The 136,021-nt window shown below is 37.5% G+C and overlaps 1 protein-coding gene across 12 annotated transcripts; it reads left to right on the top strand.

Moving 5' to 3' along the window:
* The first annotated feature begins 21,518 nt into the window (after positions 1-21,518).
* Positions 21,519-117,765, top strand: LOC128233539 (parathyroid hormone/parathyroid hormone-related peptide receptor-like). Of its 12 annotated transcripts, XM_052947327.1 has the most exons (16): positions 21,519-21,653; positions 104,686-104,749; positions 104,998-105,115; positions 106,686-106,796; positions 107,429-107,595; positions 108,508-108,602; positions 110,042-110,210; positions 112,271-112,427; positions 112,643-112,703; positions 112,903-112,975; positions 114,277-114,368; positions 114,739-114,877; positions 116,265-116,306; positions 116,547-116,581; positions 116,826-116,940; positions 117,457-117,629. In XM_052947327.1, exons 1-16 carry the CDS (start codon positions 21,622-21,624, stop codon positions 117,487-117,489), a joined length of 1,503 nt encoding a protein of 500 aa, XP_052803287.1. In that variant the 5' UTR covers positions 21,519-21,621; the 3' UTR covers positions 117,490-117,629. The 12 variants fall into 12 exon arrangements, 10 of the variants coding, with proteins under 10 accessions (XP_052803287.1, XP_052803231.1, XP_052803221.1 ...); XR_008260723.1 differs by lacking the exon at positions 116,547-116,581 and having other exon boundaries at positions 116,265-116,337; positions 117,457-117,594; XR_008260718.1 differs by having other exon boundaries at positions 116,265-116,337; positions 116,547-116,940; positions 117,457-117,490.
* The last annotated feature ends 18,256 nt before the right edge of the window (positions 117,766-136,021 follow it).

The following is a 136,021-nucleotide window of genomic DNA, read 5'->3' as shown; positions in this document are numbered from 1 at the left end:
TACTCTTGTTTAAATGAATGACCCATTGCAATACTTTTTTTGAAGAAAAATTTCATCTCACTTGAACACGCTATGGAAATGATATAAAACTGAAAACACGTGTTTATATGAATATTTGATAGTTCAGGTTTCTATTTGTTAGTTCACATATTTCATCAGTATTCGTTTTATTTCTAGGAACAAATTCAACTGAATATTTTATGAATGCACTTGACCATGCCATTGCATATCGTCTACATCCTGTTTCTAGAAGAGAAACACATTGACTAAAGAACTGAATAATCATACGCATTGTTAAAACAATCTGCGACAGTCAGTTTCATTACGAACAATTTCTCACTCTCTAGAAAATGGTAATGGAATCTTATGTTGGTTTTACAGAGAATGACGTTGTCTGAGAATGTCTTCAGATTTATATTGACGTAACGGGATATACAGTTGCCTTTTGTCTTTATTTTCAATAGCATTACATACAATAATATCATGCTTATTGATTGAAGAACAGAGAACGTTGATTTTAATCTCATATTAATCACAACCAACTGAATCTCAAACAGAGCATCATATTTTGTCCACCGTTTAAAATATGACCGTTCAAAATCTTAATTTTAAACACACGTAAGCCAAACAAGATCCTTACAGGAAACGTGCATATTGAAACAGAAATGTAATGATTTATTTATCAAAATGCGCACCAACATGAGCGACTCCTCCATTTTCCACGTGTATCTATTGACTAATAGATCCTTTATAGAATTGAATTATTTAACTAATATGTTTTAAGTGTTTCCGCTGCGTATTGCGGATAGTGGTACTAGTTGTGTACGCTGTCATTTGCATGTAAACACAATTTCTGGAGAATTATAATGCTATAACTTTCAGTAAATTAAATGTCACTGTTTGGAAGTGTTTTTTCCTTCTTTTTCAAATTCTGATCTAACTATTTATTTTATATGCCATTCGAAACTGAAAAGTATGATAAATCGTATCGAGTGTCTTCCCTTGAATGACTTCTTTTAGAATAGTCATGATAAGGTCACATAGAACCATATCGCCTATAAGTATTACATTAAAATGAATATCTTAATGCTGCAGAAATAACAACATCATATAAGTCCACCGAAGCGTCAAAGCAACACAATAATCAAATAGGTCGTTTGCAGCATTTCAATTGTAGTTCTTAACAAAAACATATTTTAACAACTCATTAATAATAGACATATCATATTAAATTAATTTAGCTGAAAAGTCCATCTAAAATGTATTGCATAACTGATAAAATATTTATGCGCTGAAATCACTGTTCCAAATGACGGTCAGTTTCGGTGCAAAAAATTACATCTGAATACATGTAAATAACCACATACCTACATAGCACATCCATCCTATGGACTATAAAAATGACAAATGTCAGTGCATAGATAAACTTCTAACAGTGGTCGCTAGGCAACACTTTGTCCCTGCCTCTTCTACAGTATGAGATATATAAAGCCGTTAAGCCAGTTCTGAGTCCTTGTCTCTTCGTTGTGGTCACTTCTACAGTATGGGATACATGAAACTGTAAAACCAGTACTGTGTCGTTGTTTTTTCTGTGTGGTCATTTCTACACTATGAGATATATCAAGCCGCTCAACCAGCACCGTGTCCCTCCCTCTTCAACAGTATAAGGTATATGAAGCCACTAGCCAGCACTGCGTCCCTGCCTCTTCAACATTATAAGGTATATGAAGCCGCCAGCCAACACTGCGTCCCTGCTTCTTCTACATTATAAGGTATATGAAGCCGCTAACCAGCACTGTGTCCCTGCCTCTTCTACATTATGAGGTATATGAAGCCACTAACCAGCACTGTGTCCCTGCCTCTTCTACAATATGAGGTATATGAAGCCGCTAACCAGCACTGTGTCCCTGCCTCTTCTACAGTATGAGGTATATGAAGCCGCTAGCCAGCACTGTGTCCCTGCCTCTTCTACAGTATGAGGTATATGAAGCCGCTAGCCAGCACTGTGTCACTGCCTCTTCTATAGTATGAGGTACGTGAAGCCGCTAGCCAGCACTGTCTCCCTGCCTCTTCTACATTATGAGAAACGTGAAGCCGCTAGCCATCACTGTGTCCCTGCCTCTTCTACATTATGAGGAATGTGAAGCCGCTAGCCAGCACTGTGTCCCTGCCTCTTCTACATTATGAGGTATGTGAAGCCGCTAGCGAGCACAGTGTCCCTGTCTCTTCTACAGTATGAGGTATGTGAAGCCGCTAACCAGCACTGTATCCCTTACTCTTCTACAGTATGAGGTGTATGAAGCCGCCAAACAGCACTGTGTCCCTGCCTCTTCTACAGTTTGAGGTATATGAAGCCGCCAACCAGCACTGTGTCCCTGCCTCGTCTACAGTATAAGGTATATGAAGCCGCTAGCCAGCACCGTGTCCCTGCCTCTTCTACATTATGAGGTATATGAAGCCGCTAGCCAGCACCGCGTCCCTGCCTCTCCTAAAGTATGAGGTATATGAAGCCACTAACCAGCACTGTGTTAATGCCTCTTCTACAGTATGAGGTATATGAAGCCGCTAGCCAGCACTGTGTCCCTGCCTCTTCTACAGTATGAGGTATATGAAGACGCTCAGCCAGCATTGCGTCCCTGCCTCTTCTACAGTATGAGGTATATGAAGCCGCTAACTAACACTGTGTCCCTGCCTCTTCTACATTATAAGGTATATGAAGCCGTTAGTCAGCACTGTGTCCCTGCCTCTTCTACATTATAAGGTATATGAAGCCGCTAGTCAGCACTGTGTCCCTGACTCTTCTACAGAATGAGGTATATGAAGCCACTAGTCAGCACTGTGTCCCTGACTCTTCTACAGTATGAGGTATGTGAAGCCGCTAACCAGCACTGTATCCCTGACTCTTCTACAGTATGAGGTGTATGAAGCCGCCAAATAGCACTGTGTCCCTGCCTCTTCTACAGTTTGAGGTATATGAAGCCGCCAACCAGCACTGTGTCCCTGCCTCGTCTACAGTATAAGGTATATGAAGCCGCTAGCCAGCACCGTGTCCCTGCCTCTTCTACATTATGAGGTATATGAAGCCGCTAGCCAGCACCGCGTCCCTGCCTCTCCTAAAGTATGAGGTATATGAAGCCGCTAACCAGCACTGTGTTAATGCCTCTTCTACAGTATAAGGTATATGAAGCCGCTAGTCAGCACTGTGTCCCTGCCTATTCTACAGTAAGTATGAGGTATATGAAGCCGTTAGCCAGCACTTTGTCCCTGCCTCTTCTTCAGTATGAGGTATATGAAGACGCTCAGCCAGCATTGCGTCCCTGCCTCTTCTACAGTATGAGGTATATGAAGCCGCTAACTAGCACTGTGTCCCTGCCTCTTCTACATTATAAGGTATATGAAGCCTTTAGTCAGCACTGTGTCCCTGCCTCTTCTACATTATAAGGTATATGAAGCCGCTAGTCAGCACTGTGTCCCTGACTCTTCTACAGAATGAGGAATATGAAGCCACTAGTCAGCACTGTGTCCCTGACTCTTCTACAGTATAAGGTGTATGAAGCCGCTAACCAGCACTGTGTCCCTGCCTCTTCTACAGTATGAGGTATATGAAGCCGCTAGCGAGCACCGTGTCCCTGCCTCTTCTACAGTAAGTATGAGGTATATGAAGCCACTAGCCAGCACTGTGTCCCTGCCTCTTCTACAGTATGAGGTATATGAAGCCGCAAGCCATCACTGTGTCACTGCCTCTTCTACATTATGAGGTATATGAAGCCGCTAATCAGCACTGTGTCCCTGACTCTTCTACATTATAAAGTATATGAAGCCGCTAGCCAGGACTGTTTCCCTGGCTCCTCAACAGTATGAGATATATGAAGCCGCTAACCAGCACTGTGCCCCTGCCTCTTCTACATTATGAGGTATGTGAAGCCGCAAACCAGCACTGTGTCCCTGCCTCTTCTACAGTATGAGGTATGTGTAGCCGCTAGACAGCACTGTGTCCCTGCCTCTTCTACATTATGAGGTATGTGAAGCTGCTAACCAGCACTGTGTTCCTGCCTCTTCTACAGTATGAGGTATGTGTAGCCATTAGCCAGCACTGTGTCCCTGCCTCTTCTACATTATGAGGTATGTGAAGCCGCTCGCCAGCACTGTGTCCCTGCCTCTTCTACATTATGAGGTATGTGAAGCCGCTAACCAGCACTGTGTCCCTGCCTCTTCTAAATTATGAGGTATGTGAAGCCGCTAGCCAGCACTGTGTCCCTGCCTCTTCTACATTATGAGGTATGTGGAGCCGCTAGCCAGCACTGTGTCCCTGCCTCTTCTACATTATGAGGTATGTGAAGCCGCAAGCCAGCACTGTGTCCCTGCCTCATCTACATTATGAGGTATGTGAAGCCGCTAGCCAGCACTGTATTCCTGCCTTTTCTACATTATGAGGTATGTGAAGCCGCTAACCAGCACTGTGTCCCTGCCTCTTCTAAATTATGAGGTATGTGAAGCCGCTAGCCAGCACTGTGTCCCTGCCTCTTCTACATTATGAGGTATGTGAAGCCGCTAAACAGCACTGTGTCCCTGCCTCTTCTACATTATGAGGTATGTGAAGCCGCTAGCCAGCACTGTGTCCCTGCCTCATCTACATTATGAGGTATGTGAAGCCGCTAGCCAGCACTATATTCCTGCCTTTTCTACATTATGAGGTATGTGAAGCCGCTAGCCAGCACTGTGTCCCTGCCTCTTCTACATTATGAGGTATCTGAAGCCGCTAACCAGCACTGTGTCCCTGCCTCTTCTACATTATGAGGTATGTGAAGCCGCTAGCCAGCACTGTGTCCCTGCCTCATCTACATTATGAGGTATGTGAAGCCGCTAGCCAGCACTGTATTCCTGCCTTTTCTACATTATGAGGTATGTGAAGCCGCTAGCCAGCACTGTGTCCCTGCCTCTTCTACGTTATGAGATATATGAAGCCGCTAGCCAGCACTGTGTCCCTGCCTCTTCTAAAGTATGAGATATATGAAGCCGTCACTGTGTCCCTGCCTCTTCTTAAGTATGAGATATATGAAGCCGTCACTGTGTCCCGACCTCTTCGCTGTGGTCACTTAATCAGAATAAGATATATGATGCCGCTATCCAGCACTGTGTCCCTGCCTCTTCTATAGTATGAAATATATAAAGCCGCTAGCCATCACTGTGCCCGACCTCTTCCCTGTGGTCACTTTATCAGAAAAAAAGATATATGATGCCGCTATCCAGCACTGTTTCACTGCCTCTGCTATATTATGATCTATATGAAGCCGCTAGCCAGCACTGTTTCACTGCCTCTGCTATATTATGAGATATATGAAGCCGCTAACCAGCAGTGCGTTAACACCTCTTCTACATTATGAGGCATGTAAAACCGCTAGCCATCACTGTGTTCCTGCCTCTTTGTTGTGGTCATTTCTACAGTATGAGATATAAGAAGCCGCTAACCAGCAGTGCGTTAACACCTCTTCTACATTATGAGGCATGTAAAACCGCTAGCCATCACTGTGTTCCTGCCTCTTTGTTGTGGTCATTTCTACAGTATGAGATATATAAAGCCGCTAGCCAGCAGTGCGTCCCTGCCTCTTCTACATTATGAGGTATATGAAGCCGCTAGCCAGCACTGAGTCCCTGCCCTTTCTTCAGTATGAGGTAGGTGTAGCCGCTAGCCAGCACTGTGCCCCTTCCTCTTCTACATTATGAGGTATGTGAAGCCGCTAGCCAGCACTGAGTCCCTGCCCTTTCTTCAGTATGAGGTAGGTGAAGCCGCTAGCCAACACTGTGTCCCTGTCTCTTCTATATTATGGGGTATGTGAAGCCGCTAGCCAGCACTGTGTCCCTGCCTCTTCTATATTATGGGGTATGTGAAGCCGCTAGCCAGCACTGTGTCCCTGCCTCTTCTATATTATGAGGTAGGTGTAGCCGCTAGCCAGCACTGTGCCCTTGTCTCTTCTATATTATGGGGTATGTGAAGCCGCTAGCCAGCACTGTGTCCCTGCCTCTTCTACATTATAAGGTATGTGAAGCTGCTAGCCAGCACTGTGTCCCTGCCTCTTATACATTATGAGGTATGTGAAGCTGCTAGCCAGCACTGTGTCCCTGCCTCTTCTACATTATGAGGTATGTGAAGCTGCTAGCCAGCACTGTGTCCCTGCCTCTTATACATTATGAGGTTTGTGAAGCCGCTAGCCAGCACTGTGCCCCTGCCTCTTCTACATTATGAGGTATATGAAGCCGCTAGTCAGCACTGTGTCCCTGATTCTTCTACAGTATAAGGTGTATGAAGCCGCTAGTCAGCACTGTGTCCCTGATTCTTCTACAGTATAAGATATATGAAGCCGCTAACCAGCACTGTGTCCCTGCCTCTTCTACAGTATGAGGTATATGAAGCCGCTAGCCATCACCTTGTCCCTGCCTCTTCTACAGTAAGTATGAGGTATATGTAGCCGCTAGCCAGCACTGTGTCCCTGCCTCTTCTACATTATGAGGTATGAGAAGCCTTTAACCAGCACTGTGTCCCTGCCTCTTCTACATTATGAGGTATGTGAAGCCGCTAGCCAGCACTGTGTCCCTGCCTCTTCTACATTATGAGGTATGTGAAGCCGCTAAACAGCACTGTATTCCTGCCTTTTCTACATTATGAGGTATGTGAAGCCGCTAGCCAGCACTGTGTCCCTGCCTCTTCTACGTTATGAGATATATGAAGCCGCTAGCCAGCACTGTGTCCCTGCCTCTTCTAAAGTATGAGATATATGAAGCCGTCACTGTGTCCCTGCCTCTTCTATAGTATGAAATATATGAAGCCGCTAGCCATCACTGTGCCCGACCTCTTCCCTGTGGTCACCTAATCAGAATAAAAGATATATGATGCCGCTATCCAGCACTGTTTCACTGCCTCTGCTATATTATGAAATATATGAAGCCGCTAACCAGCAGTGCGTTAACACCTCTTCTACATTATGAGGCATGTAAAACCGCTATCTATCACTGTGTTCCTGCCTCTTTGTTGTGGTCATTTCTACAGTATGAGATATATAAAGCCGCTAGCCAGCAGTGCGTCCCTGCCTCTTCTACATTATGAGGTATATGAAGCCGCTAGCCAGCACTGTGTTCCTGCCTCTTTGTTGTGGTCATTTCTACAGTATGAGATATAAGAAGCCGCTAACCAGCAGTGCGTTAACACCTCTTCTACATTATGAGGCATGTAAAACCGCTAGCCATCACTGTGTTCCTGCCTCTTTGTTGTGGTCATTTCTACAGTATGAGATATATAAAAGCCGCTAGCCAGCAGTGCGTTAACACCTCTTCTACATTATGAGGCATGTGAAACTGCTAGCCATCACTGTGTTCCTGCCTCTTTGTTGTGGTCATTTCTACAGTATGAGATATAAGAAGCCGCTAACCAGCAGTGCGTTAACACCTCTTCTACATTATGAGGCATGTAAAACCGCTAGCCATCACTGTGTTCCTGCCTCTTTGTTGTGGTCATTTCTACAGAATGAGATATATAAAGCCGCTAGCCAGCAGTGCGTCCCTGCCTCTTCTACATTATGAGGTATATGAAGCCGCTAGCCAGCACTGAGTCCCTGCCTCTTTTACATTATGAGGTAGGTGTAGCCGCTAGCCAGCACTGTGCCCCTTCCTCTTCTACATTATGAGGTATGTGAAGCCGCAAACCAGCAGTGCGTCCCTGCCTCTTCTACATTATGAGGTATGTGAAGCCGCTAGCCAGCACTGTGTCCCTGCCTCTTATACATTATGAGGTTTTTGAAGCCGCTAGCCATCACTGTGTTCCTGCCTCTTTGTTGTGGTCATTTCTACAGTATGAGATATATAAAGCCGCTAGCCAGCAGTGTGTCCCTGCCTCTTCTACATTATGAGGTATGTGAAGCCGCTAGCCAGCACTGTGTTCCTGCCTCTTCTACATTATGAGGTATGTGAAGCTGCTAGCCAGCACTGTGTCCCTGCCTCTTCTACATTATGAGGTTTGTGAAGCCTCTAGCCAGCACTGTATTCCTGCCTCTTCTAAATTATGAGGAATGTGAAGTCGCTAGCCAGCACTGTGTCCCTGCCTCTTCTTCATTATGAGGTATGTGAAGCCGCTAGCCAGCACTGTGTCCCTGCCTCTTCTACATTATGAGGTATGTGAAGCCGCTAGCCAGCACTGTGTCCCATCCTCTTCTACGTTATGAGATAGATGAAGCTGCTAGCCAGCACTGTGTCCCTGCCTCTTCTAAAGTATGAGATTTATGAAGCCGTCACTGTGTCCCTGCCTCTTCTAAAGTATGAGATATATGAAGCCGTCACTGTGTCCCGACCTCTTCGCTGTGGTCACTTAATCAGAATAAGATACATGATGCCGCTATCCAGCACTCTGTCCCTGCCTCTTCTATAGTATGAAATATATGAAGCCGCTAGCCATCACTGTGCCCCGACCTCTTCCCTGTGGTCACTTAATCAGAAAAAAGATATATGATGTCGCTATCCAGCACTGTGTCCCTGCCTCTTCGGTGTGGTCATTTATACAGTTTGATCTATATGAAGCCGCTAGCCAGCACTGTTTCACTGCCTCTGCTATATTATGAGATATATGAAGCCGCTAACCAGCAGTGCGTTAACACCTCTTCTACATTATGAGGCATGTAAAACCGCTATCCATCACTATGTTCCCGCCTCTTTGTTGTGGTCATTTCTACAGTATGAGATATAATTATGAATATATGAAGCCGCTAGCCAGCAATGAGTCCCAGCCTCTTTTACATGATGAGGTAAATGAAGCCGCTAGCCACCACTGTGTTCCTGCTCTTCGCTGTAGTCACTTCTACAGTGTTAGATATATAAAGCCGCTAGCCAGCAGTGCGTCCCTGCGTCTTCTACATTATGAGGTATATCAAGCCGCTAGCCAGCACTGAGTCCCTGCCTCTTCTACAGTATGGGGTAGGTGTAGCCGCTAGCCAGCACTATGCCCCTGCCTCTTCTACATTATGAGGTATGTGAAGCCGCTAGCCAGCACTGTGCCCCTGCCTCTTCTACATTATGTGATATGTAAAGCCGCTAGCCAGCACTGTGTCCCTGCCTCTTCTACATTATGAGGTATGTGAAGCTGCTAGCCAGCACTGTGTCCCTGCCTCTTCTACATTATGAGGTTTGTGAAGCCGCTAGCCAGCACTGTATTCCTGCCTCTTCTACATTATGAGGAATGTGAAGTCGCTAGCCAGCACTGTGTCCCTGCCTCTTCTTCATTATGAGGTATGTGAAGCCGCTAGCCAGCACTGTGTCCCTGCCTCTTCTACATTATGAGGTATGTGAAGCCGCTAGCCAGCACTGTGTCCCATCCTCTCCTACGTTATGAGATATATGAAGCCGCTAGCCAGCACTGTGTCCCTGCTTCTTCTAAAGTATGAGATTTATGAAGCCTTCACTGTGTCCCTGTCTCTTCTAAAGTATGAGATATATGAAGCCGTCACTGTGTCCCGACATCTTCGCTGTGGTCACTTAATCAGAATAAGATATATGATGCCGCTATCCAGCACTGTGTCCCTGCCTCTTCTATAGTATAAAATATATAAAGCCGCTAGCCATCACTGTGCCCCGACCTCTTCCCTGTGGTCACTTAATCAGAAAAAAAGATATATGGTTCCGCTATCCAGCACTGTGTCCCTGCCTCTTCGGTGTGGTCATTTATACAGTTTGATCTATATGAAGCCGCTAGCCAGCACTGTTTCACTGCCTCTGCTATATTATGAGATATATGAAGCCGCTAACCAGCAGTGCGTTAACACCTCTTCTACATTATGAGGCATGTAAAACCGCTAGCCATCACTGTGTTCCTGCCTCTTTGTTGTGGTCATTTCTACAGTATGAGATATATGAATATATGAAGCCGCTAGCCAGCAATGAGTCCCAGCCTCTTTTACATGATGAGGTAAATGAAGCCGCTAGCCACCACTGTGTCCCTGCTCTTCGCTGTAGTCACTTCTACAGGGTTAGATATATAAAGCCGCTAGCCAGCAGTGCGTCCCTGCGTCTTCTACATTATGAGGTATATGAAGCCGCTAGCCAGCACTGAGTCCTTGCCTCTTCTACAGTATGGGGTAGGTGTAGCCGCTAGCCAGCACTATGCCCCTGCCTCTTCTACATTATGAGGTATGTGAAGCCGCTAGCCAGCACTGTGCCCCTTCCTCTTCTACATTATGAGGTATATGAAGCCGCTAGCCAGCACTGTGTCCCTGCCTCTTTTATACAGTATGATGTATGTGAAGTCCCTAACCAGCACTGTGTCCCTGCCTCTTCTACAGTATGAGGTACGTGAAGCCGCTAGCCAGCACTGTGTCCCTGCCTCTTCTACATTATGAGGTATGTGAAGCCGCTAGCCAGCACTGTGCCCCTGCCTCTTCTACCTTATGAGGTATATGAAGCCGCTAGCCAGCAATGAGTCCCAGTCTCTTTTACATGATGAGGTAAATGAAGCCGCTAGCCACCACTGTGTCCCTGCTCTTCGCTGTAGTCACTTCTACAGTGTTAGATATATAAATCCGCTAGCCAGCAGTGCGTCCCTGCGTCTTCTACATTATGAGGTATATGAAGCCGCTAGCCAGCACTGAGTCCCTGCCTCTTCTTCTACAGTATGGGGTAGGTGTAGCCGCTAGCCAGCACTATGCCCCTGCCTCTTCTACATTATGAGGTATGTGAAGCCGCTAGCCAGCACTGTGCCCCTGCCTCTTCTACATTATGAGGTATATGAAGCCGCTAGCCAGCACTGTGTCCCTGCCTCTTTTGTACAGTATGATGTATGTGAAGTCGCTAACCAGCACTGTGTCCCTGCCTCTTCTACAGTATGAGGTACGTGAAGCCGCTAGCCAGCACTGTGTCCCTGCCTCTTCTACATTATGAGGAACGTGAAGCCGCTAGCCAGCACTGTGTCCCTGCCTCTTCTACATTATGAGGTATGTGAAGCCGCTAGCCAGCACTGTGCCCCTGCCTCTTCTACATTATGAGGTATATGAAGCCGCTAGCCAGCAATGAGTCCCAGCCTCTTTTACATGATGAGGTAAATGAAGCCGCTAGCCACCACTGTGTCCCTGCTCTTCGCTGTAGTCACTTCTACAGTGTTAGATATATAAAGCCGCTAGCCAGCAGTGCGTCCCTGCGTCTTCTACATTATGAGGTATATGAAGCCGCTAGCCAGCACTGAGTCCCTGCCTCTTCTACAGTATGGGGTAGGTGTAGCCGCTAGCCAGCACTATGCCCCTGCCTCTTCTACATTTTGAGGTATGTGAAGCCGCTAGCCAGCACTGTGCCCCTGCCTCTTCTACATTATGGGATATGTGAAGCCGCTAGCCAGCACTGTGTCCCTGCCTCTTCTACATTATGAGGTATGTGAAGCCGCTAGCCAGCACTGTGTCCCTGCCTCTTTTACAGTATGAGATATATGAAGCCGCTAGCCAGCACTGTGTCCCTGCCTCTTCTACATTTTGAGGAACGTGGAGCCGCTAGCCAGCACTGTGTCCCTGCCTCTTCTACATTATGAGGTTTGTGAAGCCACTAGCCATCACTGTGTCCCTGCCTCTTCTTCATTATGAGGTATGTGAAGCCGCTAGCCAGCACTGTGTCCCTGCCTCTTCTACATTATGAGGTATGTGAAGCCGATAGCCAGCACTGTGTCCCTGCCTCTTCTTCATTATGAGATTTGTGAAGCCACTAGCCATCACTGTGTCCCTGCCTGTTCGTTGTGGTCGCTACTTTATTTTGCGATATATTAAGCCACTAGCCATCACTGTGTCCCTGCCTGTTCGTTGTGGTCGCTACTTTATTTTGCGATATATTAAGCCACTAGCCACCACTGTGTCCCTGCCTGTTCGTTGTGGTCGCTACTTTATTTTGCGATATAATAAGCCACTAGCCATCACTGTGTCCCTGCCTCTTCGATGTGGTCGCTACTTTAGTATGCGATATATTCAGCCACTAGCCATCATTGTGTCCCTGCCTCTTCGATGTGGTCGCTACTTTAGTATGCGATATATTAAGCCACTAGCCAGCACTGTGTCCCTGCCTCTTCGATGTGGTCGCTACTTTAGTATGCGATATATTAAGCCACTAGCCAGCACTGTGTCCCTGCCTCTTCGATGTGGTCGCTACTTTAGTATGCGATATATTAAGCCACTAGCCACCACTGTGTCCCTGCCTCTTCGATGTGGTCGCTACTTTAGTATGCGATATATTAAGCCACTAGCCACCACTGTGTCCCTGCCTCTTCGATGTGGTCGCTACTTTAGTATGCGATATATTAAGCCACTAGCCAGCACTGTGTCCCTGCCTCTTCGATGTGGTCGCTACTTTAGTATGCGATATATTAAGCCACTAGCCACCACTGTGTCCCTGCCTCTTCGATGTGGTCGCTACTTTAGTATGCGATATATTAAGCCACTAGCCACCACTGTGTCCCTGCCTCTTCGATGTGGTCGCTACTTTAGTATGCGATATATTAAGCCACTAGCCACCACTGTGTCCCTGCCTCTTCGATGTGGTCACTTCTTCAGTATGAGCGATATGAAGCTGCAAGCCGGCATTTTGTCCCTGGCTCATTTTGTGGTCAATTAGATTTATTTTAATGATAGCAGTCCATTCATTTATCCATTGGAAATAAACTATACCTATTGAATAGATTTACCATTCTAGCAGTTTCCATGACATGAATCATTGGTTACAATTACTAAATGGCAGTAAATAATAATTCCATCAATAACTTAGAAACATCACGTATCTAATTTAGAGGCTATAACCATTTATTTTCATGATTTACTGAAATATTGGGATTTTTTTTTCACAGAAAAGCTATAGATTACAGTTTGGTGTTCAAATTACTCGCGCTAGCAGACTAATAAATAACCAAAATATGTCGTAGTATTGTTGAACAGTCCAAATTCGGGTTATATACGAGTACAGGGCTTTTTCAAATTAATCAGAAGGGAAATCCCAATTCTTTCTATCACAATGAGACGCCTCGACATCATGTACTAGATCTAACAAACAGGGAATGAACGAAGATGCAGTTACGTGGTTGTTGTAGTTCATAGTGGTTTTACGCTTGTTTGGTCATTTAATTAGTTAACACGAATACTCATTAGAAATAATCAAAAAACATTAAAAAATAAACTCATTACATTGAAGTAGCAGTTCAACAGATTGCTTTTGGTTCCAAGCACCTTGTTCAGTGGCATGTAGGCTTAAAATAGTGTCTTTACTGTTCTTTGTCCTTCAGGCTAAGCCTAAATGTAGTCCCTATTGTATTATTGAATAGTAATAACCTTGTCTTAAATGGCGTACGCATCTTTCTCTTTATGGCTATTATATATATTGTATATTGCGCGACTCTGATATTGGCGAAGGCTACAATACACCCTGCTGCAGATACAAAACATGTGCAATACGTGCTAGAACGAAGTCTAGACTTGTGAAAAAATGCTTGATTAGGCCAAATGATCTGGTTTTTGTGCTCATCATCTATTTTTAATGTTAGAGCAAGGACTAGGTAGACAGGCAATCAAACTGTCTTCAAATATAAATCAAAGATGGTAATTGTCCCATAATTAACGTAACATTAGCCTCTGGCCACAACAAGAGGGCGTTTAACGTGAAAAATGCTACTTCAAATATGTGTAATTGCCAGCTGGCCAATAATTAACTCTAGCTGATATATACATAGAATAAGGGTGATTTGTTCTTCCGGTAGCCAGTTTTGTTGCGATTGTTTCAGTGTCAACACAACAAAGGCATATGTTAAAGTTAGACCTTAGGCCACAACAAATTGATCATTTATTGTACGGATTTTGCCAAAAAAAAAGAAGCAGCAAGCGAGCGAAAAAAAAACAACTTTTTTTTAAAATTCAAGGCAATTCAGAAGCGAGTGCAAAGCGAAAAATTAAAAAAATAAAAGTTTATTTCTTACCAAATTTATCATACAATTTTGTCAAGAAATGCTTTTTAATTGCAAACATAGGTTCTCAGTTATAAATGAAAAGGTTTTGATTGTATTAAATGAAAATCTGTCTCAATATTTAACAAATGGCAATTTAAACGTGGATATATTGTAAAGACAACATTCCTTATAGCAACATGCAATAATTCGAAAACCAAAAAGAAAACTATTGCATTCATTCCGTAACTTTCTATCACAAAAACATTTTAGACTAAAAAGAGTAATTCATCATTTGAGCATTTCCAATAATTGGGCCAGGTCTAAATTTGAACCTCTTGAAGCACATGATAAAATTGTAGTGACTTTGACATTACAGAAGATCGAAAATGATAATTAACACAGAGAACATTCCTAAAAAAAGACACCGGATTAAATTGCGGGACAACATAATTGAAGCAGTATGAAATAAATCTGCAAATGTTGCACTGGTCATTATATTAGAGCAGGTGGTAGAATTAAGATGTTTGACTTTCAAGACCTCGCCTTTACCACGAACCTATGGTTTATAGGGCCGTGCATTGAAAAAGAATATCATGATGGCCTCCATAGCTTCAATGCCCGTAAGAAACAGGCCACTTTAATAACAGGCCACTTTACTACAAATTGATCAAAGAAAACAAGTGGATAAGAACAAACAATTGAGAAAATTAAAACAGTCATTTTACTTATAAAAGGTTTTATTGTCTGATTTTACTGATGTTATCTTTATACTGTACATGTAAGTGTAATGCACCAGTCAATTGTAACCACGGCCCCCAAGATCTGGGGAATAGCGGGGACTTTGACTCTCGGTCCAGCCAACCCCAGGTAAATCAACCACATTCACCCGGCACTGCGGGGCAACCTGGAAGGTAAAAACACGGCCCATTTCCCCGGCTATCCCCGGTATACCTCCGGACCGACCTGTGGAGGGGGGGGGGGGGGCGGGGTTAAAATTAACTGGTGCATAAATACAGACTGTTTCTAAATCATTTACCTGTCCTTCTATTTTTATATGTTTATAACAATTATATGTATATGAAAACTGATCAATTCATTTTAGAATTTAAAAAATAACTCATGAAAACATGTCCAATTGTTGTAAGTCGTATGTCCGTGTATTTTAATATAAGTTTTGCACTCAAAATCACAGTTACTTGGTATTTGGACAGCATTTTTGGCCAGTCGAGCTATTTGTTTCGAGCAATTTGGTCCCTAGGGCGATCTCTTGGAATGGGAATGATAACAAATGTGTTCTTGTACACTACGATACACAATTTTACACATAAATAACAAATAATCCACCTTTGGTCGTTTATTTTTACATATTAAATATTTTAAAATTTCATACAATCTTTATCATTCACAAGTTATGAAGGTTGGCATATTTCGGATTGAGACATATGAATGAAAACGAGCTCAGATCTACAAGATTTTTTCGATAAAACAACTGTATAAGTCGCATGCATGTTCAGACGAAAGTTATCTCCAAGGCATGCGCTTTTCAACTTTACGCGCGAACGGGAACCGGAGATATGTTTACCTCATGACTGGTACCCGTCCGCGCGTAGAGCCAAAAAGTGCATGCCGGGTTCGGCCCTTGTGCAGACTCAAAAGTACTGGCGAAGATCTATGAGTCGGTATTTACACAGTATTCTTGACAGAGTTACTTAAAGAAAATTGCGAGAACGCTACTAGTTTGTGCCTGTTGAGCGGAACATCCTGCATATATTATAACTGGCAACAACACAAGAGTGTTTTCAATACAACCATGTTAAAGTGACACTATGCATTGTACATTTCATTAAACAGTGAAACTTGTTTTTAAAAGCGTCACTTGGCTCCATCTGTGTTGTCGGAATAGATAGGCTATACATAAATAATAATATCATTTCTATACAAAACATTGAATGCCCCATTTAACATTGTGTGTATATTGAGCATGTCGCGATATTCTGATGACGTTATAGACAAGTTTCACGGTACAACTGCAAGCTGGCTTGTACTTTTTATATTTCACTTTAATGGTGGAAAGTATTTTAATATTGCTAACAGTTGTATTTGTTGAAATCTGCTTGCACTGGAGATATCGACTTTGGCGGAAATAATTCCATAAATCCATAAAAATTTCAGTGCTATCCCAAACCATATCCCATTCAAATATAACATTGTTTTGCTAGATCTCCATGTTCAAACCATAATCTGAACATGGAACTTGGAAGATATAAACACTCCACATTATGAAAGCCTTTCTATATTTTGTCTGAGTTATTGATTGTGAATAGCATGCAGTCTTTGAATGTCCTTAATTTGATAATATTTTTTAATTGATATTCATATTCTTAAATTTTAAAAGATTTCTTTCCTCAATTGTCTACTGAAAATGATAATACAATATTAAAATCATCAATCTATGAATACCATCTATTAAAGATGATATCTAAGACATTAGTAAATCGTATCTTCAAAACTACAATGCTATGTTCTTTTGTGTATTTGGGCCGCGGGTGGTTTTTGTTCACTTGAATAAACTGAATTGAATTAAATTGAATTAAAACGTGTCAAGAAATATGTAAATCTTTATTTTTAATTATTTGTGTTTAATTCTATTTAATTTACTCTTTATACGTCTTGTTTTCTACTTGCCAACCAGTGTTTGTTCCAACCTTACAGCATGACATCCTTGAAAGCATGATTTTCCTGACATTCGCCAACCAGTGTTTGTTCCAACCTTACAGCACGACATCCTTGAAAGCATGATTTTTCTGACATTCGTCAACCAGTGTTTGTTCCAACCTTACAGCACGACATCCTTGAAAGCATGATTTTCCTGACATTCGCCAACCAGTGTTTGTTCCAATCTTACAGCATGACATCCTTGAAAGCATGATTTTCCTGACATTCGCCACCAAGTGTTTGTTCGAATCATACAGCACGACATCCTTGAAAGTATGATTTTCCTGACATTCGCCACCCAGTGTTTGTTAGAATCATACAGCACGACATCCTTGAAAGTATGATTTTCCTGACATTCGCCACCAAGTGTTTGTTCGAATCATACAGCACGACATCCTTGAAAGTATGATTTTCCTGACATTCGCCACCCAGTGTTTGTTAGAATCATACAGCACGACATCCTTGAAAGTATGATTTTCCTGACATTCGCCACCAAGTGTTTGTTCGAATCATACAGCACGACATCCTTGAAAGCATGATTTTCTTGACATTCGCCACCCAGTGTTTGTTCGAATCATACAGCACGACATCCTTGAAAGCATGATTTTCCTGACATTCGCCACCAAGTGTTTGTTAGAATCATACAGCACGACATCCTTGAAAGCATGATTTTCCTGACATTCGCCACCCAGTGTTTGTTAGAATCATACAGCACGACATCCTTGAAAGTATGATTTTCCTGACATTCGCCACCAAGTGTTTGTTCGAATCATACAGCACGACATCCTTGAAAGTATGATTTTCCTGACATTCGTCACCAAGTGTTTGTTAGAATCATACAGCACGACATCCTTGAAAGTATGATTTTCCTGACATTCGCCACCCAGTGTTTGTTAGAATCATACAGCACGACATCCTTGAAAGTATGATTTTCCTGACATTCGCCACCCAGTGTTTGTTCGAATCATACAGCACGACATTCTTGAAAGTATGATTTCCGTGACATTCGCCACCCAATGTTTGTTCCACACTTACAACATGACATCTTTGAAAACATGATTTCCCTGAAAATCGCCACTTCAGCACATGCAAATGAATATGAATCTTAATTCAACTCAACTCAACTCGTATCAATATTCTTTTACTACACCATAGTTTACATTCAAGTAAAAGCATGTGAAAGTTCAATAGTACTGCATGTGCACACAAGTATAAGGCGATGGGTTAATGGTGGCTTCACAACAGGTTTGGAGTTTATCATTATACAAAACAATTACAATTAGTTAGTTAGGGGAATGTGGTTAGTTCAAGTAATATTATTTTTAAAACAAATAACACAATACAATCGAAACGGAATTGAGATAAAGAAAAACTATTGAACACATCATTAGATTCGTTTAATGTGATAAACTAGCGTTTACTTATTTTGTTTCAGGTAGAGTTACTTCACCAGAAGTATTTAGATATTTGTATTCCTTACCTATTTCTATTACTTGGATATCAATGATAAAGTTAAACTTCCCTGTGTTTATTTTAAAAAAAATGGCTTTATTGTCCCGATATGCCCTACGTCCGGGAGTATACCTATATCAAGGATTATATTGAAAAGAATACAAAAGGTTGGGACCATAGGTGATGGTGTTGTTTTAATAGCGCTTCTGGTCTAGATACATTGTAAAGATATGTTAAAAAATTGTTCGGCCGAAGTAGTCAAGAGAGAAAAACCAATATCGGTATAAACTGTATAGAGACATTTTGAGTTAACAATTCTACCGATTTAAACTGTTACATCCATAGTACTATTAGAAGTCCATGATGATATTACATGCTATGCTTGGTGATGGTGTTGTAATATAACGCTTCTGGTCCAGGTTCATTGATAGGAAAAACAGTTTTTGATCCTAGCCCTAGTCCATTCATTCACTTAAAGATATTTAAGTTTTGAAAGTACATTTTGTTACGACCCATTGATAAAAAAGAGAATGCACTGGACCAGGAGCTACATAACTGGGTATAGAAAGTATACTATGTATTTTTATCCCGCACATACATATGCAAATGGAAACAAATCGGGCGCGGGCCGATATGAAAAAAAACAACAACAAAAAAACAAAAACAAAACAAACACCTTTATATTAATATTATTTTAATTGTTTGTTTAAAAAAAAACCCATAGTAACCCTCTCTGTATATGTACATGAACACTTAAAAAACATGTAGGGAAAACAAGTAATGTCAACGCACTCTCTGGTCTTGAAGAAGTTTCAATAATTAAATACTGTGGCAATAGTTGGGCATCGACAACAAAGTGGTCAGTTCATATATATATCAGAAATATAAATTCATATAGTGGGCGAAAAGTCCTGTTCTCACAACACTTTCTTGTCAATGAACTGATCGCGAGTCTTGCCCATCCTCGAAAAAATACCATTCTTACACGTAAATGTTTTTAAGATACAACGCAATATCTAAATTACAATTGTAGTTAAGACTAGAGAAATGAAACCATATCCAATATTCAGAGCTGTGGGGCCACTCTAGATGTCATTCATCGCAGGTTTCGCGGCATTTTGGGTACAAAATTACTCCTTTGGCGAATATCCCATCAACCGATGGGGGTAAAACTCCCCCTTTGGATTCAAAATTCTGTTTAAGTCACACTTGGGGATGTGACAGGGTCAAGCCATAATGCGGCCATTATAGGGCGCGGGCAGACCTTTATAAACTCAACAACAACAACAACAACAACAGGTTGGGACCATATTGATAATATTGTCAAACTGCGACGATGTTTTACCATTTTTACTTTTCAGTATGTTTCTGTTAAAGCGACAGTCCGCAAATCGGGCAAATTAGCCATGAAAAAAAAAATTCATCTATGTGTTGATAAGCATTCCTGACTGACGAATCCAAAAAACATTTGGTTCAAATCGACCTAGAAATGAGTTTTTCGTGTCATTTTCAATATCTCTTCTTAACTATCGGCCCCCGAGAGTTAACGGTTATATAAATAGAAAAAACAGTGGGATTCCAAAGTTCTTGCGCATGCGCAGGGCGATACTATTTCCCGGTCTCTCCTCGTAAAATCCGGTCTCATCCGGTCTCATAATTCCCGGTTCATAACTTATGGCCCCAGGCAACGGATTGTGTTGCTGATGTTTATAACACGATTTTGACAATCTTATTTGTTTTTATATGTAACAAAATGGTATAAAATATATAAACATTATGTCTTAATTTATGCAATTTGTTATAGGTATACACTATTTATGCAATTCGTGTTAAAGGTGTAGAGAAAGATGCGATGCAGTACAAATGCTCATGTTTTTTGCATAAAAGATTGAGGACGGCTAGAGTATGAAGTAACTTAGAATTGCACCTTTTAAATTATGTTATGTTATGTTATTGTTCTTCCTTTTATGTTTACCCCCCCCCCCCCCGACATAAAAATTTTTAAGCATAAATGATTACAATTGAAAAATTCCATGTTTGCATATCCGACTCATATCTGATTTACATGTAGTCAAGCATTGTTATTTTTTGTATTACTATTATCAATAGTATACTTATAACTGAATTTAATATGAAAAAAACACACACTCAATGTGTTTGTTATTCATGACATTAATTTCAGTACATGTGCATATTTCATGTTTTTATCTTTGCCTAAATTTATTTTATGTTTTATTGATATAAAATTTGAAATAAATAGTGACATAATTATCATCAAATATCTAATGTTTTAATCAACTGTAATCTTTTGTAATCCTATTACCCCCCGCGGTCATTAACACCTTTTTGATCACGCCCGATAGCTACTATAAAACAGAGACCGGAGGAGACCGGGACCGGATGAGACCGGGACCGGGAAATAGTATCGCCCCCAAGAGTAGTCGGAAAAACCGTAGACCTACTTTCTCTTTTGCCGTCTAAAAATAGCAACTTTCGGCAATTTTCAAATTGTTAAATCTAAGTTATTAAAGCGATTTTTTAAAAAATAATTGCGGTTCAGTCGGTCTGAAACAATGTGGAACTTATTTAAAACTTTTGAAATACGGTTACTTTTGCGGACTGTCGCTTTAACTTCGTCATGTTCTATTGGCCTATTCAACATCCCAGTTTCAACGCTAGAGAATCCAGGGTGGTCTATATCCGATATATGATCATTCATGTGAACGACGTTGTTGATATTTTCAAAATAATGATAAAAGTTCGTCTATAGGGGGTGACCAATGTTACTATACTTTGCTAACCTTGTGCAAGTGGTTCCAGTAGTCGTTAGGATATTATGAACGGAGTGTTCGCAGTTTATATTCTGCTGTATGCTTATGTTTTGCGAAATACGTATTCATCGTAACTTTATAATGCTTACTCGCAGTGAGCAATCTTTCTTTGTTTGTTTCGATCTTTTCATGTTATAAGCTTTCTGTGCTTTATTATATAGCGATGAAAGCAAATACAAACTGCATAAAATATGATACCTGTCATTTGCCGATCTCGTACCAAACCAAATTATAAATTTGATAATTTATGCAACACGTGTATTTTCAGCTGTCTGAATTAAATTTAAATGAAATTATGTTAATTTACAAATAAAAGCTTAACTCGCCATGTTTAGAGATTGATTTGCAAAAATATAATCAAAGAACATTCAACTCATAGTAAATAATTATTTTCATATGTTATTATGCTCATACTGATAGTACCCCTGGAACAATTCGTGCTCCCAAACTGGTAAACCTGATCCATTCTCTGTTTCCTAAATTGTTGATGATACCATTTATTTCTGATGAAATATTATGTCTGAGTCTAAGGAAGTTTTATATTGGATCGTGATTAAGAGCGTTGATCGAGTGTAGACGAATTAACTTGAGCATGCATAGCGTGGGATGTCAATCTTAATACGAAATATGTGTCTCCAATATTTGTGATAATTGAAAAAGTGACAATAGTCTTACTTACCTTACATGATTACTGTATATGGTTTATCTTCAACCAGGTAAGTGTATATTTTCCGTATGGCTATGCTAATTAAAAATAGACGCATATTATATATGCTAACGTAAATTGGCTATACTCTCTATATTTCAATGTATTTGGTTTGAAACAATCACAATTCTACAATACATACGGCAATACAAACAAGTCATGAGAAGATATGTGCAGAATTAAATGCAAATCATGTGTTAACATGCTATATATGATAAAGTAAGCAAGTAAATGGTGAAATAAGATACTAAATATTTAATATTAAGTTTAACATGGAAGAAGCTTGATGATTTCATAAGCCTCACTTGTAGCCGAGGTCACCGAAGGCGGCGGGGAACACAGGTGTGGGTGTAACAGTGATTGGGTCAATCCCTACTGACAGGACCTAGCCACACCTGCGCCACCCCACCGCCTCAACAAAGCCGACAACCACAAGGAATATCAAAGCGCTTAAAGCGTTGGGCCTTCGGCCTGCAATGTTATGTGAATATAGTCATATAATTGTAAAAAATAATTATCAACATAAAAATCTAAAGATAGTATATGCTCGCTCATAATTTCCTTCGCACTTTTTTATGAGTTTATGTGGATTCTCAATTAGATCATGTAGTATAAGTTATTTGAAATGTGGAATACGCCAAATATATACGTATAAGGTATGGAGTAATTCTCAATATCATATAAAACCTTATCTGTTTTTATAAACAATGCACTGCCACGGATAAAGCATTTAGGATATTTTAGTAATTCTACTCTTCAATTCAAACTTGACATAGGCGTATTTAATTTACTTCCAGGGAATGCCAGCTTAACCAAATGCATCCCAACAAAATGCATTGAACATATTAATTAGGTTTATGTGTATGGCCTCTTTCTACAATTACAAATACCTCTGAATCGAATCACCCGAATACTATTTATTCCCTGTATGTTTATGTACATGTATCTTAATAATGCCCTCAACCCATGTCACAAAATGAACAGATTACTCATTTATATCAGTGGCTTTAAATATGCATATGCATTATGCTACATGCTCAAGACTTTGGTCTGAAATTACTGAGACAAAGTGAGAAATATTCACACACTTTCGGTTCCATTCGGCATTACATGACTATGACACAAATTGTAGCAGGTCGATAGCTTTACGCGATTTGATTTGAATGGTAAAAGTGTATACTAATATGCATTTAGTACTGGTTAAATGTTGTTAGTATGTACTTACACAAGAGAATGGTCTTATGTCGACAAACATTTTACAAACACAAGGACAAACTAACAATTTCAATAAAAATAAAGAGCGATTTAAGCAATTTAAAACATAGAAAATGTTCCTATGGATGAACTTCAATCACCAAAAATAAACTTATTGTTGGATAAAATGAAGTATTATAATTTAATTTAAAACATTATGGTTTGATATCTTACGCCTAATTAGCTTTTAATTGCATCATAATATGATCCATATTTTTCCGAGTTCTAACTAACATTTATTTCCGGGAAATAAACCTGTCTGAATGCGATTACCCAGATTCTATTCTTAACTACAAAGTACATGTAGATATTATCGGTCCTCGGCCTTACATGTATTTATTTGATTCAGTACGCGTTCATTTTGAAACTATTTGCAGATTCTGCTTTTTATATTGCGTTCTCTAACTCGCCGATATTGAAATAATTGCTTTTTGTACAATTTTAATTGCGTTATATTACGCAAAACGCAGCTTATTCGAACTATATTAACCGCATTACATTTCTACACTGCGCTGGGGTCGATACGCCCGTGCGCGCATTAATTCGCCAAAAGTTAAAAATGTTATGTCGATCTGCCGATGCGATTTCCGAGATACGGTTATAAAAGTCTGCAGGCCTATCGGCCTACAGCCTAAAAATGAATCGGTTCTGTTCCGTCGTTTCATTTCGTTTAAAAAGATTGAACTATTTTCTCTTTCTCTACACACATCCCTTAAGATATCTCACTTATAAAAGAGGCTGAATATTAAAAGTAGTATTGTAATTAGAAGAAGTCGTATATAGCCATGTATTTAGCACATATTAATACATTTATAGCCACGGTGAAATCATTTTAAAGTGTCGCGTTCCTTGATATTACATATGTTCTAAATAAAACATTAAGATAATTTAATCCTTAGAAACGTGTGTCCGTTGGAAACGTTGTAGACGATAAGACTTTCTTGTTTGTACACCTTTCGCTGCTTAAGAGTCTTCGATGACACCCATGACGTTACAGGCAGACTCCTTACAATATATATGTTCTAACGGTATTTGTATTTTGAAACTCAGTTTACGCCAAAAACGTTGCTTAGCTTGGAAATTAACAATCTAAAGTCTTAAGATCTTTATTAAAATGGGGCAAAGACGTTTTCCGAAAGAGCTTTTTATACTGACAGTGGACGATTGAAGCATATATGTTGAAAACGATAACTCAGTTGCATGCATATACTATGATGGCTCAGATTTGCAATGATTTTCAGCAGTGATTTTGTTGATAAGAGTAAAAATTACGGCTAGTGATCAGAACAAGTTTACAGCATATCTGAAGGTTTCGCAAAGAGAAATATGCATATAAGCTACACCTGTAGAAGTCCCACATTGTCACTCTTCTAAACATACTTAGACTTGAACAATATATACGCCAGGATCATCAGAACTATGCTATGTTATACTAATTTTCGTACTGCACAGTTGGTATTGGCTATTATAGTCGTGCTCTTGTGTTAAAGGACCACCACGTGTCATCAGAATGATTAATGAATTAATTTAGCACTAATTATTTGTATTGTGTTTACAATTATAGATCAGAAAAGGAAATGGATATTTTGTGAAAATATCGAATATGGCTTAACACGTATCCATTTACAAGTATAGAAATTTGTATATCAATTAATGGTATCATAATGATAGATGAACCAATTAATATGAAAAATGTCTGCTTAATTGAGTCTATTTGATACCGCTATCAACTTGAATTTGATTCAAAAGTAGTATTATATTATATTCATGAAGTAAATATTTAGTCTACAATGTTATCATTGGTATGACGCTCTTTGTTCTTTCTCGCATTTCGGAACTTTACCTTCTTTTCCAAAAAAAGTAACAAAGTTAATTGGCACGTTGCTCGTAGATCGTGCATCGACCAAAACATATAATAATTGGTTCACCTGGATTGTAGATCGCATATCGACCATCTGATAGACTTAAACATTGATTGACCTGGGTCATAGATCGTAGTTCGAACTATGTAAATAATTTGGTCGACCTTGATCGTAGATCGACCATCTAATAGACATGGTAATCGGTTGACCTGTGTCATAGATCGTAGCTCTACCAATTAAAGTAACATGAACATTTGGCTGACCTGGATCGTGATCGTATATGGACTATATAATGAACATGAAAATTGGTTAAACTGGGTAATAGATCGCAGCTCGACCATCCCTTAGAAGTTTCGCATTATAGTTGGTTGAAATCGATGTGGCTCGACAAACGAAATAAATTGGTTCATTTAGAACGTACATTGTAGCCCGACCATCAAAAATATATTTACTATTTGTCGAAATACTCGTAAATCAGATCGTAGCTCGACCTGTCAACGTACAGTGTTGGTTCACATCAAAGCATAGCTCGTCCTTCAACGGGTACATACTAGGCTGTTTGTTGTCATAGATAGTAGGTCATACAAAACATTTAAAATTAGTTCAAAACCAGTCGATGGGAAATTATTTGATGATATAAAATAAACATTTTTTTAATGCCGAAATTTTCCAGTATAAACTATATGCCATCAACTTAAATATTTCCGTGGGTGATTTCTTGTTTTGATATTATTGATAAATATTTGCTTTCGTCTAGTCCTTTGTATAAATAAAACTTGACGCTCATATTGTATAACACGCAAGGAGTTATGGCGCCATTGTTATTTTCAATATTGCGCTCCGATTGGATTAGCGCGACTTTATTAAACCAATGATATACGATGTTACAAAAATAAGCTCTTCTTTAATACAAACGTAATTCGTCGGTTACATTTCTTTTAGAACAAATAATCAATTGCAGAAAATACTGCAGATAATCAGATAATCTGAAATAGTGATGCATAATTTATTAGAATGTAAATATAAAGTATTGGTCGCTTTTTTCCTTGCGTTTATACTGCATAAACGCAATAGGACAAGCAAGCAAATAACCATGAAGCGCTAGCGCGCATCGTGGAAGCAAACAGCATTAACGCAAGAAAATATGTGATCAATCCTTAAATGTTGAGAAAAGTGTGAGGTGAGCTGACCGTTTCAAGACGGTAACCTCCAACCTTTTTAAATACATAAATCTTGTTCCATGGATAGGCAGGATTCTGGTCTTGTCCCTGTAATTTACATTTAAATGAACTTTGTAAAGCATTTAATGTAAGAAGGGGACAGGACCAATGGTTACGAACGGCCTCGAGTCTAACTCAGATTCAGACAAGCAGCTTCATTAATTCAAACATCTTAAAACTGTTTAAATATAACAATGCCACCTTTGAGTGGCAATTCATAACATTTTTTGTGACCATGGTCTATTTGTCAAAGCAATGATCCAAGGTAAAACCTTTCTTGATATAATCAAACTTGGTAAATATCTAATTTCTAATAAGGACTGACATATGGACGATGATTTATCAAATAGGAACAGTAAAAATGCAATGTTTTCTTTGTAGTTTTGGGATTGCCTTTTTTGCAAAGAAGTTGTCAATGACGTCTTCCTACGTCGTCGAACACTTTCGAACTAATGAAAATGTAATTAGTGGTCTGTGTCTAGAAAATCTGACCAATTATTGCCACGAACAGTTGTCACTTCATTTTTCGTCAGATTACTGTTTCTATTCTTGAGTGTCAAATATTGCAAAAGATTAAACATGATACTGTAATTTAAACACATCCAGGAAAAGTTTACTTATATAAATAGCTGTGTGAAGTTAGCTAAACATACGACATTGGACATTGGGCATTCAAAATCGAATGTTGTGCTGGCACGACATTGGACATTGGACATTCAAAAGTGAAAGTCGTGCTAGCACGACATTGGACATTGGACATTCAAAATCGAATGTTGTGCTGGCACGACATTGAACATTGGACATTCAAAAGTGAAAGTCGTGCTAGCACGACATTGGACATTGGACATTCAAAATCGAATGTTGTGCTGGCACGACATTGGACATTCAAAAGTGAAAGTCGTGCTAGCACGACATTGGACATTGGACATTCAAAATCGAATGTTGTGCTGGCACGACATTGAACAGGACATTTAAAAGTGAAAGTCGTGCTGGCACGACATTGGACATTGGACATTCAAAATCGAATGTTGTGCTGGCACGACATTGGACATTCAAAAGTGAAAGTCGTGCTAGCACGACATTGGACATTGGACATTCAAAATCGAATGTTGTGCTGGCACGACATTGGACATTGGACATTCAAAAGTGAAAGTCGTGCTAGCACGACATTAGACATTGGACATTCAAAATCGAATGTTGTGCTGGCACGACATTGGACATTGGACATTCAAAATCGAATGTTGTGCTGGCACGACATTGGACATTGGACATTCAAAAGTGAAAGTCGTGCTAGCATGACATTGGACATTGGACATTCAAAATCGAATGTTGTGCTGGCACGACATTGGACATTCAAAAGTGAAAGTCGTGCTAGCACGACATTGGACATTGGACATTCAAAATCGAATGTTGTGCTGGCACGACATTGGACATTGGACATTCAAAAGTGAAAGTCGTGCTAGCACGACATTGGACATTGGACATTAAAAATCGAACGTTGTGCTGGCACGACATTGGACATTGGACATTCAAAAGTGAAAGTCGTGCTAGCACGACATTGGACATTGGACATTCAAAATCGAATGTTGTGCTGGCATGACATTGGACATTGGACATTCAAAAACGATTGTCGTGCCGGCACGGCATTGGACATTCATAACCGAATGTTGTGCTGGCACGACATTGGACATTGGACATTCAAAAGTGAAAGTCGTGCTAGCACGACATTGGACATTGGACATTCAAAATCGAATGTTGTTTATCTTTGCCCGTTGGGAAGATAAGAATTTCACGGATGGACAAATTTTTGAATCTACTTTTCTGAGGTGGCAGAAATATATATATCCGAAATCTTGGACTGGTGATAAGGCTGCAATTCTAATTTGTCCATTCAAATTATTGTGTTAAATAACGACATTCAACTTGGCTTTTATTTTTTAAAATATGGTTTATAATAACGTATATCTGTCTATTCATAGTGACCAAATATTATTTAGGCATCCAATGGAAGTGGTAAATATTAAGAGAAAAAATATAATGAAACGACAACCAGTATACAAATAATAATTGTTGGACATAGGTCATTTTTACTCATTAATTATCTGTCAGGAGTACCCTTTAAAATAATACCAAAATTATATGGGATCCCCATTCATCAAAATGTAGCATTATCGCCAATGGTTTATGCATTGACAAGTTTAGCTGTGTGTATGTTGCCTTAAGTCACATCCATGTCCGACAATATTATACCTTTGAGGTACCTAACACATATTTAACAAAGAAACTTGTATTTGAAAGTCCGCAACATTGTTATTGAGAGTTGTATTAAAACAATCCTTTCGATTGATATACATACATATTCCCATGTAAATGCAGACACATTCATTAATGTAATATAATTATTCTAAAGCTCTGTAGATAAACACACACTGAAGTGCACATTTGTTGGGTTTATATAATTATTTGCGCTTTGTTTCCTTTCAACCCTTTCAACCATTGTCAGTTCTGCCCAAGATACCATTTCCAATGGCGCTGGTTTCACATTTTACATGTATAAATTGTATATTCTGTAAGAACTTATGTCGTATGTGATGAAGACGTCATTTTGAATTCTTTAATGTCGATGCGATTGATTATAAAACGCTTTGTGTAATTCTGTCGACTTATCAAAAAGGTTTATCGTACACAATTATTTCATATAAACTTTACCAAATGAAGACGACGTAGCATGTTCGACTAACTGAGTCGATAAAAAAACAAGTCGACAGGCAGGAATAGGTTACTTTATTGACTCATTGACAATTTTTTTGTGTTTACGTAAAACCAGATAAAAAAGATGTACGGACGATTACATTTATACTTGTAGGAATCATCAATGCATGTCTATATTTTCCATATGTCATTATATACTGTGGATATAATTATCTTCACTTCCTTATAAATGGTACTAGATGTGTAGCAGTGGTGTGTAAACAATTGAGCTAATTAAAAATATGCCATTTTGAAAGCATTATCACTGTTTGTCTACATATAATCCACGACCATTCATAAGTATATTCATTTGAATCTTTCTCTGCATATGTGACATCATATATATCTGAATCATGCTTAAGTTTCAAATATTGCGATGGAATCGTCATGACAATGCACTCTTGGTGTTAATAAATTTTATAATGGTTCATTGCTTTGTGATCTCTGACCCTTTTCAAATAATTTCAAGACAGTATCTCAAACAAACAAAAAATCCGAATATTGCATGCCATCCAAATTAATTTAAAGTCAGTAAAAAAAACATTCATTCATAAAACATGTCATACATTGATTTAAATGTGCTAACTGCTAGCACGACTTTCACTTTTGAATGTCCAATGTCCAATGTCGTGCCAGCACAACATTAGATTTTGAATGTCCAATGTCCAATGTCGTGCTAGCACGACTTTCACTTTTGAATGTCCAATGTCCAATGTCGTGCCAGCACAACATTCGATTTTGAATGTCCAATGTCCAATGTCGTGCTAGCACGACTTTCACTTTTGAATGTCCAATGTCCAATGTCGTGCCAGCACAACATTCGATTTTGAATGTCCAATGTCCAATGTCGTGCTAGCACGACTTTCACTTTTGAATGTCCAATGTCCGATGTCGTGCCAGCACAACATTCGATTTTGAATGTCCAATGTCCAATGTCGTGCTAGCACGACTTTCACTTTTGAATGTCCAATGTCCAATGTCGTGCCAGCACAACATTCGATTTTGAATGTCCATTGTCGTGCCAGCACAACATTCGATTTTGAATGTCCAATGTCGTGCTAGCACGACTTTCACTTTTGAATGTCCAATGTCCAATGTCGTGCCAGCACAACATTCGATTTTGAATGTCCAATGTCCAACGTCGTGCCAGCACAACATACGATTTTGAATGTCCAATGTCCAATGTCGTGCTAGCACGACTTTCACTTTTGAATGTCCAATGTCCAATGTCGTGCCAGCACAACATTCGATTTTGAATGTCCAATGTCCAATGTCGTGCCAGCACAACATTCGATTTTGAATGTCCAATGTCCAATGTCGTGCCAGCACAACATTCGATTTTGAATGTCCAATGTCCAATGTCGTGCCAGCACAACTTTCGATTTTCAATGTCCAATGTCCAATGTCGTGCTAGCACGACTTTCACTTTTGAATGTCCAATGTCCAATGTCGTGCCAGCACAACATTCGATTTTGAATGTCCAATGTCCAATGTCGTGCTAGCACAACATTCGATTTTGAATGTCCAATGTCCAATGTCCAATGTCGTGCCAGCACAACATTCGATTTTGAATGTCCAATGTCCAATGCCGTGCTAGCACAACATTCGATTTTGAATGTCCAATGTCCAATGTCGTGCCAGCACAACATTCGATTTTGAATGTCCAATGTCCAATGTCGTGCCAGCACAACATTCGATTTTGAATGTCCAATGTCCAATGTCGTGCTAGCACGACTTTCACTTTTGAATGTCCAATGTCCAATGTCGTGCCAGCACAACATTCGATTTTGAATGTCCAATGTCCAATGTCGTGCCAGCACAACATTCGATTTTGAATGTCCAATGTCCAATGTCGTGCTAGCACGACTTTCACTTTTGAATGTCCAATGTCCAATGTCGTGCCAGCACAACATTCGATTTTGAATGTCCAATGTCCAATGTCGTGCCAGCACAACATTCGATTTTGAATGTCCAATGTCCAATGTCGTGCTAGCACGACTTTCACTTTTGAATGTCCAATGTCCAATGTCGTGCCAGCACAACATTCGATTTTGAATGTCCAATGTCCAACGTCGTGCCAGCACAACATACGATTTTGAATGTCCAATGTCCAATGTCGTGCTAGCACGACTTTCACTTTTGAATGTCCAATGTCCAATGTCGTGCCAGCACAACATTCGATTTTGAATGTCCAATGTCCAATGTCGTGCCAGCACAACATTCGATTTTGAATGTCCAATGTCCAATGTCGTGCCAGCACAACATTCGATTTTGAATGTCCAATGTCCAATGTCGTGCCAGCACAACTTTCGATTTTGAATGTCCAATGTCCAATGTCGTGCTAGCACGACTTTCACTTTTGAATGTCCAATGTCCAATGTCGTGCTAGCACGACTTTCACTTTTGAATGTCCAATGTCCAATGTCGTGCCAGCACAACATTCGATTTTGAATGTCCAATGTCCAATGTCGTGCCAGCACAACATTCGATTTTGAATGTCCAATGTCCAATGTCGTGCTAGCACAACATTCGATTTTGAATGTCCAATGTCCAATGTCCAATGTCGTGCCAGCACAACATTCGATTTTGAATGTCCAATGTCCAATGCCGTGCTAGCACAACATTCGATTTTGAATGTCCAATGTCCAATGTCGTGCCAGCACAACATTCGATTTTGAATGTCCAATGTCCAATGTCGTGCCAGCACAACATTCGATTTTGAATGTCCAATGTCCAATGTCGTGCTAGCACGACTTTCACTTTTGAATGTCCAATGTCCAATGTCGTGCCAGCACAACATTCGATTTTGAATGTCCAATGTCCAATGTCGTGCCAGCACAACATTCGATTTTGAATGTCCAATGTCCAATGTCGTGCTAGCACGACTTTCACTTTTGAATGTCCAATGTCCAATGTCGTGCCAGCACAACATTCGATTTTAAATGTCCAATGTCCAATGTCGTATGTTTAGCTAACTTCACACAGCTTATATAAATGAAGCTTCGTGCACGATTTTCATCAACTTCAGGTAATCGATTATTATATTTAATGCTGGTATATCCAAGTATAAGTATCCAAGTATAGCACATTACCTCCATAATACGCATACATTGTTAAGCTATATAGAGCGAGTTCATGTATCTTTTGTGGTTTGTATTTCATTCATCATATAACAAAATCTTTTAAAGAACCTTCGTATTTACTGCTTTATGTCGTCTTATATGTGTAGGCTCTATTCGACTCGAACCGGAAATTAATTGAATAGAATAAATGAACTTTACTGTCCGAAAACTGGTAAAGTTATCAAGAGCTGGTCCAACATTTAGGCGTACATATCAGTCTAATATCTTGACTGAATCATTGCCTTTAGAAATAACAACAGCGGCGTTCATCAACATGTACAATCAAGCAACATATTAAACCATAATGACACTTACCACATCCGGTTTTTCAAACCCAATTAATGTCACATGAAGTGTTAACCAGCCGAAAGTTTCGTAATTTACGTAATCCAAAATGTCAATTAGTGACACGGTGTTATTATAACGAGTATCTGGTTTAATAGAATTTATAAAGACAATAAATTAGAACTCGACAATACTCTTATTACGTCTTGCCATTTATGAATGTGTTGTTACATGGCCTTTCATTCACGGGCTGTATATGAACAACGTTAAATAACGTAAAGTACATCACAAATACATTTCTTTTATTAAATTAATACACATGGGATAAACGGATACGTGAAACTTAAAAAGTATCCTCAGTAGAAATGAACTGACTATCGGAAGTGACTATGATGTAAAAAATATAACTGACGGACAACGAGAATATTCCTTCTTAACAAATGATCTTGAACAGAAAATGAGGAGTACACATATTTTGTCTTTTGTTTTACTTACATCATTTCAATCTGAACAAAATGTATTAAGAAACACTTAACTACAACACGGACATAGGTCCGTGACTACAACAACAACAACAACACTAGCAACAACAAAACATCACATCGGGTTTTGGTGTTCAGACCCTGAGTTCGTAGCCCTTTTGTCCACTCAAATTCGCGGATCAATCTGTCTTTGATTTTCTTCGATACACCGATGTCTCTCAATGAATGACTGTTGTCGTTGAAATGTTCTGGCATTGATTAACTACGCCACAGTCTTACATCTGCCTTCATTAAACTTTTCATTTAAATTTGTAGTACAGTGAGTATACTAAATACACTTAACTAAAACACCAACTTCCACACCCTGCTGTTGGTCAGCAAACATTACCTCTTGTTTGTTTCTTTCTGATGCTAGGGACACGTAAGTTTTTTACACACATTGATTGCATGGTTGCAAATAATGTCGTTTAAGTAAGTGTTTCTCATAGTAACAAAGGCCGATTGAGCATTAAAATGATAACTGTAATGATTCATATCGTTATCACTGTCTCGGCATCATGTAATTATTTTTGAATCAGGGTTGCAATGATTGGCAGGAGTTTTTGGAGTTTTATAAAACTATGGAAACTACCGAAACAAACTCATTAGCTTAACATGTAAGCAAGACTGTGTTCAAGGGCACGCTGGTCAAGGCCAAGCAAGACTGTGTTCAAGGGCACGCTGGTCAAGGCCAAGCAAGACTGTGTTCAAGGGCACGCTGGTCAAGGCCAAGCAAGACTGTGTTCAAGGGCACGCTGGTCAAGGCCAAGCAAGACTGTGTTCAAGGGCACGCTGGTCAAGGCCAAGCAAGACTGTGTTCAAGGGCACGCTGGTCAAGGCCAAGCAAGACTGTGTTCAAGGGCACGCTGATCAATATACATTTCGAGCATGGATATTTAAGGAAAAAGCTGTGTGTGTGTGTGTAAAATGGTGATGCACTATTACAATCGAAACTCGCTTTGTCGAACTCTGTTATCTTGAATGTTCTGATTATATCGCCCTTTTTAAAAAATTTCGGTTTAGTAATTCACTTTTTGTATTTCGGTTAAACCGAATGTTCGTTATCCCGAAGTAATTCCCGAGGTCTAAGCGACTTCGACATAGCGGGTTTTGACTGTATTAAAATATATCGAAGTTTTAGAAACAGGCTTAAATACGTACTATATATATATATATATATACGGCTGTTTTGTGCTCATAACATTTTTGCAATTCGTGGGAATAGCTCGAACATGTATCGACGATGATGGCTATGTTAATGACTATGCAATCACATAAACCGCGTGACCCGTGGCATTTGTCACGTGTCTGTCAGGCATCGATCTCTGGGCATCTAGCTAAAGCCAGTGTCAGTTTTGTTTTGGGGCTGTAGTTTAACCTGTATTAATAACAAAAATGTATTATCGCCCTAATACAAATACAAATTCCCCCCTAAATCAAAAGAAGATATTTGGGGCCATCCCTTTTATCACATCTAATCTAGTTACATGAGCATGACCTAATGGTTTTCTGTTAACGTTTAAACAACGCACTTGTTTAACTTTAATACGCTAATCATATGCTAAATCAGAGGCTATTACCGTCGTGGAACGGTTAGTTAATCACTGTTTGGTATAACCTTTGGGTCTCGTTTAATATATAAAATATATGTTATGTCCTAACACTGTGCCTCTAAACAGGGTATCCACTGTCCCTGTAGTTTCCATTGTACCATCAATAAAGTGACGTACTGTTATACCCCTAGCATGCTTCCATTGTACCATCAACATATTGACGTTCTGTTATACCCCTAGCATGCTTCCATTGTACCATCAATATAGTGACGTACTGTTATACCCCTAGAATGCTTCCATTGCATCATCAACATAGTGACATACTGTTATACCCCTAGCATGTTTCCATTGTACCATCAATATAGTGACGTACTGTTATACCCCTAGCATGCTTACATTGCATCATCAACATAGTGACGTACTGTTATACCCTTAGCATGCTTCCATTGTACCATCAACATAGTGACATACTGTTATACCCCTAGCATGTTTCCATTGCATCATCAACATAGTGAAATACTGTTATACCCCTAGCATGCTTCCATTGCATCACCAACATAGTGACGTACTGTTTTACCCCGAGAATGCTTCCATTGCATCACCAACATAGTGACGTACTGTTATACCCCTATCATGCTTCCATTGCATCACCAACATAGTGACGTACTGTTTTACCCCGAGAATGCTTCCATTGCATCACCAACAAAGTGACGTACTGTTATACCCCTAGCATGCTTCCATTGCATCATCAACATAGTGACGTACTGTTATACCCTTAGCATGCTTCCATTGTACCATCAACATAGTGACATACTGTTATACCCCTAGCATGTTTCCATTGCATCATCAACATAGTGAAATACTGTTATACCCCTAGCATGCTTCCATTGCATCATCAACATAGTGACGTACTGTTATACCCCTAGCATGCTTCCATTGCATCATCAATATAGTGACGTACTGTTATACCTATAGCATGCTTACATTGCATCATCAACATAGTGACGTACTGTTATACCCCTAGCATGCTTCCATTGTATCATCAACATAGTGACGTACTGTTATACCCCTAGCATGCTTCCATTGCATCACCAACAAAGTGACGTACTGTTATACCCTTAGCATGCTTCCATTGCATCATCAAAATAGTGACGTACTGTTATACCCCGAGAATGCTTCCATTGCATCATCAACATAGTGACGTACTGTTATACCCCGAGAATGCTTCCATTGCATCATCAACATAGTGACGTACTGTTATACCCCTAGCATGCTTCCATTGCATCACCAACAAAGTGACGTACTGTTATACCCTTAGCATGCTTCCATTGCATCATCAAAATAGTGACGTACTGTTATACCCCTAGCATGCTTCCATTGTATCATCAACATAGTGACATACTGTTATACCCCTAGCATGCTTCCATTGCATCACCAACATAGTGACATACTGTTATACCACTAGCATGCTTCCATTGTATCATCAACATAGTGACGTACTGTTATACCCCTAGCATTCTTCCATTGCATCACCAACAAAGTGACGTACTGTTATACCCCGAGAATGCTTCCATTGCATCATCAACATAGTGACGTACTGTTATACCCCTAGCATGCTTCCATTGTATCATCAACATAGTGACATACTGTTATACCACTAGCATGCTTCCATTGTATCATCAACATAGTGACGTACTGTTATACCCCTAGCATGCTTCCATTGCATCACCAACAAAGTGACGTACTGTTATACCCCGAGAATGCTTCCATTGCATCATCAACATAGTGACGTACTGTTATACCCCGAGAATGCTTCCATTGCATCACCAACAAAGTGACGTACTGTTATACCCCTAGAATGCTTCCATTGCATCATCAACATAGTGACACCCCTAGAATGCTTCCATTGTACTATCAATATAGTGACGTACTGTTATACCCCTAGCATGCTTCCATTGTACCATCAATATAGTGACGTACTGTTATACCCCGAGAATGCTTCCATTGCATCATCAACATAGTGACGTACTGTTATACCCCGAGAATGCTTCCATTGCATCACCAACAAAGTGACATACTGTTATACCCCTAGCATGCTTCCATTGTATCATCAACATAGTGACGTACTGTTATACCCCTAGAATGCTTCCATTGCATCATCAACATAGTGACACCCCTAGAATGCTTCCATTGTACTATCAATATAGTGACGTACTGTTATACCCCTAGCATGCTTCCATTGTACCATCAATATAGTGACGTACTGTTATACCCCGAGAATGCTTCCATTGCATCACCAACAAAGTGACATACTGTTATACCCCTAGCATGCTTCCATTGCATCACCAACATAGTGACATACTGTTATACCCCTAGCATGTTTCCATTGTACCATCAATATAGTGACGTACTGTTATACCCCTAGCATGCTTCCATTGCATCACCAACATAGTGATATACTGTTATACCCCTAGCATGCTTCCATTGTATCATCAACATAGTGACATACTGTTATACCCCGAGAATGCTTCCATTGCATCACCAACAAAGTGACATACTGTTATACCCCTAGCATGCTTCCATTGTATCATCAATATAGTGACATACTGTTATACCCCGAGAATGCTTCCATTGTACCATCAATATAGTGACATACTGTTATACCCCGAGAATGCTTCCATTGCATCACCAACAAAGTGACGTACTGTTATACCCCTAGCATGCTTCCATTGCATCATCAACAAAGTGACATACTGTTATACCCCTAGCATGCTTCCATTGCATCATCAACATAGTGACGTACTGTTATACCCCTAGTATGCTTCCATTGCATCATCAATATAGTGACGTACTGTTATACCCCTAGCATGCTTCCATTGCATCATCAACATAGTGACGTACTGTTATACCCCTAGCATGCTTCCATTGTATCATCAACATAGTGACATACTGTTATACCCCTAGCATGCTTCCATTGCATCACCAACATAGTGACGTACTGTTATACCCCTAGCATGTTTCCATTGCATCATCAACATAGTGACATACTGTTATACCCCGAGAATGCTTCCATTGCATCACCAACATAGTGACATACTGTTATACCCCTAGCATGTTTCCATTGCATCACCAACATAGTGACATACTGTTATACCCCGAGAATGCTTCCATTGCATCACCAACAAAGTGACATACTGTTATACCCCTAGCATGCTTCCATTGCATCATCAACATAGTGACATACTGTTATACCCCTAGCATGTTTCCATTGTATCATCAACATAGTGACATACTGTTATACCCCTAGCATGCTTCCATTGTATCATCAACATAGTGACGTACTGTTATACCCCTAGCATGCTTCCATTGCATCATCAACATAGTGACATACTGTTATACCCCTAGCATGTTTCCATTGTATCATCAACATAGTGACGTACTGTTATACCCCTAGCATGCTTCCATTGCATCATCAATATAGTGACGTACTGTTATACCCCTAGAATGCTTCCATTGCATCATCAACATAGTGACATACTGTTATACCCCTAGCATGTTTCCATTGTATCATCAACATAGTGACGTACTGTTATACCCCTAGCATGCTTCCATTGCATCATCAATATAGTGACGTACTGTTATACCCCTAGAATGCTTCCATTGCATCATCAACATAGTGACACCCCTAGAATGCTTCCATTGTACTATCAATATAGTGACGTACTGTTATACCCCTAGAATGCTTCCATTGCATCACCAACATAGTGACACCCCTAGAATGCTTCCATTGTACTATCAATATAGTGACGTACTGTTATACCCCTAGAATGCTTCCATTGCATCATCAATATAGTGACGTACTGTTATACCCCTAGCATGCTTCCATTGCATCACCAACATAGTGACGTACTGTTATACCCCTAGCATGCTTCCATTGGATCATCAATATAGTGACGTACTGTTATACCCCTAGCATGCTTCCATTGCATCATCAACATAGTGACACCCCTAGAATGCTTCCATTGTACTATCAATATAGTGACGTACTGTTATACCCCTAGAATGCTTCCATTGCATCACCAACATAGTGACATACTGTTATACCCCTAGCATGCTTCCATTGCATCATCAACATAGTGACACCCCTAGAATGCTTCCATTGTACTATCAATATAGTGACGTACTGTTATACCCCTAGCATGCTTCCATTGTATCATCAACATAGTGACACCCCTAGAATGCTTCCATTGTACTATCAATATAGTGACGTACTGTTATACCCCTAGCATGCTTCCATTGCATCATCAACATAGTGACACCCCTAGAATGCTTCCATTGTACTATCAATATAGTGACGTACTGTTATACCCCTAGCATGCTTCCATTGCATCATCAACATAGTGACACCCCTAGAATGCTTCCATTGTACTATCAATATAGTGACGTACTGTTATACCCCTAGAATGCTTCCATTGCATCATCAACATAGTGACACCCCTAGAATGCTTCCATTGTACTATCAATATAGTGACGTACTGTTATACCCCTAGAATGCTTCCATTGTATCATCAACATAGTGACACCCCTAGAATGCTTCCATTGTACTATCAATATAGTGACGTACTGTTATACCCCTACCATGCTTCCATTGTACCATCAATATAGTGACGTACTGTTATACCCCTAGCATGCTTACATTGCATCATCAATATAGTGACGTACTGTTATACCCCTAGCATGCTTCCATTGCACCATCAACATAGTGACGTACTGTTATACCCCTAGCATGCTTCCATTGTACCATCAACACAGTGACGTACTGTAATACCCCTAGCATGCTTCCATTGTACCATCAATATAGTGACGTACTGTTATACCCCTAGCATGTTTCCATTGTACCATCAATATAGTGACGTACTGTTATACCCCTAGCATGCTTCCATTGTACCATCAATATAGTGACGTACTGTTATACCCCTAGAATGCTTCCATTGCATCATCAATATAGTGACGTACTGTTATACCCCTAGCATGCTTACATTGCATCATCAATATAGTGACGTACTGTTATACCCCTAGCATGCTTACATTGCATCATCAACATAGTGACGTACTGTTATACCCCTAGCATGCTTACATTGCATCATCAACATAGTGACGTACTGTTATACCCCTAGAATGCTTCCATTGCATCATCAACATAGTGACGTACTGTTATACCCCTAGCATGCTTCCATTGCATCATCAACATAGTGACATACTGTTATACCCCTAGCATGTTTCCATTGGATCATCAATATAGTGACGTACTGTTATACCCTTAGCATGCTTCCATTGCATCATCAACATAGTGACATACTGTTATACCCCTAGCATGTTTCCATTGGATCATCAATATAGTGACGTACTGTTATACCCCTAGCATGCTTCCATTGCATCATCAACATAGTGACATAGTGCTTTACCTCTAGCATGTTTCCATTGCATCACCAACATAGTGACATAGTGTTATACCCCTAGCATGCTTCCATTGCATCATCAACATAGTGACGTACTGTTATACTCCTAGCATGCTTCCATTACATCATCAACACAGTGTCTCACTGTTATACCCTTAGCATGCGTCCATTGCATCATCAACATAGTGACATACTGTTATACCCCTAGTATGCTTCGATTGCATCATCAACATAGTGACTTAATGTTATACCCCTAGCATGCTTCCATTGCATCATCAATATAGTGACATAGTGCTTTACCTCTAGCATGTTTCCATTGCATCACCAACATAGTGACATAGTGTTATACCCCTAGCATGCTTCCATTGCATCATCAACATAGTGACGTACTGTTATACCCCTAGCATGCTTCCATTGCATCATCAACATAGTGACGTACTGTTATACCCCTAGCATGCTTCCATTGCATCATCAACATAGTGACGTACTGTTATACCCTTAGCATGCTTCCATTGCATCATCAACATAGTGACATACTGTTATACCCCTAGTATGCTTCGATTGCATCATCAACATAGTGACGTACTGTTATACCCCTAGCATGCTTCCATTGCATCATCAACATAGTGACGTACTGTTTTACCCCTAGCATGCTTCCATTGCATCATCAACATAGTGACGTACTGTTATACCCCTAGCATGCTACCATTGCATCATCAACATAGTGACGTACTGTTATACCCCTAGCATGTTTCCATTGTATCATCAACATAGTGACGTACTGTTATACCCCTAGCATGTTTCCATTGTATCATCAACATAGTGACGTACTGTTATACCCCTAGCATGTTTCCATTGTATCATCAATATAGTGACGTTCTGTTATACCCCTAGAATGCTTCAATTCCATCATCAACATAGTGACGTACTATTATACCCCTAGCATGCTTCCATTGTATCATCAACATAGTGACCTACTGTTATACCCCTAGCATGCTTCCATTGTACCATCAACATAGTGACGTACTGTTATACCCCTAGAATGCTTCCATTGCATCATCAACATAGTGACGTACTGTTATACCCTTAGCATGCTTCCATTGCATCATCAACAAAGTGACATAGTGTTATACCCCTAGCATGTTTCCATTGCATCATCCACATAGTGACATAGTGTTATACCCCTAGCATGCTTCCACTGCATCATCAACATAGTGACATACTGTTATACTCCTAGCATACATACATTGTTCATCAGCATAGTGGCATACTGTTATACCCCTAGCATGCTTCCATTGCATCATCAACATAGTGACATAGTGTTATACCCCTAGCATGCTTCCATTGCATCATCAATATAGTGACATACTGTTATACTCCTAGCATGCATACATTGTTCATCAGCATAGTGGCATACTGTTATACCCCTAGCATGCTTCCATTGCATCATCAACATAGTGATGTACTGTTATACCCCTAGCATGCATACATTGTTCATCAGCATAGTGGCATACTGTTATACCCCTAGCATGCTTCCATTGCATCATCAACATAGTGACATAGTGTTATACCCCTAGCATGTTTCCATTGCATCATCAACATAGTGACATACTGTTATACCCCTAGAATACTTGAATTGTATCATCAACATAGTGACATAGTTTTATACCCCTAGCATGCTTCCATTGCATCATCAACATAATGACATAGTATTATACCCGTAACATGCTTCCATTACATCATCAATGTTTCCATTGAATCGTCAACATAGTGACATACTGTTATACCCCTAGCATGCTTCCATTGTATCATCAACATAGTGACATAGTGTTATACCCCTAGCATGTTTCCATTGTATCATCAACATAGTTACATACTGGTATACCCCTAGCTTGCTTCCATTGCATCATCAACATAGTGACATACTGTTATACCCCTAGCATGCTTCCATTGCATTATCAAAATAGTGACGTACTGTTATACCCTTAGCATGCTTCCATTGCATCATCAACATAGTGACATAGTGCTATACCTCTAGCATGCTTCCATTGCTTCTTCAACATAGTGACATAGTGTTATACCCCTAGAATGCTTCCATTGCATCATCAAAATAGTGACGTACTGTTATACCCCTAGCATGCTTCCATTGCGCAATCAACATAGAGTCATAGTGTTATACCCTAAGCATTCTTCCATTGCATCATCAACATGGTGACGTACTGTTATACCCCTATCATGCTTCCATTGCATCATCAACATAGTGACTAACTTTTATACCCTTAGCATGCTTCCATTGCATAATCAACATAGTGACATAGTGTTATACCCCTAGCATGCTTCCATTGTACCATCAAGATAGTGACATACTGTTATACCCCTAGCATGCTTCCATTGCATCATCAACATAGTGACGTACTGTTATATACCCTAAGCATGCTTCCATTGTACCATCAACATAGTGACATACTGTTATACCCTTAGCATGCTTCCATAGTATCATCAACATAGTGACGTACTGTTATACCCTTAGCATGCTTCCATTGTACCATCAACATAGTGACGTACCGTTATACCCTTAGCATGCTTCCATTGTACCATCAACATAGTGACATACTGTTATACCCTTAGCATGCTTCCATTGTACCATCAATATAGTGACATAATGTTATACCCCTAGCATGCTTCCATTGTATCATCAACATAGTGACGTACTGTTATACCCCTAGCATGCGTCCATTGCATCATCAACATAGTGACGTACTGTTATACCCTTAGCATGCTTCCATTGTACCATCAACATAGTGACATACTGTTATACCCTTAGCATGCTTCCATTGTACCATCAATATAGTGACGTACTGTTATACCCCTAGCATCCTTCCATTGTACCATCAACATAGTGACATACTGTTATACGCCTAGCATGCTTCCATTGTATCATCAACATAGTGACATACTGTTATACCCTTAGCATGCTTCCATTGTACCATCAACATAGTGACGTACTGTTATACCCCTAGCATCCTTCCATTGCATCATCGACATAGTGAGATATTGTTATACCCTTAGCATGCTTCCATTGTATCATCAACATAGTGACATACTGTTAATACCCCTAGCATGCTTCCATTGCGCCATCAACATAGTGACGTACTGTTATACTCCTGGCATGTTTCCATTGCATCATCAACATAGTGACAAACTGTTATATCCCTGGCATGCTTCCATTGTATCATCAACATAGTGACGTACTGTTTTACCCCTAGCATGCTTCCATTGCATCATCAAAATAGTGACATACTGTTATACCCCTAGCATGCTTCCATTGCATCATCAACATAGTGACATAGTGTTATACCACTAGCATGCTTCCATTGTATCATCAACATAGTGACGTACTGTTTTACCCCTAGCATGCTTCCATTGCATCATCAACATAGTGACGTATTGTTATACCCCTAGCATGATTCCATTGCATCATCAACATAGTGACGTATTGTTATACCCCTAGCATGCTTCCATTGCATCATCAACATAGTGACATACTGTTATACCACTAGCATGCTTCCATTGTATCATCAACATAATGACGTACTGTTTTACCCCTAGCATGCTTCCATTGTATCATCAACATAGTGACGTATTGTTATACCCCTAGCATGCTTCCATTGTACCATCAATATAGTGACGTACTGTTTTACCCCTAGCATGCTTCCATTGCATCATCAAAATAGTGACATACTGTTATACCCCTAGCATGCTTCCATTGTATCATCAACATAGTGACGTACTGTTATACCCCGAGAATGCTTCCATTGCATCATCAACAATGTGGCATAGTGTTATACGCCTAGCATGCTTCCATTGTATAATCAACATAGTGACATAGTGATATACCCCTAGCATGCTTCCATTGCATCAACAATGTTTCCATTGTATCATCAACATAGTGATATAGTGTTATGCACCTAACATGTTTCCATTGCATCAACAATGTTTCCATTGTATCATCAACATAGTGATATAGTGTTATACCCCTAGTATGTTTCCATTGCACCATCAACATAGTGCCGTACTGTTATACCCCAAGCATGCTTCCATTGTATCATTAACAAAGTGAAACAGTGTTATACCCCAAGCCTGTTTCCATTGCACCATCAACATAGTGACGTACTGTTATACCCCTAGCATGCTTCCATTGCATCATCAACAATGTGGCATAGTGTTATACGCCTAGCATGCTTCCATTGTATAATCAACATAGTGACATAGTGATATACCCCTAGCATGCTTCCATTGCATCAACAATGTTTCCATTGTATCATCAACATAGTGATATAGTGTTATACCCCTAGCATGTTTCCATTGCACCATCAACATAGTGCCGTACTGTTATACCCCAAGCATGCTTCCATTGTATCATTAACAAAGTGATACAGTGTTATACCCCAAGCCTGTTTCCATTGCACCATCAACATAGTGACGTACTGTTATACCCCTAGCATGCTTCCATTGCATCACCAACATGATGACAAAGGGGTTCCATTGTGCCATCAAAATAGTGACAACCTGTTATACCCCTAGCATGTTTCCATTGTACCATCAATATAGTGACGTACTGTTATACCCCTAGAATGCTTCCATTGCATCATCAACATAGTGATGTACTGTTATACCCCTAGCATGCTTACATTGCATCATCAACATAGTGACGTACTGTTATACCTCTAGCATGCTTCCATTTCATCGTCAACATAGTGACGTACTGCTATACCCTTAGAATGCTTCCATTGCATCATCAACATAGTGACATACTGTTATACCCCTAGCATGCTTCCATTTCATCGTCAACATAGTGACGTACAGTTATACCCTTTGCATGCTTCCATTGCATCATCAACATAGTGACATAGTATTATACCCCTAGCATCCTTCCATTACATCATCAATGATTCCATTGTAACGTCAACATCGCGACAAAGTGTTATACCCCTAACATGCTTCCATTGTATCATCAACATAGTGACGTACTGTTATACCCCTAGCATGTTTCCATTGTATCATCAACATAGTGACGTACTGTTATACCCCTAGCATGATTCCATTGTATCATCAACATAGTGACGTACTGTTATACGCCTAGCATGCTTCCATTGTATCATCAACATAGTGACGTACTGCTATACCCTTAGCATGCTATCATTGTACCATCAACATAGTGACATACTGTTATACCCATAGCATGCTTCCATTGTATCATCAACATAGTGACGTACTGTTATACCCTTAGCATGCTTCCATTGTACCATCAACATAGTGACATACTGTTATACCCCTAGCATGCTTCCATTGTACCATCAACATAGTGACATACTGTTATACCCCTAGCATGCTTCCATTGTATCATCAACATAGTGACGTACTGTTATACCCTTAGCATGCTTCCATTGTACCATCAAGATAGTGACATACTGTTATACCCTTAGCATGCTTCCATTGTACCATCAATATAGTGACGTAATATTATACCCCTAGCATGCTTCCATTGTATCATCAACATAGTGACGTACTGTTATACCCCTAGCATGCGTCCATTGCATCATCAACATAGTGACGTACTGTTATACCCTTAGCATGCTTCCATTGTACCATCAACATAGTGACATACTGTTATACCCTTAGCATGCTTCCATTGTACCATCAATATAGTGACGTACTGTTATACCCCTAGCATCCTTCCATTGTACCATCAACATAGTGACAAACTGTTATACGCCTAGCATGCTTCCATTGTATCATCAACATAGTGACATACTGTTATACCCTTAGCATGCTTCCATTGTACCATCAACATAGTGACGTACTGTTATACCCCTAGCATCCTTCCATTGCATCATCGACATAGTGAGATATTGTTATACCCTTAGCATGCTTCCATTGTATCATCAACATAGTGACATACTGTTAATACCCCTAGCATGCTTCCATTGCGCCATCAACATAGTGACGTACTGTTATACTCCTGGCATGTTTCCATTGCATCATCAACATAGTGACAAACTGTTATATCCCTGGCATGCTTCCATTGTATCATCAACATAGTGACGTACTGTTTTACCCCTAGCATGCTTCCATTGTATCATCAACATAGTGACATACTGTTAATACCCCTAGCATGCTTCCATTGCGCCATCAACATAGTGACGTACTGTTATACTCCTGGCATGTTTCCATTGCATCATCAACATAGTGACAAACTGTTATATCCCTGGCATGCTTCCATTGTATCATCAACATAGTGACGTACTGTTTTACCACTAGCATGCTTCCATTGCATCATCAACAATGTGACATAGTGATATACCCCTAGCATGCTTCCATTGTATAATCAACATAGTGACATAGTGATATACCCCTAGCATGCTTCCATTGCATCAACAATGTTTCCATTGTATCATCAACATAGTGATATAGTGTTATACCCCTAGCATGTTTCCATTGCACCATCAACATAGTGCCGTACTGTTATACCCCAAGCATGCTTCCATTGTATCATTAACAAAGTGATACAGTGTTATACCCCAAGCCTGTTTCCATTGCACCATCAACATAGTGACGTACTGTTATACCCCTAGCATGCTTCCATTGCATCACCAACATGATGACATAGGGTTCCATTGTGCCATCAAAATAGTGACAACCTGTTATACCCCTAGCATGTTTCCATTGTACCATCAATATAGTGACGTACTGTTATACCCCTAGAATGCTTCCATTGCATCATCAACATAGTGATGTACTGTTATACCCCTAGCATGCTTCCATTGCATCATCAACATAGTGACGTACTGTTATACCTCTAGCATGCTTCCATTTCATCGTCAACATAGTGACGTACTGCTATACCCTTAGAATGCTTCCATTGCATCATCAACATAGTGACATACTGTTATACCCCTAGCATGCTTCCATTTCATCGTCAACATAGTGACGTACTGTTATACCCTTTGCATGCTTCCATTGCATCATCATCATAGTGACATAGTATTATACCCCTAGCATCCTTCCATTACATCATCAATGATTCCATTGTAAGGTCAACATCGCGACAAAGTGTTATACCCCTAGCATGCTTCCATTGTATCATCAACATAGTGACGTACTGTTATACCCCTAGCATGTTTCCATTGTATCATCAACATAGTGACGTACTGTTATACCCCTAGCATGCTTCCATTGCATCATCAACATAGTGACGCACTGTTATACCCCTAGCAAGCTTCCATTGCATCATCAACATAGTGACGTACTGTTATACCCCTAGCAAGCTTCCATTGCATCATCAACATAGTGACGTACTGTTATACCCCTAGCAAGCTTCCATTGCACCATCAACATAGTGACGTATTGTTATACCCCTAGCATGCTTCCATTGCATCATCAACATAGTGACATACTGTTATACCCCTAGCATGCTTCCATTGCATCACCAACATAGTGACATACTGTTATACCCCTAGCATGCTTCCATTGCATCATCAACATAGTGACGTACTGTTATACCCCTAGCATGCTTCCATTGTACCATCAATATAGTGACGTACTGTTATACCCCGAGAATGCTTCCATTGTATCATCAACATAGTGACGTACTGTTATACCCCTAGCATGCTTCCATTGCATCATCAACATAGTGACGTACTGTTATACCCCTAGCATGCTTCCATTGTACCATCAACATAGTGACGTACTGTTATACCCCTAGCATGCTTCCATTGTATCATCAACATAGTGACGTACTGTTATACCCCTAGCATGCTTCCATTGCATCATCAACATAGTGACGTACTGTTATACCCCTAGCATGCTTCCATTGTACCATCAACATAGTGACGTACTGTTATACCCCTAGCATGCTTCCATTGTACCATCAATATAGTGACGTACTGTTATACCCCTAGCATGCTACCATTGCATCATCAATATAGTGACGTACTGTTATACCCCTAGCATGCTTCCATTGCATCATCAACATAGTGACGTACTGTTATACCCCTAGCATGCTTCCATTGCATCATCAACATAGTGACGTACTGTTATACCCCTAGCATGCTTCCATTGTACCATCAATATAGTGACGTACTGTTATACCCCTAGCATGCTTCCATTGCATCATCAACATAGTGACGTACTGTTATACCCCTAGCATGCTTCCATTGTACCATCAATATAGTGACGTACTGTTATACCCCTAGCATGTTTCCATTGTATCATCAACATAGTGACGTACTGTTATACCCCTAGCATGCTTCCATTGCATCATCAACATAGTGACGTACTGTTATACCCCTAGCATGCTTCCATTGTACCATCAACATAGTGACGTACTGTTATACCCCTAGCATGCTTCCATTGTACCATCAATATAGTGACGTACTGTTATACCCCTAGCATGCTACCATTGCATCATCAATATAGTGACGTACTGTTATACCCCTAGCATGCTTCCATTGCATCATCAACATAGTGACGTACTGTTATACCCCTAGCATGCTTCCATTGCATCATCAACATAGTGACGTACTGTTATACCCCTAGCATGCTTCCATTGCATCATCAACATAGTGACGTACTGTTATACCCCTAGCATGCTTCCATTGCATCACCAACAAAGTGACGTACTGTTATACCCCTAGCATGCTTCCATTGCATCACCAACAAAGTGACGTACTGTTATACCCCTAGCATGCTTCCATTGCATCATCAACATAGTGACGTACTGTTATACCCCTAGCATGCTTCCATTGCATCATCAACATAGTGACGTACTGTTATACCTCTAGCATGCTTCCATTGCATCACCAACAAAGTGACGTACTGTTATACCCCTAGCATGCTTCCATTGCATCACCAACAAAGTGACGTACTGTTATACCCCTAGCATGCTTCCATTGTACCATCAATATAGTGACATACTGTTATACCCCTAGCATGCTTCCATTGCATCATCAACATAGTGACGTACTGTTATACCCCTAGCATGCTTCCATTGCATCATCAACATAGTGACGTACTGTTATACCCCTAGCATGCTTCCATTGCATCATCAACATAGTGACGTACTGTTATACCCCTAGCATGCTTCCATTGCATCATCAACATAGTGACGTACTGTTATACCCCTAGCATGCTTCCATTGCATCATCAACATAGTGACGTACTGTTATACCCCTAGCATGCTTCCATTGTACCATCAACATAGTGACGTACTGTTATACCCCTAGCATGCTTCCATTGCATCATCAACATAGTGACGTACTGTTATACCCCTAGCATGCTTCCATTGCATCATCAACATAGTGACGTACTGTTATACCCCTAGCATGCTTCCATTGCATCATCAATATAGTGACATACTGTTATACCCCTAGCATGCTTCCATTGTACCATCAATACAGTGACGTACTGTTATACCCCTAGCAAGCTTCCATTGCATCATCAACATAGTGACGTACTGTTATACCCCTAGCAAGCTTCCATTGCATCATCAACATAGTGACGTACTGTTATACGCCTAGCATGCTTCCATTGCATCATCAACATAGTGACGTACTGTTATACCCCTAGCAAGCTTCCATTGCATCATCAACATAGTGACGTACTGTTATACCCCTAGCATGCTTCCATTGCATCATCAACATAGTGACGTACTGTTATACCCCTAGCATGCTTCCATTGCATCATCAATATAGTGACGTACTGTTATACCCCTAGCATGTTTCCATTGGATCATCAATATAGTGACGTACTGTTATACCCCTAGAATGCTTCCATTGCATCATCAACATAGTGACGTACTGTTATACCCTTAGCATGCTTCCATTGCATCATCAATATAGTGACGTACTGTTATACCCCTAGCATGCTTCCATTGTATCATCAATATAGTGACGTACTTTTATACCCCTAGCATGCTTCCATTGTATCATCAATATAGTGACGTACTGTTATACCCCTAGCATGCTTCCATTGTATCATCAATATAGTGACGTACTGTTATACCCCTAGCATGCTTCCATTGTATCATCAACATAGTGACGTACTGTTATACCCCTAGCATGCTTCCATTGCATCATCAACATAGTGACGTACTGTTATACCCTTAGCATGCTTCCATTGCATTATCAACATAGTGACGTACTGCTATACCCCTAGCATGCTTCCATTTCATCGTCAACATAGTGACGTACTGCTATACCCTCAGCATGCTTCCATTTCATCGTCAACATAGTGACGTACTGTTATACCCCTAGCATGCTTCCATTGCATCGTCAACATAGTGACGTACTGCTATACCCCTAGCATGCTTCCATTTCATCGTCAACATAGTGACGTACTGTTATACCCCTAGCATGCTTCCATTTCATCGTCAACATAGTGACGTACTGTTATACCCCTAGCATGCTTCCATTGCATCATCAACATAGTGACGTACTATTATACGCCTAGCATACTTCCATTGCATCATCAACATAGTGACGTACTGTTATACCCCTAGCATGCTTCCATTTCATCGTCAACATAGTGACGTACTGCTATACCCTTAGCATGCTTCCATTTCATCGTCAACATAGTGACGTACTGCTATACCCTTAGCATGCTTCCATTTCATCGTCAACATAGTGACGTACTGCTATACCCTTAGCATGCTTCCATTACATCGTCAATATAGTGACGTACTGCTATACCCCTAGCATTCTGATTGTTAACCTTGATTTTGGGAAAAACTCAAATCTCGTCGACTCATGATTGATCTAGTAGAAAAAATAAGATTCAAAAGATTTTAAATATTCAAAACACAACTTTTTCGATAGAGAAAATAAATATATTGTATGAATTGCTTGTGGTGTTAAATATTGAGCATCAATTAATTATTCTTATGATTTCACAATTTCATTCTTGTTATCTTTAAAGATTAGCATAACAGTGTCAGTGATGGAATGGGGTGTCTATTCATTCTAATTTAACCAATTTTATAGAATGAATGTTAGTGTCCAAATACAGGATCGAAGGCAAACACGTTCTAATTCATATTAAATACGTATTAAGTTTGAACGCTTTCATAACCTCAAAATGTGAATTAGTCTCTATGTGGATTGTTAGAATAATCTCAAATTATAATTAGTACATTAATGAAGAATTTGGCATGTGTGTAATTCCATACCAAAAATACTCCTGCAACGATAAATGCCACTCAAGGCGTAACCTTTTATTGAAACTATGTTATTACCTTCTAAAGTTTCTTTTCCTATATAATCGATGGTCTCATTTTACCAACTATATGTTTAAGCCTGTGGACGGTTTTATTATCAATTATGCTTTATTTGTTTGTTAGGAGACAGAATGATTTCAGAATAAATAGGATGATTATAAACTTGATTAAATGTTCAAAACATTTCGTGTTACACCCTACTGCCACTGGAGCTGTTGGCATTGGACTGATTGTCTGGCAAACGATAGAAATTTTGGCAATGGACTTGTTGGCAACTTTGAACGTGTTGTAAATCATGAATAAACCGGTTTATGCTTTCCAACGTTCACGTAATGTTGATGTTAATGTAATATAAATCTCACAAAACGTTAGAAATAAAACAGTTAAAAATGTCCAAATGTTAATTTGAAAAATACAAATATCGTATTAGATGGATACATGTAGATATAATAGGGTTATTAGAACTGCGTTTTGATCAGGTAGGTTGTATTCGACTCGAGTGGATTTTTGCACGAGAGTCGAATACGACATTCCGGATCAAAACGCAGTACTAATAACTCTTTTAATATATATATATTACTGGTTAGATCACTTAAAAGCCACAAGTCACATAAGTGGAATACGGCTGTATTGCACTGGAGTGGAATACGGACTACCATATTTTGCGATATGTATTGCGTGTGGAATCATGATGGGTATATAATACAAGGAAGTACTTGAATGTCGATGTCGTTCCTGTATTTTGTTCCCCAATGTTGAATAAGTGTTTTAAATATAGTCTGGATTTGCAATCGGTGTGTCTTTTTCGCTGTATTTAATTTACATATAAAACAGACAGACCAGTGTATCGTATTTTTCCCCCTAATTTAGCCTTAGGGTATAATTTTTTGTTTGTTCCACAAGCTTGCTTATTCAAGAATTTGAGAAAATAGAGGCTTTTCATTTTTACAAAAGTTGCAAAAGCCATTTACAATACGAACTTAAGAACTCATTCATGACAAAAGCTTCACATACAGAGAGGTTTTTATGTTATTATAAATAGTCTTGGTGGAGAAATATTAAATAGCAAAGACGCAAAATTGAACAAGAACGAAAGAGCCTACGTTACTTTCACCGACAGAATTAAAGGAAATTATATTACCCGGCATTTAAAGCCTCAGTGTCACTTAGGTAAAACTAATTCGAGAAAAAATAAAAGTTAGTATTTAATTATGATAGAATTTCATATAATGTCTGATAAATTCCCGAGGTCCACACGATGCTTTATCAAACAGAAATGTATGGGAAATACAAACGAAATTCCAAACTGGTCCACTGACTAACTATATGCTAATGAGGCAGACTAGTGTGTAAAGCATAGCGTCAATGCTGCTTAGTGAAAAAATCTCAGATAGGTACTCGCTCGTGTTTTTGCAAAATGCACTGTTTGTGTATGCCGAAATAAAGTGTGGCAAATTATCTGGAATGTTGAAACTAAAAGCTGGAACCCTTCAGCAATTGTGGGATTTGCTTAATATCGTCTTTGAAGACCACAATTGTCATGCTTTGTTGATTGGTTAATTGACATTATCACGTGATAAAATCAATGTATGCTCAAGATGTTAAAATACCGACAAAAACTTTCGAAGTCCCATAGAGTAAAATAATGATAAAACAAGTGCTTTCAGATGCATAACCGGTAAAATTATTTAAACCAAAAACTTATTAGTTAAAAAAGCAAATAATTAAGTTATAAAGCAACATTTACTTTAAGGTATTTAAAAGGTCACGTGATATGCAAATTTCATGATGGCGTTGGGTTTATACCCTTAGCATGCTTCCATTGCATCATCAACATAGTGACGTACTGCTATACCCTTAGCATGCTTCCATTTCATCGCCAATATAGTGACTAGATTATACTTAGATTATACCTTCGGTTTTGTTTCATTTTGTAATTGCAGCTAACTGGTTGTTACCAATTGTGAACGGAAAATGTTAGGTTTAAATACATCTTCAGAGTTAGCCTGGCATTGTATACAGGTCTGGTTAGATCAATGCATCAAAGCAAAACCTTTCCTGTCATAGTGTACACATTTATATCTAATGCCTGATAACAATGCCATATGGACGATCCATATAAACAGAAACAGTTAAAAAGTAAACGTTTTTTTGTCATAGAGATTGCCGTTGTCTCTAATATCCGAAGAGCACTTTGTTTACAAAGGACTTGACGACCTTCAAAGTCGTCAAAAGCTTAAGAAATAATGGAACTTAAGTTGGTGTTCTGTTTTAGACAATCTTTCAAAGCACTCAATGACCCGTTGTCAGAAACTTTTATTCAAGAATTTGTTTCTTTTCTTGTGTTTCCGATGTTGTAGAAAGACAGTATTACAAAAGCAGCTGACATGATATACTAGAGGATTCGCTTTGGTTCTTTTTTAAATAGGGCGATTTGCTTTTCGAACAATTTAAGGGCATGCTGTAAGGAAGTAAACTATCTCTATATATGTGTAACTGTCCCTAGATAAAACTAGTGGATAAAATGTATCTGTTGAAATATATACATGGTAGCATGTAAACGTACGATTTGCACACGTTCTCATCAATGTGTGATTAGATTCGCCTCGAAGGAAGAATCGGTTCGTTAATATGGACAAGGCGTCGAATTACTTACGGCTTTGCAATGGCTTCCATGTGTATGTTCTATTGGACAAACTAAGTACTGAAATGAGATTTGCAATGAATTGAGGATAATTAATGTACCTTACTTACTGCACATTTGTGAAATTAATGGAAACTCGTTCATCTTGTAGGGATTATATATCAGTTTTATATCTTCACGCCATTCGTATCATTAAACTGGCAGTGTCATTAGCAAATGAATGTCCTTGTACCCAAGAATACACTCACTAAACTGCTAACACATTACTCAGGGTTTGATTTATATCGGATAAAGTGGTTCAAATTGATTTCATTATATTTCAAAGTTTTATACCAACTTAACAAGCAAAAACGATCTATCACAGAAAATTAAACAAACATCAACGGATGAATAAGGTACCTCCAAAAACCGAAAACCACAAACAAAATATTGTAAGTCCCTTTTACGATGAACTGTTGTGTTAGTTAGTATCAGGGCTGCGATAACCTGCAGGCAGCGTCTCCGCTTTGTAATTGCGAAGCTCGTGTGGCCCTAACGTTACTTACCCCTGCTGAACGACTCGCTACAACTCCCGAAAAGCGTGCTGCCTTATGCATATATGTGTACAAAAATATACATTTTAATATGACAGCACATAAACGAAATAAACACTTTTTAAGGACATAAAGATTTTATTAGTAGAAAACATAAATTGTTTAACATTACAATTTTATATTCTGAAAATAACAAATACGGGTCCTCTGGAATCTAATTGTTGAACGTAAGTAATGAGTTTCAAGAAATAATCCTTTAAGACGTACGAGTGTAAATTAAATCATGTCTCTTACAACATTTTAGGCGTTTGTGTTTAAAACACAAAACTATTACAAGGTTAGTGTAAAAATTGAATATTTCAAAATTCCTTTGAACTTTACAAAACGAGCAAGTGCTAAACAATTGTTATATATTCGCCGATGATTTTCATTACCAAAACATACAACCCTGCAGATAAATTCATAATCATTCTCAACGAAGCGGCTGAAGTTTTTTTAGAGACAAATATCTATTTGATATCTTTGTATAACTACAAATTTGTTAAACGTCTGAAATGAGATACATTTGTAATTGGAAATTCAATATCTTAAACTCAATGCAAGCTTTATTGCACACAGCATCATATTGTTAAAGAGTTCTTATAAAACTATAAGTTATAAAAATGAGCTGGCACAACAAGCATTTATCATGGTTCGTTCCCTATCTTTAAAGAGTACTTTGATCGAACTTTGCCTTTATTTTGGTCCGTTTTGTAGACAGTTGTGTTCTCTTTTTACAGCTGTCTTTGAGGTGCTTACTGTTGGATTTATGTTGACGTCAACGCGAAATGTTGTACAAATACTGCTTTGTTGTATCACGTCACAAAGTTGAGTGTTCTTGCTGCTGAAGCCTAAAAATTATAAAAGAAACGGTAAATATTTACTCTTATTATTGCTAACATTGTCCATTGAATACAGCACAGACGCATTTGCGTAGAAACGACATTCCTTACATATCGCGGCCTGAAAAGGTTTATAAAAACACGTAAGTATGTCACAATGAGTTTGTTTCAAATGTATTTAATCATGGGAACAGTCAAATACAAGCGGCAAAGCAAATACATATTTCAGAAAACACATTGAAACTGTCATTATCTTAAGAGCACGTACTTGGGGTTTACATAAGATAAACTAAATGATTTTTAGTAAGTGAGTGAGTGAGTGAGTGAGTGAGTGAGTGAGTGAGTGAGTGAGTGAGTGAGTGAGTGAGTTGTTTGGTTTAACTAGTATTTATTTTGATAATATATTACAAGTAGACACATACTCACAAAGCAATCATGATAGTCAATATTAGGTATGAGATATAAAAAATAAGATCTACTGGCAATTTAAGTACACATTTACAGAATTGAGAAGTAAGCATAAATGCTTTTTCTAAGTCTCTATTCTGTATATCATTAGAAAAATTGACACGTGGTGTGAAATACCAGAGTTGACATGATGTCATATTTGATTCATAATTCACAATTCACAATAGTTCAAACAAGAAGAATTAACAGCCATTGATAGTTGTTACAGTGGAGGGCGTAATCTAGACGCAAAAGAAGAACTAAATATACATGTATTTCTTTATGCATAAAATAAATAAAAGTAATAAATAAAACATTGTGTAGTGCAGAAGATAAAACAGGATTGAATAGAACGGACAGAGAGATAGAAGGGAAGGAGAAGTTACTTAGCCGAGTCAGAGATGGTGTTAGCGATAAAAGCTTGTACTTGGTGGAAAACATGCTTGTTGATATTTGTGGTGTAAGATTTGACTCCGAACAATATAAGCTGTATAGTAATGGTGTTAAGTGTAAGATATTTTCAAACGATACCTTTCTTTGGTTGGTATATAAAGGACATGTAAAAGTAAATAGTGGTGTCTTCTGTTGCTCTACATGTACACAGGGGATTTTCTACGATATTCTTAATTCTTAAAAAAGAGATGTTCATTAAGATTGCTGCAATGCATTCGAAGGCGAGCATGGTGATGATAGTGAGCATTATGTTGTTGACCCTAGACCCTTGGTCATAATGAGCAGGAACTTCACGCGCATGCTTGTTTAACGCCAAGCGAAATGATTCCAGTCATGTAGATTCTCTTGTGGAGGACGGAAGCGCATTTCGCAAAGAGATTGTTGATGGTAAAAAACGATCGCGAGAATGGTTGCGATTTGCAATAGAAGTTTCGTAACTGCGATGGGTTTCTGAGCCTATATGACGTAGTTTCTGAGACTATATGACGTAGTTTCTGAGACTATATGACGTAGTTTCTGAGACTGATGGAGGTATTAGACTAGAAAAATAGGATACGTCATAATTATGATTATGCATTTTGTAGAAGAGACACAGTTTATGTTTTTACGTCTCGGATTGAATTTTTTAAGGCATGATTCAGCATATAAATTTTATAATTATGCGAGCCGAGTCGGTCCAGTTATTATACGACCTGCTTCTAATTGAATACGTTCCAGTTATTATGCGACCTGCTTCTAATTGAATACGTTCCAGTTATTATACGACCTGCTTCCGTCCTGCTTCTGATTGAATACGTTCCAGTTATTATATGTCCTGCTTCTGATTGAATACGTTCCAGTTATTATATGTCCTGCTTCTGATTGAATACGTTCCAGTTATTATATGTCCCGCTTCTGATTGAATACGTTCCAGTTATTATATGTCCTGCTTCTGATTGAATACGTTCCAGTTATTATACGACCTGCTTCTGATTGAATACGTTCCAGTTATTATACGTCCTGCTTCTGATTGAATACGTTCCAGTTATTATATGTCCTGCTTCTAATTGAATACGTTCCAGTTATTATACGACCTGCTTCTGATTGAATACGTTCCAGTTATTATACGACCTGCTTCTGATTGAATACGTTCCAGTTATTATACGACCTGCTTCTGATTGAATACGTTCCAGTTATTATACGACCTGCTTCTGATTGAATACGTTCCAGTTATTATACGTCCTGCTTCTAATTGAATACGTTCCAGTTATTATACGTCCTGCTTCTGATTGAATACGTTCCAGTTACTATATGTCCTGCTTCTGATTGAATACGTTCCAGTTATTATATGTCCTGCTTCTGATTGAATACGTTCCAGTTATTATATGTCCTGCTTCTAATTGAATACGTTCCAGTTATTATACGTCCTGCTTCTGATTGAATACGTTCCAGTTATTATATGTCCTGCTTCTGATTGAATACGTTCCAGGCCCTCTTGATCTGTGATGGTTATGTTATCCCGAGCCAGAATCAGCATACTCAAACATTAGACTTATAAAGGTTTTGTACATATTTCAAGAGACTGACATCGGTCTACAATGAACTTAAATTTCCGTAGTGCATTAATGCGTTTCCCATGCCTTCTCATTATTAAAGAAAATGTGCATTCGGAACTCCTCGGCAATTTTTCTCGAAAACAAACTCGGATGTATGCCGGTATATCCGTAAAAGTTAAGTTTGTAAATATTTAAATTATACTATTAATTAAATGTAGTGTTTTAGCTTGTATTCATTGTTCTTAGTTTAATTTCAATGCCAGTGAAGTGTATTATTGCAAACATTATTAAGATTCCCAAGAGTTAAGTCATTAAGTTTAACTGCTTAATTAAATTACTACGCTATCAACTTGCAGCGAACTTAACATACCGATTTCTGAGTATGTAAACCGTCCATATACATCCGAGGTTGTTTTCGATAAAAATAGCCGAGGAACTCCGAATGAAAAGTGTGTTCGTGCCAAGTACTAGACGATGGTAGAGTGACACCTAAATGTTTGTGGTTTTCTACGTCTTGTATGATTGCGTTATTCATATGAACTTGTGGGTGCTTTGGGTTGTTGTGTCTACGTGAGATAAGAAGATATCCTGTCCTTAAAGGGTTGAAGGTAACTATACACTGGTTGGCATATAGGTTGACTTTTTTCAAGATCAGAATTCAATATATTGGCAGTCTCAATAGGATTATCAGCTACAGTGTATAGTGTCGTATCGTCTGCAAAAAATCTTATCTTTGATCGTATTTCATCGACGATATCGTTTATATATGTGGGGAATAGCAATGGACCTAAAAGTGAATTGTTTATTACCGTCACGGACCTATGTCCATGTTACCGTCACGGATCTATGTCCATGTTACCGTCACGGACCTATGTCCATGTTACCGTCACGGATCTATGTCCATGTTACCGTCACGGATCTATGTCCATGTTACCGTCACGGACCTATGTCCATGTTACCGTCACGGATCTATGTCCATGTTACCGTCACGGACCTATGTCCATGTTACCGTCACGGACCTATGTCCATGTTACCGTCACGGACCTATGTCCATGTTACCGTCACGGACCTATGTCCATGTTACCGTCACGGACCTATGTCCATGTTACCGTCACGGACCTATGTCCATGTTACCGTCACGGACCTATGTCCATGTAAACGTCACGGAACTATGTCCATGTTACCGTCACGGACCTATGTCCATGTTACCGTCACGGAACTATGTCCATGTTACCGTCACGGACCTATGTCCATGTTACCGTCACGGACCTATGTCCATGTTACCGTCACGGACCTATGTCCATGTTACCGTCACGGACCTATGTCCATGTTACCGTCACGGACCTATGTCCATGTTACAGTCACGGACCTATGTCCATGTTACCGTCACGGACCTATGTCCATGTTACCGTGACGGACCTATGTCCATGTTACCGTCACGGACCTATGTCCATGTTACCGTGACTGATCTATGTCCATGTTACCGTCACGGACCTATGTCCATGTTACCGTGACTGATCTATGTCCATGTTACCGTCACGGACCTATGTCCATGTTACCGTCACGGACCTATGTCCATGTTACCGTGACTGATGAGGTGTCGTATAAATCAGTAAATGGATTAAAAAAAGACAAAAGAAGAATACCCTGCTGAATGGTCCTTTATGACACCGTTATGCAACGTTAGCTATAAAAGTACATTTATGATCACAATCATTATACTTAATTCAGTTGATACGTCAATATGGCATTGTCATAGAATAAGCATTTCAGATACAACATGCTGTTAAATGCTGTGTTATTTATTTCAATTTTAAACATGTCTATATATCCCTCCGAATAGCAAACACTTTTACTATATTTTGCAGTTTTCCTAGTACACCCATTTAAGAGGGAATTTGAATTGTTCATGAGTTGATTTTGTACTGAATATATTTTCACCTAATTAGTTGTCGAACATATCTCGTCATTATAAATATATGATCTGACATTTCTTGTTATATTAAGAAGTCAATTTAGTATAAAATTGGCATTACATAGGTTAAGTATTGAGAGCATGACCATGGCCCAGATATATGCATATATACTTCATACTTTAAGAATCAATTTAAGATTATTTAACATTAGTTTAACATGTACTCGAACAGAAATATTAAAAAATATTTTTGTTTAAAACACAATTGCTCTTGTATGCACCGTCTACTTATATAACAGGGGTACCATGGTATTTGCTAAGGATTCAATAAAGACTGCTCCTGCTACATTTGTTCACCTTCATACAAATCGTATGAAAACATAACGACTAAAATAAACGAAGAAATGATGAAATAAAAAACAAGATTCCTATAATAAATGAACAAGAAGGGTTAAACATTCAATATTAACAAATAAGACAACTCGACTTCTCCATCAGCGTTAATCACGTGTAATCAATGTTAGCGCAAATAACTTGGAGCAAGCAGTCATTACTTCTTCAAACATTATCCTAAAACCGACACTATGGACACGGTTTTCTATCAAAATGGTAATTGTCCCATAATTAACCGTGCATTAGCCTCTCGCCACATAGAGAGGGCGTTCATTATTTTCATTACTGTCAGCTGACCATTGATTAACTCCAGCTGAGAGTATTTATGATTAATTGGGATAAAACTAGCAGTGATTTGTTCTTCCGGTTGCTGTTTGTCTTAAAGGCGATACGATATTTACTATAGGTTAGATTTTTACTACAAAGCGTAACCAGCATAATCAGAATCAAGAAAATAAAATAAAATTTGCACAACATCATTGGAGTACGTGTTTTGTTTCTTTTATAATATGTATATATACATATAGATATTTATATTTAGCAAAACGTACTGTCTTATTGAAATTCTTAAAAAGAATGTTCAATGAAAAAAAACCCTGAAAATTATGAATGTTGAACAATTTTAAAGATTAAATGACGTATCTTCATGTTTTGAATTAATTATATAGAGGCTAATTGTTTGTTTCAGTGTAAGATCGTAATATATTTTTCACCGAGACAGAAGCAAAACATATATTTCACGAGTGGCGTAGCCACGAGTGAAATATACACTTGGTGTTCACGAGGTGAAATAAATTGTTATCTGTTTGATTTGGAACTCAGAGCGGGTTAAAATTTCATCACAGTTAAATATTTGTGTTTAGTGAATTTTTTATTTCACCGATAAATCTCTACAAACCACAGGAAAACATACAGTAATAGAATGTAAGTTCATACCTATATTGGCTATAATACCTTTGTAACGGTTAAACCCTGAATTTTCCTGTGAGAAGAAGAATGATTAAATATGTGATTCTTGATGTAGTAGTCCAACCGTTGAACAAAACAAATGTTTATTAAGACTAATACATTGTCTAAACACATGATATATAAATATAAAGTGCGAAAATAAGCATGCATTTTGCATCAACAACGCATAGATTATAGTCTTGTTGTATTATAAGTTAAAAATATATGCATGTTTATAATTCAATAATGCTGCAGTATGGGAAACAGTGTGGCTATGAGTATGGACATTATTGAGAATCAGTAAGATTAATATTTGACGAATAAACAGTGAGGACTCGCTTATGTTTTGGCACCAAAACATTTTCCCGGTAATGCAAATAGAAACACTTCTTTATGATTATTTTACTTTTTACCAAAATTGCAGATTTTTTTTCGACGATTTAAGTATAAAAAACAGCCTGGTTGTAGTGGAAAGTGAATGATTTTCCACACTGTATTTTCGGTAATAAAATATGCATATTAAAAACCACGAACGAGTCCCTTTATGAGCGTAAAAACGAAATCCAACATAACAGGATCTAATCCCGAATGCCCACTCTATATTTAAGATTGCAAATTGGGGCAAAATTTCAAAATGATTGATCTTTCTTAGGAGAAACGCGGCATAACGTTTTTATTGTTTTAATCAATTGGGTTTTAATTGAATTTTAAAGAAAAGTATGACTGTCATATCCGTGAAACGCTAGATGTAGCATTTTTCCAAACTGAAGTGGTGTATGTTTGAATTGAATGTAAAAGGAAAATAATTGGTAGTGTATTACCATTAACAATTGCACAGCCTTATCAGCTCACATGCTTACCATAATTTAATAGTTGGTGGTATTTAAAAACAGAGGGGCGTATATAATAAAACACAAACAATGGAACTCGGCTTCAATATCAGTTTGGTCACAACATCCCACAACAATCATTACGTGCAATATCATTTCAAGAATATCAACAAGTTTAATTTCTTAGTGGATGTGCAGACATCCGCAGTCTATGAAAATTGAAACGATACTTCCTTGTTAATATTTTCAAAGAGTCGTTATACAGGAATGGATTTTTAAAAATCGTATTCATATCAAGACAGAACACCTTACATATAAATTTCGTATCGTATCTGCCTATACCACGAGTGCGAAACAGTGGCTCCAGCTCTTTTAGGAGCGGCATATAAAAAAGAGCCAATGACACTTCCAAGCTAGAGCAAAAGAACGGACATCATCATAAAACGTAAGTATGACTCGTTACTTTATCTAATATCACAATTATGTGGGCTTATTTGAGAAATCGGGGAATGCAGTGCCATATAAATATGTTTAACCTTTACACGTATTTCGGTTACTTTTTAAACATGTTGTTTATGGAGTTATAAGAACTATTCTCCCGTCAAAAACATGCATGTTTACAAACGAAAATAGAACATTTTCACCAATTTTCAGCTGAATTTAACTCACGAAGTTTACATTTATGATAAAACCAGTAGTAACGAGTGTTTTTATTTTGTCGGGAATAAAAATAGCTCGGAAGTGTCATTGGCTATGTTTTATATACAGCTCATAAAAGAGCTGGAGCAACTGTTTCGCCACTGTATCGCACTCTACTGACTGTTCACATTGGACTGTCCGAAAAACGATAGACGGTTTGGCAATGTTCTGATAGACAACCTTGGGAGTGATGTCTATTAGAAACTTAATTGTTTCGATTTTGTTTTGTTGAAAATCATTAATTTGGATCTGTACATGTAAAATGTTTTCCTTAAAACTTATCTATGAATGAGAAAAAACTTAAGACATACCATCTGGTTTACCCTCAGTTTACAGAAAAGATTACGTTTCTTTATGTTAACTAGAAATGGTAACGATATCTACACGACAATGGTAACGGTATATACACGACAATTATTCAATGGTTTATGTCGTTTCTCTTCCTTGTTCTACAATATTAGATAAACGTTTATTAAACATTGCTTATTTTGGCTTTAAGTGCTGCCAATCTTGTGCCATACAATTAAATTTATATTGTATTTTGCCAGTGGGTATGTCTACGTAATTTAGTTTGAATTAGATTCGACAGACTAGCATATCATAGTTCTATATTCCAATTTCAGCCTAGATAAATTGTCGTGTTTCTCGATATAGCACAACTCAATATCCCTATTCCATACGCTACAGAAAATAGAGGTTTCGATTTAAATGCAACAACTGTTTTCCCAAACGTCATTTACAATATGACCGAAAGAAATCAACACATATTATTTGAATGCTGATACAAAATCAAAAACAAAACACAAACCAGAAACATGGAACAACAGCACAAAACTCAACAAGCATCACAGTACATATATACTATAAAAACACTAAGACTGTATGATAATATTTGATTTATCAAACGGGAAAAGTTTAATTATTTCCTTAAGATAGCCGTCTTTGTTAGACTCAAACACACTTAGTTCGTAGTTAAATTACAAACGTATTGTACGTCGTCGAGACTTCATAGTAATGATAAGTACCTTTGTGTTAAGTGTCTAGACTCTTTGTTCAATGACTGCCAAGAGCAGCTGCCATTAACAGTTGTCAGTCAATTTTCGCGGTTATTGGAATATACAGTTGTGTCTCCAAAGATGTAGAATTGATTGAATTTAAGAAAAACATGCAAAATCAGCCTATAACATTAAAATAAAGCCCTAGTTTGACACTTTCATGCGTATATTAGAAAATCCTCTATATATTACAAAAATAATATAATTAAAAACCGAAAGTGTGTACAGTTATATAACCGGACTGGTATATGCTTATTTTTCTTATTGCCCACGTTCGTCAAAGGATACCAAACCAGGAATTGCAATCCTTTACACAGTGTTAACTAAAAATAAGAGAATGCTCCATGAAATGAAAATTTAAATCCTTAGAGTGTTCAAATGTCCTGTAAATCGTAAGAACATATTAAAACAATGAAACCAAAATGTTCTTGGATTGCTAATATATTTCTTAAAAAATAAGAATTTGGGATTAAGCTTTCATAAGTTGTTTACCAGTACTATCCTATATTTTGATACTGTATAATATTAAATGACCTTGTATACTATGTTTCTTAAAATAAGAAAAGAAAAATAAGATACGATTGATTTTCACAATTTGTATAATTGATTTTTGATTTTTAAAGCTTCCCCAAACTGGGTATCAACCCTTTTTGCATAATATATAGACCAAGTTCAACCAACATCTTAAACACACATTTCATTCTAGAGTTACGGGCTTGAATTCAACTAAATACGCCGCTCGAAGCAGTTGACCAGAAGCGGAATTCAACGGAATGTTTATTATTCTCTCGTTCATGAGTATTAGATTAGGTCCAAGGGTACCATCGGGAATATAAGAATGAGTTCGTTAATGTGGACAGAGCGTTACATTACCAAATTTGTGTTGTATTGTGCTGCATTTGTGGGCTCTACTGGACTAAAAATGTCTGGCAGTAAGAATTGATAAGAGTTTATGCCCTTTACTGACCGTAGATTTGTAGAGAGGGGGGTGTTCGCCTACATCAGATTTATGCATTGAACATGTTTTACAATACCTATTTACGTGTGTTAAGCGTTTCAAAAACAATGCAGGGAAATTACCTAATGCGGAATTATCTATTAGACAAATGCCTTAATTAGTTGTTTATTTACTTATGTCATCGGTACTGGTTGCAAAATCATTGAAACACGTATTAACAACCTTTGTTTGAAGGTTTTCAAAGTCACTCGATGGAACAAAAGGAACCGGTCACAAAATGAAAAGTTTCCTAATTCACGGACTTCCAAATGCAAGTTCGTATATAACTTGGAATTAACATCATAAATGAGTGTTGTTTATCTGAAATGCATAAGGGAAATGAATAGGAAATTGATAATTGACGTGACATTATGAATATATTCTTGCACTACACCAACGTTGATAACGCTCGTTGGAATGTTCCTCTAAAATGCGCAGACTTCGAAGAAATAAATATCATTCAAAGAAGGTCAATGTCAAATAAACAAAAAAGAAATCAAATTAAATTAAAACATATTAAATTGCATTTTTGGCTAAACATCTGTATCTCGTTAAGTTCTCTGAATACCATTCTATAATCTCCTATAGAAAACAACAAAATCAATAATTGTCAATGGTATTATTTTGGAAGTCTCAGTGAAGCACTTGGGAAACCGATTAACAGGTACTTGTACTTGCAACATGAGCAAAGTATGTTTAGGTAATCACATGCTTGACAAAAACTTACAGACGTGGTCGACTGTCCGAAAAAACTGAGATAAAACCCTCCTTCTGGGGAAACTCAGAAACATCTGCCCGTTTGTCATCCAGATTTACAGGATTTGTCTCGTACCACTAGATGTCGGGCCTCATCACCCATAACCTCCTTAACAAAGATGTATAGAAAATATATCATTTGCATGAATTATGTATACGTACTTTATCAAGTCGTACAAATGTATATTACATCGCTATGTTCTTTGAAGAAAAATGAAAACAAATTGATCATTCATATGATGAAATTTCATGGTAATAGAAAACTTTCCCAATAAACATATCCTTGTAAAATTTAACAACCAATTAAATCGATGTAACCGTATAGGTTTACCAAAGCTGAATGCCTTTACATTCATATGCGCACGAATCACTCGTGCTTATAAATCGCCACCTGGACGTTAAATTTCATTATAAACGAAAGAAAAAAAGTCCGTCTAATTCGTTTTACACAAACGTAGCAATTTATATTTATCAAGAGCTTAATTTTGTGAATCTAACAGGTATTCGTCCTTGTAGTTTACATCTGCCTCTCAACGTTTGCTTAGGCATGGTAAATGTTAGCAAAACAGTTTCATCGTGTTATTATTGATATAACATAAACAAATCAAAATCACCCTAATGGATTATGGTTATGATATTGCAAAACACAACTACGAAATACTAAGTGCATAAGAAGAAAATATTTAATTATTCGGCATAATTGCAGTGTTAGCGACAACTTAATTCAATGACTAAGATACAAAAGTATTTAAAAGGGTCTCTTTGTGGTTTTAAATAGATGTCTATTAGAATAAACTTAACATAAATTGTACTTTAATGAAATATTGTAATTTCACACCGAAAATATCCGTTCATCGATACATGCTACTAGATGCGTTATTGAAAACTATTGATATTTTTCCAAATTAATTCATGATATCGTTTTCTCAAGACGACTGTCTCAGTTTGGAGATGGTTTTATATTTAAGTATTGTGATGATTATAATAAACTCATGAAAACTGTTTCAGTATGCGGATAGTTTTATATTCAAGTATTGTGATGATGATAATAAACTTGATTTAAACTGAAAAAGCAATTACCAACTGAAACTGCGGTGTTCGACATTGGACTGTTTGGCTGACAAACGATAGACGCTTTGGCAATAGATTGGTAGAAAGTTTTGCAATTCTTGTAGATAGTTCATAATCTGTTTCGTATCATTCAAAGTTATGTAATGTAAAGTGGACTCTAACATGTTAGATGTGTTTTTAAAAAAGTGAAACTTATTACTTCCCTTCTGGATAAATCTCCTCTTCAACCAGGCAAGTTCAAAATTTATCCTTGTTGATAAGAATTAAATAATTTTCATAAATTTTACCGTATCAGATGGCATCGGATAGAACCTCATATTAGTAGTTCTTATATTTATCTTGTTTGATAAGTCATAGTTTTTTTAAGGTTAGGATGTGTTTGTCATTAAATTATAAAGGCCGTTATATCAAAGTACCCCACCCAACAACAGAACAAAAAACAAAAACAAAATAAATACTCCTAGAGCATAACCGTTCCTTTTTCTGTCTAGCACAAACTTGCTTTTTCAAGATATGGGGGAATACAATTATACATACATTATTTATTATAAAAACACTTATTGCAAAGGTCATTAAAAGTATGAACTTAAGAGATCTCGCTTATGAAAGAAGCTCCATATGGAGGAGGTCTAATTTGCAGACTCATTTTGTCTTCAGCAAATGTAAAATAAAAATAGTATTCCACACATGAGCACTTATAGTAGCAGGAAATGTTTCGCATAAACATTAACATGTTACTGCCGACACATCTTTGGCACTTTAATTTACTCGTTATCGGAATAACCAGATAGAATAATTGGTCCAATTATACAGAAAGGGTGCACATGCTACTTATTGCGGAAAAAATAACAAACAGCAGTTTTTTCTTTGGAGTGGCGGTCATGCCTTATTTATTGTCACAGACAAAACCAAATTCTGTTCACTCGGTACAAATAAAATCGTCAAAATGTGAAAGTGGGTTCAAAAAACGAAACCCAATTATTGAAAAAACAATAGTACAATAAAAACTACAGTGACAAGCCCAGATGTCGACAATATAAAACCTGGTAAGAGAAACAAGGCAAGGATCCAAACTACAATGAACTAGAGACAAAAACGTATGAACACCACATCCAGAAATACAAAAACCTTAAGCAGACCACACACGATTGAAAACATGATGGGATTACCGCCTTAGAGCGGTCAGTGAAACACACGCTCACTAGAACATAGAGCGGTCAGTGAAACACACGTTCACTAGAACATAGAGCGGTCAGTGAAACACACGCTCACTAGAACATAGAGCGGTCAGTGAAACACACGCTCACTAGAACATAGAGCGGTCAGTGAAACACACGTTCACTAGAACATAGAGCGGTCAGTGAAACACACGTTCACTAGAACATAGAGCGGTCAGTGAAACACACGTTCACTAGAACATAGAGCGGTCAGTGAAACACACGCTCACTAGAACATAGAGCGGTCAGTGAAACACACGTTCACTAGAACACGCGACTACTTATGCAAACACATTGTTGATTGATTAGCCTGGAAAGAACATGCTCATTACTGATGAAAAATGTTTCCATTTGAATGAAATCAGAAAAGAAAAAAATGTAGCAAAGGATGTATTGCTAAATATTTCATCCAAAATCTAATTGACAAGTGAAATAATGAAGCGTTTCATTTTTTGACCTAACCCATCCCCATCTTTATTGATAAATTTATCTTTTTTAAAGTCTGCTGAATAATAGACACAACAAAATAATCAAAACATCCAGTTTTAAATTTTCAATTTGAATTAGTCAAATGGTAATAGAAAAAAATATATCATGTTATCTTTGATTATTGAATATAACCTAGTCTAGATTAAGATGCCATTTTATGTCATTTTTAGCTTTTGAAATAATGGAATGTAAGTTGGTGTTCCGTGTCCAATCAATCTATCGAATCACTTCATGAACCGTTCACAAACACCTTTAGCCAGATTATTGGTATTTCTATTCTAGTGTGTTTGATATTATTAAAAGGTTTCAATTAACACCAGCACTACGAAAGCAGCTGATATTATAAAGTACGTGTTTCGTTTTGGTCCCTTCTTAGATATGTGTGATTTGATCCCTCGAGCATTTAATGGAAATGAAACTAGGAAGGGAAATATATCCAAGTGATAGTTCATTAGCATGTGTTTGGTAATGTTTAAATGCTCCTAGATAAAACTTGAATTAAATATATATTGTTGAAATATATACTTGGCAACGTCGCAACGAACTTGTTTGCAAATGTTCCCATTAATGTGTGAATAGACTCTCACCGAGGGTACAAGAGTTTCGTTAATATGACAAAACGTCATATTACTTACAGCTTTGCATTGGCATTTGGACTAACTAGGTCTTGAAGTGGAATTTGCAATGAATTGTAGGTGATTAATGTACTTTACTTACTGTAAAGTTGTAAAAATAGAGGAAGCACGCCCACCTTGCGTACTTATTTCTTGACGCCGTTTGTGTTCTTCATCTGGAAGTGCCATTAACAAATGAATATCTAGGTATTAACGTAAACACCAACCACATGTTCTTAAACATATTGTGTGTGCTATTTATTTCGAACAGGCCCACGAGGGTTTAAAATGTATTGTATTTCAAAGAATGAAGATAACTTTTACCTCATAATAAGTGGTTATTCAGGAGGGCAATTTTACATGCTGAAAATGGTAACAACAACTTTATCACCTAATTGAGAGATGAATGTGATGCAGCGATGACTTATAATTATTTTATCATTTGAAGCGTTATATAAGACCCCAGTTAACGGTGATGCAAAGAAGGTTGCATTACCTTCGGGTTTTACTTCATCCAAAGGTTTTTAACATCTGTAACAAAAACAACTTATTTTGAAAATTAGATACTGTGAAATGTTACCAGCAAAAACACAATATGCAAGGAATTTCAAATACTGGTTGTTGTATGATGTGTCCACGTTAAAAAGTAAAAGTAATATTTACATAGTTATTTTGACTATTTACCCTAATTAAGTATGTCCCATGAATACAAACGAGTCGTATTTACTTAGAAACGCCATTCTTACATAATGTTGTCTGGATTGTTATATAATATCACGTACGTATTTGCCTATGACAGGGGTACATATATGTAAATCATAATTACATCATTAAAACAATTGATTTACGCGACAAAGCAAACGCATATCGGCGAAACTACAAGGCATCTGTAGACGAAAACAGTCATTTATAATCAATAAAGAAAATTTTGTTTTTGTTTATTAAGATAAGTCTACTTGCTTCGCAGGAAATGGTTGCAAACCGTTGACGGATTTGGCATTGGTATAATTTACAAATCATAGAATATCTTATCACTTTAAGAAACAAATATCCTTTCTCCTTTTAAAAATAGGATGGAATTTATTAAATTATGTTTATTTGTTAAGGACTCTCTTTAAGAAAATTCGAATGTTTGTATTATCGGTACAAATTGAAACAGAACACGTTTACCTTCTCATTGATATAGATGGTTTCACACACGATGAACCGTTATATACAGCAATGTCTGTGTGTGTTGTTTAATTTGTTTTGTGTGTATCTAATTTATTTTATTCATTTTTTATTGTCCGCCTGCCTGTCTGCCTGCCTGCCTGCATGCTCGTCCGTCCATCCGTCCGTCTGTTTGTCCGTCAGGCATACTACATTTATACATAAAATACTGTTTAACGGGATCATATGGGATATGATATTTTATTTAATGATACTTAATGTAAAACCATGACATACCAAATCAATGTAACTATTAGTATCAATCAATCCTAGTATTATCATCATGTTCAATACTCAGTGAGTGAGCTAATTCCTTGACAACTATCAGACAATCTTAATTAAGTGAGCAAATAACGCTAGGGGCCACTCTCTCTATATAAGTGCATGAATCTGATACTACTGGGAATGATAAATATTATTGGTAACTTTTAATTGGTTTGTCATATCTATGCAGTCTCCATGACATGTGTGGTACGAACGCGATACTTTATGCATTATCGTAGAATCTTTAATTAATACAACGCATGAATTAACTCAATCAACAACAATCAATCATAACATCATGACCTTTATGAGCTAACATACAACTCATCATATTTCTTTTATTAAAGATTCAACTTTCTTACCTTTTCTACATATAGGATATGCATATTTAACGGCATTCAGAACATGATTGAATTAATACATATTGTTTCATAACTAATCACCGATATTTCAATGCTCTTTCATAATGAACTTGTCAGTAACCTAGTGGTCGTGTCCTGGGCAGTTTATATTTATGATTTAAAATGTAGACATAGGTTTTAGCTTGATGTTAAAATTGAACACGCTAAAAGACTAATAAATAACCAAACTTTGCCGTGGCATTGCTGAATTGTCCCAATCCGGACAAAATGCGAATAGTCAATAATTGGTTCCTATAAGAAATACACTATAGGGGTTAAATATTGACAGATGAGACAACTTGACTCCATCAGCGCTAAGCATCTGTTTTCGATGTTAGTGCAAGAGCTTGAAGCCAGCAATCATTATTTCTTAAATCAACAACATTAAAACGATCATATAAGAAAGGTAATTGTCCCATAATTAACCCTACGTTAGCCTCTCGCTTCAGAGGGAGTTTTACGTGCGGACTGCTCAATTCTGTCAGCTGACCATTGATTAATTCCAGCTGGGAGAAGTTATACATATCGGTGAAAAAAGTAACAGTAGTTTCTCCTGGTTGCTATTTGTTTTAAAAGCAAAACGACTCTATAGTTACTTCAACTACAAAATTGACTCCGTATAATTAGATTCCAGAACAGAAACAAAAAGAAACGGAAAAAACGTTAACATAACTGGAATAAAAGTCAAACGTTTATTTTAATGTCTTCAAACAAAGTGATAACTCTGAAAGTTTAATAAAAAGAAGTTTAACAAGTTTAATAGTTTAAATAAGGTAATGCCATATAAATAAATTCAATATTATTATATATGTTTATACTGATATTACAACAAGGAACACCCCTAAAGGATAATCTTAGCCTTGCAATAGTTCCCAACTCATCAATGATCTATGAATACAACAAATATATGTCTCAGCCTGAGGATTTGTGATCAAATTGTGAGAACATGAAATCATTCATGTGTCAATAACATTTCATTTTCTTAATTTAATATTCCAGCCTTAGACGGAACAGCGAATTGTAATGAAACTTCGTGGTTTGTTATGCACTAGGCCTGTTGGAATTGAACTGTTTGTCTGGCAAGCGATATACGTTTTGTAAATGTATTGGTTGACAACTTTGCAAGTAACGAATGTTTCACTTTTTAAAAAAGATGATGTTATGTGGATCTGTGCATGTAAGATGTGTTTCCCGAAACTGATCTTTGAATGAGTAAGAAATAACTAAGCATTACGACTATAGCTACGAGTGTAGGATGATATCCCCCCCGGATGATTGCCCCCCCCCCCCAGACATTAGCCCCTAGGACCATATCTCCCCGGATGATAGCCCTCCCAGACAATAGTTCCCCCCCCAGACAATAGCCCCCCCCCTGCATATATATATAAATGACTTTACATATAAAACACCTTCAAAAGAAATAAAACATATAATGTCATTATCGCATTAAGGATTATCACCCTATTAAATAATTAAAGGTCAATGCAAATGATAATTAAAGGTGAGAACTTACTGATCAAAGATTATTAAATAAGTGTTTGTTTTTTTTGTTTTTTTTATGGACACTTTCGTTTATTCAGAACAATAGGTACAATAGGTACAACAGTATATACAATCATGAAAAGTTAAGTCCATACGTGCTCTATTGTATCTTTTTTAAAACACTGTACAAATATCCATGATTATAAACTAAGGAAAAAAAAAGATAAAAAAGAAAACAAGACATGCAAGTACATCACATATTCTCATTTGTATGCTTAAATATTTAACTTAAATTCAAGTATAAATAATTTCAATGAAAATGTAGTTTAAAGTAGAAAACGTTCTACAACTGTCCAATTACTTCTTTCCTTAACTGATAAGTTTGTATTATTATAAATATCCAAAGCCAGTCTAATGCTATTATTAAATCCATGTACTGTTGGAACTATTTTTTTTCTTTTACAAAGGAATATGAATTTTTTAAATTCTAGGAACAATAAATCACAACTATAATTATTTTTTCCAGACCCTAGCAAAACAAACATACTATTTATGACAATATTTGGATCAATGGAATTCATTTTTCGTAAAATATGCTGTAGCAAAGGCTGTATTTTATTACAATCCCAAAAAAGATGGAGCAGAGTTTCTTCACTGCTTTCACAAAAAGAGCATAGGTTATCGTCAACTTGTTTCATTTTATATAGCAACGACTTTGTTGGAAGTATTCTGTGAACTATTCTTGTTTGTAACCATTGAGTATATGAATCTCTTGTGCAATAAAATACATAGCTATATGCAACTTTCCATTTAATATTGATATTTTCATATAATTACACCCACTTTTGTTGGCTAGTTGGTTTTTCAGTGTTTTTAATAAACGTGTTGTAAAGAAATGTATTGAGGTCCTGTTTTACCAATATAGGATATAAAAAACAATTTATACATGGATTTTTGCAAAGAGCAAAGTCAGTGTCTCTTAACATAATGTTCTTTTTCTTCATATATGAATCTATTGCAGATGTAAGTCCATTATAATGTAAAAAGTTCAATTTTTTGCCAACAATAAATTCTAAAGCACTTAGATCATACATTCTACCATTTAGATCGAATAAGTCTTTTACGTAGTGTAACCCCTTAATAAATAATGCATGCATAAATACATAGTTTCCATTTTTAAAGTTATGGTTATAGAATAAAGGCATATGCAAAAATTGTTTTACCGTGTCTGTACATATTTTATCTATATATAACATATATGCTTTTACAACATCTATCCAAAATACATTTGACAATTTTTGGCAAATATTTTCACAATACATTTTACCAAATTTAAACATCTTATCAACATCAAATAAACTCTCCATCACTTTAAAACATTTACTTTCATTATGTACTATATAATTTTTAAGCCATTTTACTTTTAAACTATACATATAACTCGCTACATCTATCATTTTAATACCACCTTCTGTAAAATCTTTCACAAATACGGTACTTTTTATCTTAGGTTTTCCACCCCATACAAACTCAGAGAATAAATCATTGAGTTGTTTCATAAAAGCATTTGGTGGATTAGGTAAGCTGATAAATAAGTGTGTAAACAGTGGTAATAAAATTGTCTTTACGACAGTTAGTCTCCCTATAGGTGTTAACTTTCTTCTTTTCCAATATTCAATGCTATTCTTCACTTTCAACAGTTTCTCATCAAAATTAAGGTTACACATTTTGTTAAGATCTACATCAAACTGTACACCCAGTAGTTTAAATCTAGTATCACCCCATGACAACTTAAATTTTGTTTTAATAGATCTGGCAGAATATTTTTGTGTTCCAATCCAAACCAACTTTGTCTTATCAAAATTTTCTTTTAGACCTGAAAATTGTGAAAATCTATACAACTCCTCTATGACAGTTTTCACCGTTTTCTCTGTACCATCTAATAACAAAGTTGTATCGTCCGCAAATAAAGAAATCTTGTATTCCTCTCCATCAATACATATACCTTTTATGTCTTCACAATGTCTTATCTTTATAGAAAGGATTTCTGCACATAAAATAAATAAATATGGAGATATTGGATCTCCCTGTCGACAACCTCTACCTATCTTAAAAAAATCTGACAAGTATCCATTTAACTGAACAGCAACTTCAGTATTATATAGAAACATTTTAATCCAGCTTTTAAAAGTATCACCAAACTTAAAAAATGCTAAAGTTTTCTCAATGAAATTAAAGGATATAGAATCAAATGCCTTTTCAAAGTCAATCAGCATAATGAGTCCAGGAATGTTCTTATCATCACACAATTTCATTACATCATACAATAACCTAGTGTTTTCACTCATATTACGACCTTTAACAAATCCTGTTTGGTCTTTGGAAACTAAAACATCTAATACAGTTTTCAATCTATTTGCTATGCTACCTGAAGCTATCTTATAAACGACGTTAAGCAAAGTAATAGGTCTCCAATTTTTCAAGAATTGTTTAGGTTTATTTTCCTTTGGAATACACACAATCGTACCTAACTTTATATTTCTAGAAAATGAATTACACTTAAAGGCATGGTTTATTGCTCTAACAACAAAATTGCCAATATTTTTCCAAAACATTTTATAAAAATTTACTGTAAATCCATCGCTTCCCGGACTTTTATCATTTTTCATAACTTTTAAAGTATTTGATACTTCATCATATGTCAGAAGGCCCTCTAAGGAGTCGCTCTGGTGTTTGTTTAATACATTATAAACACATTTATCTAATTCTTCTTGAAGATCAAGATCAACAGATTCCCTTTCACTGTAAAGATTTTCATAAAATTTGTAAGACTCTTTCAGAATTTCAGAAAATAATAAATGTTTCATTGTAAAATCACATGCTTTTTCCGTTTATTTTTCACTATTCATGATTTTTTTTTCATTGATTTATGCCTTTGGGTTGTTTCATTTTATAATAAAAATCATTGTTTTGCAAATTTGCTTAAATAAACTGGTTATAATATGCATTTTAATATTGGGGGGGGGGGGATATCGTCCGTTTTTTCACTAAGACGGGGGGGGGGGGGCTATCTTCCGGGAGGGCTATGGTCCTAGGGGCTAATGTCTGGGGGGGGGGGCAATCATCCGGGGGGGATATTATCCGTACCTCATAGCTACATAGCGCGACTTCGGTTGTCATTCAACCTCTCATTTGACAAATAAAGGGGTTATATTTCGTAAATAAGCAAAGACTTGGCAGTAAACTCCAATGGATTTCATTTGACTATGACAAGCTAGCCCTTCCATTCGCACCATGCTAGTTATTTAATGGTTTATTTCATTCCCCAAGATTTGACTTCCGGTGTTTTCTTAGTTGTTTTGTCTTTGGTGTTGGCAATGCTTTATGTGATTCAAACTACAGGGAAAAGTCAAGTAGTTAGAAATTCAAATTTTAACCCTGATACGAAGCGCAAAAAGGACCAAAAATACACTGAGCGAGAGACACAATACGTACAAACACCACAAACAGAACACACATACATCAACACAAATCTATCTATAAATAATTGATCACCGTCTTTCAGCGGTCACTAAAACACGAGTACACTGGAACACGAGTTTACGGGGGGGGGGGACTGGATCATCCGCGCATACCATAACAATTGGTCCGTCATTTATCCAAATACTACCCTCTTCATGCCAATTGACAGGCAAGTGAACTTCTGGTGCAATAAAACAACTCAATTTTGCCAGTGGGTATATCTTTGTAATTAATTTTGATTTAGATAAGGTACAACGGCGTAATATATGTTTCTTTCTCACTCGCCGGGGGAAGGAATATTGACCCATTCACGATATAGCGAAACGATAATTGCGTTAGGAAAAGTTCCATATATACTTACACGTATACACATCATAACTATTTTTAACCTGCTGAATACTCTTCTCGGCAACAACTTCTTGATTTAAGGAAAAGCTTAGCAGCCTTACAAGTAACCATAATGCTGTGTAAAGACACTTAAGTCATATGTAAAATTAAATTTCTGACACTAGAAGCCATTGTCAATATAAATTTCTGCCCCTAGAAGCCATGTGCAGTATGGATTTCTGACACTAGAAGCCATGTGCAAAATGAATTTCTGACACTAGAAGACATGTGCAAAATGAATTTCTGACACTAGAAGCCATTTGCAGTATGAATTTCTGACACTAGAAGCCATGTGCAAAATGAATTTCTGACACTAGAAGCCATGTGCAAAATGAATTTCTGACACTAGAAGCCATGTGCAAAATGAATTTCTGACACTAGAAGCCTTGTGCAAAATGAATTTCTAACACTAGAAGCCATGTGCAAAATGAATTTCTAACACTAGAAGCCATGTGCAAAATGAATTTCTGACACTAGAAGCCATGTGCAAAATGAATTTCTGACACTAGAAGCCATGTGCAAAATAAATTTCTGACACTAGAAGCCATGTGCAGTATGAATTTCTGACACTAGAAGCCATGTGCAGTATGAATTTCTAACACTAGAAGCCATGTGCAGTATGAATTTCTAACACTAGAAGCCATGTGCAGTATGAATTTCTAACACTAAAAGCCATGTGCAGTATGAATTTCTGATGCGAGAAACCGTGTGCAAAATGAATTTCTGACACTAGAAGCCATGTGCAAAATGAATTTATAACACAAGAAGCCATGTGCAGTATGAATTTCTAACACTAGAAGCCGTGTGCAGTATGAATTTCTGATGCGAGAAACCGTGTGCAAAATTAATTTCTGACACTAGAAGCCATGTGCAAAATGGATTTCTGACACTAGCAACCATGTGCAAAATAAATTTTTGACACTAGAAGCCATGTGCAAAATGAATTTCTGATACTAGAAGCAATGTGCAAAATGAATTTCTGATACTAGAAGCAATGTGCAAAATGAATTTCTGATACTAGAAGCAATGTGCAAAATGAATTTCTGATACAAGAAGCAATGTGCAAAATAAATTTTTGACACTAGAAGCAATGTGCAAAATGAATTTCTGATACCAGAAGCAATGTGCAAAATGAATTTCTGATACCAGAAGCAATGTGCAAAATGAATTTCTGATACTAGAAGCAATGTGCAAAATGAACTTCTGATACCAGAAGCAATGTGCAAAATGATTTTCTGATACAAGAAGTAATGTGCAAAATGATTTTCTGATACCAGAAGCAATGTGCACAATGATTTTCTGATATCAGAAGCAATGTGCAAAATGATTTTCTGATACAAGAAACCATGTGCAAAATGATTTAATGATTTTTTAATTCGAGGAAACATGTGCAAAATAACTTTCTGATATCAGAAGCCATGTGCAAAACAAACCTCAGGTACTAGAAACCTTGGGCAAATGATTTGCATACACTAGACGCCATTTGGACAATGCATTTCAAAGACTAGAAGCAATATATATATTGGACTAGAAGCCGTTTGCACAGAGAACCTGAAGCCTTATATACATAAAGTTTTTTCATGCAACAGAAAGTGTTTTGAAATCTTGCATACCGACACGTAACTGCTGAGAAATCTTCATCACTTGAATGGCATTTTCAAACACAAACGTGAATTTAACTGCGTAAAAACATAAACATAATTTACCTTCACCGACAAACTAAATAATGAGATTAAACGAGATGCTTACGATTAATGGCCAATGTTTAAAAACGGCATCAAGTCAAACACATGATTGTATTTAAAATGCTAAACTTATTTAAATTACATTCTTTTAACAAACTGTTTTGACGGTGGCATTTCTTCGTGATGCAGTAATTTATTGAAATATGTTTGTAACGACAATCAAGACTCGCAGTTTCAAACCTAATATCTCAGAGTTGTTTAAACTGGAACATGGTCATTCAGCAGCATACTGTTTCAGCAGCGTAATGTTTATTGAAACTGCCATTGCTATTCCTCCCTTCGGACTCCACACACTTTGACCAGCCTAATTGCGTTCATACCCCGATAATGACATCAACCCCGCAATTTATTCCTTAATTGACACTGTCATTGCTTTTCCTGCTTCTATTATCCGTATGACTTCATTTGACTGTCGACATATTGACACTGTCATTGCTTTTCCTGCTTCTATTATCCGTATGACTTCATTTGACTGTCGACATATTGACACTGTCATTGCTTTTCCTGCTTCTATTATCCGTATGCCTTCATCTGACTGTCGACATATTGACACTGTCATTGCTATTCCTGCTTCCATTATCCGCATGCCTTCATCTGACTGTCGACATATTGACACTGTCATTGCTATTCCTGCTTCTATTATCCGCATGCCTTCATCTGACTGTCGACATATTGACACTGTCATTGCTATTCCTGCTTCTATTATCCGCATGCCTTCATCTGACTGTCGACATATTGACACTGTTATTGCTATTCCTGCTTCCATTATCCGCATGCCTTCATCTGACTGTCGGCATATTGACACTGTCATTGCTATTCATGCTTCCATTATCCGCATGCCTTCATCTGACTGTCGACATATTGACACTGTTATTGCTATTCCTGCTTCCATTATCCGCATGCCTTCATCTGACTGTCGGCATATTGACACTGTCATTGCTATTCATGCTTCCATTATACGCATGCCTTCATCTGACTGTCGACATATTGACATTGTCATTGCTATTCATGCTTCCATCATCCGCATGCCTTCATCTGACTGTCGGCATATTGACACTGTCATTGATGTTCCTGCTTTCATTATCCGCATGCTTTCATTTGACTGTCGACATATTGACACTGTCATTGCTGTTCCTGCTTTCATTATCCGTATGCCTTCATTTGACTGTCGACATATTGACACTGTAATTTCTGTTCCTGCTTCCATTATCCGCATGCCTTCATCTGACTGTCGGCATATTGACACTGTCATTGCTATTCCTGCTTCCATTATCCGCATGCCTTCATCTGACTGTCGGCATATTGACACTGTCATTGCTGTTCCTGCTTCTATTATCCGCGTGCCTTCATTTGATTGTCGGCATATTGACACTGTCATTGCTGTTCCTGCCTCCATTATCCGCATGCCTCCATCTGACTGTCGGCATATTGACACTTTCATAGCTGTTCCTGCTTCCATTATCCGCATGCCTTCAGCTGACTGTCGACATATTGACACTGTCATTGCTACCGATGCTTCCATTATCCGCATGCCTTCATTTGACTGTCGACATATTGACACTTTCATTGCTGTTCCTACTTTCATTATCCGCATGCCTTCATTTGACTGTCGGCATATTAACACTGTCATTAGACACTGTCATTGCTATTCCTGCTTCCATTATCCGTATGACTTCATCTGACTGTCGACATATTGACACTGTCATTGCTGTTCCTTCTTCCATTATCCGCATGCCTTCATCTGACTGTCGACATATTGACACTGTCATTGCTATTCATGCTTCCATTATCCGCATGCATTCATCTGACTGTCGACATATTGACTCTTTCATTGCTGTTCCTACTTCCATTATCCGCATGCCTTCATTTGACTGTCGGCATATTAACACTGTCAATAGACACTGTCATTGCTATTCCTGCTTCCATTATCCCTATGACTTCATCTGACTGTCGACATATTGACACTATCATTACTGTTCCTACTTCCATTATCCGCATGCCTTCATTTGACTGTCGGCATATTAACACTGTCATTTGACACTGTCATTGCTATTCCTGCTTCTATTATCCGTATGACTTCATCTGACTGTCGGCATATTAACACTGTCATTTGACACTGTCATTGCTATTCATGCTTCCATTAACCGCACGCCTTCATTTGACTGTCGGCATATTGACACTGTTATTGCTATTCATGCTTCCATTAACCGCACGCCTTCATCTGACTGTCGGCATATTGACAGTGTCATTGCTATTCATGCTTCCATTATCCATATGCCTTCATTTGACTGTCGACATATTGACACTGTCATTGCTGTTCATGCTTCCATTATCCGCATGCCTTCATCTGACTGTCGACATATTGACACTGTCATTGCTATTCATGCTTCCATTATCCGCATGCCTTCATCTGACTGTCGGCATATTGACACTGTCATTGCTATTCATGCTTCCATTAACCGCACGCCTTCATCTGACTGTCGACATATTGACACTGTCATTGCTATTCATGCTTCCATTAACCTCACGCCTTCATCTGACTGTCGACATATTGACACTGTCATTGCTATTCATGCTTCCATTAACCGCATGCCTTCATCTGACTGTCGACATATTGACACTGTCATTGCTATTCATGCTTCCATTAACCGCACGCCTTCATCTGACTGTCGACATATTAACACTGTCATTGCTATTCATGCTTCCATTATCCGCATGCCTTCATCTGACTGTCGACATATTGACACTGTCATTGCTATTCATGCTTCCATTATCCGCATGCCTTCATTTGACTGTCGACATATTAACACTGTCATTGCTATTCATGCTTCCATTAACCGCACGCCTTCATCTGACTGTCGACATATTAACACTGTCATTGCTATTCATGCTTCCATTAACCGCACGCCTTCATCTGACTGTCGACATATTAACACTCTCATTGCTATTCATGCTTCCATTATCCGCATGCCTTCATCTGACTGTCGACATATTGACACTGTCATTGCTATTCATGCTTCCATTATCCATATGCCTTCATTTGACTGTCGACATATTGACACTGTCATTGCTATTCATGCTTCCATTATCCGCATGCCTTCATCTGACTGTCGACATATTGACACTGTCATTGCTATTCATGCTTCCATTAACCGCATGCCTTCATTTGACTGTCGACATATTGACACTGTCATAGCTATTCCTGCTTCTATTATCCGCACGCCTTCATTTGACTGTCGACATATTGACACTGTTATTGCTATTCCTGCTTCTATTATCCGCACGCCTTCATTTGACTGTCGAAATATTAACACTGTCATTGCTATTCATGCTTCCATTAACCGCATGCCTTCATTTGACTGTCGACATATTGACACTGTTATTGCTATTCCTGCTTCTATTATCCGCACGCCTTCATTTGACTGTCGACATATTGACACTGTTATTGCTATTCCTGCTTCTATTATCCGCACGCCTTCATTTGACTGTCGACATATTGACACTGTCATTGCTATTCATGCTTCCATTAACCGCATGCCTTCATTTGACTGTCGACATATTGACACTGTCATAGCTATTCCTGCTTCTATTATCCGCACGCCTTCATTTGACTGTCGACATATTGACACTGTTATTGCTATTCCTGCTTCTATTATCCGCACGCCTTCATTTGACTGTCGAAATATTAACACTGTCATTGCTATACATGCTTCCATTATCCGCATGCCTTCATCTGACTGTCGACATATTAACACTCTCATTGCTATTCATGCTTCTATTATCCGCACGCCTTCATTTGACTGTCGACATATTAACACTCTCATTGCTATTCATGCTTCCATTATCCGCATGCCTTCATTTGACTGTCGACATATTGACACTGTTATTGCTTTTCCTGCTTCTATTATCCGCACGCCTTCATCTGACTGTCGACATATTGACACTGTTATTGCTATTCCTGCTTCCATTATCCATATGCCTTCATTTGACTGTCGACATATTGACACTGTCATTGCTATTCATGCTTCCATTATCCATATGCCTTCATTTGACTGTCGACATATTGACACTGTCATTGCTATTCATGCTTCTATTATCCGCACGCCTTCATCTGACTGTCGACATATTGACACTGTTATTGCTATTCCTGCTTCCATTATCCGCATGCCTTCATCTGACTGTCGACATATTGACACTGTCATTGCTATTCATGCTTCCATTATCCGCATGCCTTCATCTGACTGTCGGCATATTGACACTGTCATTGCTATTCATGCTTCCATTAACCGCACGCCTTCATTTGACTGTCGGCATATTGACACTGTCATAGCTATTCCTGCTTCTATTATCCGTATGACTTCATCTGACTGTCGACATATTGACACTGTCATTGCTATTCATGCTTCCATTAACCGCACGCCTTCATTTGACTGTCGGCATATTGACACTGTCATAGCTATTCCTGCTTCTATTATCCGTATGACTTCATCTGACTGTCGACATATTGACACTGTCATTGCTATTCATGCTTCCATTAACCGCACGCCTTCATCTGACTGTCAACATATTGACACTGTCATTGCTATACATGCTTCCATTATCCGCATGCCTTCATCTGACTGTCGACATATTGACATTGTCATTGCTATTCATGCTTCCATTATCCGCATGCCTTCATCTGACTGTCGACATATTGACACTGTCATTGCTATTCATGCTTCCATTATCCGCATGCCTTCATCTGACTGTCGACATATTGACATTGTCATTGCTATTCATGCTTCCATTATCCGTATGCCTTCATCTGACTGTCGACATATTGACATTGTCATTGCTATTCATGCTTCCATTATCCGCATGCCTTCATCTGACTGTCGACATATTGACACTGTCATTGCTATTCATGCTTCCATTATCCGCATGCCTTCATCTGACTGTCGACATATTGACATTGTCATTGCTATTCATGCTTCCATTATCCGCATGACTTCATTTGACTGGCGACATATTGACACTGTCATTGCTATACATGCTTCCATTATCCGCATGCCTTCATTTGACTGTCGACATATTGACACTGTCATTGCTATTCATGCTTCCATTAACCGCACGCCTTCATTTGACTGTCGACATATTGACACTGTCATTGCTATTCATGCTTCCATTATCCGCATGCCTTCATCTGACTGTCGACATATTGACACTGTCATTGCTATTGAATATGTCATTGCTATGCATGCTTCCATTATCCATATGCCTTCATTTGACTGTCGGCATATTGACACTGTCATTGCTGTTCATGCTTCCATTATCCATATGCCTTCATTTGACTGTCGACATATTGACACTGTCATTGCTGTTCATGCTTCCATTATCCGTATGACTTCATCTGACTGTCGGCATATTGACACTGTCATTGCTATTCATGCTTCCATTATCCGTATGACTTCATCTGACTGTCGACATATTGACACTGTCATTGCTGTTCATGCTTCCATTATCCGCACGCCTTCATCTGACTGTCGGCATATTGACACTGTCATTGCTATTCATGCTTCCATTATCCGTATGACTTTATCTGACTGTCGACATATTGACACTGTCATTGCTATTCATGCTTCCATTATCCGTATGCCTTCATTTGACTGTCGACATATTGACACTGTCATTGCTATTCATGCTGCCATTATCCGTATGACTTCATCTGACTGTCGACATATTGACACTGTCATTGCTATTCATGCTTCTATTATCCGCATGCCTTCATCTGACTGTCGACATATTGACACTGTCATTGCTATTCATGCTTCCATTATCCGCATGCCTTCATCTGACTGTCGACATATTAACACTCTCATTGCTATTCATGCTTCCATTATCCGCATGCCTTCATCTGACTGTCGGCATATTGACACTCTCATTGCTATCCATGCTTCCATTATCCGCATGCCTTCATTTGACTGTCGACATATTGACACTCTCATTGCTATCCATGCTTCCATTATCCGCATGCCTTCATCTGACTGTCGGCATATTGACACTGTCATTGCTATCCATGCTTCCATTATCCGCATGCCTTCATTTGACTGTCGACATATTGACACTGTCATTGCTATTCATGCTTCCATTATCCGCATGCCTTCATCTGACTGTCGACATATTGACACTCTCATTGCTATTCATGCTTCCATTATCCGCACGCCTTCATCTGACTGTCGACATATTGACACTGTCATTGCTATTCATGCTTCCACTATCCGCATGCCTTCATCTGACTGTCGACATATTGACACTCTCATTGCTATCCATGCTTCCATTATCCGCATGCCTTCATTTGACTGTCGGCATATTAACACTCTCATTGCTGTTCATGCTTCCATTATCCGCATGCCTTTATCTGACTGTCGGCATATTGACACTGTCATTGCTATCCATGCTTCCATTATCCGCATGCCTTCATCTGACTGTCGGCATATTGACACTCTCATTGCTATTCATGCTTCCATTATCCGCATGCCTTCATCTGACTGTCGACATATTGACACTGTCATTGCTATTCATGCTTCCATTATCCGCATGCCTTCATCTGACTGTCGACATATTGACACTGTCATAGCTATTCATGCTTCCATTATCCGCATGCCTTCATCTGACTGTCGACATATTGACACTGTCATTGCTATCCATGCTTCCATTATCCGCATGCCTTCATCTGACTGTCGACATATTGACACTGTCATTGCTATTCATGCTTCCATTATCCGCATGCCTTCATCTGACTGTCGACATATTGACACTGTCATTGCTATTCCTGCTTCTATTATCCGCATGCCTTCATCTGACTGTCGACATATTGACACTGTCATTGCTATTCATGCTTCCATTATCCGTATAACTTCATCTGACTGTCGACATATTGACATTGTCATTGCTATTCATGCTTCCATTAACCGCATGCCTTCATTTGACTGTCGACATATTAACACTGTCATAGCTATTCATGCTTCCATTATCCGCATGCCTTCATCTGACTGTCGGCATATTGACACTGTCATTGCTATTCATGCTTCCATTATCCGCATGCCTTCATCTGACTGTCGACATATTGACACTGTCATAGCTATTCATGCTTCCATTAACCGCATGCCTTCATCTGACTGTCGACATATTGACACTGTCATTGCTATTCCTGCTTCCATTATCCGCATGCCTTCATCTGACTGTCGACATATTGACACTCTCATTGCTATCCATGCTTCCATTATCCGCATGCCTTCATCTGACTGTCGGCATATTGACACTGTCATTGCTATCCATGCTTCCATTATCCGCATGCCTTCATTTGACTGTCGACATATTGACACTGTCATTGCTATTCATGCTTCCATTATCCGCATGCCTTCATCTGACTGTCGACATATTGACACTGTCATAGCTATTCATGCTTCCATTATCCGCATGCCTTCATTTGACTGTCGACATATTAACACTGTCATAGCTATTCATGCTTCCATTATCCGCATGCCTTCATCTGACTGTCGGCATATTGACACTGTCACTGCTATTCATGCTTCCATTATCCGCATGCCTTCATCTGACTGTCGACATATTGACACTGTCATAGCTATTCATGCTTCCATTATCCGCATGCCTTCATCTGACTGTCGACATATTGACACTGTCATTGCTATTCCTGCTTCTATTATCCGCACGCCTTCATTTGACTGTCGACATATTGACACTCTCATTGCTATTCATGCTTCCATTATCCGCATGCCTTCATCTGACTGTCGACATATTGACACTCTCATTGCTATTCATGCTTCCATTAACCGCACGCCTTCATTTGACTGTCGACATATTGACACTGTCATTGCTATTCCTGCTTCTATTATCCGCACGCCTTCATTTGACTGTCGACATATTGACACTCTCATTGCTATTCATGCTTCCATTATCCGCATGCCTTCATCTGACTGTCGGCATATTGACACTCTCATTGCTATTCCTGCTTCTATTATCCGCACGCCTTCATTTGACTGTCGACATATTGACACTCTCATTGCTATTCATGCTTCCATTAACCGCACGCCTTCATTTGACTGTCGGCATATTGACACTGTCATAGCTATTCCTGCTTCTATTATCCGCACGCCTTCATTTGACTGTCGACATATTGACACTCTCATTGCTATTCATGCTTCCATTATCCGCATGCCTTCATTTGACTGTCGGCATATTGACACTGTCATTGCTATTCATGCTTCCATTATCCGCATGCCTTCATCTGACTGTCGACATATTGACACTCTCATTGCTATTCATGCTTCCATTATCCATATGCCTTCATTTGACTGTCGGCATATTGACACTGTCATTGCTATTCATGCTTCCATTATCCGCATGCCTTCATCTGACTGTCGACATATTGACACTCTCATTGCTATTCATGCTTCCATTATCCATATGCCTTCATTTGACTGTCGGCATATTGACACTCTCATTGCTATTCATGCTTCCATTATCCGCATGCCTTCATCTGACTGTCGGCATATTGACACTGTCATTGCTATTCCTGCTTCCATTATCCGCATGCCTTCATCTGACTGTCGACATATTGACACTGTCATTGCTATTCATGCTTCCATTATCCGCATGCCTTCATTTGACTGTCGGCATATTGACACTGTCATTGCTATTCATGCTTCCATTATCCGCATGCCTTCATCTGACTGTCGACATATTGACACTGTCATTGCTATTCATGCTTCCATTATCCGCATGCCTTCATCTGACTGTCGACATATTGACACTGTCATTGCTATTCATGCTTCCATTATCCGCACGCCTTCATTTGACTGTCGACATATTGACACTGTCATTGCTATTCCTGCTTCCATTATCCGCATGCCTTCATCTGACTGTCGGCATATTGACACTGTCATTGCTATTCATGCTTCCATTATCCGCATGCCTTCATCTGACTGTCGGCATATTGACACTCTCATTGCTATTCATGCTTCCATTATCCGCATGCCTTCATCTGACTGTCGACATATTGACACTGTCATTGCTATTCCTGCTTCCATTATCCGTATGCCTTCATCTGACTGTCGACATATTGACACTGTCATTGCTATTCATGCTTCCATTATCCGCACGCCTTCATTTGACTGTCGGCATATTGACACTGTCATTGCTATACATGCTTCCATTATCCGCATGCCTTCATCTGACTGTCGACATATTGACACTGTCATTGCTATTCCTGCTTCCATTATCCGCATGCCTTCATCTGACTGTCGGCATATTGACACTGTCATTGCTATTCATGCTTCCATTATCCGCATGCCTTCATCTGACTGTCGACATATTGACACTGTCATTGCTATTCATGCTTCCATTATCCGCATGCCTTCATCTGACTGTCGACATATTGACACTGTCATTGCTATTCATGCTTCCATTATCCGCACGCCTTCATCTGACTGTCGACATATTGACACTGTCATTGCTATTCGTGCTTCCATTATCCGCATGCCTTCATCTGACTGTCGACATATTGACACTGTCATTGCTATTCATGCTTCCATTATCCGCACGCCTTCATTTGACTGTCGGCATATTGACACTGTCATTGCTATTCATGCTTCCATTATCCGCATGCCTTCATTTGACTGTCGACATATTGACACTGTCATAGCTATTCATGCTTCCATTATCCGTATGCCTTCATCTGACTGTCGGCATATTGACACTGTCATTGCTATTCCTGCTTCTATTATCCGCACGCCTTCATCTGACTGTCGACATATTGACACTCTCATTGCTATTCATGCTTCCATTATCCGCATGCCTTCATCTGACTGTCGACATATTGACACTCTCATTGCTATTCATGCTTCCATTATCCGCATGCCTTCATCTGACTGTCGACATATTGACACTGTCATTGCTATTCATGCTTCCATTATCCGCATGCCTTCATCTGACTGTCGACATATTGACACTGTCATTGCTATTCATGCTTCCATTATCTGCACGCCTTCATCTGACTGTCGACATATTGACACTGTCATTGCTATTCATGCTTCCATTAACCGCACGCCTTCATTTGACTGTCGACATATTGACACTGTCATTGCTATTCCTGCTTCCATTATCCGCATGCCTTCATCTGACTGTCGACATATTAACACTGTCATTGCTATACATGCTTCCATTATCCGCATGCCTTCATCTGACTGTCGACATATTGACACTGTCATTGCTATTCATGCTTCCATTAACCGCACGCCTTCATTTGACTGTCGACATATTGACACTGTCATTGCTATACATGCTTCCATTATCCGCATGCCTTCATCTGACTGTCGACATATTGACACTGTCATTGCTATTCCTGCTTCCATTATCCGTATAACTTCATTTGACTGTCGACATATTGACACTCTCATTGCTATTCATGCTTCCATTATCCGTATAACTTCATCTGACTGTCGGCATATTGACACTGTCATTGCTATTCATGCTTCCATTATCCGCACGCCTTCATTTGACTGTCGACATATTAACACTCTCATTGCTATTCATGCTTCCATTATCCGCATGCCTTCATCTGACTGTCGGCATATTGACACTGTCATTGCTATCCATGCTTCCATTATCCGCATGCCTTCATCTGACTGTCGGCATATTGACACTGTCATTGCTATTCATGCTTCCATTATCTGCACGCCTTCATCTGACTGTCGGCATATTGACACTGTCATAGCTATTCCTGCTTCCATTATCCGCATGCCTTCATCTGACTGTCGGCATATTGACACTGTCATTGCTATCCATGCTTCCATTATCCGCATGCCTTCATCTGACTGTCGGCATATTGACACTGTCATTGCTATTCATGCTTCCATTATCTGCACGCCTTCATCTGACTGTCGGCATATTGACACTGTCATAGCTATTCCTGCTTCCATTATCCGCACGCCTTCATCTGACTGTCGACATATTAACACTCTCATTGCTATTCATGCTTCCATTATCCGCACGCCTTCATCTGACTGTCGGCATATTAACACTGTCATAGCTGTTCATGCTTCCATTATCCGCATGCCTTCATTTGACTGTCGACATATTGACACTGTCATTGCTATCCATGCTTCCATTATCCGTATAACTTCATCTGACTGTCGACATAAAGTTGAAACAATGGATATTTATATTATTTATATATTTCGTGATGAAATAACGTTTGTCTCTTTTGCTTTTGTTTGTTAAAACACCCATAAATTAAACGAAATGGTCAGTATCAAATACACTTGTGATTAAAGTGACGAAAAATATTGTTGTATTTGCGTCAAAACTACTCTTAGCACTTTGCTATATCACGTTACATTCTACCAAAGGCAGACAATGGAAAGGCAGAAACTTAATAGTATGTCAGCGGCAGAGAGCCTGGTATAAAAAGAAAATGTATGTGTATATACACAACCGATTTTAAAGCCGGTGCTAGCGGGCGTTGACATTATCACACTTACCGATACTGCCAATGAACAGTTTATGTCACACCGGAAAGTTTTAGTCTAGATAAGAGTTTTGAACCTCACATCAGAGTAAATAGAACAATGTTTTGTTTTGGTAGCCTGATCCCATAGTTAAGGATTCCATTTGATGGTCTCGCGCCACCTTGAGGGAAATCGTGATATATAAGCTGACCGCCATTTTTTACCAAAATCAACAATTGACTTTTACTTTTGTGTCAAGGCTTTGATTCTAGTGTTAATCTTAACTGTAATGGTTTCTGAATATAAAACGATGAGTTCTGAGGTATTTCACGCCATATTTATGCAATCACAGCGTCCAATATGACCGACAAAACAAATCAAAACTGTCTAATCCGTTATAATTTGTTGCAAATACCATCATTTTGGATTGTTAAATTATTAACAATACACGTGTGCAATATCAATTACAAGTAATAATATATAGGCACATATTTACCAAGATGGCGTCCAAAATGGCCGCCATAACAATCTTAAATGAACACAGAGTAAATAAACGTGCAAAACATTTCACGTATGTATAAAAAACTATGGCATTTTTTCTTCTTTCAAATGAACAGTTTTTATTTGGTATGTATTGATATATTTATAACATAGCTCAATTGTTTGAGCGTAATTAGTCGACCTTACCTCGTTTGTTGCAGAACATGCTAATGCTTCGACTTGCATACATGTAGTCTTTTCCACCACGGATTTGGATTTTGCAAGTCAGAAAACATCGCTGTTGGAACTGGGGACAACTCATAGGATAGCAACTATTTAATATCAAATTCATGTGAGCTCTCTTAAAGGCCTATCGCTCTTGTGAAAATCAATTATTTGTCAAAAACCTTTATATATCCAACTCGTACGCTCTTTCGTGTTTCAGCTTGGGTTTTGATCTCGCGACTTATCATGTCATTGAACGTGCCTGGCCAACCATTTTCGAAATCCTTCAGTTGTTCGAATCCGATTTCCACAGCTTGGTTAATATCTGGTGCTATCTGACCCGTAACTACGATGACAATTTCATCAGGGTTATTCAACGGGTCCAGCGGATGAATACAGTCATCCAATGGTCTGTGCAGTGACTTACGGTCGGCATTATCGCTCGTTATTCTTGCCTTCATTTTCTCCTTTTGTTTATCGTCACATGACATAACCTTTTCTCCATTTGCAAGGCTTGAGATATCTTCCTCTGACTTGCTACATATGTGTAAACAAGGGAACATATGTTGAGTGTGTCTGGTTTCAATGTTATACCAATAATGTTTTGTTTTCCATGCCCGTAATAGATAATAAATTATTATTTCTTGAACGGACGTATTCTTGCACAGATCACCACATAAGATTGCACATGTCAATAAAACAGTTAGTAAGTGACATTAAAATTATTGCATTAAAATGCATTGCTTGCCAAGAAACATGGCAAAGATGTTATTTTGATTCACATCGAACACTATAAACTTATCGTGGACCAGTTGCCGCCAGCGATCAAAAGGTATAAACAATATTACATCATTTCATTTCCATTAGATCGTAGGTAAACGCTGATGAAAGCGTTTTGGTATACGGTCAATGGGAGGGACATGTTAGAAAAAAAATAATGCATATAATTAAGGAAAATAAGTCGGTACCACTGATTGTATTAATCACAAAGTATACTTATTCGATTGTGCACTTATAGCACGAGTGTAACACCCAACCAGAGACATGCGATAACCGGGTAAATGTTATTTCATCGTCTTTGGCCCGTTAGTTGATCCTACGAAGAATTCCAATAGAGCCGGTAGAACGGTGGAAAGCCAGTACTGACTTAACGTAACACCAGCTGCAGTTTCAGAAGCATTCGGCGAGTTAGCGAGTTGTTGTGATTCAGCAGTGTAGTCATTTTATTATTGTTAATTCTAAAGCCTGACATATTAATCTACATTTATCACTTTAATATTTGAAGTAAGATGTAATTGTGAGGTGTGATTTGGTTTGTGAAAGAAAGAAGGATCGGAATAAACAGATAAGATTGCCAATTATTAGTTTTCTCCACTTGTAGAGTAAGTGCTATAGTTTTCTCTTATAAATCAGGATACATGATACTATTTGAATGCTTCTTGTATGTACAAAATGCAAGCTTTAAAGCGTGCCAATCGTTTGTTTGTACTGGTAACAAGATAAAACATACATTAGTGTTCACGCAATTTACATTTTACAACCCTACAGTTATTTACCAACATAAACGGTTTAAGATCTTGATTATGAAAACCTGTTTTAAAATTTAACATAAAGGTAGTACATAATAAACTTGATAAATATGTAATATTTCTATTAGATTTTGACGCTCTTACAATGATAAGTTAATTCGAACAGTTGAGTATATTTAACTAACAACGACTCGCTTTATTTTAATTTTATGGTTTATCTCTTGTAACACAGCATTCCAAAACGCTTAAGTCGGTTGATAAATAATAAATCAAATGTTCACAGTTGACAAAAAAGACAAACGTTATAAATATGCAACAAAACAATGTCAACAATTAGGTCTTCCGTCCAAAAATTATGTTGATAGCTTAGATGACAATGTAAAAAGAAGCCTCTTTAATTCAAAAATGTTTGTGATAAAGAGCATACCTGTTTATATAAGTGATATATCAGAAGTATGTGTTAATGTTTAAGAGCTAATAAAATGTGATTTAGGTATTATTGTCCGTACGGAAATGCGAAATAATGCACAAAGAATTAGTAGGAAACGAGCGCTTGCGTAACGTCATTTGCTGATAACGTCGATTGTTTTTGTTAATCGTATGTAAGGTTGAACACAATCAAAGCAACATCCATGTCATTTTATTGTTGATCAAATTCTTTTGGGAAAAAAATCCTGGACAATCTTGAAATTAAAAAAAAAATCGTGTCGCTGTTTTGTTTTAAATGAACTTTTAAGTTTGTCACTAAGACATTTTGTTGAAATATGTGAAGTAAATATTGTGCTCGGGTGTGCAAATGTACAGCAAAAAGTCGTTATATAACGGCACGTTAATGCATATAATATTACGTGTTTTCTACCTTTAAGCGCCCCATTTCACGTCTCTATAACAGAACGAAAGCGGACATGTTATGCTATTCTTTTTATAAAAAAAGTCGATATTTACGCCCATCTTGAAGCGTTTAAACAACTGTCTTTCATACCTACATATGAACAATGCTAGAAACGATGCAAGAGGTGCTACCAAAAGAATATCGACTCCTAGGTTATGAAAGTTCCCCTAGTGAGGAGGAATCTGGTCAAAATGAGGACGTATAATTTTGTCCATATTCGCTATGTTGGATATACTTTAAAAATTTGAAGCACAACTAATTGTCGTCAAACTCTCGATACTTTATTGTGATGTATTATGATGTATTTATGTTTTATTGTATATCGATATCAGAATGTTTTTGAGGCCGTTTCATGAGAAAACCTAGCGAACTCGTTCGTAGAAAGGATTTTCGTTAATGCAGTACTACTGTTTATCAAAGCGCTGGCAGTGTTGACAGGCTGTCGACGTGCTATGTTTTGTGGGTGTAAATGAAACGATAAGTGTGTGAAGATTGCTCAGTTTGTCAAGTTTGATATTCATCTTTTATAGGCGTATATATTTTTATTACATACCTATCAAAAATGAAAAAAAATCGTATCACCATACTGCTGTTTTTTCTGATTCCGTATAATGCTAGCACGGTGTATATACTCTAGGAACTACTCACGCTTAACATAGCATGACAAAAATACCTGGTAAAACCTCATCACATTTTAGATACATGAAATAACCTTAGTTTACTCACGCCACTATTAACATGTACATATTCAGGAACATGAAACATACGGAAAAGCACGAAACAGAGAAAACTTTACACACCGAACTCGACGTTGAGGGCATTTTCTACATCAATGCATATAGGAAACAAATAGTACGTAGGTCGATCAATCTCAATCTAGAGGTATTTTGCTCTAGGAAACCTTAAATTTAAACTTAACTAACATGTCCAATAATCTGGTTTGATGCATTTGTTTTGGTGGGCAAAGTAAAGTCTATACATCTCGTGTTTGAAGCGTAGAGTATATTTATACAGTCTGTATTAAAATACTCAAAAATGCATTAATCCTTTATCCGTGGCAGTGCATTGTTTATAAAACTATCGCACAATTATAGAAAAAAGACAAGATTTTATACCTGGGAAAGGTTTAAAAATCTATTTTTTTGTAATCATATGCACACTACATAAAAATTTGAATAAGTTGGTCTTGCAATTCCCATATTTGTTGTCCATTTGATCGATTCTGATGCTTCCCAGAAGTCAAACAGACGTAATACGCCTCGTCAACTTGTATAATAATTCTTATGTATAAAATATTATTCTGGCTAAGATAATTCGTCAAAACGACAACCGAAGTACAAGCAACTGAACTGTCGGCCGATCCCTTGACCTGTTTTACAAACGATTCTCTGCGTAATCTCAGCTGACAGTTTAACTGATCGGTTCTATGCATCTGTACAGACAAGGATAATTAATCGTTATGTTGTGCCCTCAGACCACCTCCAATTTTACCAGTAATTAAAAGCAAGATAGTATCTATTGTTATTTTTATATATAATAATCTTCCAGATAAGCATCGTTTTGAACGGCATTGGAATCAACTGCTCATATAAGAGATAATGTGTTAATAGTAATACTCAATTAAGGTGGAACGCTCTATAGAGGGGTATATGTAACGTAAAACGTCACCGTGTTCATAAACGTATATGTGCTGTTTTAATCGTTCTGAACGGATCATAATAACATAATCCCTATCTGATCACATTCAATGGTTCGAGTTATTAGGTTATTAGGTTACGACACATGATATTGCTCATTCCTACTGCAATCCCAGTTTCTAATGCAACTACATGATTTCTGAACAAAACAGGTGTGTTAATTCTAACTTTTATCCCACCCATTGTTAAATTTATCCGATATTCAGCTGGGATTCCAAATTGTATAGTCAACAAACACTCATACAACATGATCGCGCCTTATTCCGTTTCAGATATTTAATAATAAGCCATTTATACATTACATTGTTAGCTCTTTTTTCTTTTACCCATGGTAGTACATACGCACTGCAAAACTCTTCTTTTCACTGCAAACGAATCGTGGGTGCCAACTATGTTCCTTTCTAAAATATCAGATAACCCCATATGAACGAAATATAAAACATGGCAGCAACTTATAACATATGATAATATAAGTAGCTATAAATTATTGTCAAGAGTCTTGGTATTTTTGCTCATTCTAATTGTTCGCATAAGCTACAATGAACATGTTTTATTTAATTATAGTCTATTTATTTTGAAACCAATTTATTATCAAACATAGGTATAAATTTGGTAATTTTCTCAGTATTGAAAAACATTGACCTATCTGGCTTATATTGCTTCATAAGTTAACTATAGCAAGCATGACTTTATTTCTGGGTTCCATATTATAGCTTTATTGAAATATAAATATACCTGAATTTGTATATGTCTTTGTTCTCAAATCGTCCCAAAGGTTAATGACATATTTTGGGTATACTTATTATCATTACTAACATTGCTAATATTTTCGCTTAAAGTATTACTGTCTTATTTATTTCCGATCAAATTAGAGAAAACAAGAACCTCAGGTAGTTGAGCCTCAGAGCTTTGTATACGTACGGTTCAATGCGTTTCCGAAAATTTGGCGATGGTGTCATTTGGACCATAGAATCACCAAGACGACGATTTCTTAAGCACTCGTCATCTACGTGTGTATATCTATGGCTTTGATAAGCCTTGCCATATATTTTGAATCCACCTTAAACCAGGCTATAGTTTGTTTTAAAAGTAAAACAGCTACTCTCTAGTCTCTAGTTATAGATTTCAATTTTTAAATTATAAACAGTTTTGTTGAATCCATATACTTGACTGGTTTGCAAACGGTTGTTTTGATTGTCATAACAAAGTTTAGTTCTCCAGTAGGATATATTTATGGCACGTTGCCTTAATTGTTTTACCATTGATTCCATAACGAGTCCATTCTTGGTGGACCATCGATATACTGATGTTTTCCTGTCTCTAATATTGGCTACGTTTTTTCAGAATATTTATTTCAACAGTGTTTTGTCACTGTCAATTAGCGTGTTGTCCATATACAGAATAAATCACCAGTGGCTTTAATTGAAGTAGGAATCCAGCAATATGCCATTGTAAAGGAGAAGAGAATACAAATATTTAGTCCAATATCAGAAAGATCAGAAAAATCCCGCTTCACTTTTCACTTTTAGTTAATTCAAAGACATTTAGAAATTATATATGGCTTCCCCTTCCGTATATAATATATTCCTTTGATGAGGTTTCGATAAGAGACCATACAAAATCAAGAAGCCTGCTCTTATTCTAATTTCAGTTTGATAAATATCAACTCAGACTTCCGACAATGTAACACGACATGAAACACAATAAAAACAATGTAAACTGGACAATGACTGAACTGTTCTAGGACTAATGAAAACAAGGTAAATACAGCATTGAAGTTACCATACAGAAACCAAAGATAACGCTGGTATCAAAGGAAAATGTATTTCACTTGAAGAAACATCCCTAAGAACATTGCATTTCCCCCTTAGTCATAGTAGAGGGTTCCAAAAATGAAGTCACTTAGAATATAGCATTCACACAAAATCACGGGAAGCAATTCACACACACGACGAAGTGAAGTACTGTACCGCACTGTTTCTTGAGTTTCGAAACAGTTTGTGAATTAACACTCAACACAGTATGTCATTTGTCTAGAGGTAAAAAGGTTCAAGCTGTTTTTGCCAGATGTCGTATGTTTAAGTTTTAAGTGATGAACTTAATTAAGGCAGTAATGTCACAGTTTTCACGGCTGGTGAATAAACTTATAAAACATAACGGCATTGAAAACAACTGATTTACTTAATGTACAGAATAAGAATGTATGTTATATTTTTAGTTGGGATGAAAAAGGTCAGTAAATGCTTTGCATTTTAACATATTAAGGATTAATTGCTAAGATTGCAGATAGTGGGATTGCTTGTAAATGGTACAGCTAGTGTCAATACAAATTGTAAATTATTGTGTTATTGTGGTATCATTAGTCGGTTTATTCACATGTTTGTTTTTGTTATACACCACTCGTATACCTGTTATACACCGCTCGTATACCTGTTATACACCGCTCGTATACCTGTTAAACACCGCTCGTATACCTGTTATACACCGCTCGTATACCTGTTATACACCGCTCGTATACCTGTTATACACCGCTCGTATACCTGTTATACACTGCTCGTATACCTGTTATACACCGCTCGTATAGCTGTTATACACCCCTCGTATACCTGTTATACACAGCTCGTATACCTGTTATACACCGCTCGTATACCTGTTATACACCGCTCGTATACCTGTTTGACACCGCTCGTATACCTGTTATACACCGCTCGTATACCTGTTATACACAGCTCGTATACCTGTTATACACCGCTCGTATAGCTGTTATACACCCCTCGTATACCTGTTATACACAGCTCGTATACCTGTTATACACCGCTCGTATACCTGTTATACACCCCTCGTATACCTGTTATACACAGCTCGTATACCTGTTATACACCGCTCGTATACCTGTTATACACCGCTCGTATACCTGTTATACACCGCTCGTATACCTGTTATAAACCGCTCGTATACCTGTTATACACCGCTCGTATACCTGTTATACACCGCTCGTATACCTGTTATACACCGCTCGTATACCTGTTATACACCCCTCGTATACCTGTTATACACCGCTCGTATACCTGTTATACACCGCTCGTATACCTGTTATACACCGCTCGTATACCTGTTATACACCGCTCGTATACCTGTATACCTGTTATACACCGCTCGTATACCTGTTATACACCGCTCGTATTCCTGTTATACACCACTCGTATACCTTCAGAGTAGAAACCAATGTAGTCACTAATAAAAAAGAGTGGTCAAAGTAACTTAACAACATGTGAACAAAGTTCTGTCCATAGTTTTATTGTCTTATAACTGGTACGTACATGTCATTTACAAAAAGCTTACACAATTTGCACACGAACTTCTTTTTAATGCGAACCACATTTAATGCAATAAAACTGTTCAATGAAAGTTTATCATTTAAAACGCTTGATATAAAAAATGAAGTCAATGAACTGTTCATTATTAGTTACGGAGTAAGCTTAACCATTCGTTAAAGCTTTCTTGTTTGATTAACCCCTAGGCTTATGCAGCACATATGTATAAAAAGATGCTTGTTTTATGGATCTTGGGTAAAGTTATTACAAAGTGTTTGATACTAGTTCATAGTTTTTTTAAAAAAAATGCTTTCAGAAGTTCAGGCTTCCCCGTTATGACTTTAAATGTCATAAAGGTATTTTTGCCACTTTTCTTTTCATGCCTATGTGCTATCTTTCCAGACGAATGACATCAAATTGGACAACTGGCGTATACTGAAGATTTCTTTTTTGCTAAAGTTGATCTTGACAATGAATAGCTTCTTATATAAGGCTGATTGATGCAAACTGTTGATTAACCGTGGAATGTGGAATGTTACACTCGTCAAAAAGGCGGCATAACAATCAATTGTGGGAAGTTAGACATGTATTTTTATAAACAGTTTAAACAGTTGCTTTAATGGCATGACAGGTTAATTGAGGTATACAAAAAGGTGTAAGATTATTGATTAGAAAACATTGTTCACTGTTCAACGTCATGATCAGCATGTACCAGGTACATCATGAGATAAATGGGTAAAATCAAATTATTCAAAATCAGGCTACGACCCATTTTCAGAAGTGACTACAATTACTACAGTTGAAGAAAGCGTTACGAAATTATTGAATCTCCGTGTTTCGGAACAAAACTGTAATATAATCTCAACTCACAGGATGAGGGATCATTGCAATACAGTTGTAATTCCATATATCAATAAGAGGAGTTACGAATGTCTTGAGTCAAGCCCCCCTAGAGGCACTGATCTGTTCTATATGTAGTTTCAAACAGTTTATACTCTTCAGCAACATTTAATAGCGTAAACGTATGTCATGATATAACTTTATTTATTTTTGATTGCAAAGATCAATTTCAGATTAGCATTGTATTTAACAGCTTTGACTGAAAGTAAACACCTTTCACAAGTGATTTCGAGTTACTGATATATATTGATTCCATAACATACACGTTTACATGTGAAGCTATAGAAAGGGGCATACTTATATGTTTGTATTAATTGTTGTTTAATTCGTTTATACGTGTATCAAGTGTTTTGATTGTGTTTGGCTCTTTTTTTCTCAAGTAGCCAATGCATTTGTAGTTGTGCTTTATCTTTTAAAAGCAATGAGGCGCCTCTTGAATGATGTGAATTCCGCAGCCAAAGCACCACTCACTCTCTGTAAGTCGAGGACACACTTTTTTGCAAGAAAAAGTACATTCATTTTACATTCTGATGCAGAACAATACTTTTACGGCTAAAATGAATGTGTGCCAACTGTCTGAAATGAATGCTGAATAAATATGTAGGTATTTGTTCGAATGGCATAATTTAAAATCAAATGATAGCTCCCAAGTCTCAATATTTTATAGGCGCTCACTATACTTAAAAATATTGAAAATAATATAAAACAGACATATAAAACGAAATCGGATTTCCTTTTCTATGCTATAGGACATACTCAACAATCGTTAACCTTAGTTTGCTGACTGAGTTACTTCTATCTTAATTTAGCAAAAGTTGAATCATTTACACGAACAAAGTAATGATTTCAGAAGAGTGACAGTTAATAAATAAAAGAACGTGAGTCATTCATAATTGAAATCGGAGAAAAAAATAAAAACAATCGACCCCATCTCTCAACTTCCAGTTATTCTGAATAGAGACTGATTGCTTTTGGCGGCCATCATTCATTCTATACGAAATTTCAGTCCCAAGTATTTGCCCCCCAAAACTGCTCAATTTGATAAAGGCAATCCAGGGGTCAGTGTTTATTAACACCTCACTGATAATGATCTAAGGAAAGCCACAAAGTCATAAATACTGCTTCTCCGTATCAAACTAGAGATTGCTTTTTCGAAAAAGCGCATGTCTCCCCCATTGTGTGGTCGTAGGTGAGAAATAATCAATGATGGATCCCAAAATCAATAGGGGCCATCAACTAGTCATGACTAACTGGCATACCAAGTATGAAGTTCCTGGGTGTAAACGTTCTTGAGTTATTGAGCAGAAACCGGTTCTTCACCTCAAGGTCAGTGACCTTGACCTTTGACCAACTGATTGCAAAATCAACTAGACATCATGACCAACCTCACTTCAAAGTTTGGTGAACCTAGATCAAAGCATTCTCCTGATATTGCACGGAAATATTTTTTTACATTAGAGGTCACAGCGACGTTGACCTTTGACCTTGTGACCCCCCAAAATATAGGAGTTTTCTAAACCTCATGATCAACCTCCCTACCAAGTTTGGTGAACCTAGGTCAAACCATTCTCAAGATATTGAGCGGAAATGTTTTTTACATTGGGGGTCGCCGCGACCTTGACCTTTGACCTAGTGACCCCAAAAACAATAGGGATCTTCTACACCTCATGACCAACCTCCCTACCAAGTTTGGTGAACCTAGGTCAAACCGTTCTCAAGATTTTGAGCAGAAATGTTTTTTATATTGGGGGTCGCCGCGACCTTGACCTTTGACCTAGTGACCCCAAAAACAATAGGGATCCTCTACACCTCACGACCAACCTCCCTACCAAGTTTGGTGAACCTAGGTCAAACCATTCTCAAGATATTGAGCGGAAATGTTTTTTACATTGGGGGTCGCCGCGACCTTGACCTTTGACCTAGTGACCCCAAAAACAATAGGGATCCTCTACACCTCACGACCAACCTCCCTACCAAGTTTGGTGAACCTAGGTCAAACCATTCTCATGATATTGAGCGGAAATGTTTTTTACATTGGGGGTCGCCGCGACCTTGACCTTTGACCTAGTGACCCCAAAAACAATAGGGATCCTCTACACCTCACGACCAACCTCCCTACCAAGTTTGGTGAACCTAGGTCAAACCATTCTCAAGATATTGAGCGGAAATGTTTTTTACATTGGGGGTCGCCGCGACCTTGACCTTTGACCTAGTGACCCCAAAAACAATAGGGATCTTCTACACCTCATGACCAACCTCCCTACCAAGTTTGGTGAACCTAGGTCAAACCATTGTCAAGATATTGAGCGGAAATGTTTTTTACATTGGGGGTCGCCGCGACCTTGACCTTTGACCTAGTGACCCCAAAAACAATAGGGATCTTCTACACCTCATGACCAACCTCCCTACCAAGTTTGGTGATCCTAGGTCATGCGGTTTTCCAGTTATCGATCGGAAACGAAGTGTGACGTACGGACGGACTGACGGACTGACGGACTGACGGACTACCGGACTACCGGACTACCGGACTACCGGACTGACGGACAGGGCAAAAACAATATGTCTCCCCCAGAGAGGGGGAGACATAATTCCCAACACTTTTTTCTGAGAACAGATTTTTAGCAACAAAATCAGGCTGTACTTGCATTTATTCTTGTCTTTACTGTTCAGAGCATTTCATCTGATTTTGTATACTCTTGAAAATTCAAGTTGAATAATTAATTCCATTATATTTCAAAATAGTTTTATAAACTAAGTTCAGAATAAAATTCTTTTTGTGAGATTTATAAAATAATCATAATAACTAACAAAGTTTTGTGTATCTATAACATAAACATATCATTGTTTGCATTGGATGGCAAAGAATATAAACATTAACAGAAGCTTTTGAACACTCATAGCGAATACAGTTTCTTTAATGATACTGTCATTTATATGTATATCCCATCCTTAGCCAAAAAAAGAACAGAAACAAAACAGAACACAATTTATTTCGTTTTAAACAATTCATACACATATAGTCAATGAAATAGGTAAAAAATGAACAAGTATAACAAAACATTTGCTCTAACTGTGTATTTCTTTTTCTTAATTCAAAAGCCTTATACACAAAAATAGTTGTATTTTGTAACTGAAAACAAGAAAGAATATAAAAAAACATTGTGATTTCATACAATAAAATATCACTGTACAAGTATCTATCTCGTATATATACACATTGCACACAAATTATGCAATCATGCAGACCATAAGCAAATTATCACTTTATGAACAATAGTGTTGTGCAAATTTCGAGATACACAATTTAATTAAAATGAATAATAACAATATTTACAAGGAAAGATAAAGGGTTATTTTACACACTTAATCAATACGAATGGTTTTCAACAGAATGCGTACAAATACTGACACAATTTTTTTTTACATGGGATGGCTACTTATGAATACATACAGTTTGAAGTTAAAATCCAAACCAAACTTCGTTATCTACGCATTCAATATGAAAGATTGTCTTGTCAGTGAGGACACTTGCTGCATCTTTTTAGGTCTTCTTAAATATGGACTTTCTGAAATAAGTGAAAGTTTCATTTCAGTACAAAATGGTTAAAATGCAAAACTGTTTGATTCAAGAGCAAACATTTTATAGTCTTTTTGTTCTTGTAGCACATTATTTCGGGTTATTACCAAAAGCAAATCTTGCCGATTTCAATTTTTGATCAATATGACATTAGGTTTAAAAAATGTGTAAGATTTTTGTTCATACATAATAAAAGACTAAACATTTAATATAATTATATTGACCGTACCGTGGTGTTGACGTAGCTTTAGGTTTGAGCTTTCGCCGTGCACCCTTCTGTGGTGTCGTCTCAATTGCTTCCGTTTTCTAATTTGCCGAACTCTTTTGAGCAGCTCCTCATGGTTTATAACGAAAGCATCCCTTATATCTGATACATATGGGTTTGGCCTACGATCGTACTCTATATTTCCATCAGGTAATCTTTTCAAGCAGTCGTTTGCTTGGAAATCTGGCAAGCGAGCCTCATGTTGCCCTGCTGTTGAATAGTAGTCAATCAGACATTGTACATTTTTACCACGTTGTTCGATGACCATTTCGGGTGGCATCCAGCTTTGAGGACTTCTGTATTCGTAAACAGAAGCGGCGCCATTTGGTAGAATGGAAAGTTGTCTGATTTCATCAAATGAAAACTTCCCTATATCAACATTCTTCGGTGTGTACAATGTCTTGATCATCTCCTTGTATATGCTCACATTGCTTGTAATTGAAAGGTCAAATGTGAATAGATTTTCTCTGAAATTTTTCTGGTTTAGGAATGTTTCAACTGTTTTCTTGTGAGAGATACCATGGAATTTGGGTAAGAAGTCATTTCCACCCATTCTCAGGACCAGTGCTAACTTTTGTCCCATAAAGTGATCATGATAAGACATTTCAATGAATGACAAAACTTTATGCGTGATGGCAGTGCCATGAACAATCAACACAAAGTACATGTTCAATGACAGATTTATCAAAGAATGAGTCGACAATGTCTAGTTCTATGAAAAGTGGACTGTGTCGATTTCTGCCCACCACACAAATCTGATCATCGAAACCTGCTACCTCTTTGCGTTTCAGTCTTTTTGTAATTTCAATTTTTGACTGCTTAAGAAGCTCGCGAGCAACAGTTTGGGTTTGTTTTAAGTTTTCATAATATAATGCTTTTTTAGCAATTAAGCTTTCGTACGCTTCTGTTCCCACATCTATATCACTTGCACGCATGAAACGATGTTCACAAAGAAACACACTTTTGCGAGTCTTCTTCACTAAACTGTCCCTTATAATGTGTGTAAAGCGTTTCCAAATCATTTTCATTAATTTCTAATGTTTTCATGTCATTCCTATCAAAAACGTTTTCAGATGCCACTTGCTTGTATATCTGAAACACAGATGTCACTCCACATTGAACTTTGCTTGTGATGCATTGACTGTAGAGTTCCTTTGACAATTGTCTACATACTTCAGACTGTGTTGAATGGGCAAAGAAGAAATGCACAACATTTTGAGCTTTAAACACAGCTTTTTCATTAATTTCTTTCACAATGTGTTCCTTTCCTTTCAGCCACCGAAAAACATTGCCCTTTACAAAATTAGTCTTGTTGGGAAGTTTTTTTCTTCTCAAAGAATCTATGAGTTGTTGGAAAGCAACATATTATATTCCAGTATCATCAGTTACAATGGAAAGTTCTTTCAAACCTAGGGTTTTAAATTCCACCATTTCGAAGCAAAATTGTACCTGAAATAAATAGGTTTCAATGATTTTGATGATATAATTGCCTATTCTTTTCGAATGCTAAAGACAAAGGCAATTCATACTGATATTCATATTGATATTGTATATGTAAATCTTAGTAAAGAATTGTCCTTTAATTGCGAATAACATTTAAACCATCTCTTGTTATTTAAATTGTGCTCTACTTTTTAACAAAAGAAAACACAAAAACAGTAAATTAAAAATGCTTAACGCAAACATAGGTTTATGTATAAAACATAATTCAACATTATATGTCATAAATGTGAAATGGGCATCAAAGTATTAAAAGACAACATACATTTTCTGTATTGGAAGATATTCATTTTTAACCTAAACACAAGACACACTCAATTCCAGAATATTTAGTTCACATACTGCAATAACGGTCAAGGAACATCTGTTGGATACACACAGTAAACAGCCAAGCAGGGTGGCACGCTAAGTGGTGATTAATTGACTGGTTCAATTTCATGGTGATTTCATGGACTGATAAGCCCTTTTCTCAAAATGAGGAGTATGGGAGGCAACTTCCCTGGACTGATTTACCTCCCCCTCAGAAATAAGGCTGTCTACTTTTCTACGTTTTTCTCATTGAGTAGGCCTATTAAGTGTTCGCCATGCGTCAAATTTTACAACAAAACAATATTTAACATCAAGGTTATTTGTCATCTAATTTCTGTTTCCTTCAAAGAGCATTTCAATTTCAACACATTTGTGAAAAGGCTAAAGCTATCCAGAAAAGCAGAAGTTAGATAGCCAAACTAGAGGACGCACACAATCAATTTATAAAATACTCAAATTATGAAGTTAATGTGGTTCAATGCCATTATCTTCACAGAGGTCGTATCTCAGGTTTGGAAAACAATTAACTGTTATTGGCTTTCTTTTATTTCTATTTGCACTGATAATTTGCCTGAATATTATTAATATATATTATAATAGAATGTGCATGCTCACAGGTAATTCTCAATACATTGCTATTAGTCTTAATTGCATGATAAGTAGGATCCATATCTTGTCTCGTTATCCGGTCTTCATACTAAACCACGGTCTTCAATATGTTGTGTTAAGTATGACTTTTTTCATCTGTAACATAACAATCTTTGTTGAGCCACAGATTGGCGCTCGGACTAAACTTACATCCAGAACGTATATACATTCTGACAATGTAATTTGACACTAGTTTTAACATGACACCGAGCATAGTAACTTCATGAAAAAAACACTCATCATCCGCTCTCTTACGTTTGAAGGAAGCTGCCATAGCTATCAAGGGTTGATTTTTTTACCTGAGTAATGCCAGTTTCAATTAAACGGTGTTGCCAATGCTTCTGTTGTGCTTATTTCCAAACAACGAGCTGTCAGAGTTTGCAAGTTTGATACTGTTTTTTTTTTCTTTTTAGCCAACATTCCAAAATGGATGAATTCTGTGCTGGTCTTGTCAGTGAAACAGTCAACAAGAAAAACGTAAGCTTAGAGACAAAAATATCTCTTTTGGCAAAATTAATTCAATGCAATGTTGTTTATATTGTAGTATGGGCATTTTTAAGCAGCGTTTCGGAATCTAGATTTTTTTTTCAAATTTTACATTCGTTTTTTTTTGTGATTATTTTAAAAACTAGTTCAAGTGACTTTTGTCAAATTCAGCAAAGTGCATGTTATGAATCACATTCGTAAACATCTTATGCTTGATGAAATCGGTGTTGGTATTTCAGAAGACTCAAGAGGGGATGAATGTTGTGTATCTTACCAAAGAAGAGCAGCGCGAGGTTCTGTTTCGGCAGTACCAGCATTGTGCTTGCAGGATGTACCGGGAACCATACAACCTGTCTGGTAAGTCTGCCGGAAATGAACAATGTGAACCTATTTATTGTTGTTCATTATCCGTCCATGATTCTTCATTGGTGCATTTCTTATTACATTATTAACACAATATTGCTATAGTCTCTTGTTATAAAAGAATTGTTTATATACACATATGCATTACGCTGCTAAGAAAGCTAGCATTTAATTGAATGATTGACTTGAAAATGAAAATCGGGAGACAATTAGTCTGCTCAATTCTTTCACCAATAATGTTCCTGAATACTTGACTGATACAATAATACACAGTCGTCAGTATTGAGATCCACTATTCTACGAATGCAAAAATATTGGCAATTGATCGGCTGTCCAGTTGATCACTGGCATGGAATAATAGACACACATCATTATTACATAATAAAGTTTGACTCTTACTAGCGTTAATTGTAATGTGTTTCACAACAACAAACCGTTTACCTAGCAATGTACGGCAGAATATACGAAAAGGTTTCACATTGAAAGATGTGAATAAGAAAATGATGCGTGTCACATTTCGTCCAATTCAGTGAAGCGACCATAACAAAGTAATGGAATCGTTGCAATAAAAATTCTACGTGGTAAATACCAGCTGCTGCGTTATCCACTATTAACATTTTATCTTTCTTATTCGCGGTGTCTGATAGCGAGCATAAGTATAGTATTTAAATGGTCCGTCAATAAAATGCGATTGCGATGCGAAAAGACAGCGCAGACAACGCATTTGACAATTCTCTGTAGAAATCATTGAAGAGGTTTTGACTAATGCCTGCTGTTTTCAAAACATCTACGACCAGTCGATCACCAATGCCAATGATGACAATGGACAATTTGATCAATTATGCAATGACTTTAAATATATAAACTATACGAGTCTCTCCGCAATCAAACGCGACATAAAATGTTTGTTTTTTTGGTTTATCAGTGTGGACAAACATGACTTTACTTCGGATTGACATTTTTTGAATGGATATCTTGTCTGCATTTTCTGAAGTTGCGCTAAATTCGACGAATAAAATGTCAATATTGGGGCTCCTTGGGTTTGATATTGTAAGGGTTCGTGGTCGCATCATTTTGCTTCCGTTGTTGTAACAAATCAAGGCCTGGTTATATGCGTGGAAATAGTTCTACATTCGCCGGCGATAACAAACATTGTTATTTTGAATGCATTCTGAATGATTATGGTTTCAAATCTGTTGAACGGGGTCATTATGCATTGTTTATTGATGTCATGAATATGGTACTGTTGATACAATTTGAGAAATGGGCCAAAGATGCCAGATACGTGACGATAATCGTTATATAGATGATCGGAAACAACTCATTCTGTTTCCGTTAATTAACGTTCATCTTCGGTAACATCAACTTTTGTAAAGAAAGCATGTGTAATATTGTGGATGATCGTTGCAAATTAGACAGAAAGTTAGCATTCTTTGGCTTCATCGTTTGACATTACTATGATTTAGTTCTGAATATTCAAAATAATAATGTTTCACACTTAAATTCACAAGTTATCTTTGAATCTGAACGGACATGAACATGAAAGTTTCTCCTCGTCTTGCAGAAAGGTACTGTAATCGTACCTGGGACAACATAATGTGTTGGGATGACACACCGGCTGATACTGTAACATTCCAGCAGTGTCCCGAATACATCAACAGCTTTACCACAAACAGTAGGAGTCCTTTACATTTCCGAATATTTTACGTATATGATCAGGAAACATGTGTCAAATAAATATATATATATATAAACAATACGCACGCGTTATATGAATCGTCTTGTTATTATGGCCATTTTTATTTTTTGTAAATGTTTACTCAACAACCGTTCCATTTGTAGTTTAAGATAAATTCAGCCTTCAAAAATACCCTTTCACCTACCATTATCCCGCCAAGATAGACTAGATATTTCATAAATACGGACCAAGTATTGTATTTTTCCCTTACATGTGGCAAGCCTGAAGCATGATATATGTTGCTTCCTTCACAAAACCATTAACTCATATTGCCATAATTCTTACAAATTAAGTTCTAGAGAAGTCGCGATCTTCACTGAAACGCATATTTTACACGTGTTTTCTTTATGTATCTTAAGATTAACTGAAATGTAATATTGCTACAAACAGATGATTTATATCCCGATAATATTATTTCTGAGACATCAGCTATGAAAAACAAATAACTGTTGGGAAAGAAAATGCTCGTCCATGGTAAACTTTCCTCGCAAGAGTCTACATAATCATATAGTGTGATAAAAGTGGTAAACAAACAATACGCATTTATATTTTATTCTATTCTATTATAGATTATGCATCCCGGACCTGTCTCCCTAACGGTACTTGGGCAAGTCATCCAGGCGTGGCTGGCAGTGACCTGACCGGCTGGACCAACTACACAGCGTGCCAGACTAATCAAACCGCCGATGGTAGACTAGAGAACGACGACTCTTCTGATGTCCCTAATATTTTCATGGTAGGGGATATTTATGATATTATTTCGTTATGATTCTATGTAGTTCGATTTAAACAGTTACTTCAACTAGATCACTGATGGTTGTTAACCACAGGTTTGTTCAATTTCATGTATATCATGTGTTGATGATATCAGTGAACAGTTCTCACTGTATTTGATATAAAATTAATGTCAACCACACCGTGTTAGACAAGAGAACTATGAATTCTCGGATGTCCCAAACTGGCTTGCGGTTGGTGACTTTCATGTTGAGTAAAGTGCATACGTATGTTCATCTATCAGACCTTTTATGCTTGACTGAAAGCACGTGTTTCCTCAGATATCTCATACATTTTTATGGTAGGTGACATAAAATTAGTATGATCGAGTTATGTTGTATGCTTATTTAAAAAAGAGTCAAATTTACAGTAGATGTCCACAATACTTCCATAGTGGTGGATGTCATCCATTTTCCTATCTTTGTTATTTTATCAATAGGTTTGTTCCCGAAGTCTTATTGAAATTATATTCTGCATGTATTAAGCTATTTGACTGATACTAATAATAGTCAATGTTATTCAAGTCGATCTCCATCGGGCAGACCTCCGACGGATGATCTAATAAATGCCCGTTTTATGTCAATACCATTAAAGCCATGTGGCGGGGACAATACCTACATAAAAACTCAAAATTTTACAAATGTTATAGGTAACGCTGTTAGAAAAATATTTTAAAAGTTGTGCTTGCAGTCAACAATACGATTTGCAAGAAACCGGTTTTACAATTTTGAGAATAAAAGCCTGTGAGTTTCAGCGTCTGACAAATGCATTTAAACACGACAACATAAACACTTCTGAATTGAACAATGCCAATGCACCACCCAATTTGCAGAGAGCACAATGGGCAATTATGGCAGTGTCTATATATTTTCAGGAGAATTTCCAACAATTGCAGCTGATGTATAACATCGGGTACGCTATCTCTCTCTCTTCACTCGTCGTCGCATTCACTATTATGATATTCTTCAGGTAACACTTTTATATCAATTAGTGTCCCGTTACTATTAGAGACATTATTTATGTTCTCCACTTACTATCCTATTGTTTCCTTAGAAACATTTACAAATGAATTCTGAAGTGCGGTTGCTATTTTAAAGAGTTTGCAATATGTTTTATGTTAATTGTGTAAGATAACCAGACACAATGACAGACACGTCTGATTTGGCCGTCTGTAAAACCTCTGCGGAAAAACGAACACAACCTGCTAAAACCAACATTCGCAGTATGAGGTTTGGGTTTCTATTGGTATTCCGTTTTACTCATTAATGTGAAGTTGACTTACCAACATATCGTGCCTTTAGATATTACTTACATAGCCTACATAGCTGACACAATTCATTTTCTAAGCATAGTTTGACTATTAAACAAATGACATTTTAAATATAATGTTCCTCTCAAAGGAAAGGCCATTTAAGCGAACTCGAATCATAATTATGTTTGCGTTAAAATATTATGAATAAAAATGCATACCAAAGCGATCAATTATTTCATCTGACTCAGCAACACCAAACACGTTCTTATCACTTAATGCATTTGAAGTAGGAACAAGTTGCTTATCCTTCGGAAGTACATACTTCTATATTTGTCAATTCAGTTTGTCGTTCAAATAAGAGTTTGGATTATTTGTTTTTATTTCAAAGATGTCTTTCAAATAACAGAATACGATTTTTTTAATATGTCCTTACGAGCGTGTAATCAGGCAATATCCTGTTTTATTGAATTATGTTTAAATATTCCGAAGAAGTTTCATTTTGAATTTTTTATATTGTGTGTTAAGGCAGAACTAGAACTCATGTGTTTGATGATTAGATATTTAGAAAGTGGGTAGCTCCTGGGACAATTGGGTTATTGAAATTGGCTGATATGTGTCAAATATGAACAGAAACATTTCTGGGGTAAAACGCTTTACTTTGTCTTAAAATTCTGTTTTGCTATGGACTTTTGCGTTGTAAATCAAGCTGCACTTTTGATTTGTAAACTTAAAAGTAATTTTTAAACCAGATCTCTTGCTTTCATGTGATAAAACTTTCAAGATATCTTAGTCTGGGCATTATATCTGAATCAGGCATGGTCCTGTTTAAAAAAAATAACAAATTCACTCAAGATGAAGAAACTTCACTATACCATTTCAGGATGTTTCTTATACTTGTAATGCAAAACAAGTGTATGGGTGGTGTGTTAAACATGTTGAGGTAAAAACAAAGATGTTCTATTTTGTATATTTTATATGAAATTTCGCATTGTCAAGCAGGCCTCTATTTTGAAAGGTAAAGGTAAAATCTCATAACGTCCTGTCCCGGTCAAGACACAAAAGGTTGTGTCATATTGAGTGAGGACAAAGCATATATAAAAGTAATCATACTCTAGAAATACAGTATATGAAACACAGACTTATCTACTATTTCCAGGAAACTGCATTGTTCCCGCAATTCGATACATCTAAATCTCTTCGCTTCATTCATCCTGCGGGCTGCTATAAGCCTTATTAAGGACAATTTCATGGTGAAAGGACTTGGATTTCCTGGAGATGTCGTGTACAACGACACTGGAGGACTCGTCGTGTTTACGGATGGACCGGTAAAATCAGTTTATTGAAATAGTTAGTTTATATTTGTACACATAATATTGGTACTGGAATTACCATTGTCCAGTCGCATATTTGGATAAATACCTTATTCATGTTGTTTATGTATGCTATTAAATATGGGCATAGAAGAGCCATTTTGAATGAACAACAACATAATTTATCGGTTATAGAAGAACAGTTGTAAACAAGAAACAACGACAAATATTCTTGAAAAATGTGTTAGAAAAACTATTGTGTGACACTTTCAATTAAAAATATCTCCATAGCTCATGAAAGATTAATTTTAAGATTTTAAGGCAAATTGGCCTGCAATAACATCTCCGAATGTTTAATGTCACGGACGCTTGTGTTTTGTTTTCTATGATAGATGCATTAGTGAATCACAGATTCCCAGTAAATAGACTTTACATACAGACAACATAAAGTGGACATCTTTTTACGGTGTATATATCAACAGACTGTGACGCCTGGACGCAGGTTCTACAGATTTTTTTATTGAAATATACATACACAATTAGTAAGTTAACTTTCGTTAATATAAATATTACCTTCTCTTTCTCAATGTTGAATAACAAGATAGTAAAAATGACATTGCATGCAGTATTAACAAAAAGTAGAAAAATATATTTCGAGAAAAAAATCTAAAAACAACAACATACTTTTATATTCCCCTCCCGTTTTTTTTTACAATTTTACAACCAAATAAACTTTTTTACAGACGGTTCTGTAAAAGTCTCCTTCAATGCATGATTAAGGTGGTCTCTTAAGTAAAATTATGTTTTGCAATAATAGTTTTGCCCCATATCTATTTTTCTAAAGGTAAAACGCCTGTTTCACTATCGAATGTATATTATCAAAAACGTGAAAATCTTGAAAATTAACCATGAATTTTATTTTATGTAAAATTCATGCAAGATCTTATTCTAATACGTTTTTCCTGCAAATCAAAGTTTCAATAGCTCTTTCTTAACAATTATCTGAGGTGCCAATAGCCTTCGAGAAATTGGCTCTTTATGTGTGTTGTTTGTGTGTGTAGTAGACGATTTACGTTCAAGGACCAATGTCACGAAACAGTAGGTGAACATTTGGGGCAGTCTTTCTAACACAACTGCGATTTATTAATGAAGGAGAAATGTTTGCAATCTGTTGTTAGCTATACCAAGACATTAATCCAAATCAGAACAGAGAATATATTTAGTCAAGCATTCTGGATTTTAAACAAATATGAAAAAACCATGTGCATGTGATACATATCCAGGCGATATAATGTCATCTAAGGAACCAAATAAAGTTATTTTCCACAATGAAGTAAACAAGTGCCGTAATGCAACATTGCCAAATATCGGACGATAAACAAGTATAACGGTTTTATCTGCATATAAGCTATTTAGATATGTCTTTGTTTACAAATTATAGACATTTATGACAGAAGAAATTTTGAATTATAAAAAAGAGACTTGCCAATGTAAATTTTTAATATTTTAAAATGTCTTATTGCCTATAATTGTTAAAATGAGCACATACCTAAATACATAAAACATTATCTATTATGATCAAAATTCCGTATTTAATTAATACTTTATTAGGAAAAGGACTGGGCCACTAGAAGGAGTCAATAAAACAGCTAATTATTTGAGATTTATAATTTGTTAATTATAACACATCCGTAATTGGTAAACAATATTTTAGTAATAATAAAACTTATATAATTTTAAGCTCCATAATTAATATATATTGCTAGTGTACATTGCTCAGACCAAATCATATGCATTTTATCGCAGAATTAAGCTAATAAATTGACGGTATAAATAAAATATTCGCTCCCTTAACAGTTTAAAATTGACACATTTGTTTATCTTGTAGGTGTTCTTAAGCGCCTAACAACATATAGTTACATATGATCCAAAACTGTTACTTAGCTCCCCTCAAATAAATAGAAAAGGCCTTTTATACCAACATTTTTTTCTCCCGACTTACCACTTCATCTTCAATGGTTCAAGAGCCATTAATGCAAATGCCATGATGTAATTCTCTACTTGTTATCCTTTAGCACTGGGAATGTCGCCTCTTCTTCTCTGTGTTCCAATACGCGGTGGCCTGCAGCTATGTGTGGATTTTCATCGAGGCCATATACCTTCACATGTTGATATTTGTCTCAGTATTCACAGAAAAGGTTAAGGTCCGCTGGTTCATCCTATTCGGGTGGAGTACGTATTGCTTTCATTCTTCAATACCAAAAATAATATAACATTTTCGAGCCAGTCATAATCTTATTGTTTGATGATTATTTATAAGTCGATTTTTTTAAAGTAGTGTTTGACAGTTTTTAGTCGTCATTTTAACAAAATGTTCGACTGGTTAATTGTCAAGATTGAGAAGGTTAAAGACCTGTTATATCAAATAATACTGGTCTCTATTTCAGTGTTCCCAGTCACCTTCATTTTAGCATGGTGCGTGTCTAGATATTCGCTGGACAACACATTGTAAGTATATTTACATATACATTATCGTTAACAGATAAATTAAATTAATTGAATAACTGAATGGTTTGCATCGTTATTTTAGAGTCTGGTTAGAGCTGCATGGCATACGGGTATGAATACTAGTTGAACAAACCTTCATATGGACGTAAACTGCATAACAATTTTGATACTTCTGCAACATAATTCATTTCCTCTCTAGTTGCTGGAACATGCACAGCAATAAACCGGGGCTTGTGTGGATAATCAAAGGGCCCATCATGGTGACCGTCGTAGTAAGTCATTTTATCTATTTCAACTGGAATAAAGCACTACTTGAAATATTATAAGTATCTTCCATGACCGAGAGTGTAAGATAGGTTCATTCCGACCCGAGCGTAGGGTGTTTTGCGAAAACGAGGTTTACCGGGTTTCCGCAAAACACCCTGCGCGAGGGTCGGGATGAACCTATCTTACACGAGCGGCTATGGTAAATGCTTTTTCTCCCACCTCAGTTAAACAAAATTAAGTAAAAATGTATTTTTTTGCTGTAACTCTTGTGCTTACTGAAAATAATTGCGTACGGATATGCGATAATTCGTGGTTGTCATGGATATTCGCGCAGTGATTCAGAGTATGTAAATGGTCTGATCGGTCTTTAAATAGTTCTAAGAAGAGTGAAGCATTATTTCTTGAAAGGTGCGTGAAAACTATTTTCTGGTGACATTTGAAGCGAGAAATAATTAACTAGCGTTCTAAATATTGCCACAAGACAAGGTTTCCATGATGCGCTACAGACAACAGTCTTCAACAAGGGAGGTAATTACAATGTGGTGACCATTAAAAGAAGTTCCATACGGGCATTTTATATTCTCCCGTGGGCAAGATAAGAATTTCTAGCATGGTTGAATTAATGGATCTAGTTATCTGAGGTGGGAGAAATATTTATCTAGTGTTGACCATAATGTTAAACGAAATTCTTATTTGCAAAATACTACTACTCGATGCTTCGTTAGTTCTCATAAGTGCGCCTTTGAATCTGGTACGTTGTGACCAATTGTTTTCTCCGGTATTATACATCGAATGATTTTTGTAAAATAAAGAGATCATAACTTACCTAATATAATCAAATTTGTTTAATTTGCATTATCCGTGTTTTGTACACGAAACTTAACTCACCGTGTACCGATGTGCCAGCCAAGAACAAGTTTAGGTAATCCCTGTATTGTCCAATTCGAATGGTGGTTTTGTCTTTTATAAACCTGTGCCTTTATCATTGTTGCTTACATCCTACTTTGTTTTCGAATATAGTTTATTTTATACCTTTCTTTTGTGTTGATGTACCTATTCTTCGCCACTGCGAAATTAGACTTTATTACAACTATTGGTACAACATGCGCGTTATAAAATATGACATATGCCGTTACACAAGGGTCTGGAATTGCCCTATTGAGAGTAATTGTAGTGTTTTATCCTTCTTCGTCAAACTATCGATTGTATGTGTCAATGCAGGGGATACCTATGCTTATATCCTCGCTGTCATATGGCTTGAGTGAACCTCACGCAACTAAAATAAATCCCAAAATTATGTTTTCAGTTAAACTTCATTTCATTCATCAACATCTTACGGGTTCTCTATACAAAACTGGCCTCAAACTTGTGTCCAGATTCAAACAAACATAGACACCGGTAAGTTTAAGGCGTATATGCATGTTTCTCGAAGCTTCAGCTGTCGCTATTACATTGGTTTGCACCTGTTGTTGTACTTGTTTTTGTTTAAAGCACAATGACTTCGTGAATAGTCAAAATGCATGTCTATGCATTAGCCAATAATTGTACATGACAATTGAAATTTTCACTGCTGTTAATGTCTATCAAAGACGAAACCATCCCGTAAAATGTTAATCATATATATTTCGTCTTAGAGAAATAACATTTAAACATTCATTAACATAAAAGATAAGATCTTAAAACTGATATCAATTTAACCTTAATCTAACTAGTTAAAGACATAACACAAAAATCTGCACAACCGTTCTTCCATTGTATCTCTACGTAGGCGTCTGGCCAGAAGTACCCTGTTCTTGGTGCCGACATTTGGGGTATACTACATCATCTTTACTATTCCGATCCCAACCGTGAACGAGAATGTCGATTTCGTCATGCTCTTCATTGAAATGTTCTTCAACTCCTTCCAGGTATGGATTTCTAACATTTCTGACAATTGTAAATAAAACAATTTTTGAACAAGTAAGAATAAAGAATTACAAAACAAAATTATAACAATTAGTCTTCTGACGTTTTGAAAGGAAAACCCCTGAGATCGAAGCCATAGATGGCAGTAAATGAGTATTATTAAAATACTTATAGCGTTATGGAAGGCATTATTACTATTAATAGCGGTATGGAATGTAGATTTATAAACCTAAACTACCACTAGAGGCGATATGGTATGTAGTTTTTATAAACCTACACTTCCACTAGAGGCGGTATGGTATGTAGTTTTTATAAACCTACACTTACCACTAGAGGCGATATGGTATGTAGATTTATAAACCTACACTACCACTAGAGGCGATATGGTATGTAGTTTATATAAACCTACACTACCTCTAGAGCCGATATGGTATGTGGATTTATAAACTTTCTCTACCACTTGAGGCGGTATGGTATGTGGATTTATAAGTATTTTTACAAACCTACATTACTTCTTGAGGTTTGTGAATTTGCAAACCTACATTACTACTATAAGGGGTATGTAGATTTACATGTTTACGCTAATACAAGAAGCAGTATGGTATGTAGATTTGCAAACCTACATTACTAATAGAAGCAGTTTGATATGTATTTTTTCAAGCCTTCATTACTGCTAGAGGCAGTATGGTATGTAGATTTGCAAACCTACATTACTAATAGAAGCAGTTTGATATGTATTTTTTCAAGTCTTCATTACTGCTAGAGGCAGTATGGTATGTAGATTTGCAAACCTACATTACTAATAGAAGCAGTTTGATATGTATTTTTTCAAGCCTTCATTACTGCTAGAGGCAGTATGGTATGTAGATTTGCAAACCTACATTACTAATAGAAGCAGTTTGATATGTATTTTTTCAAGCCTTCATTACTGCTAGAGGCAGTATGGTATGTAGATTTGCAAACCTACATTACTAATAGAAGCAGTTTGATATGTAGATTATCAAGCCTACGTTGCCACTAGAAGCTGTATGGTATACACATTTGCAAACCTACATAATTACTCGAAGCAGTTTGATATGTATTTTTTCAAGCCTTCATTACTGCTAGAAGCGGTATGGTTTAATTATTTTCCAACCGACAGTGGCATTTTCCTCTTGCGTGAAAATAAATCGTAAAATGTTTCTGGCTTCTTTAGTATTCATTGAAATTCTGGTATTTTTTTCGAAATACAATTCACAAATTGTTCTGTTTATTATCTTAATTGATTTTACCAGCATTGCAACCAACATTTATACATGGTTTGTAAAGAAACAATTTTTTTAATGATATTCAAAAACGAATCTCTGTCATTAAATAGTACCGTAAATTGTTTTTATTTTTTATTTTCAGGGATTCTTTATTGCGTTGATACTGTGCTTCATCAACGCTGAGGTAAAACTGTCATGGCACGATCAAATTGCGGGTAACCTCTAACTTAAATGTCTCTCACTTCATTAGGATCAAGTCACATCACGAATTTCGATCTTGCTTATGATTGTGTTCTCGAACTTGATAATTATTTATATTTTAAATAATACTTTTCCCATTTAATATGTCTGGTATGATTTGTCCCTCACATAGTGTATGCACGTTTTCATCTTTGTTTATTTTTTGTTATTATTAATATTTCAGAGATTTGGAATGCTGGACAACTATTATCCCGAATCGTTAGTTTTTGCTGAAATATCATTTATCATACACTGGAAGAAATAAAAGTATATCGTTACAGCACAATTTGACCATAATGAGCAGCGAGTTGTGTATATTTGTTTCTCGAAGGACAACTAACGTCGTAAATAATATTACAAAAGCCACATACCATTCATGACCATTACTGCATTGATTCAGGTCCTCACATATCAAAGTTGTGATACAAACCATCAGTATAACAACAGACTATGGTAATTGTAGGTGCGGATACAGATCAGACGTCAGTTGGTGGTGTGGGGCGTATGTAGGTGTTGGGATCGTCCCTTCCTTTCAACCAAGACAGACTACGTACGCTCGCAATGTGGCAACTTCAGGGGTTTGCTTCTTTTTGTTTTGGGAATATTTAATCCCGGAGAAGAATGAAAACGTGGGATGTTTTCTTATACTGTAAATAATAATATTTGTTTCCATACTGCCAACTATGACTACTATTTGCGAAAATGCATCAAACAAAAGTCCGCTTTCCGGTTGCATACACCCTTTACTTACTAAAACATTTGCAGGTCTGTTCTTCTGAGGTTAGGCCTGGTGTTTCTTACCTGGATACCTTGTAAATAAGACCATCTGTTACAAATTACCATAGCGTTATAGATCTTTACTACTGTATGTTAAAAACCGGTTATGAATTAATAGATGTATTGGTAGATATTGGAAATGGCGAAGCTCGTGAGAAAGTCCATCACATATTAAAAGTAAATAAATAGAAGCAATCTTTATCAAATGGTGTCAAAATATACAGATGCGTGTATCAGAAATGGCAGTAAAAGTATGGACACGCAAGTTATTTCTTAATGAGTAATGAATATAATAATGAATTTGCGTTGTGTTTTAGATCCCAAAGATGGAGATGAGACAACGGAGCTGAAGACTAGAGGAAGTAACGTTAACCCCCATAGTCACGTGAACACCCAACATGACGTGACCACCCATCCCCGTAGTGAAATAGAACCTTTTATCCAAATAAACTGTGATAATACTTGTGTATAGATACAATATTAAATTATATTGTCTGATGAAACTAATTCCGTGACTGTAAATTGCTACCGTTATTGTTTATTTGTTAATAAAATATAATATTTCCCACGAAATACAATTTGATGCCAAGGTACACACATCGTATTCGTTAACTTATTAGACTGGTACCGAAAGCCCTTTAAAGAAATCAGGTGATTGCTAAGGTAACGCGAGCTTTTCATGTGTCACTCTCTAGGCTCTGCATACCGACTCGCCCACGTTCTAATTGAATTAAACAAGAAAAAGCGGATTTCTTTGTGTGAGACGTCATAGTTCTTCCAAATATGGTTCCAAGAAATCTAGCCACAGTCGTGCTATTTAAGGAGGGAATCGATTATCAAACTTAATAAAACAAGAAATAACGAAAACAGTTTTGTAATAAACAGTTTATTATGAAACAAAAAAATGACAAAAGAACGTTTTTCAGAAGACAATTCTTTGCCATCACGGCTTATGGCGATCAGTTGATCAGCCACATTAGTGCCATTTCATAAGGAAAGTGATTATCAAACTTGATCAATAAATTCTTAAAGGCACGCAATGTTGCCTTTTAGGAACTTTAAGATAACAAAAGATATTCATAACAGTTACATAAGCCATCGTACAGAAAGAAAAGAAAAAAATAGAAATCTTTCTGCTGTAATGTCATTGTCGTCCGAGATAAATGAAGTTTTTCTAGAGACACAACAGGAAATCATTATGTGCTTATATGACAAAATGCATACTTGCACATGACAATCCTAATAAATATGAGAAGTTCTGGTGACATGAGAAAAAAGCTCAAAATTTAGTAGTCGTTAAATGTAATCTTGGCAACAGCGTAACGTCTTTGTTCTGATGATTTACTTCCGACTGTCCTCTGATTGTTCATCACACGGCAAAATGCTTGCAGCAACTACCATAATTATTTTAAACATTTACTAGCAAATACTTGCATTTTCAATACTGAGAAAGCCTATAATAAAATGGTGGTTGTAACTTACAGTTTTCCACTACAAGTTAACGATTTAATGTTCTGGATATATGATATGTACAATAATGCGAATTTTGGATGCCTTGAGACTACAAAATATTCAGTTATAATTTAATAAAGCGTTTCTGTGTTGAGAATTTACAATTTATAAAACAATATTTTGTAGAGCCAACAGTCAAGTGTAATATGATCGCAAATCCAGTAATGGCTGTTTTTCATCATCGTTTAGGCCAGTAATGGCTGGTTTACATCATCGCTAATGCCAGTAATGGCTGGTTTACGTGATCGCTTATGCCAGTAATAGCTGGTTTACTTGATCGCTTATGCCAATAATGGCTGGTTTACATGATCGATAATGCCAGTAATGGCTGGTTTACATGATCGATAATGCCAGTAATGGCTGGTTTACATGATCGTTTATGCCAGTGATGGCTGGTTAGCATGATTGCTAATGCAAGTGATGGCTGGTTAACATGATCGCTAATGCCAATTATGGCTGGTTAACATGATTGCTAATGCAAGTGATGGCTGGTTAATATGATTGCTAATGCAAGTGATGGCTGGTTTACATGATTGCTAAGCAAGTGATGGCTGGTTAACATGATTGCTAAACCAAGTGATGGCTGGTTAACATGATTGCTTATGCAAGTGATGGCTGGTTTACATTAATGCTAAGTAAGTGATGGCTGGTTTACATGTTCGTTTATGCCAGTGATGGCTGGTTAACATGATTGCTAATGCAATTGATGGCTGGTTTACATGATTGCTAAAGCAAGTGATTGCTGGTTAACATGATTGCTAAACCAAGTGATGGCTGGTTAACATGATTGCTTATGCAAGTGATGGCTGGTTTACATTATTGCTAAGTAAGTGATGGCTGGTTTACATGTTCGCTTATGCCAGTGATGGCTGGTTTACATGATGGCTAATGCAAGTAATGGCTGGTTGACATGATCGCAAATGCAAGTAATGGCTGGCTTACATTGTTGCTAATGTAAGTGATGGCTGGTTAACATGATCGATAATGCAAGTGATGGCTGGTTAACATTATTGCTAATGCAAGTGATGGCTAGTTAACATGATCGCTAATGCCAATTATGGCTGATTAACATGATTGCTAATGCAACTGATGGCTGGTTAACATGATTGCTAAGTAAATGATGGCTGGTTAACATGATCGCTTATGCTAGTGATGGCTGGTTAAAATGATTGCTAATGCAAGTGATGACTGGTTAACATGATCGCTAATGACAGTAATGGCTGGTTAACATGATCGCTAATGCAAGTGATGGCTGGTTAACATGATCGCTTATGCAAATAAAGGCTGGTTAATATTATCGATCAGGCCAATAATGACTGTATAACATGATCGCTTATGCCAGTATTGGCTTTCTAACATGATCGCTATTGCCCATAACGGCTGGCTAACATGATCGCTATTGCCCATAACGGCTGGCTAACATGATCGCTATTGCCCATAACGGCTGGCTAACATGATCGCTTATGCCAGTTATGGCTGGCGAACAAGATCGCGATAATGCCAGTAATGGCTGGTTAAAATGATCGCTAATGCGAGTAATGGCTGGTTAACATGATCGTTTATTCCTGTAATTGCTGGTTAACATGATCGCCAATTCCAGTGATGGCTGGTTAACAAGATCGCTATAAAACCAGTAATGGCTGGTTAAAATGATCGCTAATGCAAGTAATGGCTGGTTAACATGATCGTTTATTCCTGTAATTACTGGTTAACATGATCGATAATTCCAGTTATGGCTGTTTCACAAGATCGCTAATGCACGTATGGCTAAATTACATGATCGCTAATGCTAGTAATGGCTCGTTAACATGATTACTTAGTACAAGTAATGGCTGGTATACATGATCGATAACTCCTGTAGTGGATATAAAGCATGATCGCCAATGCCGGTAATGGCTGGTTAACATGAGCGTTAATGCCAGTTAAGGCTGACTGACATTATCGCTAATGCTCGTAACGGCTGGCTTACATAATCGCTTATGCCTGTAATGGTTGGTTAACAATATCGTGATAATGGCGGTAATGGCTAGTTAACATGATCGCTTATGCCAGAAATAGCTGGTTTACATGATCGCTAAGGCCAGAAATTGCTGGTTAACACGATCGCTAATAGCTGTAATGGATGGATTTCATGATCGCCAATGCAAATAATGGCTTGTTAACATGATCGCTAGTGCCAGTTCTGGCTGGTTAATATGATCGTCAATGCCACTAATGGCCGATTAACATTATCGCTAATGCCATTAATGGCTTGTTAACATGATCGCTAAAGCCAGTAATGGTTGGTTCACATGATCGCTAATGCAAGTAATGGCTGGTTAACATGCAGAGCTTATTTTTACATCGAATACCGGTTAATACAAACTTATCTGATATTGTATTTATCCTTAACCAGTAGAGACCAAATAATATCAAGAGATGAGATCATGTGATATGTACAAAGCAGTCGAAGGGTCGTCGTCCGGGACCATAAACTACACCCAGTTTATGGTAGTCCATGCAAGTCTGCTTAGATTGGTATCTTACACCAACGCCTAAAAACTTTTATTTACAGAATACTATACACAAATAGAAGCCTGTGTGATCAACGTAACTATTATACACACGTTTACATACACATAAGACATAGTCATAAAACAATTACTTTTATTTGCTCTATAGCAATTGCATGATAATGAACTCACATTTTCTCCATATAGACGATTTAATATGAGGACATCTGTATCGCTTTAAAGTTGCAAATCGCAACAGGAACAGAACAGAAATAAGCTGACTTAGTATCTTGAGATCATAACATATAGACAGGGTTTGAAATAGTTGAATTGGAATAAATAAACATTGTATAAATGGCGCCTAGGTCAGCTATTGAAAATGTATACATAGCGATGATATCCCTTATGTACGTGCATTTATTTGCGTCAATACAACTTGAACACAGAGATTTACGTGTATAAAAAAACTATTTAAAACGGAACACAGCGTTTGCAGCTTATTCATGCAAGAAAACAACAGTATTAGCGGAAAATACTGGCTGGTGTCGATTTCAGGACTTGTCACATACTCGTCATGGGCATATGTTACATAATTCATTGTTTGCTTGGGAATGATAATTGTCATCTTCGACAGGCTGTTCAAAGAGAATTCAACAATTTTAATTACATCATTCGTTGGCGGGTAAAAACTGGAACCTAGATAAGATTTGTGTATTGTATTAAGACCTCTTACTAAGTGAAATTCGCAAATCATAAGTAGATAACCAGTTGTTTAAGGGCAGCGATGCAAATCGGAAATTTATTTCCGGTTTACAAAAATGCATGCATGTATATCTTTTTTTTTTAAAAATAGCTGCAATCAACACAAAGCCACAAGACATTGTTGATTGGGCAGTTCCGATAAATTTGACTCACAAACATATTCTTATTGCATTAAGACATTTCCGGGAAAGCGTAAATGCTTTTTGATGGAAATCTGTTAAAACCATTAATAATTAACCGGTTAGTGTTGTATAGCTAAAATGGTAAAAGGTGGCAGTTCTGGGCTCTTTCAAGTCTGTTTTAAGTTTTATGTCGGCATAAAATTATATTTATGTATTGCTACTGAATAAGGAGGGGCTGGCCATGACAAGTTCAACTAAGTGGGAGACGTGAATAATAAATCGCAGTGAGTGAAAAGGACATTTATTCAATGTCAAAACTAAATAATAAATACGAGTTTAACATATTATTCACGACTACCATATTGGGCGTCCAAACAACCGCCATAAGTGTAACCAAACGACGCCCAAAGAGAGGAACGTTGGCATGGCACTGCGCCGTAGATACTGTTAAGGATGATTTGCTTATGAAACTGAGAACCTAATCTGTGTGAATTAAATTTTATCATATACGAATATTTTTTTCCCTATATAACGTGTAAAAAGAAAATGAAATAAAAAGCTATCAAAGCAAAAACACTTTGACAACGTACTTGTTACAAAAGCTACGGCATAGACGCGTTAGATAACATAGCAACACTACACACATATGTACAAGCTACAAGCATAAACAAGTGAATACAAACCGTTTTTTTCTTACGGTAAAGTGCACAATGAAATAGAACCCCCGCTTTTTCACGATGGGCAACACAGTTAAGATTGGACCGCCGCTTCGTAACGGTAGGTAACACTGTTAATTAACATATTGAAATACCACCTCCGCTTCGTAACGGTAGGTAACAATGTTAATAAACATATTGAAATAGGACCTCCGCTTCGTAACGGTAGGTAACACTGTTAATAAACATATTGAAATACCACCTCCGCTTCGTAACGGTAGGTACCACTGTTAATAAACATATTGAAATACCACCTCCGCTTCATAACGGTAGGTAACACTGTTAATTAACATATTGAAATACCACCTCCGCTTCATAACGGTAGGTAACACTGTTAATAAACATATTGAAATAGGACCGCCGCTTCGTAACGGTAGGAAACACTGTTAATTAACATATTGAAATAGGACCTCCGCTTCTTAACGGTAGGTAACACTGTTAATTAACATATTGAAATAGGACCTCCGCTTCATAACGGTAGGTACCACTGTTAATTAACATATTGAAATAGGACCGCCGCTTCGTAACGGTAGGAAACACTGTTAATTAACATATTGAACTAGGACCTCCGCTTCATAACGGTAGGTAACACTGTTAATAAACATATTGAAATAGGACCGCCGCTTCGTAACGGTAGGAAACACTGTTAATTAACATATTGAAATAGGACCTCCGCTTCTTAACGGTAGGTAACACTGTTAATAAACATATTGAACTAGGACCTCCGCTTCGTAATGGTAGGTCACACTGTTAATAAACATATTGAAATACCACCTCCGCTTCATAACGGTAGGTAACACTGTTAGTAAACATATTGAAATAGGACCGCCGCTTCGTAACGGTAGGAAACACTGTTAATAAACATATTGAAATAGGACCTCCGCTTCGTAACGGTAGGTAACACTGTTAATAAACATATTGAACTAGGACCTCCGCTTCGTAATGGTAGGTAACACTGTTAATAAACATATTGAAATACCACCTCCGCTTCATAACGGTAGGTAACACTGTTAATAAACATATTGAAATAGGACCGCCGCTTCGTAACGGTAGGAAACACTGTTAATTAACATATTGAAATACCACCTCCGCTTCGTAACGGTAGGTAACAATGTTAATAAACATATTGAAATAGGACCTCCGCTTCGTAACGGTAGGTAACACTGTTAATACAAATATTGAAATAGGACCTCCGCTTCTTAACGGTAGGTAACACTGTTAATACAAATATTGAAATAGGACCTCCGCTTCGTAACGGTAGGTAACACTGTTAATACAAATATTGAAATAGGACCTCCGCTTCGTAACGGTAGGTAACACTGTTAATACAAATATTGAAATAGGACCTCCGCTTCGTAACGGTAGGTAACACTGTTAATAAACATATTGAAATAGGACCTCCGCTTCGTAACGGTAGGTAACATTGTTAATACAAATATTGAAATAGGACCTCCGGTTCGTAACGGTAGGTAACACTGTTAATACAAATATTGAAATAGGACCTCCGCTTCGTAACGGTAGGTAACACTGTTAATACAAATATTGAAATAGGACCTCCGCTTCGTAACGGTAGATAACACTGTTAATAAACATTATGAAATAGGACCTCTGCTTCGTAACGGTAGGTAACACTGTTAATACAAATATTGAAATAGGACCTCCGCTTCGTAACGGTAGGTAACACTGTTAATACAAATATTGAAATAGGACCTCCGCTTCGTAACGGTAGGTAACACTGTTCATACAAATATTGAACTAGGACCTCCGCTTCGTAACGGTAGGTAACACTGTTAATAAACATATTGAAATAGGACCTCCGCTTCGTAACGGTAGGTAACACTGTTAATACAAATATTGAAATAGGACCTCCGCTTCGTAAAGGTAGGTAACACTGTTAATACAAATATTGAAATAGGACCTCCGCTTCGTAACGTAGGTAACACTGTTAATAAACATATTGAAATAGGACCTCCGCTTCGTAACGGTAGGTAACACTGTTTATACAAATATTGAAATAGGACCTCCGTTTCGTAAAGGTAGGTAAAACATTGAAATGTTTACCGCTGCTTTATCACAGTGAGTAATAGACAAATTTTGACCCACACTGGGTCATTGTAGGAACAATAGGAACAGGTAATGGCAAACTGAAAGTCATATAGAATGTATGGGAGCAAAATGGCGACCCCGTGCCCCTAACTGGTAATAGGCACTGGTTTCGAACGGATGTACTTTAGATATGGATTAGGACGCCAACGGCCAAGTTGTTGAATCTGTGTTGCAGGCATATGCAATAGATGGGCGTGAGGCCTCCGATCCGCAGAGAATGATGTACGGAGATAATCCATTTCTGATCACTTTTATAGTTCTTGACTTCGTCTTTTATAAATGCTTACGTACTGGCCACTTACTCGTATTAATATTTTGTCAAACGACCAATTGTCAAGCTCAAATATCCTTCAGTGACAACTTCTCTTGCACAAACAGACATATTTAGGAGAAATTAAAATAACTTCTCTTGCAACAACATAGACTCTGACAAAAACACAAACAGATTAAAGAGCAATGAAAAGCCTCTTGCTTCTTGGATGTCTTATGCCGAAACTGCAATCAAAGCACCACTCGATGGTTAAAAATAGAGGACACATTTTGGGGTAAGAATAAATACCTGTCATCACAGTATTATCACGGCTGCGAATGAGTGTAAGTCAGATGTTATGAAGTCTGAAATAAATGTTGCATGAAGATGAAATTTCCTAACGATTTTAACGATATATTTGTAAAACACTATTTAACATACATATAACAGTATTCTTTAGATGGAATTTAAAAATAATGCAAAAATGAACGTAAGAAGATATAATTTCGTTTATTTATGCAATAGGACAAAAACACGTATATTTAACATTTATTTACAGTAGTTTTCTAACGTTCGTGTTTTCTCCTTCAAGCAAGTGCACTGCTTCACTTATGATATAGGGTTTAGTTATCAAAAGATTGGCGGTTTATGAATAAAGTTACTCGAGATATTTACGATAGAGAATAGACAAAAACGACCTTTTGCCGACCCTATTTCTTAACTGTCAATCATTCTCCATTAAAACAGATTGCTTTTTGCGATTATCATTCATTCGTAAAGCGATTGACCCATTTACTCCCTCAGAAATAAGACTCTCAACCATCTGATATACGAAATGTCTCTCTACAGTTTTCATTTCTGTTTCAAGGGATTACATATATGTATATTGTTCTACCATTTGTTTCCTGGCTGACCTATTATGTTGGCGCCTTCCGCAACTTTCGAGACAATCATTAACATCATGCTCTCAGGCAGTGTTCTTTTGGTTAACATCTTTTCAAAGAGCGTTTCAATATCAACACAATTTTCTATAAAAATGCTTTTCAGGAAAGTAAGAACATTGGAAAAAAAAATAATAAAAAAATAAAAGAAAATCAAACACATTGTAAAAATATATTTACTTTAAAGCAAGATTAGTAAATTGTTCATGTGGCGCAATATGCTATTACCATCATGGAGGCGTCATTCCACTTTTCAATTACAATCAACCATCCGTTTTGTGTATTCTATTTCTGTTTTAACTGATAATGACTGAATATAAATTTGTGGTATCATTGAATTCTTACTTGCAAGCTATTTGATCCATTATTCGGTCTACTTACAAAACTACAATAGTGTGTCAATTTCCTTTCCAACGTTGTATTAAGCATAATCAATTATTCCATCATGTAACGAAACATGATAATTTGCACAACGAGCAGGTATGGGCGCGGATCAAATTTCCGTTTAGTACTTAATTTGACACTATTTTAAATATGTTACCGTGCATAGTAACTTCGTGAAAACGTAAAATACTCTCCGCACAGCAAGCTGTCTTAGGAAATGATATATTTATTGATTTAACAAAGCTTGAAGTGCTGATATGACAGTTTTCGACGGTCTGCTAGGTTTCTGTAATTATGTGCTAGCTGTTAGCCACATGGTTTCTGTAATTATGTGCTAGCTGTTAACCACATGGTTTCTGTAATTATGTGCTAGCTGTTAGCCACATGGTTTCTGTAATTATGTGCTAGCTGTTAGCCACATGGTTTCTGTAATTATGTGCTAGCTGTTAGCCACATGGTTTCTGTAATTATGTGCTAGCTGTTAGCCACATGGTTTCTGTGTATATTTTCAGATCAAATTCCACAATGGTTTCATTGTTAAACGTTCTCCATAAGAAAAAAACAACAACCAGATTTAAGTGTGCAAATCACAATGCAATCAAGGGTATATTTCGATTTAAAATACATTTTTAAAATAGAGTTCAAATTTATAAAAGCCTAACTCCTAACCAAAATGGTAAATTTGTGTAATCTTTATTCGATTTTACGAATGAGATCCTAAGTGTCGATTGCACTTAATGTCTACTTCAAATACTTTAATTACAAGCAATGACCATTTGCGAAAACATATACATTATATATTCTAACATGTACACATGATTTAATAAACTTGGTTTTGGAATTTTAGACGATGCAAGAAGGGGGGAGTGTGGTATATCTCACGAAAAGAAGCATTGCCAGATATTGTTCCTATAATAACTACAATCATTGTAGCAATGCGTCTGCCTGAGGAACCATATAATCTGTCTGGTATATCTACCAGTAATTAACAATGTGAAATCATCTGTTTGTTTGTTTTTTGTCTGTCTATGATGAATTTCATCCTCAGTGTATTACCTATTACATAACGAGCTGAAGTAAAGCTATAGTCTCTTTAAATGATAGAAGAGGTTTATGAATACGTTCAACACAATCTTCGAAAAAATATTGATTTAGCTGTGAATACAGCACTTAGTAATGATATTTGACACAAGTAAGATTACAAACATTTTTTTACAAATTGACGGCAAAATATTGGCAATAAATTATTGTTACACACGAAAGAAAAATCTTTGCAGCTTGTTAGCGTAAACATTTCTTGCACTGTAAATGCGGCAGTATAGTACAAAAATGACTTTGAAATTGAAGCATACAAACACGAACATGTCGCATTTCGTTAAATAAGAAGAAGTAAGCTTATACATAGTAACAGTTGCGCTATAATGAAGAGTTAATCCACTCTTCTTTGCAAGATTTTGCACTATCCGTGTCTAACCTTACTCTTCCTTTTAATTCTCTCTGTCTGGTACGGTAAAGAAAATCATATATAAATGATCTAATCCATTAAATCGCAAACATTGAAGTGCAATGATCAACAAAAGGAAACCACGGTCATTTTCGCCTTTAACAAAGTGGTCAATTTCAGCAGTAATAGTTTATTATACCAGATATTAAAAACAAATACATCTATGGAAATAACACATGTAACGTACAACTGACATATCAAAAGACAACTGAATTTGAATGGAGAAATTTACGAAACATAAATGTATTCTCAATGAAACACGGTTCTTTCACATGACACGTTAAAATATGAACAGCTACCGCTACCGCTAGCAGTGGGAAAACAACAACAACAACAAAACAAAAAACAACACCACAAAAACTGTAACACTGGTTCTTATATTAACGAATCCGCTCTTCTACAAATTTGATCGTTGACATCTCACTCTCTGTTTATATTACAAATGAATCCGTGTGCTTTAATCCCCCCCCCCCAAAAAAAAAATAATAATAATACAAACATAAGCTTAGTATTAAAAGGATTCCTTGTAGATTAAGTCCGACATTTTCGAGGCTTTTCATCATTAAATTTGAACATTTAGGGCAATGAAGTGGGGAAAGTGGATACAAATGGGGAGTTGACCAATTTTAGGAAATTAAAAGGCGATTTTGTGTTTACTGGATGCACTCCTGTGCGATCACTGCCATAAATAGAAATGCTTCTTTAGATGTCCGAAACATGTTCATGTGTTTAGTAATAAAAATGGTTGTTTTGAAAACAAGTGATGATTGGACTTCTTCGTTGCAGGCTTGAGACGGATGAACTTAAATATATAAAAAACTATGTTCTTTAGATGCTCATTCCATCAAAGCCGTGTGTGAGGGACTAATTGCTAACAGTCTGCAACACATTCGGCAAAAACCGGTAACCCAAAATACAAGAATAAAACCTATTTTAAATGTCACATGGGTTTGTGCATATTTGTTTAAGGGTATGTCCACCAATAACAACTGACCAACGGTTTCGCTAACTCAGTCGCATCTCCCGTCGTCGCAATCAATACTATGCTGTTCTGAAGGAAACACTTTCATAGAGTCCTTTCGATGTTTAAGTTGTGCACCAGCCAATCTTTTCTTGTCTTGAGGACTTGATTTAATTATCTCTGTAGTGTGGTTGCTTTTTTTAATAGTTTATTATCTGTTGTATGTTCATTGTGTAATAAAACCTGACAGAATGAGAGATGCGTCTGATTTGGCACTTTGTTACAACCTGCAAATGAAAATTATTCAAACAACATATATATATCAGGCTTATTTAAAAGACAAACACAATATACTAGAACCAACATTCGCACTATGATATTTGTGTTCTTGCTGGCATTCCGTTTTATTCACCAACTAGTTGATTACTTTTTGGTTCGCCTTTTTTTAACAATGGTCTGTAAAAGAATATTATTGCACACCATATGTATATAAATATTTTCTGAAACTAATAAGACTAAGCAAAATAAATATGTTCATATTATTATTAATTAACAGATTAGAGCAGAAACAAAATGTTTATTTGTCGTAAAACAATAGTTCAATTGTAGTCAATACTGTATGTTGTTCTTAATAGAAAATACTTTGTTTATTTGAAATATAAAAAAAACAATGCCCTGAAACTACTTGTCAGAAATTTAAGATGTGGTGCGTGACCAGATCAGCGCGCCAACGTGTACTAAGTCATTATGCTGTTTAATATATAATAGTTTTCTAATGCTCCCACTGTTTCAGTTCCACTTTTCCGTTTTTCTAGCGTGCTAATGTAGAACCAATGTCTTTTGTGATGAACTATTCTGGGAGAACGAGTTCCGGGAGTGGATATTCAAAATTGGCTGAATTATGTCAAACTAGTACAAAACAATTAAGGTAAAACAAGGTTTCAGTTGTTCTAAAAAGGTAATTTTGATAGGAAAATTTGAGTAAAATGAACACAAAAATATCCAACCGATTTCTGTCAAATAATAAAAAAAAATAATCAGAATATCAATAGTAATTGTTATACAATACAATATTTTAAGCCATTTCCCCTTTGTGTTGATTTTTCGGTATCGAATAACCACTGTGTTTCACCCATTTCAACGTTGTGTTGGTTGTTCGGTATCGGCTTACCACTGTGTTTTTCCCCATTTCCCCGTTGTGTTGGTTGTTCGGTATCGGCTTACCACTGTGTTTTTCCCCATTTCCCCGTTGTATTGGTTGTTCGTTACCGGCTAATCAGTGTGTTTCATCGATTTCCCCGTTGTGTTAGTTGTTCGGTATGGGCTAACCACTGTGTTTCACTCATTTCCCTGTTGTGTTGGTTGTTCGGTATCGGCTAACCACTGTGTTTTACCCATTTCCCCGTTGTGTTGGTTGTTCGTTACCGGCTAATCACTGTGTTTTACCCATTTCCCCGTTGTGTTGGTTGCTCGTTACCGGCTAATGACTGTGTTTCACCCATTTCCCCGTTGTGTTGGTTGTTCGTTACCGGCTAATGACTGTGTTTCACCCATTTCCCCGCTGTTTTTGGTTGTTCGTTACCGGCTAATGACTGTGTTTCACCCATTTCCCCGTTGTGTTGGTTGTTTGGTATCGGCTAACCACTGTGTTTCACCCATTTCCCCGTTGTGTTGGTTGTTCGGTATCGGCTACCCACTGTGTATCACCTATTATCCCGTTGTGTTGATTGATCGGTATCGGCTAACCACTGTGTTTCACCCATTTCCCCTTTTTTTGATTGATCGGTATAGGCTAACCACTGTGTTTCACCCGTTTCCCCGTTGTGTTGATTGATCGGTATCGGCTAACCACTGTGTTTCATCCTTTTCCCCGTTGTGTTGATTGATCGGTATCGGCTAACCACTGTGTTTCACTCATTTCCCCGTTTTGTTGATTAATCGGTATCGGCCAACCACTGTGTTTTACCCATTTCCCCCATTGTGCTGATTGATCGGTATAGGCTAACCACTGTGTATCACCCATTTCCCCGTTATGTTGATTGATTGGTGTCGGCTAACCACTGTATTTCATCCATTTCCCCGTTATGTTGATTAATCAGTAACGGCTAACCACTGTGTTTCACTAATTCCCCTTTGTGCTAATTTATCGGTGTCGGCTAACCAATGTGTTTCACCCGTTTCCCCGTTGTGTTGATTGATCGGTGTCGGCTAACCACTGTGTTTCACCCATTTCGCCGTTGTGCTGATTGATCGGTACCGGCTAACTTCTGTGTTTCACCAATTCCCAGTTGTGTTGATTGATCGGTATCGGCTTACCACTGTGTTTCACCCAATTCCCCTTTATGTTGATTGATCGGTATCGGCTAACCACTGTGTATCACCTATTTCCCCGTTATGTAGATTGATCGGTATCGGCTAACCACTGTGTTTCACCCTTTTCCCCGTTGTGTTGATTTATCGGTATCGGCCAACCACTGTGTTTCACTCGTTTCCCCGTTGTGTTGATTGATCGGTATTGGCTAACCACTGTGTTTCACCCATTTCCCCTTTGTGTTGATTGATCGGTATGAGCTAACCACTGTGTATCACCCATTTCCCCGTTGTGCTAATTGATCGGTATCGGCTAACCACTGTGTTTCACCCATTTCCCCGTTGTGTTGATTGATCGGTATGGGCTAACCACTGTGTATAACCCATTTCCCCTTTGTGCTTATTGATCGGTACCGGCTAACCACTGTGTTTCACCCATTCCCCTTTGGGCTGATTGATCGGTATTGGCTAACTACTGTGTATCACCCATTTCCCTTTGTGCTTATTGATCGGTACCGACTAACCACTGTGTATCACCCATTTCTCTTTGTGCTTATTGATCGGAATTGGCTAACTACTGTGTATCACCCATTTCCCTTTGTGCTTATTGATCGGTACCGACTAACCACTGTGTTTCACCCATTCCCCTTTGTGTTGATTTATCGGTATCGGCTAACCACTGTGTTTCATCATTTCCCCTTTGTGTTGATTTATCGGTATCGGCTAACCACTGTGTTTCACCCATTCCCCTTTGGGCTGATTGATCGGTATTGGCTAACTACTGTGTATCACCCATTTCCCTTTGTGCTTATTGATCGGTACCGACTAACCACTGTGTATCACCCATTTCCCTTTGTGCTTATTGATCGGTACCGGCTAACCACTGTGTTTCACCCATTCCCCTTTGGGCTGATTGATCGGTATTGGCTAACTACTGTGTATCACCCATTTCCCTTTGTGCTTATTGATCGGTACCGACTAACCACTGTGTATCACCCATTTCCCCTTTGTGCTTATTGATCGGTATCGGCTAACCACTGTGTTTCACCCATTCCCCTTTGGGCTGATTGATCGGTATTGGCTAACTACTGTGTATCACCCATTTCCCTTTGTGCTTATTGATCGGTACCGGCTAACCACTGTGTTTCACCAATTCCCCTTTGTGCTTATTGATCGGTACCGACTAACCACTGTGTTTCACCAATTCCCCTTTGTGCTTATTGATCGGTACCGGCTAACCACTGTGTTTCACCCATTTCCCTTTGTGCTTATTGATCGGTACCGGCTAACCACTGTGTTTCACCAATTCCCCTTTGTGCTTATTGATCGGTACCGACTAACCACTGTGTATCACCCATTTCCCTTTGTGCTTATTGATCGGTACCGACTAACCACTGTGTTTCACCCATTTCCCCGTTGTGTTGATTGATCGGTATTGGCTAACCACTGTGTATCACCCATTTCCCTTTGTGCTTATTGATCGGTACCGGCTAACCACTGTGTTTTACCAATTCCACTTTGTGCTTATTGATCGGTACCGACTAACCACTGTGTTTCACCAATTCCCCTTTGTGCTTATTGATCGGTACCGGCTAACCACTGTGTTTCACCCATTTCCCCGTTGTGTTGATTGATCGGTATCGGCTAACCACTGTGTTTCATCATTTCCCCTTTGTGTTGATTTATCGGTATCGGCTAACCACTGTGTTTCATCATTTCCACGTTTTGTTGATTGATCGGTATCGGCTAACCACTGTGTTTCACCAATTCCCCTTTGTGCTTATTGATCGGTACCGACTAACCACTGTGTTTCACCCATTCCCCTTTGTGTTGATTTATCGGTATCGGCTAACCACTGTGTTTCATCATTTCCCCCTTTGTGTTGATTTATCGGTATCGGCTAACCACTGTGTTTCATCATTTCCACGTTTTGTTGATTGATCGGTATCGGCTAACCACTGTGTTTCACCAATTCCCCTTTGTGCTTATTGATCGGTACCGACTAACCACTGTGTTTCACCCATTTTCCCTTTGTGTTGATTTATCGGTATCGGCTAACCACTGTGTTTCATCATTTCCCCGTTTTGTTGATTGATCGGTATCGACTAACCACTGTGTTTCATCATTTCCCCGTTGTGTTGATTGATCGGTATCGGCTAACCACTGTGTTTCACCCGTTTTGTTGATTAATCGGTATCGGCAAACCACTGTATTTCATCATTTCCCCGTTTTGTTGATTGATCGGTATCTGCTAACCACTGTGTTTCACCCATTTCCCCTTTGTGTTGATTGATCGGTATCGGCTAACCACTGTGTTTCATCATTTCCACGTTTTGTTGATTGATCGGTATCGGCTAACCACTGTGTTTCACCAATTCCCCTTTGTGCTTATTGATCGGTACCGACTAACCACTGTGTTTCACCCATTTCCCCTTTGTGATGATTTATCGGTATCGGCTAACCACTGTGTTTCATCATTTCCCCGTTTTGTTGATTGATCGGTATCGACTAACCACTGTGTTTCAACATTTCCCCGTTGTGTTGATTGATCGGTATCGGCTAACCACTGTGTTTCACCCGTTTTGTTGATTAATCGGTATCGGCAAACCACTGTATTTCATCATTTCCCCGTTTTGTTGATTGATCGGTATCTGCTAACCACTGTGTTTCACCCATTTCCCCTTTGTGTTGATTGATCGGTATCGGCTAACCACTGTGTTTCACTCAATTCTCCGTTGTGTTGATTGATCGGTATCGACTAACCACTGTGTTTCACCCATTTCCCCTTTGTGTAGATTGATCGGTATCGACTAACCACTGTGTTTCACCCATTTCCCCGTTGTGTTGATTGATCGCTATCGATTAACCACTGTGTTTCACCCATTTCCCGGTTGTGTTGAATGATCGGTATCGGCTAACCACTGTGTTTCTCATGTACCAAACCAATGTTGATACAGTGACTGAATTAAACGTTAAAGAGACTTCATTAATTTATTTAAGTTATGTACTGGTATTTTTGGCTAAAATAAAGCAAAGTCTGATATACGGTAAAGCTTTCTATAAAAAAATATTCCCAAAACATTTCCAAATGATTTAAAATAATAAGAGTATACGTACATGTATGACGCAAGATCCTCGGGAACGTTCAGAACATGATTTGTTCTCCCCTTTTTCACACGTCAAGTTAAATGTATTTACTTGTTCTTAAGCGAAGCATTCACGGAGAAACCATTGAAGCAATTCACACAAATGAAAATGAACTTGAATTACCAAACAATAGAGTTAGGTGCGAAGATTGAGAGCCAGCGTCAATCATTGTGCTATTGTTCTTTTTTTATAAAAAGCATTTTAGTTATTACAAAACTCGTGTAACTTCAAAGAAGATACCACTGTTATTACTAAATAAGATGTGTTCTAGGAGACACATTTAGATGTAGTCGTATTATTTTGACATATTTCATAAGTCCTTGACGAAAAGCATATTTTGCGATCGACCTTATTTTAATCTAAATCTTGATAAATCTGTATCGATTAGGTATTTTTTTAAACTTTTGAAATAAGGTTGACAGGAGGCAAATGTTGTCACAATATAAGTATTGAAAGACTATCACTAACGACAATTTTTTTCAATAAGTAAAAGCCATAATTCGCAATAAATCATTAAATGGTAAAAACATAGTCATTTCTAATCGAAAAAATTGCTACTATATCAGTTTAATGGCATGAAGCTGGATTATTTCTAAATACATACTCTGCAAGAAACAGGAAAAATAGGGGACATTATGATAGGACGCTTTTCTGGTGACCTGTATTACGTCGAGACGGATACATTTGTACTCACCGAACGAGACGTGATACAGGTCACCAGAAAAGCGTTTTATCGTAATATTCCATTCATAATACACCTGCCTATTTAATTATTTCTTTTTATTTTTCGCTTTCAGTATGATTCAAATTTACAGCTATCTGTCAAATGCGCGTATGAATTCCTAAGTGTTATGTACCTTTGTGTAATGAAGTCAAGGGAGGCTACTACAGCGAAACGAAGTCAGAAGTTACAGAATTCACTTTATTGAGCAGAATAAGATCACAATAGTTTGTGTTTTAGCAAAATTAACAAATTGCTTATACAAGAACAATTATCAAATGTCACAACACAAAAGAACAACAAGAACAAAACGGTACTTATTTTACGAGAATACATTTATCGTCATTCCTGTAGACGTTACGCGGCCATTTTTAACAAAGTAAATATTCGTGGCATTTTTTGACTATCATAATATGCATAATAGAGGGAAGTTCGTGGTTCAATCGCTATTTCAATCGATGACGCGAATTCGCCTTCTACTTTGTATGGACGAGCTGCTAATATTTCTGATAATAAACATGGATAATGCAACACTTTATGGACTTCGGAATAGCAAATAACTAGTCACTAAAGTAGCTGTCTAGATAGATTGGAAGTGTTCTCTGCTTCATGCTTATCCTCATGGTTCTTTGAAGAATATGAGAACTATGTTTCTGAATATTTACATGCTTCTTGAGCGTGAGTAAAGTTAGATAATTTAATTTATTTAAAAGTTGACAGGTTTTACCAGTTTTTTTGGTAACGCTATTTTTAGAAACGACAAAGTAGTTCCGAGATTACAAACGGTACTCGCATGATACGAAATCAGAAAACGACAGGGTCATGATACGGATTTTTCAATACGACGTATTGTATTTTCTCTGTTGGATATGGAAAAGGAATTTGATAGGCATAAAATAAAGCGATGTTCGACGCTGTAATTGTTAGCTTTCTGCAGTTTAAATGTCGTTTGAC

Source organism: Mya arenaria, chromosome 1, assembly GCF_026914265.1.
Source record: "Mya arenaria isolate MELC-2E11 chromosome 1, ASM2691426v1".
Classification (NCBI taxonomy): Eukaryota; Metazoa; Mollusca; class Bivalvia; order Myida; family Myidae; genus Mya; species Mya arenaria.
This window is presented reverse-complemented; position numbering and strand designations above follow the sequence as displayed.

What these genes read in the sequence shown, in the direction of transcription:
- LOC128233539 (XM_052947271.1), top strand. Translation starts at nt 21,622, where the DNA reads ATGATTACTGTATATGGTTTATCTTCAACCAG. An exon ending in TATGGTTTATCTTCAACCAG is followed by an intron (nt 21,654 to 104,685) that starts GTAAGTGTATAT and finishes TTTTCTTTTTAG; the next exon opens with CCAACATTCCAAAATGGATG. An exon ending in GCAATGTGGCAACTTCAGGG is followed by an intron (nt 116,941 to 117,456) that starts GTTTGCTTCTTT and finishes GTTGTGTTTTAG; the next exon opens with ATCCCAAAGATGGAGATGAG.